Source organism: Dendrobates tinctorius, unplaced genomic scaffold (assembly GCF_039654945.1).
Source record: "Dendrobates tinctorius isolate UK_male_01 unplaced genomic scaffold, ASM3965494v1 ptg000213l, whole genome shotgun sequence".
NCBI lineage: Eukaryota > Metazoa > Chordata > Amphibia > Anura > Dendrobatidae > Dendrobates > Dendrobates tinctorius.
The window spans coordinates 272,655-375,820 of record NW_027361880.1 but is presented as its reverse complement, the minus strand read 5'-3'; the positions used below and the strand labels follow the sequence as shown (position 1 = coordinate 375,820).

The following is a 103,166-nucleotide window of genomic DNA, read 5'->3' as shown; positions in this document are numbered from 1 at the left end:
ATACAGTTATGTATAGTATGTTTATCACTGGCGCCTATGAAACTAAGAATTTGAAGGAATTTTGCACTTTTTGTGAACACGGCCTAGTAGAGCACTAGTGATGATTTCTTAGTAATTTCTCTATGTTCTCATACCCACACTTTCAAAAAAGGATCATAGAATTAGATGACACAAAACAACTACAGCTCCCAAAATGAAACTCATTAAAGGAAAACTATTTTTAAACTTTGGTCTAAATAACAAAAGTTCAATACACAATCTACTTATTGTCCTTTCATAAAACAAATAGTACAGTGACTGTAAAGCATAGCACCTCAGATGTGCTGGTCAGGGAACACAGAGTCTGCAGCCAAAACTTTGCAGTTTGCTACATTTTGTGTGCTAAGATTATTAATAAACCATTTTTAGTGCCTGGGGAAAAACATAAAAATGACAAGACCAGGAGAAGGAGACACGGCATTAAGCATTACATATTTATGGAATCATTTCTATGATAGATCAAAGTTGCTTTAAAGAGAAGCTTTAACTAGAACATGACTTATTGTTTGTTAGGTCTTTGTATTAAATGTATTTGAAAAAAATTGCCAATTTTATATTAAAAACTAGAAATCTTGCAATTTTCACACTAGCCACATGGGCTTTTAGTCACTTAAAGGGAATCTGTCATAAAATACTACTAACTTGCAGACATGGGGTTAATCTGTAGGTTAATAGCGCTGTGACAACATGCGGCGCCATCACTTAGAGCCCCACTGCCCAGAGGAAATTAGCATTTTACCCCCCTCCCCCATCAGCATTCGGATTCCATTCACCGGCACCGGCGCAGTTTCAGTCACCGCTCATTGTACAGAGAGCGATGACTGTAACCGTGCCCCCAGAACTGACAGCAGGCTCACTATTAGGGCTGGCTGCCAGTCAGTGTCGGGGGCACAGTTACAGTCACCGCTCCCAATAGGCAGAACGGTGACTGAAACCACACCGGTTTTCGTCTGTACGTAACCTAACAAAAAGAGAAAACCACTTGAACCCGATTCATGTAGATAAGGGGACCTGTCAAATTCTGCCAAAAACACCTTCATGAATCAGCGCCAATGTCAAGTACTCTTAACACATTATACAAAGCCACAGACACTGACATATTTCAGAGATTTTTTATTCTATAGTAAGCACCAAACATTCTTAACCAAGTACTTTTAAAAAAGAGATTAATCCTCTATATAGCGAAATAATAAACTAATAAAATAATTAAAAAAAAAAATCAAAAACTAAAAATATGAGAATGCCCAAAATGTGTTTTCAGAAAAATTACTAAAATATTAATTTTCCTATTTTTTGTAATCTTTTCTTGGTCACCAATATCCCACTGCATAGGAATGCTAGCAGCATGTTTACCACGTGTGTTACAGAGTAAGGCTTTATTCACACATCAATAGCTTTTATCAGTATTTGTATGCCAGAACCAGAAGTGTTTCCTCAACAAAGAACAGATGTCAGTCTTTCAATTGTAGTTTTTTTCTGTAGGTTTCACTCCTGGTTTTAGCATACAAATACTAACATAATACTGACCAAATACTTACGTGTGAATAAGCCCTAACATCTCCATCACAAATGAAGAAAAAGCCTGGATGAATAGCCCTTGCAAACTTTATGCTTTCTTGTAGTACATAAAAGTAACCAATCTGACCCACGATGATCCAACTCTGAAAAAGATTTAAAGAAATAGAAAAACAAAACTTTTATTTTTTCATAGTCAAACACTACATGGCAAAAGCCAAATAAAAGAAATTCACCACCAAGCTTGCCCTAATCTCATGACCAATATTCATCATTAACCTTTACATGACCATGACTAAGTCAATATCACTTTTGATGGCCATTTTTTGGCAAATCTAGATTATACAGGCCAGTATAATGGTACGGTCTGAAATCACAGAATATCAATGCGCTTAACTATATTTTCATTGTCAAGTAGAGAGGTGTATTGCAGTTTACCATGCCAAGTGCTATACTTATAGCATAGTTCAAGGTAAACGTCCATACAGTATGTCTAGGGTCACCAAAAGTAGCCTTTACATGGCCATATAAAGGGTTATTGGGCAGTGGTCACTTCCCATGGCTTTGCTCCTGATCTTGCTGTCACACAAGGCTGGAAGCAAAGCTTTTGACAGGACAAAGTAATCCAATCTCCAGCCAACATTCTTGCCCCGAGCATTCATCATATAAGTCCAAAAGGTGTACGCATACTGCTTGTCGGGGTACTGCTGACGAAAGCTGTCTATGAAGCCTTCATCCAGCAGTGCTCCAAATCCCTCTCTCTCCTGGGGAGTGAATCCAGGGGTTTTCTTGTTGGTCTTGGGGTTCTTTAAGTCAATCTCCTGATGCGCAACATTTAAGTCACCGCACAAGATGAGTGGCTTTTTGCTGTCTAATTCCTTTAAATAAGCACGGAAGTCTACATCCCAGCGCTGGCGGTAATCTAAGCGTACAAGGCCGCGGCTGGAGTTGGGAACATAAGCAGCAACCAAATAGAAGGCGTCAAACTCAGCAGTGATCACGCGACCCTCCTTATCGTGCTCCTCAATCCCTGGTAAAAAAAAAGTTAGAAAAACAAGGTTAGAAACATGAAAAAGTACCGTAAATGTATGTGACAAACTGTCGATACTTAATTTTTGCCTAATCATTTTAGCTACTTTTTAGAGCAAAAGTGGCACTTTATTTTTTGTGGCTAAAATGATGCAAAAGTTGCACACATAAAATTTCTTTAGACTGGAACTGGAGTACTGTACATTTGCACAAACATTTTGCAACTTTTTAAAAAGTCATAGTTGATGAATCCACACGAAAACATCTGGAAACTCCATTACCTGCCTACAATGACAAACATAAAAAACAGGAAGGGGTACAGATGAACACAAAATAAACTTTAAAAAACGAGCAAATGGCGAGGAGAAAAAGTAGACACGAGAAGCACAAATGCAATAATGAATAAGACACAAAATAAAAAATCATTATTCACTAGCTTTGTCCAGCATAAGTCTACGTTCACACGTTCAGTATTTGGTAAGCATTCAGTGGCTGAAAAATACAGAAGTGGTGAGGTGTTTCTATTATACTTTTCCACTCCTGACTTTGGCATACAAATACTGACTTAACATACTGACCAAATCCTGATCATATGAACTAGGCCTTAAGGCCCCGTCATACTAAGCGACTTACCAGCGATCCCGACACCGATATCAACGTGTCAGGGGATAGCTAGTAAGTCGCTATGTGATCACTGGTGAGCTTCCACACAGACAGCTTCACCAGCGATCAGCACAGCGATGCCGAGCGCCCGGCATCGCTTGCCATCGCTGTAAAAAATAGAATAAAAATAAAAAATAAAGTTATTCTCACCTTCCGACGTCCCGCGCAGCATTCCCGCCTCTCTCCACGCTCCGGTCCCAGTGATCCTTTGCGAGAATGACCGCGAGATGTCACGGTCTCGAGGGATAACAAAGTCTCGCGATCATTCGTGCAAAGGATCACTGGGACCGGAGCGTGGAGAGAGGCAAGATGGCTGAACGGGACGTCGGAAGGTGAGAATAACTATATTTTTTTTATTATTTTTTACACCTGATCGCTGGTCTCCCGCCTGTCACACGCAGCGATGCGTGCTGGCCAGCGGGAGACCAGCGACCAAAGAAATGTCCAGAGGTTTCTTCCAGCGATCAGCGATACCGGCAGGGGGGCCGCTCGCTGATCGCTGTCACACACAGCGATCTCCCTGGTGAGATCGCTGTTACGTCACAAAAGTTGTGACTCAGCAGCGATCTCGCTACAGAGATCGCTTATTGAGACGGGGCCTTTAGTCTGGATCTCAAAACTCTCACCAACCGCTGTAGACGTACTGTTTATCCTCGGGTTCCAGCAAGGCTGTGTAGGGGCTCAATTTAAAGTCTAAGGGACAATAAACAGCTTGAGGATCAGCTGAACACTTTTGCCCCTTCCTTTCACTAATTGGTGGGGGCCCCTGATCAAAACTACTGAACATTGGCTATCACACGACAAGTTTTTCTTTAAAAGTTTACTTATACTTTGAAAAGAAATTTCACTATGTCTCAGAAATTCATTTTTAGCTGGGATCTTCACAGTAAACTACTCCCCACAGTGACATGAGAGTGCCAACAGGGTTTAAATATTCAGACTTTGCCCACATTTCCAAATGTGCATGCCGCGATCCAAGATATCAGACGTCTGCACAGAGGAAGTGTAGCTGAAAATTGCCCGAATACACTTACCAATGCCATACGAGACATCCAGAGGCTTCTCTTTACAAAGCATCGCCACTCCGCTGTAACCCTCCTTTTCATCAGAACAGGCCCAATACTTATGGGGGTACTCCGGCATTTCCTTAATGTCTGCAGGGAGAGCCTTCTCTGCACACTTTGTCTCCTGAAGACAGAGGATGTCAGGATCCTCTTCTCGTACCCACTGTGCAGCGTATAAAAAAAACGCATTATACAAAAGCCACAGCTGGTAATAGTACAGCAACCACAGGAAAAATTACGTAATGCACGGTGCACCTACCGTTAAACCGTCTTTTTTGACCCATGCTCTAATACCATCAACATTCCAGGAGCTGATCTTCAGTGTGGACTTCTTGCCATCTGCAGTGGTCAGTTTGTCAGGGGCATCCTCATACAGGATCACGGGTTCGGCTTCCTTACCTCCCTTCTTTCCTTTCTTTTTTTCAGGTTCTGATAAATGAACAGGCAAATGATGAACTCTAAAGGCTACAAATAGCTGGAATATATCCATACGCCACCCGACACTTCACCTACCCTCATCTTGTACAGAAGACTCCGTCTCACACTTGATGTCATCCTTCTTTCCTCTTTTAGGCATTCTGATTATCAAAGAGATCAGACGTGGATACAGCAAGGATCGGAGCGTCTTGTATTTGCACCTGTTCAAAAGTAAATAATGCTGTATGTCAAGGATGACACCAGGGAGAGTCGCGCCGATCCACTGCTGCCACCAGTTTGTCAAGGGATGCAACTCTGCTGCCTCCAATCGTCAACAGAATTACGCGCAATTGACGATTGATGGACAAGGCTGCATCTTCTAATAGGCCGGTTTTTGGGGAACTCACACTGAGTGTATGGTATATACACCTCCGATTCCAGCTCATGGGGAAAAAAAACAAATTATATTACCGCATATACTCGTGTATACGCCGAGATTTTCAGCACATTTTTTACTACGGTTGGGTATCTGCCTCCTGTAAGCATACACTCCTGATAACGATGCACAGCAGACAGCACATCTGCTCAGTCGGCACCATTATAGTCTATGGCCCAGTCGGTGCCATAGGTCAGGATCCTGTTGTGAGAGGGGAATTGAACGTATGCCCCAATGTGAAAGCCCCCTAATAATACATCTGCCCACAACCGTCCTTCCTGAGGGATCCTGAGCTCTATAAAGTACAATCTGGAGATTGCAGAAAGGTCATAGGGGCCGTTTACTAAGGCTGTTGCTTCTACATGATTGGCTGCAGCGCTCATGTACCTGTCCCCGCTACAGAAGACAGATAGGGATCAGTGGGGGGTATATGTAACGCTTGGTTTCAGGCGGTGCTTGGTCCACTTGTAGAAAAATATAACGGGGGTAAACGACCTCCTTAAGGGGCTGTGTACATCCTCATCTGGCGGAAACTGTCAGGGAATTCATGGTGCTGAGTCCTCGAGCGATGTGAGCGGGATGTTTTACTGCTTGGTCAGGTACACCCAAAATGACTTCAGACGTCTGTCCACACCGGCTGCAATCGCACAGCGAGGCTCGGACCTATACGACCCGTGGTCTGGCCAGAATGGATCTAGTCACAGGATCCCCTTGACCCACGTGCAGACTGTAAAATCCACCCTGTGAGTGGAATTACCGCTGTCACTCCGCAAATGGAGGGAAGTCTCCCCAAAATCCTAATGAAACGTGTGGAAACTGCGGCTAATCCCCACATCCTTGCACACAACTCCGATCACAGGACAGCAAGCAGGGAGGTGGGAGACTGTGGGACTGATACTGGACGAATGGGCGAGAAATGGCAAAATGAAGCCCCCTGAAATCCCCGGTAATCAGATCACACGGTGTCCGCCATTCCCTTGTCAATACGGCTGACAGATGGAGAATGGTGGCATTAGGCCCACAGCCCGGTACATACGTGCACCCACCGAACCCGGGGACGATCCACACAAAGACACGGGAGGAAAAGCTGAGTCCACACGAGGCTGCCCGGAAACACGTCGTGGGAAGCGGGACACAACAGAAGCACGTGGTGCTGCCGGCGGGAAGGGCGGAGCTTCCGAGTGCAGGTACCGTACACGTGTGGTGACCGAGGAGGAGGGCAGCAAGGTACCGGGGAGAGGACCCCACTACCTCGGTATCCATGTTTATTAATGGCGGCCATTCCTGTAGCTTCTCCCAGCGGGCATATATGGGGCATAACGCACTGCTCTTCCAGGGGAATGGGGTTTGTGCACTGATGGCGCTCAGGCCTGCACTATTATGGTGCAGAAGTGGCCGGCACATTGGTAAGGATATTGGTGCAGGGGTTCCCTTGGCCCTTGTGAGAAGCCCTCTGCTGGCCACTATTGGCTACTGCACCAAGAAGTACTGACGAACAAGTCCTGTCAGGTTTTCCACTACTGGACGCTCCTTTCTGAATCTCCAGAAGGTGCATAATAATACAAAATAAATTGTACTCCTTTCCTAAACAGGCGTCCCCTCTAACTGCATACTAAAGGCTGCAGCCAATCAATGGTCACTAATTGGCTGCAGAGGCGTAGCTCGGGTTTTGGTTCAGAGGGGGCGAAACTTCTGAGTGGGCCCCTAGCCAGGTAACCTTGATTACAACTGGGTGACGCCCCCTAATAGTGGATGTAGGAGATAATTGCGCTGTTACTGATAATAATCCCTATATAAAGACCAAAATGAATATTACCACCATATGGTCAGTGGTAAAAAACAGTCCTGAAGAACATATAAGTGATTACTGTACAGTTATAGTTGGTGACTTACAGATGACATTCTTTCTGATGGAATCGTTCACTTTTCACGCCTTTTCCATCTGTCCTAGACCGACATGACGACTCCTCCAGCCAGGACTCGGCTGCAGAGAATACAACAACATGTTTCATTTCTCATATTCCAGCTCCATCACCATCTATCCTGTGCAAACCCCTCATCCTGCTGATACCCCAATGCTGAGCCACTGCTGCCGTATGTGTCCCTATTACTACACCTGATACCCCAATGCTGAGCCACTGCTGCCGTATGTGTCCCTATTACTGCACCTGATACCCCAATGCTGAGCCGCTGCTGCCGTATGTGTCCCTATTACTGCACCTGATACCCCAATGCTGAGCCGCTGCTGCCGTATGTGTCCCTATTACTACACCTGATACCCCAATGCTGAGCCGCTGCTGCCGTATGTGTCCCTATTACTACACCTGATACCCCAATGCTGAGCCGCTGCTGCCGTATGTGTCCCTATTACTACACCTGATACCCCAATGCTGAGCCGCTGCTGCCGTATGTGTCCCTATTACTGCACCTGATACCCCAATGCTGAGCCGCTGCTGCCGTATGTGTCCCTATTACTGCACCTGATACCCCAATGCTGAGCCGCTGCTGCCGTATGTGTCCCTATTACTGCACCTGATACCCCAATGCTGAGCCGCTGCTGCCGTATGTGTCCCTATTGCTACACCTGATACCCCAATGCTGAGCCACTGCTGCCGTATGTGTCCCTATTGCTGCACCTGATACCCCAATGCTGAGCCGTTGCTGCCGTATGTGTCCCTATTACTGCACCTGATACCCCAATGCTGAGCCGCTGCTGCCGTATGTGTCCCTATTACTGCACCTGATACCCCAATGCTGAGCCGCTGCTGCCGTATGTGTCCCTATTACTGCACCTGGTACCCCAATACTGAGCCGCTGCTACCGTATGTGTCCCTATTACTGCACTTGATACCCCAATGCTGAGCCGCTACTGCCGCATGTGTCCCTGTTACTGCACCTGATACCCCAATGCTGAGCCGCTGCTGCCGCATGTGTCCCTGTTACTGCACCTGATACCCCAATGCTGAGCCGCTGCTGCCGCATGTGTCCCTGTTACTGCACCTGACACCCCAATGCTGAGCCGCTGCTGCCGCATGTGTCCCTGTTACTGCACCTGATACCCCAATGCTGAGCCGCTGCTGCCTCATGTGTCCCTGTTACTGCACCTGATACCCCAATGCTGAGCCGTTGCTGCCGCATGTGTCCCTGTTACTGCACCTGATACCCCAATGCTGAGCTGCTGCTGTATGTGTCCCTATTACTGCACCTGATACCCCAATGCTGAGCCGCTGCTGCCGCATGTGTCCCTATTACTGCACCTGATACCCCAGTGCTGAGCTGCTGCTGCCGTATGTGTCCCTATTACTGCTCCTAATACCCCAATATTGAGCCCCTGCTGCCATATGTGTCCCTATTACTGCACCTGATACCCCAATGCTGAGCCACTGCTGCCGTATGTGTCCCTATTACTGCACCTAATACCCCAATGCTGAGCCGCTGCTGCCGTATGTGTCCCTATTACTGCACATGATACCCCAATACTGAGCCACTGCTGCCGTATGTGTCCCTATTACTGCACATGATACCCCAATGCTGAGCCCCTGTTGCCATATGTGTCCCTATTACTGCACCTGATACCCCAATGCTGAGCCGTTGCTGCCGTATGTGTCCCTATTACTGCACCTAATACCCCAATGCTGAGCCGCTGCTGCCGCATGTGTCCCTATTACTGCACCTGATACCCCAGTGCTGAGCTGCTGCTGCCGCATGTGTCCCTGTTTCTGCACCTGATACCCCAATGCTGAGCTGCTGCTGCCGTATGTGTCCCTATTACTGCACCTGATACCACAATGCTGAGCCGCTGCTGCCGTATGTGTCCCTATTACTGTCCCTATCCTCTAGAATATAGTAATGCCAGGTGCAAGTGCCCTAGAAAACAGTGCCCACATTTTGTCCCCTAGAAAGTAGTAATGCCCTGTGTGTGCCCCTTTGACAGTCACAGTAACCTGTGTTCCCCTATAACAATAAGTGCCCACTTTACTTTTAATAATGTGAGGAGTCCCCCCTCTGTACAGCTCCCCTATACACAGTATGACAGTATAATGCCCCCTCACTGTATATATACTGACCCCTTAATATCCCCCAAACTGTTTGATGGCTCCAACACTGTATGATGGCCATGTCACTATAATCCCCACACTGTATGATGGCCCCCTAGATAGCATCCATATAGTATAATGCACCAGATAGTTCTCAATATAATATAACGCAGCCCCCATAGGCAGACTCTATATAGTATAATGCAACCCCCCATAAGCAGACTGTAATATAACGCAGCCCCTAAATAGGCAGACTGTAATACAATGCAGCCCCCCTAGTCAGACTGTAATATAATGCAGCCTCACATAGGCAGACTGTAATATAATGCAGTCCCCCCCCCCCCAGTCAGACTGTAATATAATGCAGCCTCCCATAGGCAGACTGTAATATAATGCAGTCCCCCCCCAGTGACTGTAATATAACGCAGCCCCCAAATAGGCAGACTGTAATATAATGCAGCCCCCCCTAGTCAGACTGTAATATAATGCAGCCTCACATAGGCAGACTGTAATATAATGCAGTCCCCCCCCCCCCCCCCAAGTCAGACTGTAATATAATGCAGCCTCCCATAGGCAGACTGTAATATAATGCAGTCCCCCCCCCCAGTCAGACTGTAATATAATGCAGTCCCCCCCCAGTCAGACTGTAATATAGCGCAGCCCCCAAATAGGCAGACTGTAATATAATGCAGCCCCCCCTAGTCAGACTGTAATATAATGCAGCCTCACATAGGCAGACTGTAATATAATGCAGTCCCCCCCAGTCAGACTGTAATATAATGCTGTCCCCCCCAGACTAATATAATGCAGCCTCCCATAGGCAGACTGTAATATAATGCAGCCTCCCATAGGCAGACTGTAATATAATGCAGCCCCCCCCCCAGTCAGACTGTAATATAATGCAGCCTCCCATAGGCAGACTGTAATATAATGCAGCCCCCCCCCAGGCAGACTGTAATATAATGCAGCCTCCCATAGGCAGACTGTAATATAATGCAGTCCCCCCCTAGTCAGACTGTAATATAATGCAGCCCCCCCTCAGTCAGACTGTAATATAATGCAGCCTCCCATAGGCAGACTGTAATATAATGCAGCCTCCCATAGGCAGACTGTAATATAATGCAGCCCCCCCCCCCTAGTCAGACTGTAATATAATGCAGCCTCCCATAGGCAGACTGTAATATAATGCAGCCTCCCATAGGCAGACTGTAATATAATGCAGTCCCCCCCTAGTCAGACTGTAATATAATGCAGTCCCCCCCCTAGTCAGACTGTAATATAATGCAGTCCCCCCCCTAGTCAGACTGTAATATAATGCAGCCTCCCATAGGCAGACTGTAATATAATGTAGCCCCCCAGTCAGACTGTAATATAATGCAGCCTCCCATAGGCAGACTAATATAATGCAGCCCCCCCCTAGTCAGACTGTAATATAATGCAGCCCCCCCCAGTCAGACTGTAATATAATGCAGCCTCCCATAGGCAGATTAATATAATGCACCCCAGGTAGACTCTAATATAAGGCACCCCCCATAGGCAGACTGTAATATAATGCAGTCCCCCCCCCCCCCAGTCAGACTGTAATACATTATAATGCAGCCTCCCATAGGCAGACTGTAATATAATGCAGTCCCCCCCCCCAGTCAGACTGTAATACATTATAATGCAGCCTCCCATAGGCAGACTGTAATATAATGCAGCCCCCCCAGTCAGACTGTAATATAATAATATAATGCACCCCCCCATGGGCAGACTGTAATATAATGCACCCCGGGTAGACTATAATATAAGGCACCCCCCCCATAGGCAGACTGTAATATAATGCACCCCAGGTAGACTCTAATATAAGGCACCCCCCCCCATAGGCAGACTGTAATATAATGCACCCCCAGGCAAACTCAGGGGCCCCATAGTGGCCAGGCGGCAGTGCAGGGAGATCAATTCACCCTGCTCTGCTGCAGAATGTAACTGTATGGGCGCTCTGTGCACGTCGATGCAGTTTACAGTAGCATAGCTCCGGATGGGCCCCCTCTGCCCCTCCGGTAGCTACACTCCTGGCTGCAGCGTTATGTGATAATGTCATATGACCTCGGAGGAGCTTCACTGATGAGGGAGGTAATTTTATATGTTTTTATTAATGCACCTTGTGGTAGTACAGAAGGATCTGTCCTGTAGTGGAGAACAGAAAATTATAAAGCAGAAAATCCAATCAAACTCACCCATGCAGGTGTATTGAAAGAGGCCGGAAACAGTCTAGTCTGAATGTGGCCGGCAGATTGCATACAGGTGGACCGCCTTCTTGGCGCACAGTGCACGCACTGTGAGAATTCACAACTCTGCCGTCACATAGAATCACTGCACACTTGTAGCCCTAAGGAAGGACAACCCCTTCAAGAAGTAGCCGAAATATGAGGAAGAGATTGGAGTTGAAAATCTGTCACCCAAAAATCTGGTCTTCACAGAGGTGAACTGTTGAAGATGTTTTGTGTACCTAAAGATCTGAAGAAACCACAAGCAGAGAGAACGTGAGCATCAATTTCACACTGAGGTTTTTGAGGATTTTTTTTTCAAACAGAAAAAGCTTCAAGAAGCTCTGCAGAGGTTTTGGATGAGTTTTTTTTCCCCTGAAGCAGTTTTGGAAGAGTTTTCTTGCAGCTTTAATTGGTCAGTTCTTAATTTGCAGTAGTTTCCTTTAGAATCTGCTTCAAAAAAGTTACATGCGCTGTCTTGTTCTCACCAGGTGTTTTCCAAAACCAGATGAAGAACGCTCAGAAGACTGAACATATATGCTGTAAAGTGCCTGTATAATAGAAAGAGTTTTTGAAGCAATTTTTCAGGTGTCTTTAAAAGTAGATCCGCTCCAAAAGACTCCATGTGCACAAAGCCTAAGGTCGCGTTCACACTTTCAGTATTTGGTCAGTATTTTATCTCAGTATGTGTAAGTCAAAACCAGGAGAGGAACAATCAGAGGAAAAGTATAGTAGAAACCCGTCACCACTTCTGGATTTATCACCCACTCCTTGTTTTGGCTTACAAATACTGGGGTAAAATACTGACCAAATACTGAGTGTGTGAATGTGGCCTTAGCTGCGGACTCAGTCACTGACGGGCACTTTTTAAGCTCCGGCACCCATATTGGCCACAGGGAGCTGATGAGTTACCACGACAGACACTCATGTTCATTCTCCATTCATGTCCTGCATGTGACAGACATCATAAGAGACTGTGATGTATACTACATGCAGCACTACAGAAGTATTGTCTATAATACAAGCAATGGCAACGTTAAGTCCCCAAAAGGGACTAACAAATAAGTTGGAAAAAATAATTCGAATCACTAGCCTTACCCAGTTAAAAATAATGAAATGTAAAAAAAATCTACATATTTGGTATTACAGTGTCAGTAAAAATCCGATCTGTCAAAATATAAATTTAATTACACTGGTAAAACCTTTAAAGAGGAAAGAAAATCAGAACTCCAGAATTGCAGTTTATGTGTAGCTGCAATACTGCAAAAAACTAATACGAGGCAATCAAAACATTATATCTACCCCAAAATGCTATAAATATAAAATTCCAGCTCGCCAGACAAAAAATAAGCCCTCACGCAGCCCCATAGATGGAAAAATAATGACTTGTCGGCTTCAGAAAATGTCAAAACAAATCAAATTTGTTTTTTACATTCAAAGTTGCTAAATGTATTGAAGCATGCTCACTTACATTATCCCCCACCACCGCTCTGCACGGAATAGGCTGTGCTGTTCTTGGACCGGCGGACCTTAAAGGTACAGACTCCCTTGCCAATCCCTCCCCATTGCACTTTGCACTTTTTTTCTATAGCACTCTGGCTTTTTATTTATTAAAAAAAATATATTGCCATCCTCTATTTTACTGCACACTGCACTCTAGTATATATTGAGAGCGCCCTACATATACAGTATGTTAGATATATATAACCGCCATTTTTGTATTTCACCTTGTTTTATCACTTCTGTGCAAAAAATTTAATGCACAATTTGTGAGAATTCATTTAATAATTTTTATATATATTTTTTTTTTCAAAATTTTTTTTCTTTTTTATGTAATTTTTTTATTATGCACATTAAATTTTGGCATTTTAGGATTGGCGTAGTGGTTTCTATACATATTTGATTCTCATTACACATGTTTTGAATATAGACTATTTACTATATAATTTTATTTTACATGTGTAATTTATCCATATATCATGTAAATGTTTGGTCCGCCGTGTTATATATATATTCACTATTATCCATTCTGATTAACTATACGAATCCAAGTATCGGCACGTTCTGTTTTTTTAGTATTATTGTATAATTATTGTATACCAATTATGTCTAATAAAGGTTGATTATTTTATACTCCATTTTGTATTTTTTATTTATATTTTTAAATATATTTTTACATTTATTGACCTTTTTCTTTGACCTGTAAATTCGAGTTTCTCTTTTTCGGTGTTACGGAATAGACCGCGAAGGTTAGGAACACCCAGGTATGCTAAATGTGGTGTTTTTGTTACAGACTGTCACTATGACTATTGTCCTGGGGTTTGAAGGAAGTGCCAACAAGATTGGAGTCGGAATTGTTCAGGATGGGAATGTTCTCAGCAACCCGAGAAGAACCTACATTACCCCTCCAGGACAAGGTAAGAGGGTCCAGAAAGGGTGACCGAGAAGGTATATTCACACATGGGAGAAATTCCTGTGACTGAAAATCACCTCCACACAATGAGGTTGTTTGTGGCATGAGCATGGAGCAAAAATGGTGGAAACATGTCTACTATTACTCTGCAACCGGAGAAATCTCTCTACAGCTGACCATAGTCACATCTGTAAAATAATAAGCGGAGCCAGAAAGCACAATAGCTCATGGTTACAGTCATGTATATGTATTTTTCTGATTATAAGGTGCACTTTTCAGCAAGAGAAGTCTTCTGTTCTGAGGTACCGGGGTCTGGCATTATTAGACTTCCCCTCATAATTTCCTTATGATCAGGCAGGGCACTGCTGAAGCCTTGGGTTGCATGTAAGCCACTCTATAGGTATTAATCCTGTCTCATCCCTAAATCACTGGGGTATTTGGTTCTGACACATTATCCATTGTCCTGTATCATCTGAGTAGTTTACAGTGGCTGAATTTTTTTCTTACATTTCTGTTGTCTTCTAATAGTGTGAAAAATACAGTTGAAGGGGTTGTCTCATGTTCTTGTCTTCAGGAGCACACTGCTCCCCAACCTCTTGGCCCCCAACTGGCACGGGTACTCTCCTGGTTGACTGACATTTGGGCCAGCAGCATAGTTGCGTGTGCGGTTGGTCTGATCTTTTTGTTTCTTTGATGCTGCAAGCAGACGCAGCTTTGGAGAAGGGCCACTAAATCTGGCTGGATCCGTGATCCGGACAGTCTCAGAGCATCGCTTGTAAGCTCTATACAGAAGTGTTAGCACACACTCGTTTCCTAGTAAACTGGCCTCCTGTGATGGACAACTGAGGTGGCCGATAAGTTCTTAAAAGTAATTTGCAAAGTTGCTTCTTTTTTCAGGCGTATTGCAATTTTACCCATGAAAAAAGATAAGCCAACTCCTATAAATGATAGTCTCCAACATGTGGACATTTTTTAAGTCTGTTGTAACTACAGTGGCTTGTGAAAGTATTCATCCCTCTTGGCATGTTTCTTGCTTTGCTACCTCACAATCTTGAATTTCTCTGTTTTTTGATGGTTTGTATCAGTTCATGTTAAGAACATTCCTACAACTGTGAACACTTGGTTTTCTTTTTATTGTGAAGCAAGCAACAAATAAGACAAAATAACTGAAAACTTCAGTGTGCATAACTATTCACCCCCATAAAGTCAGTACTTTGTAGCGCCACCTTAAGCGGCAATTACAGCTACCATACAAGCTGCTTTTGGCCATTCCTCAAGGCAAAACTGCTGCAGCTCCTTCAGGTTAGATGGTTTCCTTTGGTGAATACCAATCTTTAAGTCTGACCACAGATCATCAATTGTATTAAGGTCTGGGCTTTGACCAGGCCACTTCAAAATATTTACATATTTCCCCTTAAACCACTTGGGTGTTGCTTTAGCAGTATGCTTTGGGTCATTATCTTGTTGGAAGGTGAGCCTCTGCCCCAGTCTCAAATCATTGACTGACTGAAACAGGTTTTGCTTAAGAATATCCCTGTATTTCACACTATCCATCTTCCCCTCGACTCGGAACATTTTCCCTGTCCCTGCTGCTGAAAATGGGGATGGTTTTCTTTGGGTGATGATCTGTCTTGGTTTGACATCAGAAATAGCTTTTACCTTGTTGGGCAAAAAGTGCAATTTTATTCTCATCTGACCACAGCACCTTCCTCCATACATCTTCCCTGCTGAAGAAAAGCAGGCCCAAACCATGATGCTGTCACCACCATGTTTGACAGTGGGGATGGTGTGTGCAGGGTGATGAGCTGTGTTGCCTTTACATATCGTTTGGCATTGTTTGGTTTCATCGGACCACAGCACCGTCTTCCATACATTTGGGGAGTCTCCCACATGGCTTTTGGCAAACTCAAAACAAGCCTTACAACTTTTGTGTGCAGGTAAAGGTTTTTTTTCTGCCCACTCTTCCATAAAGGTCACCTCTATGGCATGTACAGCTTATTGTGGTCGTATGGAGAGATACTCCAGTCTCTGTTTGAGACCTCTGCAGCTCCTTCAGGGCTACCTTTTGGTCTCTGTGCTGCCTCTCTGATTAATTCCCTCCTTACTCGGGCTGAGAGTTTTCGTGATCTCTCTTGACAGGTTTGTTGTGGTACCATGTTCTTTCTATTTGCTGAGTAATGGATTTGATGGAGCTCCGGGGGGATCATTAGAGATTGGTATTTTTTTTTATAACCCAACCCTGACTTGTACCTCTCAGCAGCTTAGTCCCTGACTTGTTTGGAGATCTCCTTGGTCTTCATGGTATTATTTGGTTAGTGGTGACTATTGGTTAATGGTGTTACAGCCTCTGTGACCTTTCAGAAAAGGTGTGTATATACTGACAGACCATGTGACACTTAGATTGCACACAAGGAGACTTCCTTCATTGCAAAGGGTGTGAATACATATGCACATGCCAATTCTTAGTTATTTGATCCCATAAATTTAACTTATGCTTATATTCTTCTCCCTTCACCAACTTAGACAATTTAGTGCTGTGCATCACACACAAATCGGATTACAAAAAGATTTAACCACAGGTTGTAATGTAACAAAATGGGTAAAAAGCCAAGGGGAGGAATACTTTCACAAGCCACTGTAGTTTAGGTCTCTGTTGCTGAATTGTTCTTGGTAAAAAATGATTAATAATCTATCAAAAAACTACTATGGATTGCAGATTGGTGAATTTTTTTCAACAATCTGAACCATTTTCTTTGGAGATTATTGCTCCAGTTGGTATAAATATTTACTCCTGACTAATTTTTAAAAATTTTCTAAATTCCTTTATAACACTGCAACTTATGTACTATAAAAAAGGTTTCATGCCAAGCGATACTGCCCGTCACCATCGCGCCTGTATTCTGGATGTACTCAAGGAGGCTCTTGAAGAGGCGAAACTGCAACCAGAGGACATAGACTGCGTGGCTTACACAAAAGGTATAATTGCAGTCGATGTGTCTGTCCTATGGGCAGACATCCATATTGATCCCACTGTAAACACAGCCGCCAATGGAAGGGCATTTGACCAGAAAAGTCTATTAGAAGCGTCTATTGAAACACAGTGTCTGGCACTGCACGTGCACTGGGCTTCTAATAGGGACTGCTGATAAACCACACAAGTTGTTGCATGTTCCTTTAACAGCTGTGTTTAGGACTGGATTTCTAGAAGAATGTCTTAAATAGGGGAGGTGCTTTTTCAATTTAAAAAAAGATCAGTGATCTCTTAATCATAAATTATAATGAAGTTTACAGCACTTTTGTGAAAATTATTATACAGCTGCGCCTTTATCAGCAGTGTGATCATAGCTTCTCTGAATACATTGCATCATAATGTATCTCGTACTGATAAACCGTCTGCATTCAATGTTCTGCAAACCTCAAAGAGGATGTAGCCGCTCAAAGCTTCATGACTTGGTCTCTGTAAATTGTCATTTTGCATCTTATTCTGCATCTGACATTAACCTGGTGTATCTGACCTTCTGCAGTATGGGAGCTTTGTTACAAGGAGTACCTAAAAGGAATGCAGAAGTAGCAATTGCATCCCAGTCCCAAAACCTGAAAAAAAAATGTCAGGTCCCCTGATTTTTTTTTTTTAAAACTGTCCTCCTGATCGGTTAGATATTTAGTCATGCATACTAGTTATATATGTATTGCTTTGGAACTGCACACATTTGAGAAAAATCAACATATATACAGCACCTTGCTTAATGTTAATGAACCAGGACTAGTCCAGAGAGGCATTTACTCATGGAGACAAGTCCGGGTTTAGTAGTCGCAGTCACCCGCCGGACATGAGACCGTTTTTGCGCTGCCATCATCTTCACAGTTTGTGCTCCTTCTGGCATCTCTCCTCCCTAGTCACAGCTTCGCTAATAGCCCTCCGCAAGGCACAGCTATGGCAGTGGAACAGAATTGCCGCTAAGGGACTGAAACTACAGAACCCGAACTAATCTCCGTGACTAAACGCCTCCCCGGACTAGTCCTGGTTCATTAGCATACAGCAAGGTACTGTATATAAGTAGATTTTTCTGAAATGTGCACAATTCTAAAACACAATTATCATTTAACTGGAATATATTAATAAATATCCAAAAGGCCACAGGCGCAGTTTATTGATCCTTCCATGTTCCCTTTAATGCTTAAAGATATATTCTTCATATATAAAACTGTGGCACTGTTTCCTGCAGTTCTTTGTGATATTATGGCATCTCACCTAATTGGTGGCTGGATGGGAGGCTCATTAATAACTTTATAATGGGACCCAAGACATCCATTCTACTAAAATAACTTTTTTTTGTTGCACTATATAGGACCTGGCATGGGAGCACCTCTGTTGTCAGTGGCCATAGTTGCACGTACAGTCGCTCAGCTGTGGAAGAAGCCACTTCTTGGCGTGAATCACTGCATTGGCCACATTGAGATGGGGCGTTTGATGACAGGAGCTATAAATCCCACTGTGCTGTATGTCAGTGGAGGCAATACACAGGTAAGTCCTAAAAGTGAGCAATAGTCAACCAAAAATGCCCTAACCTCATGATAGAAAACTAGTTTAAAGTGCGTGTTTCATCATCAGAGACAGCCACTTTTAGATTAGCTGAAGAAAAGCAGACCTTTTCCCCGCAGTATCTGTAATGTAGTACTGAATGGCGGTGTTTCAGATGAATGGCCTTCCAAGTAATACATACAGGTCTGAGTCTGCCATAAGGGGTCACATTCGGGCATATAGACAGGAGTTGATGACCACTTCTCTCCTTTACACAAGGAAATGTGGCCAAATGTAATTATTATTTCAGTTAGAATTTGTTCATTCCTCATTTTTTTCCTCTTTTTGGGGTTTATGTTAAGAAGTATCTAGATTGTGTCTGTAGGGTTTAATGGGTCTGACGTATTCCGAAAGAGTCCCAGTAAAGCCTCCATCCAGGTATATTTTATGGTGGTAGTCAATCAGACATATATGTATTTCAGAGGCGTGTATAAGCATCTATCAGGGTATATACAAACAGAAGCAAAAAAATGAACATAGTCTATACTGGGGGAACATAAATGGCTGCATGGTTTGCAGCTAAAAAAAATCATTTTCTTTGCTGTTAGGAAAGCACCAACTCTGATGGTGTGTCACATACATTGCCCAACATTTACAGTCCGTTTCAGTCTGATGTTCACCAGCTTGGTTCTAGCTGCCAGGCTTTTTCATAAGACAGAATTGTAATCAAACTAAGGGCAGAGAAACATTATTGGAGCTTAGTAAGGCTGATGCATTACAATGAAACACTTCAAAGTGCCCTGGATGAATTTGCTCCTCCTATGCATAGAACACCACAACACAGATGGCGACAACCCTGGCACACCCTGCAAACACGTTTCCTGCAGCGGTGGTCCAGGTGCGCCGAACGTCTGTGGAGAAAATCCAACCTACCCGAAGATTTCATCCATTATAAGTTTATGTTTCAAACATCACTGCCCTTCACCTCTCAAAACAAACCTATTTCAACACCCTCATCACCTCACTGTCCAATAACCCTAAACGTCTCTTTGACACTTTTCATTCTCTACGCAACCCAAGAGTGCAGGCCCCAACCACGGAGCTTCGAGCTGATGATCTGGCCAATTACTTCAAAGAAAAAATTGACCAGATCCGACAGGAAATTATCTCCAAATCACCTCATACTATGCACTGTCCTCCCTCCCCCAATGCATCTAGCTCACTCTCTGATTTTGAACCAGTCACAGAAGAAGAAGTAAGCAGGCTCCTTGCATCTTCTCTCCCAACTACTTGCACCAGTGACCCATTTCCGTCACATCTACTCCAGCCCCTTACCCCTGCTGTCACCTCTCACCTAACTAAAATATTTAACCTCTCTCTCTCTTCTGGTATCTTTCCCTCCTCATTTAAGCATGCCATCATTCAGCCACTACTTAAAAAACCATCCCTCGACCAAAACTGTGCCGCTAACTATAGACCTGTCTCTAATCTTCCCTTCATCTCTAAACTCCTGGAACGCCTGGTCCACTCCCGTCTTATCCGCTATCTCTCATTAAACTCTCTTCTCGACCCTCTCCAATCCGGTTTCCGCTCTTTACATTCTACTGAAACTGCCCTCACTAAAGTCTCTAATGATCTACTAATGGCTAAATCAAATGGTCATTACTCCATGCTAATTCTCTTGGATCTCTCTGCAGCATTTCACACTGTGGATCATCAGCTCCTCCTCACTATGCTCCGTTCCATTTGCCTCAAGGACACCGTTCTCTCCTGATTCTCCTCCTATCTCTCTGACCGCTCCTTTACTGTATCTTTTGCTGGCTCCTCCTCCTCTCATCTTCCCCTTACTGTTGGGGTTCCTCAAGGATCAGTCCTAGGCCCCCTCCTCTTCTCTTTGTTTGACCAATAGGGGCAATATACAATCAGTAGATTTGGTTTCCAGTACCATCTCTATGCTGACGACACCCTATTATACGCTTCTTCTGACATCACGCCAGCCTTTCTAGAAAACACCGGCAATTGTCTAAACGCTGTGTCTAACATCATGTCCTCACTATATCTGAAACTGAACCAGTCAAAGACTGAACTCCTTGTGTTTCCTCCCGCTACTGATGTACCTATACCCCCGACATTGCCATTTCCGTGTGTGATTCTACTATTACTACCCAGCAACATGCCCGCTGTCTTGGGGTCATACTTGACTCCGAGCTTTCCTTTGTCCCCCACATCCGATCACTGGTTCGCTCTTGTTATCTGCACCTCAAAAACATTTCTAGAATTCGACCTTTTCTTACTTTTGACCCTGCAAAAACTGACTATTTCTTTTATTTATTCTCGTCTCGACTATTGTAACTCCCTTCTAATCGGTCTCCCTCTTACCAAACTCTCCCCCTCCAATCTGTCTTGAATGCTGCTGCCAGGATCATATTCCTCGCCAATCGTTACACCAATGCCTCTACCTTATGCCAGTCATTACACTGGCTACCCATCCACTCCAGAATCCAGTACAAACTTATTACCCTCACCCACAAAGCCCTCCATGGCTCAGCACCACCCTACATCTCCTCCCTTGTTTCAGTATACCATTCTACCCGCGCCCTCCGTTCTGCTGATGACCTGAGGTTAGTATCCTCAATAATCAGAACCTCCCACTCCCGTCTTCAAGACTATACACGTGCTGCGCCAATTCTTTGGAATGCACTTCCCAGGTCAATACGATTAGTCCCCAATCCCCACAATTTTAAAGGGAAGGTGCCATCCAAAAATTTTTTTTTCAGCAATTGAAAAAATGTAAAGAATTAATGTTTACATTTTCTTAAAAAATATTATCATTTGTTTTTAATTTTGCAAAATATGAAAAATAATTTTAAAAAGTTTGGCATTTCCACTTGCTAACACTAGGGGCAGCAGCTACTGAAATCTGGCACAAAAACCTATGACATCTAGGAACACAGTGATCAGCCATTTTAATGGGGCCTGCAAAGTTTCTGACTGTCTTTGCATGTAAAGTCTAGATCAGAACAGGTCATCAATCAGCTGAAATGTTTCCTGGATTTCTGTGGAGCAGACAAGCAGACGGTCCATCCATGTGTATAAAACACAGCGGTCTATGTACAATCCCTGGCACCGAACAGGGCGCCCCCATAGACCAGCACACTGCTCTCCTGTGCTGCTGTCACCCTGCTCCTTCCACCATATATCAGGCCCCTGTCACCTCTCTTTCACACATCGCCAGGACAGGATCTGAGGAGAGGAATGGTGTCTTCGGTCACTGAGGATAGCAAATAGAAAAAATAAAGACGCGCACTCGTGCTGTAGGAGGAGGTGCTGACTGAACGTGGATATACCACAGGTAAAAGTCAACGGGTAGACAGTCGCACTCAAAATTGAATGTCACTGGCATCAGAGTCATTAAAGGAATTATTATGATTTTTATTAATTTTTTTTTCAATAAATCAAGAAAAGTGAAAAAACACCGCAAACAGAGATCAGATTCCAAACATGAGTATTACACGGTTACGTTTCGACCTATACCTAGGTCTTTCTCAAACCATACTCAATAGGAGTGTCAAGGTATATGGAAAGAGGACAATTTTTCAGAGTCCCAAAGTAAGGGCTGTGGCAAGAGAGCGGCCGCTACACACAGGGGAGGATTAGATACACGGCTCAGCAGTCAGTATCACACAGGATAGGATTAGATACACGGCTCAGCAGTCAGTATCACACAGGATAGGATTAGACACACGGCTCAGCAGTCAGTATCACACAGGATAGGATTAGACACACGGCTCAGCAGTCAGTATCACACAGGATAGGATTAGACACACGGCTCAGCAGTCAGTATCACACAGGAGAGGATTAGATACACGGCTCAGCAGTCAGTATCACACAGGAGAGGATTAGATACACGGCTCAGCAGTCAGTATCACACAGGATAGGATTAGACACACGGCTCAGCAGTCAGTATCACACAGGATAGGATTAGATACACAGCTCAGCAGTCAGTATCACACAGGAGAGGATTAGATACACGGCTCTGCAGTCAGTATCACACGGGGAGGATTAGATACACGGCTCAGCAGACAGTATCACACAGGATAGGATTAGATACACAGCTCAGCAGTCAGAATCACACAGGAGAGGATTAGATACACGGCTCAGCAGTCAGTATCACACAGGAGAGGATTAGATACACGGCTCAGCAGACAGTATCACACAGGAGAGGATTAGATACACGGCTCAGCAGACAGTATCACACAGGAGAGGATTAGATACACGGCTCAGCAGACAGTATCACACGAGAGGATTAGATACACGGCTCAGCAGTCAGTATCACACAGGGGAGGATTAGATACACGGCTCAGCAGACAGTATCACACAGGAGAGGATTAGATACACGGCTCAGCAGACAGTATCACACAGGGGAGGATTAGATACACGGCTCAGCAGACAGTATCACACAGGATAGGATTAGACACATGGCTCAGCAGTCAGTATCACAGGGGAAGATTAGATACACGGCTCAGCAGACAGTATCACACAGGGGAGGATTAGATACACGGCTCAGCAGACAGTATCACACGATAGGATTAGGTACACGGCTCAGCAGTCAGCATCACACAGGATAGGATTAGATACATAGCTCAGTAGTCAGTATCACACAGGGGAGGATTAGATACACGGCTCAGCAGACAGTATCACACGGGAGGATTAGATACACGGCTCAGCAGACAGTATCACACGATAGGATTAGGTACACGGCTCAGCAGTCAGCATCACACAGGATAGGATTAGATACATAGCTCAGCAGTCAGTATCACACAGGGGAGGATTAGATACACGGCTCAGCAGTCAGTATCACACAGGATAGGATTAGATACACAGCTCAGCAGGCAGCATCACACAGGAGAGGATTAGATACACGGCTCAGCAGTCAGTATCACACAGGATAGGATTAGATACACTGCTCAGCACACAGTATCACACAGGATAGGATTAGATACACGGCTCAGCAGACAGTATCACACAGGATAGGATTAGATACACGGCTCAGCAGATAGTATCACACAGAATAGGATTAGATACACAGCTCAGCAGTCAGCATCACACAGGATAGGATTAGATACATAGCTCAGCAGTCAGTATCACACAGGATAGGATTAGATACACGGCTCAGCAGTCAGTATCACACAGGATAGGATTAGATACACAGCTCAGCAGGCAGCATCACACAGGAGAGGATTAGATACACGGCTCAGCAGTCAGTATCACACAGGATAGGATTAGATACACTGCTCAGCACACAGTATCACACAGGATAGGATTAGATACACGGCTCAGCAGACAGTATCACACAGGATAGGATTAGATACACGGCTCAGCAGATAGTATCACACAGAATAGGATTAGATACACAGCTCAGCAGTCAGCATCACACAGGATAGGATTAGATACATAGCTCAGCAGTCAGTATCACACAGGATAGGATTAGATACACGGCTCAGCAGTCAGTATCACACAGGATAGGATTAGATACACAGCTCAGCAGGCAGCATCACACAGGAGAGGATTAGATACACGGCTCAGCAGGCAGTATCACGCAAGACAGTATTACAAATATGCCCACACTGGTGAAACTTCCAGCCCCCCCCCCCCCCCAATTATACACTAGACTATGGGCTGTATATGTCACTGTCCTCAGACAGCCATAAAAGCTCTCATAAAAAGGAAAGTGTCAGATTACCGGAGATCACTGGGGCTGTGAGTGAGGAGGCGGAGACAGAGCAGGAGGACAGGGGAGCTGGAGCAGGAAGCACAGTGCAGAACGTGGAGCTCAGCAGATAGCACTGGGCTACAGTAAAATGGCGCCCAGCCACACCTACAGCAGTGAATGGTGCAGCCCACAGGGGCGTGCCCAGTTCACTGCTAATGAGGCTGCAATGTGGGTCGGGAACCGACCGCAGTCTCCTATGTCCAGGGACGGCCATATTTGCAGACTGTATGAGTCCTCCACAGATCTGCAAATCAAGATGGCAGCGCCCAGTGGCTACATTAAAACATTATTACAAACAAACCATAAATCCTGGTTAGTACAACATTTGCTGAAACGACATGTTTTGTTACTTACTCTTTTTTTTGCAAATTATATAAAATTGCGGCACCTTCCCTTTAAGCGTGCCCTGAAAACTCATTTATTCAGACTGGCCTACCGCCTCAACACATTAACCTAATCTATCCCTATGTGGCACAGCCAAAAGTTTTTTACCATAACCAGGTTCCTCGCATCATGTTCCCACATGCTTTATGCATCCATTAGCCCTCTGCATCTGTGCTGTTACACACTTAACATTATGGCTGGTCCATACAATCAGGGCAACTGTTAACACCTACCTTTCATGTCTCCCCTTTTTTCCTCATAGATTGTAAGCTTGCGAGCAGGGCCCTCATTCCTCTTGGGGTATCTGGTTATGATCTATGTGATTATTGTTATGCTGTAATGTATATTGTCTGTACAAGTCCCCTCTGAAATGTAAAGTGCTGCGGAATATGTCGGCGCTATAGAAATAAAATGTATTATTATTATTATTATTATTATTATCTTCTCTATATCCATTATTATAGGCTTTGTCCGGTCTTAAGCTACAAGTCTGAAGTCACTCTTTTTGACTGCAGAATTTTGAATCCTCACATCACGTGCCATGTGGAGACACTCCAGTGTGGAGAGCAGGCCATCATGTGACTGCAAGTATGCGATATGCATCTTCCAAGCCACTTTACAACTAGATCGGCACAGCCTCGCTCAATGCTAGTATATTGAGCAAGGCCAAGAGCAGTCCAGGCGAATGTGGCCAGCTTATGTGTATGCATGCGCTGTGAGGATTCACAAGTCTGCAGCCATATAGAGTGACTTCAGACTTGAAGCTTAAGACTGGAAAAGCTTTTAACTTCTTTTTGTTATAAAAGAGCACAAGTAGAACTGTCATGCATTTCACTGTATAATTTAGTGTGTAAATAAACTGTGTGCTAAAGAATAGGAATTCTTAATACAAAGTAGGACCTCTGTCATTGTCTTTTAATGCATAGGTAATTGCATATTCTGAGCGCCGGTACCGGATATTTGGGGAGACAATAGATATTGCTGTAGGAAACTGTCTAGACCGTTTTGCCAGGGTTCTGAAGGTATGAGATTTTTTTTTACTTTTCTAATCAAACCATGTCATATAAAACATAATACTGAAAGAAAGAAGATTGTATTATTCTAAACACACTCAACTTGTCTAGGTAATAACTATAGAAAATTAAAATGGCTGCCATATTGTTACATGGACAGTAACACTTCCTGGAATGTTATTAGGATAGGTGCCTGTGAGTACATACAGTGGGAAGCACCTCTGCTGTGACCTGGGGATAACTTACACCATGTACTGCCAGCTAGCTCCAGATCAGAGCAACCTCTTCTTACCTCAGCACCACTGGTTTCTTCAGTATTAGATCAGAAAGGCAGGGTGGGCAGCAGTGTGAGAAGCCTCTTCTTACCTCAGCACCATTGGTATCTTCAGTATTAGATCAGAAAGGCAGGGTGGTCAGCAGTGTGCGCAGCCCCTTCTTACCTCAGCACCACTGGTATCTTCAGTATTAGATCAGAAAGGCAGGGTGGTCAGCAGTGTGAGCAGTCTCTTCTTACCTCAGCACCACTGGTATCTTTAGTATTAGATCCGAAAGTCAGGGTGGACAGCAGTGTGAGAAGTCTCTTCTTACAGTACCTCAGCACCACTGGTATCTTTAGTATTAGATCCAAAAGTCAGGGTGGACAGCAGTGTGAGAAGTCTCTTCTTACAGTACCTCAGCACCACTGGTATCTTTAGTATTAGATCAGAAAGGCAGGGTGGACAGCAGTGTGAGCAGCCTTTTCTTACCTCAGTACTACTGGTATCTCCAGGATTAGATCACAAAGACAGAGTGGACAGCAGTGAGAGCAGCCTCTTCTTACCTCAGTACCACTGGTATCTCCAGAATTGGAACAGATAGGCAGGGCGGGCAGCAGTGTGAGCAACCTCTTCTGTTTCAAAATTCCAATGGGAGCAAATCTTGGTGAAGTTTCCTACTGCACATGGTCACAAGCACCTGTACTAACATTCTGGGACAGAATTATGTCAGTGCAACAAGATGGTGATCATTTTAATGTACTATAGCGATTACCTCCCTAGTGAAAAGAAGAGTGATTTGCTAAGGTATTTAGGAATTTATATATAAAGCCAAAAAAACTGAATTTGTGATTTTTACAATAAAGAATTATTATACCTATAAAAATGCAATTTTTTTTTTACTAATGGTCAAACAAAATTATTTATTTGTAATTATACTAAATTTGTTTCATACTTCTGGTTTGTCCAAGATCTCGAATGACCCCAGCCCTGGCTATAACATTGAACAAATGGCTAAGAAGTGAGTATAAAGTGCAGTTCCCTCTCCTTATGATGTTTTACTATAGTAACCTGTCAGGGCACATCAAAATAATTTAAGATAAATAACCAACATGTATTAAAAAAAAAAAAAAATTTGAAAACAAAGTTCATCAGTCATGTGATCATAAAATATATATCCCGCATGTATAACACACTCAAGACCAAACACGCACAATACAATATGCACAATATAAATCGGAACCCTGCAATAAAACCTGTAGCCACAAGAGGGCACCAAAATAGCCCAAAACAAGTAAAAGGGTTAAGAGATGCAATGGCAAGATCGTGATGGGCAGATGAAATTAGTCCACTGATATGCAGTAATAAGGAAAAACTCCCTGAATAAGTACCCGGCTGGGCAAAGACAGTAACACTGTAATAATGCTTTGTTAATTGAAGGTAATATTCTGGGTACCGGGCACCCACCACTCCCAACTTGCATTTTGATAGAAGTGCATTGTTCCCCCTTTTTTTTTTTAATATAAGAAGGGTTGACTTTATGATTGTTTAATTCTGGTTTTTACAAGTCTTTTTTATATTTTTTTTTTTGCGGCCTAATAGGTGTACTAAGAAGGCAGACCTGCGAGCCATTTGTAGGCCCCCCGCTGCCTGGTATACACCAAAGGGGCCCAATGCCTGCAAAGCACTGTGCATTTATACTGTGACCGATTCCGTATGTTTTTACAATCCCCTAAATTAGTCGGGAGACTGATAGCTGTATAACATTAGACATAACATAAATGTGTTACATTAGTAACGCACGTGCATTAAAGCTTTCCATTAATTTTAACCTTAGGGGCAAAAAGTTTGTAGAACTTCCTTATACCGTGAAGGGGATGGATGTGTCCTTCTCTGGTATTCTGTCATATACTGAGGTAAGATGTATTCCCATATCAACTGCAGTGAAGAAAATGTGGATGTATTCAATGAAAACGATTTATTACCCTTAGACTACAGTATTAGGAGGTAACTAAGTATTCCCTGTAGGCAGTTAGCCCAAGTCAGGGCAGCGATCACTTTTTTTTTTCGACATAGCCATATACCATGTAAGAATTAGTTGTTTTTTGTGGGGCAAGTTGCAGCCTTAAATGACATTAATTTCACCATATAATATACAGAAAAACGGGATTAAAATCTAGAGGCGATGAAATGGTGAATAAAAACACAGTTCCGCTATAGTTTGTTGAGTTTTGTTTTTATGATGTTCATTATGCAGTAAAAATGACCTAGTGAAATGATTCTCCAGGCTGATAGCATTACGGCGATGCCAAACAAAAGGTTTTTAATATTTTCATGGTTAGAAAAAAAAAAAGTGTTGCGCTTATGACCACTCCAGCATTTTTGGGGTATTTTTTTTCAGTGCTGGAGTGGTGCTTCTACTGTACAGTCCCTGCCTCTGGTCTTGTACTCACTCTTTGGAGTCTTCACTTTTTTTTCTGCGCTGATCCAGTGTTGCGGTGCCATCTTGTGACTACAATTTCTGACTGGCCGGGAGTCAGAAGTTTCGTCACAATCTCTCAATGCAAGTCTATGCGAGCCAGAATGAGGATCTCATTGAAAAGTGATCTCCGCGCAGCTCCATGAAACACTAAAGTGATCCGGGAACTGTAGTGATAAAAGATGAAGATGCCAGCAGGTGAGTATGAAAGTAGGGGCAGGAAACTTAGATTAGAAGCAACACTCCAAACCTGCAAAAAAAAGAAGCACTGGAGTGGTGCGTTAGTAATTTTGTCCAGTATTAAAATTAGACTTTATCACTGTATAAAGGATTTAAATTGGGCCGATTATGCAAATGATACTCTGTCACAGTATTTTGTGGTCAATTTTCTCTTATCCCTTTGGAAAATTGAAAACTTGAGGCCAAAGTAACATTTTAGTGGAAAAAATGGTAATTTTACATTGACTCAGCCCAATGTTATACAATTCTGTGAATCACCTGAGGGTTAAAAATGCTCCCTACACTGCTAGATTAATTCCTCAAGAGGTGTAGTTTCCAAAATAGGGACACTTGTGGGGGTTTCAGCTGTTTTGGCATGTTTTTCGCAATCAGCCAAAATTGCGCTCTAGAATTTAATTGGCTCTCCTTCCCTTGCAAGCCCTGCCGTAGGCTCAAAAAGTAGTATTCCAGCCCACCACATGTGGTATCTGTGTACTCAGGATACATTGCACAACAAGTTGCATGGTCCATTTTCTCTTGTTACCCTTGTGACATCAATATAAAATTCTGAGAAGTGCATGTGGGCTCAAGGTGCCCATCACCACACCCTTAGTTAAGCTCCTTGAAGGGTGCAGTCTCAAAAATTGGATTATTTGTGGGGGGTTTCCACTGTTTAGGCACATCAGGGGCTCTGCAAACACAGCATGGCATCCGCCATCTACTTTCCAATTTTGCATTCCAAAAGTCAGTTGGCGCTTCTTCTCTTCCAAGCCCTGCCTTGTGCCAAAACACTAGTTTTCCACCACATATGCGGTATGTGTGTACTGAAATGAAATTATGGGGTCCATTTTCTACTGTCACCCTTATGAGAATAAAAAAAAATTGGGGCGAAAGTAAAATTTTTGCAAATTGAAGGTAACATTTTCACTTTTCCCTTCCACATTGCATAAATTCCTGTGAGGCACCTGAAGGGTTAATAAACTTCTTGAATGTTGCTTTGAGCACCTTGAGGGGTACAGTTTTTAGAATGGTGTTGCTTTTGGGTATTTTCTGTCATACAGGCCCTTCAGCGTCACCTCAAATGTGTTGTGGTGCCTAAAAAAAAAATTTTGTTTGGAAAATTAGAAATTGCTGATCAACTTTTAACCTTTCTTTATAACAAAAAAATGTAGGTTTCAAATATTGTACTGATATAAAGTAGACATGTGGTAAATGTTATTTATTAACACTGTGGTTTAAGCACCACTAACACCTACATACACAATCCATATAGTAAGGCTTCAATGCACAAAATATACTATAAAGATCTTGGTGATTTTTTTTTATTGGTTTGCATTTGTTCTATTTTTCATGTCTCTGTTTTTACAGCTCCACTCGTGGTGCTTAAAAGTTAAGTCTCCTGCCCTCTGGTGTCCTCACTGGTTTTGGGTGCCTGTTCTGTCCCGCGGCGCCACCTTGTGAGCGCAGCAGAAACTAAGTCACATATAGGGGTCCTATATATTGGAAAATCCCCAAAAGTGATACCATTTTAAAAACGGCGCCCCTCGACATACTGAAAACTGCTGTCAGGTAGTTTATTAACCCTTCAGATGCTTTTCAGAAATTAATACATATTAACCCTTCAGATGCTTTTCAGAAATTAATACAAAGTGGCGTGATAGGAATGAAAAAGTGTTTGTTTACCACCTAAATGTCGCTAACTTCTGAACGGGCCACTATAGCCGGGAGACTCTTAAGGCCGCTATTTGGCCATGAACTGCCATGGCAAACCTCAGGACCACACATTCATGATCTCAGGGTGCCAATGGGGATAAAGTGGGAGCCCCCACACTATTTTAACCATTTATATGATGTAGTCCTTATTGACAGCAGCATCTAAGGCCTGTTTCACACTTCAGGTGTTTGACGGCAGTTGAAATCCGCCAAAGTGTAAAAAACGGAGCCGCATCTGACAGGTGAGTAACGACCGCCGACCGCTGCTGCATCGTTAGTGAGATCTGCCTGTTTGGCAGCTCACTAGCGACCATTTAGCGATGCACCAGCGATCCTGACCGGGTCATATTGTGGTCGGGATCACTGGTGCATCGCTAAATGTAACGGGGCCTTAAGGGGTTAAACAGATATGGACGGTGCCAACACTGATCGTGGCTGATGCAGCAAGTTATCAGTTATAGTGAACAGCCGACACCTGCTGGATTATCACCTGTATGGGGTTGCTATTCTCTTATATCTCAGATCAGTTAAAAGACTATTGGCGGTCATCAAGGGGTTAAGCACCACTCCAGCTGCTAAATAAAAAAATGCTAGAGTGGTGCTTAAACCCCTTAACGACCGCCGATACTCCTTTTAACGGCGGCAGTTAAGGGTACTTATGCCACAGCGCCGCTTTTTAACGGCACAGAGGAATAAGGGTATAGCGCCCCCCAGAGTCGGAATTTCTCTGGGATCTCGGCTACCAGGGGGTAGCTGAGACCCCAAACAACATGATTCGGGTCGTTTTTTACCGACCCAGGTGTTGCGATCGCTATTATTAACAGTATAATGGTGACCGCAAAAAAGTCAGATTTTCCATTTAATTTCTCTCTCCTCCGCCGGCGTCTTCTACCGGGAGAAAATGGTGGGTGCATGCGCAGTGTGCCTGCTGAGATCTGCCAGCTGGCACCCGGCAACTATTGAGTCATTTTAATCCCTGTGATAGACCCTATCACAGTCATCAAAATGAAAACTTAGTAAATCGAACCTCCCCTTTATCACCCCCTTAGTTAGCTAAAAATAATAAAATTAAAAAAATGCATTTATTTCCATTTTTCCATTAGGGTTAGAGTTGGGCTAGGGTTGGGGCTAAAGATAGGGTTGTGGTTATGGTTGAGATTACAGTTAGGGATAAGGATTACGTTTGTGGTTAGGGTTAGGGTTGGGATTAGGGTTGGAGTTACATTTGGGGGGTTTCCACTGTTTAGTTACATCAGGGGGTCTCCAAACGCTCCACCATTGATTCCAGCCAATTTTGCATTCAAAAAGTCAAACGGTGCTCCCTCCCTTCCCCTACCATGTACCCCACATATGAGGTATCGGTGTACTCAGGAGAAATTGCACAACAAATTTTGTGATCCATTTTCTCCTGGTACCCTTGTGAAAATAAAAAAAATTGGTTCCAAAGTAAATTTTTTGTGAAAAAAGTAAAATGTTCATTTTTTTCCTTCCACATTGCTTTAGTTCTCGTGAAGCACCTGAAGGGTTAACAAACTTTTTTTAAGACTGGTGTTACTTTTGGGTATTTTCTGTTATATTGTTCCCCCCCCCCAAACTCACTTGTGAGGTGGTCCCTGAAAAAAATGGTTTTGTAAATTTTGTTGGAAAAATAAGAAATCGTTGGTCAACTTTTAACCCCTATAATGTCCTAGCAAAAAATTATGTTTCCAAAATTGGGCTGATGTGAAGTAGACTTGTGGGAAATGTTATTTATTAACTATTTTGTGTGACACCACTCTGATTTAAGGGCATAAAAATTAAAAGTTTGAAAATTGAAAAGGCAGTAATCAAAAGATTAGGTAAATAGTAGAATTTTTATAACAAAAATGCTGTTGACTTAAATAGGTAGCCACCCGGTATTTGCCTTATGCATATATGAGAGAAGTCCCCAGATGCAGGCAGACGCTGAAATGCACGTCGGGGCAGGGTGCATCCTGGGGACTTCTCTCATATATGCCTAAGGTAAATACCGGGTGGCTAACTATTTGACCTATTTAAGTCAACAGCATTTTTGTTATAAAAATTCTTTCTACTATTTACCTAATCTTTTGATTACTGCCTTAGCCACCTTTACTTGCTCTGCACTTGCACTTTATATTCTATTTGGTATTTTATCTCTGCATATGCATTATTTTGCTGATTGCATTTTTTAACCTAACCTGTGGCACCTACAGTGCCTTGCGAAAGTATTCGGCCCCTGGAACTTTTCAACCTTTTCCCACATATCATGCTTCAAACATAAAGATACCAAATGTAAATTTTTGGTGAAGAATCAACAAGTGGGACACAATTGTGAAGTTGAATGAAATTTATTGGTTATTTTAAATTTATGTGGAAATTCAAAAACTGAAAAGTGGGGTGTGCAATATTATTCGGCCCCTTTAACGTAATACTTTGTTGCGCCACCTTTTGCTGCGATTACAGCTGCAAGTTGCTTGTCTCTATCAGTTTTGTACATCGAGAAACTGAAATTCTTGCCTATTCTTCCTTGGCAAACAGCTCGAGCTCAGTGAGGTTTGATGGAGATCGTTTGTGAACAGCAGTTTTCAGCTCTTTCCACAGATTCTCGATTGGATTCAGGTCTGGACTTTGACTTGGCCACTCTAACACCTGGATACGTTTATTTGTGAACCATTCCATTGTAGATTATGCTTTATGTTTGGGATCATTGTCTTGTTGGAAGACAAATCTCCGACTCAGTCTCAGGTCTTTTGCAAACTCCAACAGGTTTTCTTCAAGAATGGTCCTGTATTTGGCTCCATCCATCTTCCTATCAATTTTAACCATCTTCCCTGTCCCTGCTGAAGAAAAGCAAGCCCAAACCATGATGCTGCCACCATGTTTGACAGTGGGGATGGTGTGTTCAGGGTGATGAGCTTTGTTGCCTTTACGCCAAACATATCGTTTGGCATTGTTTTTGGTTTCATCTGACCAGAGCACCTTCTTCCACATGTTTGGTGTGTCTTCTTGGTGGCTTGTTGCAAACTTTAAATGACACATTTTATGGATATCTTTGAGAAATGGCTTTCTTCTTGCCACTCTTCCATAAAGGCCAGATTTGTGCAGTGTACAACTGATTGTTGTCCTATGGACAGACTGTCCCACCTCAGCTGTAGATCTATGCAGTTCATCCAGAGTGATCATGGGCCTCTTGGCTGCATCTCTGATCAGTCTTCTCCTTGTTTGAGATGAAAGGTTAGAGGGACGGCCAGGTCTTGGTAGATCTGCAGTGGTATGATATTCCTTCCATGTCAATATGATCGCTTGCACAGTGCTCCTTGTGATGTTTAAAATTTTGGAAATCATTTTGTATCCAAATTCGGCTTTAAACTTCTCCACAACAGTATCACGGACCTACCTGTTGTGTTCCTTGGTCTTCATGATGCTCTCTGTGCTTCAAACAGAACCCTGAGACTATCACAGAGCAGGTGCATTTATACGGAGACGTGATTACACACAGGTGCATTATATTTACCATTAGTCATTTAGGACAACATTGGATCATTCAGAGAGCCACAATGAACTTCTGGAGTGAGTTTTCTGCACTGAAAGTAAAGGAGCCGAATAATATCGCACGCCCCACTTTTCAGTTTTTGACTTTCCTCAAAAATTTAAAATAACCAATAAATTTCATTCAACTTCACAATTCTGCCCCACTTGTTGTTGATTCTTCACTAAAAATTTACATTTGGTATCTTTGTGGTTGAAGCATGATATGTGGGAAAAGGTTGAAAAGTTCCAGGGGGCCGAATACTTTCGCAAGGCACTGTATATATGCTATTTGTGACCATTGTGGTTATAACAATTTTGATATTTATTTATTATTCTACCACTGTTACCACACTACTATGCGATCAACGTCGTCTCTTGTGTATATTGTGTATTGCCCCTCTTGGTATTTTGTTCCCCACTCTGCCTCACGTTGTTGTACATTCCTTAATAAATATTGCTATATATTTAATTTTTGGACATTTTATTGTTTTTTTCTTTCTTTATTTTCATATTTCCGATTTGTCCGTTGCATTGTCCATTGGTGCACAGTTGATGGTGATAGTACCCCCTTTTATGTGATTTATATAAGCACCTTGCCTTGAGGTTTAAGTGCTTTACTTCTAGATTTAGTTGAGTAAGCAACTTTATTAAAGCTTCATCTTTAGTAGATGGAGTATAGTATATAGCATTTTAGGAAAAGTTTTTCATTTCCAGAGAGGGCTTTGGGACTTGGTACATAGAAATCTTTTTCTCATTAGAATAAATCGATTATCTGTTGGCCTTGTACTCCATAGACATATTGGGTACAGTATTCCATCAGTCTGCAGAGCAATGAAACCTTTGTAATGTTAATTTTATTGTCTGCATCCTGTACTGTATAATTTACAGATTCCACTGCTTTATTATTACCCACCAGACATAACCTTTCTCCGCTGCCGCCCGCCTGTATTGATTACTTTATTTCTAATGTTATTGTAAGGGCAATGAAACAGTAATGATGTCTGTTGGGTCTGCTTGTTCTAGACACAATTTGTACATACAAATAAGTATTTATAAACCTTGTGGGTTTTTTATCCTAGTCTATATAATCTTGATATTTATATAATCATATTATACCAAAATATAATGATGTAGCAACATATTTACTAAAGGATATCTAAAAAAAACAACTTGGAAGATGTGCAAGATTTTTGTCTCCATGCACACATCTACTATATAATCGTAATTCTGTCTGTTTGTAACGGAAATCCCGCGTTGCTGATTGGTCGCGGACGGCTGGGTGTGACCAATCAGCAACGCGGGATTTCCGTTACAATCAGCAACGCGGGATTTCCGTTACAATCAGCAACGCGGGATTTCCGTTACAATCAGCAACGCGGGATTTCCGTTACAATCAGACAGAATTAGACGATTATATAGTAGAGTAGATGGAGGCCCGATGCTATCGGATCGGGAGGGCACAGAGATATACTCCCCTTACGACGGCCCCTGATCTCCTCTCCACGCTCCCGGCATCTTCCGGTCCCAGTAATGCTTTGCGCGAAAGACTGCTGATGACGTCGCGCTCTCTTCCATTTGGTCAGGATCCCTTGGGCTGGCGGGCAGTGAACTATCCATCTCAGATAACAAAGCAAGTGGTTCTTCCACCTCACAATCTGGAACCGTGGAAGTGGGCGTTTCAGGGACATTTGACTTTCCTTCTTCGGGATCTTGTAACAGGCAGGGATGCGACGCACTTCAGTGGACTATTCGGGTAGACACCTCTTCTTCCCCTTCGGGTTGATCCTCACAGACAGGTCTGTCAGATCCAATTCGGCATTTCACCAGATTCACCTCAGCACACCTGAGTACCGCAGACATCTTACTGTAGGCAGACGACGCCTTCTCCCTCATTTATCAACGTCCAACGTCGTCCCTCTGTCTGTCTCTGGGTGCGACTCCTCTCTTCTCTCTGTACCATTTCTTCCAGGGCGCCGTTCTCTCCAATTAGGAGGACCTTCAGAGGGGTGAGCGGATCTTCGCCGTCGGCCGTCTTGGGTAGGGCAACTTCTGGACATGAGTCCCAGTCTCCTAGACGTCCAACACCCACTTCTGCGTGCCGTCACTGACTGCGCGCTGCCCTCTGTTCGCTCCAGACTCTTCTGCTGCACGCACTTTTCTCTTTTATCTCTCCGCCTCGCTAGGGCTTCCCCCAGGCAACAGGGGAAGGTCCGCCTCACTAAAGCTCCCCCCTCGTGAACAGGGGATGCAGCCTTTCTAGTTCCGGACCCGGCACGCAGGTGCCCTCGGTCCCGTCGTCCCCCTTACACTATCATTAATTAACATCAGCATTTAAATAGTTAAACTGCAGCAATGGGAGAAAGCTACAGATGCTGGTTATATTCACATTGTGTTTGGGGCGCACATCAGTGGCTCTGTCAGGTTCTTAATCTGTTGCCTGGAAAAGCATGCTTCAGGTGGGTACCCACACCCAATGGGCACCTTCACTACTGAAGCAGACAAAATCACTTGCTCTGTCTGACCTTCAATATCAGCAGTTTCTTCCTTCTTTAGGTGGGCACAAAAGCTTAGTTGACCGCGCTTTTGTGACTTCTTTAAGAAGACAGACACTATTGAGATGCATGTCAGACAAAGGAAAAAGTGACTTTGTCTTCCTTATTACAGGGAATAGCCCGTCGGGGGGTTGGGGTGTTCCACCCAAATCTCATTTTTCAGGGCCCCCAATAGAGCCACTGATCGGTGGCCCAAACGCAATGTGAACCTGGCCTAATACAGCTGGGATCTGCCCGGAATGAAACAAGCTTTAAGAGTTTCATACTTTCCTTAGTGACCTTTGAAGAAAATGTATATTATAGGTTGTTAGAAGAATTTGTCACAAGCTTTTTGCAACTTAATCCGAGAGCAGCATAATTTAAATAAAAACTCTTGACAGTGGCATTTAACAGCATGTCACTAGGTCTGCCCATCAGTGCCCCATCATATGATCGCGGTGCGCCGGTGGGTTGGTATGACAACCTGGGGTCTGTGGTTATCATTGCTGATCTGCTATGAGCGCCGCCTAGTGGCCGGCGATCATAGCAGATGAGCATTTGTGCCACACATAGCAGGGCTAAAGCCCAAGCGATCATAAGATCGCAGCTTCAAGTCTCCTTCGGGGACTATTGAAGAAGGTAATAAGTTAAAAAATAGGGATTTTTGTGGTACTCACTGTAAAATCCTTTTCTCCGAGACGCTTATTGGGGACACAGGACCGTCGGTGTATACTACTGCCGCTAGGAGGCGGACACTAAGTGAACAGAAAAAAAGTTAGCTCCTCCTCCGCAGTATACAACCTCACGCTGGCTCTAAGCGAACCAGTTCAGTGCAAAAGCAGTAGGAGAACAAAAAAAATCAACCTTAACTCAGTTACGACATGTCAAGAAAATAACCCACCTATCAAAAAGGAAAACAAAAAGAGCCATCAGGCCAAGATGGTGGGTGCTGTGTCCTCCAATAAGCATCTCAGAGAAAAGGATTTTACCGTGAGTACCACAAAAATCCCTATTTCTTCTTTGCCTCAAAGCAGTCCCTTGGTGGGAAAATGACCCTACGGATTAAGCCATAAGTACCAACTGTCTATAGGTGTGCTACCGATGCCTGGAGAATCCTTCTACCCAGACTCAGATCTGCTGAAATCTGAGTGTGAATATTGTAGTGCTTTGAAAATGTATGCAGATTAGACCAGGTTGCAACCTTGCAAACCTGTTCTGCTGGTGCCGAAGGGCCCAAGAAGCGCCCATCGCCTGTGTGGAGTGTGCCCTGATCCCTGCTGGAACAGGTATGTCCCTGACATGGTAAGATTCCTGAATAGCCAAATTAATGCACCTGGCTATAGTCGACTTTGAGGCAGCGAGTCCCTTCCCGCGACCCTCGGGGAGCATGAACAGCGTGTCTGTCTGACGAAAAGATGCCGTCTGTGACACATACCTCCTGAGAGCTCTCACTAGATCCAATGCATGAAGGGCCTTTTCCACACTGTGTACTGGTGCTGGGCAAAACGAGGGCAAGACAATGTCTTCTTTAATGTGAAAAGAGGAAACGACCCTTGGCACAAAAGGAGGGGCCGGTCTGAGAACCACCTTATCCCGGTGAAAGATCAGAAACGGGGCTCGACAGTCTCGACTCCGAAAACCGCCTGATTGACGTTATAGCAACGAGATAAACCACTTTCCATGAGAGGTATGTTAATGAGACATCCTGCAGTGGTTTGAACGGAGATTCCTGCAGAGCACTTAGGACCAGGTTAAGGTCCCAGGCGTCCAGAGGGAGGTACCACGTGGGAGACCCACTGAATGAAAGTCTTTACCTGCAGATTGGAAGCAATCCTGCGCTGAAATAGGACGGATAAGGCGAAGATCTGTCCTTTGAGGGAGCTTGGTGCTAGACCCGAGTCCAGGCCTGTGTGAAGGAATTCTAAAATGTTGGGAATGGAGAAAGTGAGCGGAGGATGACTGTGGTGGTCTCTGCACCATGCAAAAAAGACTTTCCAGGTGTGGTGATGGATACGTGCCGAGGTGGGCTTCCGGGCGCTAATCATTGTTGTGGCCACATCCCGGGAGAACCCGGCTTGGGTCAGGATCCAGGATTCAACGGCCAGGCCGTTAAACACAGGGCCCCTGAGTTCTGGTGGTAGATCGGACCTTGGGAAAGTAGTTGCAGACGATCTGGTAGCCGCCTGGGGATCTCAGCAACTAGCTGTACCAGCTCTACATACGGTGCCCGACGAGGCCAGTCTGGGGCGACCAGGATAACTGGGACCCCTTCTGACTTGACTTTACTGATGACTTTCGAAAGCAGTGGTAACGGGGAAAACACGTACGGGAGACTAACTTGGTTCCACGGCAGAACCAAGGCGTCCACAACGATGGCCTCTGGGTCCCGGGACCAAGCAACAAACTCGGGCACCTTGGCGTTCAACCTGGAGGCCATCAGATCCACATTCGGAGTTCCCCAACGTTGACAAATTTGTCAGAAAACCTCGGGATGGAGAGACCACTCCCCGGACGCAAGACCCTGAAGGCTGAGAAAGTCTGCCGCCCAGTTCCTTATGCCTGGAATGTGGACTGCCGAGATCACAGAGTGATTCCTGTCGGCCCAGCAGAGAATGTGTTCCACTTCACGCATGGCCGCCCTGCTGTGGGTGCCCCCCTGGTGATTGATGTAAGCCACGGCCGTGGCATTGTCGGACTGAATCCGGACAGGGCGACCCGCCAGGAGATGATGAAAATGCCGCAAAGCCAGCTGGATCGCCCGCATTTCTAGGAGATTAATCGGGAGGAATGATTCCCGAGGCGACCAACGTCCTTGGGCCGTTTGGTGATGAAAAACAGCTCCCCAGCCAAGGAGACAGGCATCGGTAGTGACCACCAGCCAATGGTCTGGGGTGCCTGCCTGACCTGAGCGGACAGCCGGCACGGGCGGTGAAGAGAAAACGGGCTCTTGTCCCAAGTTGCCAAAAGGGCGTGCTGTAGCGGACTAAAGTGAAGCTGGGTAAATGGCGTTGCTTCCATTGCTGCCACCATTTTCCCTAGGACCCTCATGCCGAAACGCATGGCACAAGGAACTGGCTGGCCTAGTGCCTGGACTCCCTGATGGAGGGCTAGGGCCTTGTCCTGAGGGAGAATTACCAACCCTCGGGAGATGTCCAAGATCATTCCTAAGAAGGAAATCTTCTGAGCTGGGACAGGGGAAGACTTTTTCAAGTTTACCAGCCACCCTAGGCGGGAAAGCGTATTCAACGTGATGTTGACTCATTCCTCGCAAGCTCAAAAGACGGTCCTTTGACCAGGAGGTCGTCCAAATATGGCAAGACGACTATGCCCCGAGAATGCAGGATGGACATGACAGCCGCCATGACCTTTGTGAATCACCCTGGGGGCAGTGGCTAGCCCAAAAGGCAAGGCTGTGAACTGGTAATGTAGGCCGTGGACAGCAAAGCGTAGAAACCTTTGATGCGAGGGGAAAAATGGGGATATGAAGGTAGGCGTCTTGGATGTCGATATAAGCCAAAAATTCTCCCCTTTCCATTGATGAAATGATGAAGCTAAGGAACTCCATCCGGAAATGCCTGATTTTGACAAACCTGTTTAGGAGCTTTAGGTCCAGAATGGGCCTTACAGTTCTGTCCTTCTTCGGGACCACGAACATATTCGAATAGAACCCCTGGAATTTTTTCTTTTCCGGTACGGGAACGATAACTCCGTCGTGACAGAGTGACTCAATGGCTTTGAAGAAGGCCCGAGCTCGTGCTTCCGCTCTGGGAGGACGGGAAAGAAAAAACTGTTTTGGAGGTTGGTTGACAAATTCTATTTTGTACCCAGTGGACACCAGCTCTCTGACCCAAGCGTCGTGCACAACGGTGAACCAGACATGGCGAAACCAGAGCAGGCAACCGCCTACTCTGCTGGTGTCGACCGGAAAATGCCTCGAGTCATTTGGTTGAAAATCTATGGGACCTTGATCCCTTAGATTTGGACTGGTGGGGGCGGCTTTTCCCCAACGAATTGGATCTATATGAGATTTGACAATCTATATGCGATTTGACAATCTCTGCCCTGAGTGGAGCGACCTGAACCAGCAGGATTGGTCGATGTGGTCCACCCGGGGTTGTGAAAGGACCGAAAACGTGTCTGCAGTTGGAGACGAAACGGTCGCTTAACCCTCTGCTGGGGAAGAAAATTGCTTTTCCCCCCTGTGGTGTCTGAGATGAGTTGATCTAGCTTCTAACCGAATAATTGGCCGCTCTGGTAAGGCAGACAAGTTAGGGATTTCTTTGATGTTGAGTCTGCTCGCCATGTCCTTAGCTACAGAGCTCTTCTAATGGAAATAGCATTCGCGGCTGCACGAGCCGAGCAGTTGGCCGTGTCTAAGGACACATTAACCCCTTCATTACCCAGCCTATTTTGACCATAATGACCTGGCCATTTTTTGTAATTCTGACCAGTGTCCCTTTATAAGGTAATAACTCAGGAATGCTTCAACGAATCCTAGCGATTTTGAGATTGTTTTTTCGCGACATATTGGGCTTCATGTTAGTAGTAAATTTAGGTTGATAATTTTTGCGTTTATTTGTGAAAAAAACGGAAAGTTGGTAAAAATTTTGAAAATTTAGCAATTTTCAAATTTTTAATTTTTATTCTGTTAAACCACAGTTATGTGACTCAAACTAGTTAATAAATAACATTTTCCACTTGTCTACTTTACATCAGCACAATTTTGGAAACAACATTTTTTTTGTTAGGAAGGGTTAAAAGTTGACCAGCGATGTCTCATTTTTACAACAAAATTTACAAAACCATTTTGTTTAGTGACCATCTCACATTTGAAGTCATTTTGAGGAGTCTATATGGCAGAAAATACCCAAAAGTGACACCATTCTAAAAACTGCACCCCTCAAGGTACTCAAAACCACATTCAAGAAGTTTAATAACCCTTCAGGTGCTTCAGAGGAACTAAAGCAACATGGAAGGAAAAAATGGACATTTTAATTTTTCCAACAAAAATTTTCTTTTAGCGTCAATTTTTTCATTTTCACATGGGTAAGGCTAGTTTCACACTAGCGTTCTTGGGAGCAGCGCAGGGCCACCGCTAAGCCCCGGCCGCGCCCCCTCCAGTCATTTCCTCCTTTGATCGCACGAGGCTGCATGCGATCAGAGTATCCTATATTTAACATTGGATATGCTGATCATGCGCTGGTCTAATTTTGCTGGCGCTGTGCCCAGAGCACAGAAATGCAACACAACGCGTTTTTGTGCTCTGGGCGCAGCGCCAAAAGGGCACAGCGCCAGCAAAATCAGACCAGCGCATGATCAGCGTATCCAACGCTAAATATAGGATACGCTGATCGCATGCAGTCTCATGCGATCAGAGGAGGAACTGAGCGGAGGGGGCGGGGCTTAGCGGTGGCCCTGTGCTGCGCCCAAGAACACTATTGTGAAACTAGCCTAACAGGATAAAATGGATCCTAAAATTTGTTGGGCAATTTCTCCTGAGTACACCGATACCTCATATGTGGTCATAAACCACTGTTTGGGTGCACGGCAGGGCTCAGAAGGGAAGGAGCGCCATTTGACTTTTTGAATGGAAAATATGCTGGAATGTTTTGCGGTTGCAATGTCGCATTTGGAGAGTCCCTGTGTGCCTAAACATTGGAGCTCCCCCACAATTGACCCCATTTTGGAAACTAGACCCTCCAAGGAACTTATCTAGATGCATAGTGAGCACTTTGAACCCCTAGGTGCTTCACAAATTGATCCGTAAAAAAAAAAGTACTTTTTTTTCACAAAAAAATTGTTTTAGCCTCAGTTTTTTCATTTTCACATGGGCAACAGGATAAAATGGATCCTAAAATTTGTTGGGCAATATCTCCTGAGTACACCGATACCTCATATGTGGTCATAAACCACTGTTTGGGCACACGGCAGGGCCCGGAAGGGAAGGAGCGTCATTTGACTTTTTGAATGGAAAATTAGCTCCAATCGTTAGCGGACAACATGTCGCGTTTGGAGAGACCCTGTGTGCTTAAACACTGGAGCTCCCCAAGTGACCCATTTTGGAAACTAGACCCCCCAAGGAACTTATCTAGATGTGAGTTGAGCACTTTGAACCCCCAAGTGCTTCACAGAAGTTTATAACGCAGAGCAGTGAAAATAAAAAATCATTTTTTTCCCTCAAAAATGATTTTTTAGCCCGCTATTTTTTATTTTCACAAGGCTAACAGGAGAAATTGGACCACAAAAGTTGTTGTTCAATTTGTCCTGAGTACACCGATACCCCATATGTGGGGGGGGACCACTGTTTGGGCGCATGGGAGAGCTCAGAAGGGAAGGAGCGCCATTTTGGAATGCAGACTTTGATGGAATGTTCTGCGGGCGTCATGTTGCATTTGCAGAGCCCCTGATGTGCCTAAACAGTAGAAACCCCCAACAAGTGACCCCATTTTGGAAACTAGACCCCCCCAAGGAGCTTATCTAGATGTGTAGTGAGCACTTTGAACCCCCAAGTGCTTCACAGAAGTTTATAAACGCAGAGCCATGAAAATAAAAAATCATTTGTTTCCTCAAAAATAATATTTTAGCCTGCTATTTTTTATTTTCCCAAGGGTAACAGGATAAATTGGACCCCAAAAATTGTCCAGTTTGTCCTGAGTACGCTGGTACCCCATATGTGGGGGGAGCCACTGTTTGGGCGCACGGCAGGGCTCAGAAGGGAAGGAGCACCATTTGACTTTTTGAATGGAAAATTAGCTCCAATCGTTAGCAGACACCATGTCGTGTTTGGAGAGCCCCTGTGTGCCTAAACTTTGGAGTTCCCCCACAAATGACCCCATTTTGGAAACTATACCCGCTAAAGAAGTTATCTAGGTGCATAGTGAGCACTTTGAACCCCCAGGTGCTTCACAGAAGTTTATGACGCAGAGCCGTGAAAATAAAAATATTTTTTTTTCCTCAAAAAATGATTTTTAGCCCAAAATTTTTTATTTTCACAAGGATAACATGATTAATTGGACCCCAAAAGTTGTCCAGTTTGTCCAGTTTGAGTACGCTGGTACCCCATATGTGGGGGGGACCACTGTTTGGGCACACGTCGGGGCTCGGAAGGGAAGTAGTGACGTTTTGAAATGCCGACTTGATGGAATGGTCTGCAGGCGTCATGTTACGTTTGCAGAGCCTCTGATGTGCCTAAACAGTGGAAACCCCCCACAAGTGACCCCATTTTGGAAACTAGACCACCCAATAAACTTATCTAGATGTGTGGTGAGCACTTTGAACCCCCAAGGGCTTCACAGAAGTTTATAACGCAGAGCCGTGAAAATAAAAAATCATTTTTTTTCCACAAAAATATTTTTTTAATCCCCAATGTTTTATTTTCCCAAGGGTAACAGGAGAAATTAGACCCCCAAACTTGTTGGACAATTTTTCCGGAGTACGCTGATACCCCATATGTGGGGTAAACCACTCTTTGGGCACACGTTGGGGCTCGGAATGGAGGGAGCACTGTTTGACTTATTGAACGCAAAATTGGCTGGAATAAATTATGGCGCCATGTCGCATTTGGAGACCCCGTGATGTGCCTAAACAGTGGAAACCCCTCAATTCTAACTCCAACCCTAACCCCAACACACCCCTAACCCTAATCCCAACCCTAATCGTAACCCTAACCACACCCCTAATCCCGACTCTAACCCTAACCACAAGCCTAACCCTAATCCCAACCCACCCCTAGCCCTAATCTTAACCCTAATTCCAACCCTAACCCCAACTCAAATTCCAACCCTAATTTCAACCCTAACCCTAATGGAAAAATAAAAATATTTTCTTTATTTTATTATTTGTGCCTACCTATGGGGGTGATAAAGGGGGGTTAATTTACTTTTTTTTTATTTTTATCACTGTGAGAGTTTATCACAGTGAACAAAATGAATGAATGAATCTGCAGCGCGACGGTCGCACTGCACATGCACCCGTCATTTTCCAAGATGGCGGCGCCCATGACCTGGGACGGCGGGACACTGGGACGGCCAGAGGGACATAGGAGGTACAGGGGGGGTGAGGGGGGAGTGTAGGGAAGGGGGAGGGGAGCAGATGTTAATGGCGGCGGCAGATCGCAGTCTTGGAGGGGGGGTCAGATCTCGGTCTCCAGCCATGGCCGATGCTATTGAAGCATCGGCCATGGCTGGATTGTAATATTTCACCAAATTTCATTGGTGAATTATTGCAATCGCTCTGATTGGTTGTTTCACTTTTAACAGCCAGTTAAAGCGATTGTAGCCATGGGGGGGGGCTAAACCACCCCCCCTGGGGTGAAGCAGGAACGCGATCCCCCTATGACACAGCGTATTCGTCACAGGTCGGATTGGCACCGACTATCATGACGCATACGCTGTGTCAAAGGTCGGGAAGGGGTTAATCAAGTAGTCTCCAGCCAAAGCAATCTGATTCGCAAGATCAGCTACCTCAGGTGGAATGTCAGTACCCTTCAGGGCTCTATTTAAAGACTCAGACCAGGATACCATGGCCTTAGCTACCCATGTTGCCGCGAAGGAAGGGTAGAGAGCTGACCCCGAAGCTTCAAAAACTCAGCGAACAAGACTCTCTATGAGGCGGTCAGTGGGATCTTTGATAGAGGATCCGTTAGGTAAGGATAGCAGGGTTTTGGAAGCTAAGCGTGACACAGGTGGATCTACTAGAGGGGATTCTGCCCATTTTTTGCAGAGATCAGGGGCAAATGGGTATCTTGCTTCAAGTGCCTTCTGACCTGAAACGTTTTTATGGCCATTCCGTGCTGCTGCACTATGTCCTCAAACTCTGGGTGAGCGGTGAGCACTCTGAGGCAGTTTGGCCCATTTACTGTAAATGACACCTTGTGGCCTGTGGTCAAGGTGGATCTTTAGGGCTTGATTGACGGCCTCAATGAGACTGTCTCCTGGTAACCAGGCGCATCCAAATTGAGGGGCCCATCCGAATCATTTTCAGAGTTCTGCTCGCTATCGTACATTGGTGAGGGTAAGCGAGAGACGGAGCTTATGGATGCCGAGGCATCGGATGGGCCAGGAGACGCCGTATGGGTTAGATTCCCCCGCATCTGTCTAGAGTGAGAGCGGCCCCTGCAGGCCGATGGCTCCTGTGAGGTGAAGGATCTATCCAAGACAGGCAAACATTGTCCCTACCCCTGTTTAGGGTCTGGAGGGACTCTTTCTCTAGTTAGGGATGCCATAGACTGCGACAGAGACAAAGCCCATTCAGGGGGACTAGGTACACTGGGCTCGGTCGCAGCGGAGGGCTCCTGGGCGCGTTCTGAATCGCAGGCTTCGCATAATTGCTTGCTCTGCGCTTGTGGAAAAGCGGACCGTTTAGAGGTACATAAGGTAAATAGCACCGTGTGAGTCTTGGCCCTTCTGGACATGCTGTACCCCTTAACTGATATGGACTGCAGTTGCCGAGGCGGTGTATATGCAGAGTGTAGCTTTGAAAAGATCAGTGCAGCCTCTGAAAATGGCGCTGCATATGGGGGTGCAGCACTTACCCCGGTCCTGTGCATCCTGGAGGGCTGCAGTAAGCCTTGCGGCTTGCTCTGGGATTCAAAAACGGTGCCTCTGTGTGAAGCATCGGAGTGTGGGCGGGCCCGCCGGAAGTAGACGCGCCTGGGGGCAGGACATCCGATCCGCAGCTTAGTACAGGCCGAAGCCGGGGCCTAAAGTTCTGGAGCCGGCCGGAGGACACTGGGGTGGCGTGCTGCACCGGGATGCGGGTGTCGTGTGCCAGAAGTGGCGCTAGTGTTGTAGCCAGATGCTGCACCCAGATGAGGATGAGGATGCCGGGCCCTCGCTGCCAAGGAGTAACGCCGCGCTGCTGGAGCCCTCCCAGCTCACCCTCCTTACCATACTCCATACTAAAAATATGGAACGCTTCAAGAACGCTTAAAGAGCCGCCAGGTTAGAGGTGAGGGGGGGCTGTTAAACGGACGGTGCAGGCATCCTTAATTCATCTTCCCCTATGGGGAATGAGGAGAAAAAAAAGAAAAAATAGTCTGAAAAAACAGACATGTGTGCCTCCAACGGACACTAAGCATGAACTGGTTCGCTTAGAGCCAGCGTGAGGGTGTATACTGCGGAGGAGGAGCTAACTTTTTTTCTGTTCACTTAGTGTCAGCCTCCTAGCGGCAGTAGCATACACCCACGGTCCTGTGTCCCCCAATGACGCGAAGGAGAAAAAAAAAAAGTTTTTTAAAAAAATAAAAGTTTTACCCCATTCAGAATAAAACAATAATGAAAAATACACATATCAGAAATGCCCGATCTATCAAAATCTTAAAAAAAGTGATCGGTAAGTGGCGTAACGAGAAAAAAAAATAAAAATGCCAAAATTAAGTTATTTTGGTTGCAGCAATATCACAATAGCAGGCAATCAAAACCTCATATCTACCTCTAAATGGTATCAATAAAAACGTCAATTCGGTGTGCAAAAAGTAAGCCCTAACCCAGGCCCAGATGAAAATGGTCTTGAAAAATGGCTTTTTTTTTTTGCTAATTTTGGACTTTTCTTTCACCACTTAAATAAAAAAAAAACTACACGTTTGGTATCTATGTTATAGTAATGACCTGGAGAATCATAATGGCAGGTCAGTTTTTGCATTTAGTGAACATGGTAAAAAAAAAATAAATGTGGAATTACACTTTGTTTTGTAATTTCAGCACACTTGGATTTTTTTTTCACATTTTCCAGTAGGTGATATAGTAAAATCAATAAATAAGACCTCACACAGCCATATTGATCGAAAAATAAAAAAGTTATGGCTCTGGGAAGAAGGGGAGCAAAAACTGAAAACTAGAAAATCCCAAAGTGGTGGAGGGGTTAAATGTAGACTTTTAGCTTTAATTGGCATATAGCACTGGTGAGGATGATGATGGTTGCCCCATCAGCTTCAGAGTAAACATGTGCAAGATGAATGGTAGCTCAGAGTTCACACTGTAGTCTGGCCCCAAGTCTAAATCGTTCTAATAATCCTGATCTACTATGCCCGATTCTTACTGTACCAGCACTAAAGACATCTTTGTAAGTGAGTGCCCATACTCTGCATGAATCGTATTCCTATTGTCGTCTCGGTCAACATTATGAAGGCATTTTATTCTAAATGAGTCTCACAATCCTGCATTATCTGTAACTTGTGTGTAAATAATCACATGCACATATATTTTTTTCATTTTATTTGCAGGATGTTACACACAAGATGCTTTCATCAGGAGAGTGTACACCTGAAGATCTGTGCTTCTCCCTACAGGTTAATACTTATATGTATCTGAGTAAAAACTTAACCGTACGCAGACATTTTCTCTATGTTGTGCAGAAAATGTTTTTTTAAATATAATGTAGAGGATTTTGTGCATGCCTTGGCTATATAGTTGATGTGCCATTTCTAGGCTGTGTTTGATTTTTTTTTCCCTCTGAGTCCCCAATTCAGCATACAACATTGATAATTCTTTTTAGTTTTTTAGTTGTATAGAGGGGAGGCTTATCACCCCTACACTGGCCATGCTGAGTCCTATCCAATGGGAACAAGTAATAGATGAGTGACAGAAATGTTGGCCTGCCTCATTCTAGAGTATCAGTGTATTCTATATGATGTAGCTTTTACCTGTCTTCCCTGCCTCCTGCTTGTGACAGGTTTCCCTCTGCACAGGACTCACAACAACTCATTGTAGTTGTCTTTCTGAGGTTTTCAGTGTGAGTGTGGCAGCTGTAATGGAAAGCTCTGAACTGCTGTTCACAGCTTTGAGCAACAGCTTAGTCAAAGTAACTGACTGCTTCCATAATCATGTACAGAAAATAGGATAATAGAGATCTACATTTAGAAAAAACGTTTCAACATATAGTTTTACTTTGTAAAAATAGGTCATTTTGTTGAACACTTGCTTGACTTTCCAAACAATTGCACATTTTTTCCCTGACAGGAAACCCTCTTCTCTATGCTTGTGGAGATAACAGAGCGTGCTATGGCTCATTGTGGTTCACAAGAAGTTTTAATAGTGGGTGGCGTTGGATGTAAGTAACAAGGGACTGGAAAGTAAATATGGGGTAATGATCATTGGGCTTTGTGATACATCAAGTATCTGTAGACCGCTTATCTAGTGTACGGGTTTGCAGTTCCCTCACTGCATAAAAGATACAGGCCAGATTTGGCCTAGAAATGGACAATGAAACTCGCGTTACCTACAGAATTTACTTTAATTGTGAGCAGACATTTTGCCAAGTGCTAGTTTGCAATATGTAAACTGCAGCAGAAATCTACAACAGAGAGGGCTTAGTGCAAATTTGGAAATCCACAGCATGCCTAGAACCCACTGGCGACATCTTATACCTTTTCTGAATGGGGTTTATTAAACAGTCTTCACTTATATTGTATACTGTACAAGGTAGAATGTTAGTATGGGTTCTCCAGCTGCAATCCATGCTGTATGGCTCCAAGTCACTTGTGCTAACTTGTGTTTTCACTATTTCCTAAACAATATACAGTTACTGTCTGAAAATAGACAATTATTGCAGCTCAGCCTTCATTTTAAATACACAGGTAATGTACGACTGCAAAAAATGATGGAAGCAATGTGCAAAGAACGAGGGGCCAAGCTGTTTGCTACAGATGAAAGGTAAGAGCGATCTAATCATTTTGTTCATTGTTTCCAATTCAAATACTGGATTTTTATATGTAAAATATCTGTCTTTCCTTCACATTAATCACATAGGCCCACATTTATCATTGTAAGGGCTTGTTCACACACTGTATTTTTGCTGTGCTTTACTTTACAGAGCAGCAAAGTGGATGAGATTTCCAAAATCTCCCGCTGCTCATTCGTTACTTGCAGCTTTGAACCCTTAAAGCGTTTTTTCAAATTTGCAACGTGTCAGTTGATTCAGTGTTTTGCCAACGTTTTCACTCATTCAAATGAATAGGGGGAAAAAAGTGAAAAACATGAGTATTTTTATCACGCCATCTCTGCTTTAGGTGCAGGAAAATCTGCTGCAAATACTCAACGTGTGTTACAAGCAGATTTTCCGATACGCCATAGACCCATATGGTTTCTGATATACAGTAGTTGTCATTTTACTGTATTATGTTTGCGCTGTGTAAAGATCATTATATGTACATTTATATCTTTGGACCTGACAGGTTCTGTATTGACAATGGCGCAATGATTGCTCAAGCAGGATGGGAAATGTTCCGGTCAGGGCAAGTCACAGCACTACAAGATTCTTGGATAACTCAGCGGTCAGTGTATCTTACAAGTTTAGTATTATTTGACTTGAAGGCTTCATTTTTGTAGGAAAGTGGAGAAGTGAATATAACAAATATTAATCCTCATCCCCTTTGTGTGTGTTTTTATGTAAGAAAACAAGCAGCCACACATTAATGATGAGACTATGTATCATAATGTCCCCTAAACATATGTATGCTTTCGCAGTTTGTACACATGTGGCGGAATGTGGCACTCAGTGTGTTATCTTCCAAGTGAAGACAGTAGAATTCACAGCATCAGATGTTACATGGTGACTTTGTGAGGCAGTGAGGAAAACCAAGAGAACCGTGTCCTTGAGATTAATAAAAGCATAGTGAGGAGGAGCGAGTGATCCAGTGTCCAATGCTGCATAGAGATCCAGGAGAATCAGCAGGGAGTAGTGACCATTAGATTTAGCTGTTAGTAGATCATTAGAGACTTTAGTGAGGGCACATTCAGTATTGTCTTAAGAGTTATCTGAGAGATGGTGGATTAGACAGGAGTGGACCAATTTGTCTAGGAGTTTAGAAATGAAGGAGCGATTAGAGACAGGTCTGTAGTTAGCATCACAGTTCTGGTCGAGGGATGTTTTTTTTAAGTAATGGGTTTGTGCTGGCGTGTTTAAAGGGAACTGTCATGTCATTTTCAGCATCTAAGCTGTCCACAGCGCGTTGTTTGTGATGCTGTGATTAAAAACAGCGCTGTAATCATGTGCAAAAATCACTTAAAATAGTGAGATTGTAACTGCTCATTTAGTCATAGGGGTGTTTATTTCGTTTAGTCACAGTTGTCGCCGCCCACACAATTTGAATGATGTTCCTGTGGTTGCGCAGATGGAACTTGAATCCACTTTGAATTCCCGCGCTTGCGCAGTGTGTCTCGTGGAGATGCGCTTGTGCAGTGTCGAGCAGACAGCCAAATAATTGACCATATCGTCAGCACTAAGGATAGTTGTTGGGGCCTGAACTCTAGGACTGAGGGTAGAATGAAAAGTGTCAAAAAGTTGTTTAGAACATCACTGCCCAGTACCATACACTTTTATTAAAGCAAAGTGCTCCGTGGCTTTCAGATCTTCCTGCTCCCGCATGGCTGGATCTTGAAATTGAAATCAATAAAGGTAAACACCCTAAAGTCCTGATCAATAAAGCCATTTCCAATCTCCCGACCTGCGAACAGTCACATCCGTTATTCCAAGCAATTACTTCGGCTTGGTACAAAATAGCTAGAATTGACAGTCGTAGCCAGAAACGGTCTACGTTACATAAAGTACCTATAGCCTTTATTTACTCTTTCCTGGGTCTTACCGCACGCTATCAATGGGCCGACTTTAACATCCGAACATTGGGAGATATCTCGGAGGGTCCTAACCTTTTAAGTTTCAGCTCTATTAAAACTGTATTCAAAGTACCATCCTCCGCCTTCCACGAATACATGTTATTAAAAGAATACGCAAAGACGTTTCTTAACAAGAAACCGAGATTTTCAGAGGCGTCCTTAAAGATTATGACCAACCCAATGCACCGGATCTTTTGGGGACATAAGTTTATTTATAATTGCTTTAATAAAGATTCATCTGTAACTAAGAGTTCTTATATGAATGCTTGGGAGAAATCCCTCAGCCTTTCTGTCTCCTCAGAGGAGTGGGAAGATGCTTTTACGTTTTCCAACAATGCCACAATTTCTATGCCCCTTCTGGAGTCGCACTTCAAAGTGTGCTCCAGATGGTACTACACACCATCTAGATTGGCTCATATGAACTCTTCAAATTCTCCACTTTGCTGGAGAACATGCGGTTTCAGGGGGGACCTGTTACATGTTTTCTGGAGCTGTCCTACAGTGACGGCTTTCTGGTCTGAGATTTCCTCTACCATTATTTCTAAACTCACAGGTTTTACATTTACTCTATCACCTCAATTGGCCTTACTTTCTCTGGATACCAAATGCTTAGATAGAACTCTGCAATCTATTGTCCTACACATTTGTATGGTGGCTAAGAACTGTATTGCCTTTCATTGGAAAAGCCCCACCTTACCCAATTCTAGTTTCATAATCAAATTACTCTCTCAACACAGAGCACTGGAACTTAAATTTGCTTTATCTAATAATAGTTTTGGTAAGTTTTACCAGAAATGGTCTAGGTGGGACCAGGCCTTTCCACCCTCACTAGTCTAAATAGATCTAATAACCAGATTTTAGGCCTATGATATGTTATGTCGTTGCACTGTCTCTTCTGATCCGTGTATCTTTATGACTTTATGATACTGCTATTTGTCAAGGGATGATTCCCTTGCTTTTCAGGCTAAAATGTTGCTAGCCTTTAACTATATGTTATGTATGTTCTGTTTTGAGTTCTCCTTCCCTCTTTCCTCGTTCCTTCCCCCCCTCCCTGCCCTTCCTTCTCCGTCCCTCCCTACACTTTAAATTTAAAAACCCAATAAACTGTTGGAAAAGAAAAAGTTGTTTAGAATAGTTAGGCTTTGAGTGTGTTGAAGCAGACTTGTTTGGAGAGATGAAGGGCAGAGTTGTATGTTTAAATCATGCTTACCAAGTTGTTCTATGTGTAGGATGTGCAGCTTCATCCAGGGCACTTTGCTTTGAAACATACTGAAATATTGCAGAGTCAGGACATGAGAGGGAGGAGATTGGAGCCAATGATGACTGCACATTCTTCATTTAGTTTCTGGGTGTTAAAGGCATGTATATTTCTATAAGTGGGTTGTCCTGAGTGGGGTGTCAGTTCTTGATAGAAAATGAAAGAAGGTTGGGATCAGAGTCCGGTAGAGGGGTTTAGAAAAATCATGCATGGAGCAGAGCGGATAGAAGATCAGGTCTAGAGTTTTCCCATCTTCATGTGTAGGAGAGTTGATAAGCTCTGAAACCCGAGAGAAGAGTTAAAAGATGAGTGACAGATGGGGAGAGCGGATCAATAGGGATGTTAAAGTCTCCCATGATGAGGCTGGAAATTGTGGAAGTCAGGTGGCAAAGTGACCGAGGAAGTGACTGGAGGGGCCCAGAGGGACATACACAACTGCTACTCACAGGGAAAAGTGGCGGAAATGTCTGACCTCATGCTAATAATCCTGTAATCTGGTGCATTTTAGACCTCTCAAATCCACAGCGCTTTTCCTAGACACTTTACAAATATGTCTAGTGAGATGCACATATGTTTTTTTGCACAAATAAATGACATTTATCTAGCTTGTTTTCAACAAAAAAGTGCAATTCATATTGCATTTTCTAATGCACCAAAAGTAGTTATTTTTGATTAGGGGCAGATATTCCACTGGTGCAACCTGTACAGCTGCATAAGGGACCTAAGGGAAAGGGGCAAGTTTCTACCTCCAAAGCAGGTTGAATGGTGCATTATGATCAGCTACAGAACTGCAAAGGGTCCGTATATTGTTCCTGCACAGGGGCCCCATTCTGTCTGTGTCTGCTCCTGCTTTTGATGCATTTTTAAGTTTGTTACAAATAAAGCTGTGCCACTAAGAGATGCTGTGTACAAAGCTGAGTGTGGTGCAGCGCCTGGGTAGCTTCTCTTACCCCTTGCTACTGCTGAGTATTAGCATGGGAAAGACCACTAAATGATAAGTTGTGCAATAGCAGATGAGTGGTATATAAGACTTACCCTTTAATCTAGTTAATTTAAAATATATTGCATTCTTGAAACAGAGTAAAGCCCATTTGGGCCTAAAGTGCTAAAAACAGTGCAGCACAACCACTCTACCATTCAGACTGAATTTTCGGGTTATTTATATTGCCGCCTTCAGGGTATCAGCGCTGGCAACCCCTCCAACCATATACAGTGGGTACTGAAAGTATTCAGACCCCTTTACATTTTTCACTCTTTCATTGCAGCCATTTGGTAAATTCAAAAAAGGTTTTTTTTTTCCTCATTAATGTACACTCTGCACCCCATCTTGACTGGAAAAAAAACCCAGAAATGTAGAAATTTTTGCAAATTTATTAAAAAAGAAAAACTGAAATATCACATGGACATAAGTATTCAGACCCTTTGCTCAGACACTCATATTTAAGTCACATGCTGTCCATTTCCTTGTGATCCTCCTTGAGATGGTTCTACTCCTTCATTGGAGTCCAGCTGTGTTTAATTAACCCCTTACTGCCATGTGACGTACTATCCCGTCCATGTGCCCTGGGACTTAATTCCCAGGGATGGGATAGTACGTGACAGCGTACAGCGGCGCCCACGTGGTGAGCGCCGCTGATCGCTGCTGGGTGTCAGCTGATTATCACAGCTGACACCCGGCACAATGTGTGACCGCCCCCGACACGTTAACCCCTTGCACACTACGATCAAACACGATCGCGGTGTACCGGGGGTTAAAGGGGTTAAAATTGTTTTTATTGCATAAAAGCTCCAAAACATAAAAAAATGACAATTGAGGTATCGCTGTAACCGTACTGACCCCAAGAATAAAGCAGCTTTATCAATTTTACCGCACACGGAACAGTGTAAACGCACCACCCAAAAGAAATTCATGAAACACTGGTTTTTGTTCATTCTGCGTCCCAAAAATCGGAATAAAAAGCGATCAAAAAATGTCACATGCCCGAACATGATACCAATAAAAGCGTCAACTCGTCCCGCAAAATATAAGACCTCACATGACTCAGTGGGTCAAAATATGGAAAAATTATAGCTCTCAATATGTGGTGATGCAAAAACTATTTTTACAATAAAAAGCGTCGTTTAGCGTGTGACAGCTGCCAAATATAAAAACCACCATAAATAGTAAATAAAAGCCCCCCGTTATCACCCCCTTAGTTAGGGAAAAATAATAAAATTTAAAAAAAAATGTATTTCCATTTTCCCGCTAGGGGTGTGTTGGGGTTAGGGTTGGAGTTAGAATTGGGGGGTTTCCACTGTTTGGGCACATCAGGTGCTCTCCAAACGCAACAAGGCGTCTGATCTCAATTCCAGCAAATTCTGCCTTGAATAAGTCAAATGGCGCTCCTTCCCTTCCAAGCTCTGCCATGCGCCCAAACGGTGTTTTACCCCCACATATGGGGTATCAGCCTACTCAGTACAAATTGCAAAACAACTTTTGGGGTCCTATTTCTCCTGTTGCCCTTAGGAAAATAAAAAATTGGGGGCAAAAATATAATTTTTGTGGAAAAAAAAATTCACGCCTGGGCGTTTTAAACTTCTGTGAAGCAGTTGGGGGTTCAAAGTGCTCACCACACATCTAGATAAGTTCCGTGGGGGGTCCAGTTTCCAAAATGGGGTCACTTGTGGGGTGTTTCAATAGTTTAGGCACATCAGGGGCTCTCCAAAGGCAACATGACACCCGCAGACCATTCCATCACGCTCAGGCATTATAAACTTCTGTGAAGCCCTTGGGGGTTCAAAGCGCTCACCACTAGTGTTGAGCGATACCTTCCGATATCGGGAAATATCGGATAGGATTGGATCAGACCGATACCCCAAAAATATTGGGTATCGCCGATTCCAAAATGGGGTCACTTGTGGGGAGTTTCAATAGTTTAGGCACATCAGGGGCTCTCCAAAGGTAACATGACACCCGCAGACAATTCCATCAAAGTCTGCATTCCAAAACATCACTACTTCCCTTCCGAGCCCCGACGTGTGCCTATACAGTAGTTTTCTCCCACATATGGGGTATCAGTGTACTCAGGAGAAATTGGACAACAACTTTTGGGGTCCACTTTCTCCTGGTACCCGTGGGAAAATAAAAAAAATTGGGGACTAAATGATCATGTTTGTGGAAAAAATACGTTTTTTTTTTTTATTTTCACGTCCAGGCATTATAACTTCTGTGAAGCCCTTGGGGGTTCAAAGTGCTCACCACTAGTGTTGAGCGATACCTTCCGATATGGGGAAATATCGGATTGGATCAGACCGATACCCCAAAAATATCGGGTATCGCCGATTCCGATACCGGAAACCCATGCAAGTCAATGGGGCACAAATATCGGAATGAAAAACCCTTTCTTTACTTGCACATCCAGTTCGGGAGGGGGGAAGAGTGTGGGCGGTGCGTGGGCGGAGTCTGTGCGGGCCTGCCGAGGGTCTGTGCAGGCATCGTCCGATGGGACTACAAGTCTCATCGGGTGATGCCTGCTACAATGACAGTGACTGACACATTAGCCAATGATGGGACAGTAGTAGTCCCATCATCCGGCTAATGTGTTGAATGTAAAAAAAAAACCAAAACATACATACATACATATATACTACATACATACCACATAATACATACATATATACTACATACATACCACATAATACATACATATATACTACATACATACCACATAATACATACATATATACTACATACATACCACATAATACATACATATATACTACATACATACCACATAATACATACATATATACTACATACATACCACATAATACATACATATATACTACATACATACCACATAATACATACATATATACTACATACATACCACATAATACATACATATATACTACATACATACCACATAATACATACATATATACTACATACATACCACATAATACATACATATATACTACATACATACCACATAATACATACATATATACTACATACATACCACATAATACATACATATATACTACATACATACCACATAATACATACATATATACTACATACATACCACATAATACATACATATATACTACATACATACCACATAATACATACATATATACTACATACATACCACATAATACATACATATATACTACATACATACCACATAATACATACATATATACTACATACATACCACATAATACATACATATATACTACATACATACCACATAATACATACATACATACCACATACATACCACATAATACATACATACATACCACATAATACATACATACATACTACATACATACCACATATATATACACTACATGATTCAAGATTCAAAGCAGCTTTATTGGCAGGACTAAATAAATACACATTAGTTTTGCCAAAGCAAGTGTACAGAAGGGAATAGGGATAGGGACTGTAGGGATGTTGGGAAGGGGCTGTAGGAAAGGTGGATGGGGCAGATCCAGGATGGGGCTATAGAAGTCCATGGCATAGGGAAGGTGGATGGGGGCAGATCCAGGATGAGGCTATAGAAGTCCATGGCATAGGGAAGGTGGATGGGGGATTGGGGCATATCCAGGGTGGGTGCCATAGAAGTCCATGGCATATCATAGTTCTCTTTCTCGCAGTCTATGGCATTCGCTCACATATTGCGCTGCTATCTCCACTGCTCTCTCTTCTTCCCCCAGCAGGATGTATGTTTTCTCTTCCTCCTTCATGGTGGTGAAATCCGGGAAGAGATGTGAGAGTCTCCTGAAGTGAGTGTCCCTCACTGCTGAGTACTTGGAGCAGTGTAGCAGGAAGTGGGTCTCATCCTCCAGGGCCTCCTGGTCACAGTGTTGGCACAGTCTTTCCTCCCTGGGCTTGTAGCTCTGCCTGTGTCGGCCGGATTCGATGGCCAGACTGTGGGCACTGAGTCTATACCGGCTCAGGATCTTGCGGTCTTTGGGGTCCGAGAGTTTCTCCAGGTATGGAGCCAGTCTGTAGTCTCTCTGTAGACTCTGGTACATGGTCAGTTTCTGTGAGCTGATGATGTTGTTCTTCCAGTCACTTACGTACCTCTCCTGGCCTTCGTCTACCATCTTCCTGATTCCGGCTTTTGTCAGGTTGTTGTGATTGGTTTTCTGGTCAGGTTGGGTTTGGGTGAGCTGTTCCGAGGGTCCTGGTTTTTCTGTTTCCCCTACATGTGTCAGGGCTTTATGGTGATGGGAGCTTGGATTGCTCCTACGTAGGTGAGCCCGGACTGACAGTGCCCTCTTTAGAACCGTTAGGTGTAGAGAGAATCTGCCCAGCTCGGCCCGGCAAGCACTGTTGGAGGTGCTCCGATGGACTTGGAGAAGGTGCTTGCAGAATTCCAGGTGGAATATTTCTGTTGGGCTTGAATCCCACCTTGACCAGTCTGGGTAGGTGTGAGGACCCCAGACTTCGCTGCCATACAGGAGGATTGGGGCGATGATAGAATCGAAGATTTTTAACCAGACCCTCACTGGTGGCTTTAGATGGTAGAGTTTCCTTCGGATGGCATAGAAGGTTTTGTATGCCTTGTCTTTCAGGGTCTCTATGGCTTGCTTGAAGCTCCCTGATCGGTGAATCTCTAGGCCCAGATAGGTATATTTGTCCGTTCCTGTAAGGGCGCAGTTGTTGAGGATAAATGAAGGGTGCTGGTCTGATTTTCTCTTTCTCTTCTGGAACACCATGATGTTGGTTTTCTTTAGGTTGACCGGTAGAGCCCAGGTGGAGCTGAATTTCTCTAAGATTTTCAGGTTGTCTTGGAGGCCTTTCTCGGTTGGTGACAGAAGCAGCAAGTCATCTGGATACAGCAGGAATTTCACCTGCACGTCGTGGAGGGTGAGACCTGGTGCTGTGGAAGATTCCAGAGCGGTAGCCAGCTCATTGATGTAAATGTTGAAGAGCGTTGGGCTTAGGCTGCAGCCTTGTCTGACTCCCCGGCTCTTCTGGAAATAAGCCGTTCTTCTGCCGTTCACACTCACACTGCAGAGGTTCTCGGTGTAGGAGCTTTTGATATCATAGGTCTTTCCTCCTATTCCGCTCTCCAGAAGTTTCAGGAATAAGCCTGGGTGCCACACCGAATCAAAGGCCTTTTTAAAGTCCACGAAACAGGCGTATATCTTCCCGTTCTTTGTATTGTGGACGTGGCTCTGAATGAGGCTGTGCAGGGTGTAGATGTGGTCAGTAGTGCGGTGGTTTGGCATGAACCCTGCTTGGCTCTTGCTGAGGACGTTGTGCTCGGTGAGGAAACTGAGGATCCTCTTGTTCAGGATGCTGTTGAACAGTTTTCCCAGGTTGCTGCTGACACATTCCTCTGTAGTTGGCTGGGTCATACCTGTCCCCATTCTTGTGGATGGGTGTGATGAGGCCTTGATTCCAGGTAGGAGGGAAGTAGCCGGCACTTAGCACAATATTGAAGAGTTTAACCATTGCGGCCTGTATTTCTGGTGGGCTGTACTTCAGCATTTCTGGTAGGATTCCATCCAGGCCACCGGCTTTTCTACATCTTATGGAAAAGATTCTCTCTGCTACTTCCTGTAATGTAATAGGTGCATCCACGGGGTTTTGGAAATTTTTTACTTTTTGCTCCATTGCTTTTAGTTTTGCCATTATGTTTTCCTGTTCTTGGCTTAGTTCTTCCTTTGGAATGTCTTTATAGAGGTCTCTGAAGTACTGGAGCCAGATGTTGCCATTTTGGATATGGATGTTGTTTTTCTTGTCTTTTGTGCCCATGTGGTTCCATAGTTCCCAGAAGGAGTTGTCTTGGAGGGCGTCTTGGAGTTGGTTAAGTTTGGTGGAGATGTAACTCTGCTTCTTCCTCCTGAGGATGGTTTTGTACTGCCTTTGTATGGTTTCATAGGCTTCCCTCAGACCCGGGTGGTTGGGGTCTCTGTGTTTCTTGTTTGAGGCTGTTCTCAGGGTCTTCCGTACGGCTTTACATTCTCTGTCAAACCATCCATTGATCTGTTTTTCTTTTGGTCTCTTGTAGTTGACTTTTTTAAGGTCGGACAGTCTGGCCATTGCATAGAATATATTGTTGAGGTCTTTTGCAGCTTGACTCACTCCCTTTGGGTTAGGCTGGTACTCGTAGTTGTAGAAGTGGTGGAGCATCCGCTGTATTTCAGGTCTGCTGGGAACCTCTTTATACTTTAATGCCGACGTTTTGTGCCATTTATAGGATGGAGGCCGGGTGAAGAGGCCGCTCTGCTGTGGCTTTTGAGTGGATGGTTTCTCTGTAGATTTCAGGTACAGAAGAAGTTGGTTGTGGTCTGACTGGTGCGTTTGTGGGGAGACTATGAAGGCGCTGATATTTGCCAGGTTCATATCTGTAATGGCATAATCTACTACACTCCTCCCTACATGGGAGTTTAGTGTACACCTCCCTAATGAGTCTCCTTTGGTTCGTCCGTTAAGAATATGAAGTCCTAAACTTCTGCATACGGTCAGGAGCTTTTTACCACTTTTGTTGACTGTACTGTCATAGCTGTTTCTCTCTGTGACTACTGAGTCTTGGCCGTTATTCTCTGCTCCAAATATGTAGATGTTCCCATCCGTGGTCAGGAAGTCGTTTTCTCTCCCTGTTCTTGCATTGAGGTCTCCAAAGATGAGAACTTTGCCCAGGCCCTGATAGTGGGCGGCTTCTCTTTGTAAGATCTCGAAGCAGTCTGGCTTGAAGTAGGGTGACTCTGGCGGTGGTATATAGGTGGCGCAGAGATAGACATCAGACTGAGAGGTGAGGATGGAAAAATAAGCCCTCACACAACTTTCTACAGGAAAATAAAAATGTGACATGCATCTAACTACTTTTCATCACATACAGATTTTGACAATTTTGCATATGTTTGTCTGAACCCAGCCTATTGACTTTATAGGGAAACAAGTGAACATACTATACATAACCAAATGTCTAAGACTCTTACTTTCTCCCCAGGTACCGGACAGATGAAGTAGAAGTGACATGGAGAGACTGAAATATGACATGTAATAATGTCTCCAAACTCTTTCTAGGAGGACCTGCGTTTAAATATTGAAATATGAGAACGTTGTCCACTTTCAGCAGCGGAGCTGCCATACATCGCACCAAATGTCTAACTACAATGTATATAGTTTAAATACCAAATACATGAGGGTCTTCACACACCTAACGGAAGCATTCATAGGTAAAGCCGTGGTGCAGACGCACTGTACTGAACTAGTGATGTCAGGTGGATATGAAGAACATCTCACCATGCTCCTTAGTCCAGCAATGACCTAGAATAGTCACATCTATAACGGCGGTGTGATATTTATTGCTCTGCCAGTACAATGGCTATATATACCCGATTTACTTGGTAGCTGCTGCCTTGTCATGGTTTAATCAATATCCCAGATGTGGATAGTGCACTCGTCTCTACATTTATCATGGTAATGAGATGCCATCTCCTGCAGAAAGATTACACTGTAAAGTAGATGTTACCTTGTGCATGCTGCAATTATTGTCTTTTATAATAAACACTGCACTTTTAATAATCCAGAGCAGTATTTTACTAGCTTCAAAATAAGGATTTTAATGGCAAGAGGTTGGGTGCAGAATTAATTAATATTTGAAGCTATCCTTCCAAAAGCTTGTTTCCATTATCGTGCCAAATCTTTTCCTATTACAAGCTATAAGGATGAAATGTGGACTTCAGCTCTTACGTACAAACATTAAAATATAGTGTGGGTGGCACAGCCTAAACCCATGAGAAAGATCACTGCAGCAAAGTAACTAGAAGACCAGTGTACTTTGCATTGTCTAGGATTCACGTGAGCTTACACTATAGAGCCAGTTTTATTATATACTGTGTATAGTTAAGGATATAGAGACGATATTTCTACTATAGTATGATGTTTATAAATATGTACGCTCTACACTGCAGAGTGTGCATACTTCCCCATGGGAAAGAACTAGGACACTGAAATCCACCCTGCATGTTCGGTTTTTTCTCCACAAAGTCTGGAGGGATGGATTAGACGATCCTCAGGAACCAACTCAGCAGATTTCTTTTCCAGGCACCATAAGAGCTACTTAGATTTAAAGTGAATCTGTCAGCAGGTTTTTGCTATGTAATCTGAGGACAGCATGAGGTAGGGCTTAGTAAGTGACACATTGCTGGGATCAGGGTCTCTGCCTCTACATCAGGCTGTTCTCAGATTACATAGCAAAGCCAGATTCCCTTTAAACCTGATATTGCAGCATGGTCCATAGTAGCATGAAACTGCCGGTAAGCAAGGTCTCCTCCCACACATTAATAAAAGTCCCACAAACATGTCGTTTTTCTTTCTTTAATGTTTTAGGAACAATGTTCAGCACAATTCTGGAAATAAGCCATGACAATTTAAAAAAAAAAAAAAAAAGGGAAAAAAATAAACATTTGTATTTTCAAGTGAAATAAACTTTGCAGGAAGCACAGCAGCAACAGAAAAGGGAAAAAAAAAAAAAAAAAAAAAAAAAATCAGATTATTTACAATTCTGCACAATCATAAAAACAGATTGGACCCTACAGACATCACAATGGATTTCGTCCTCCACAGTAAGTTCCACTTACTTTCCCACCCAAACTGCCACCATTTAATTCCCCATTATAAAATCAATAATGCCCTCATACAGAGCAAGATAACACAGGAGGAGACTTAAGCACCACATGTAATGGTGTCTGTGGCCCTATGTAGTGTCCTAGAGGTAGCAACAACAAAACAAGGTCTAGCCATCTAAGGCTCTCAGTTTAAAATATTAGTAGATTGCAAGGATTAAAATTCCAGTGTTCTAAAATTAAAATTTGGCGAAACAATCAGTATTGGGCAAATCATGATTAATGTGACAAATCATACGAGTGACGCTTTTATATTGGCGTTTGGTTTAGATTCTAGGTTACCAGCGCCCGCCAATAAGGAAATGGAATGGATTTATAACAAAAGAAAAAAAAAAAAAAAATTTATTTGTAAATTCACCTAAAACTGATGCAGGGGCTTGCATTGGTCTGGCCTTTTCGTGCAGCTATGCTACTGGTAGTTTGAAGCAAACAGAAAAGCTCCTTCTCATAGTGATATAGTGTTCCGAAGGCTTTTCTGGAAAGGCTGACGGTGAAATGGGAAAGCCTTAATGCTACTCCTTCTAATCCCAAAGTACCCCCTCCCTCTCCCATCAAAAACTGGAAAGGTGCAACAACTAGGATATGACACAATGTAGAGAATCATCGGCCCATAAGGCTGTCCAAACCTCACTGTTCTCTATGCCATTGTTTTTGTACAGTAACTCTACCTAATGCTTGATTCCAGAAGGGTCTGCTGCTCCTCCTCAATGTAAACAATACCCTGGATCAGCTGCAAAATTAAAATGTAGATTGCAGCCCTTACCTGTCTCTATAGTGCCCCCTACGCTCCTGAAGGTTCACACGGTTATCAAAAAGCCATCAACCCCTTAGCAGCTACAGGGTCCTGCCATATTTTGCAGCCCCTGGCGGTGAAGAGGTTAACATCGGGCAGCAGTAAATATTAGCAGGTGGTTTGAAAATTGTCAAAATCATCATATTCAGTACTGCTTCATAAGGCAGCAAGGATTTAGTCCTCTGATTAATGGCCATAGCAATGACTGTCCTCTGCCTTTACAAGGTTACTAGCCATTCTGGCCACCAAGGGGGGAGCTGGAGGAGGTAGGACTAGGTGGGTTCACGAGAAACTCTGGATGGGATGACTGACTCTCATACATGCCCAGTAAATAGCACGGCCCATACAGATCAGTGCCAACAGCAGCAGCAATGCCCACGAGGCATAAATTCCACCATAATGACGTGCCAGTGTCCATGTTCCTGCCTGCAAGACATAATATTCTCATGTAAATAGAATATGGCTTCATATGGCGCTGTCCTACCTTATAGGATTGTATCTGTGTGCTCACCACAAGTCCGGCTGCAGCTACTACAAAAAAAAAGCCCATCAGAAAGCAGCAAATGCATCTTTTTCTTGGGTACCTCTGTCCAATAGAGGAGCTGTATGTGTAGAAGAAAAAAAAAAAAGTCAAAACCAGAAATCCTTGCATATGTCTCCCACCCTTAAGTAACCACTTCTCCCATACTTACACTTTTCGGCAGTGTGGGCAGCGGGCCAAGGTCCGGTCTGAAAAATCTGTCCACTAAGAGGAAGAGAGGGAAATGTTTCAAGATGGCAAAACCAAAGTGTGAGGTTTAACATCTAGATTATTTTAGGGTTTTATGCGGCTTTACAGATCCCCTTTGTGTAGTAATCTAGTGTGCCAGAGGATGGATAATGGGCAATTAAAATTATGCCAAAAGTGGAGGTATAAAAAAATAAACTACAAGGACCGCGTATCCAAAAATCTTACAAAGATCCAATGCCACTAAACAAAAGTTACATAACTGAACATGAGGTTCTCAAGTGTAACATTCTGATTAGAGTGTATGAAGCCCACCCACTGGTAGGGTGTGGGGACGTGCGCAGACCACCATCACAGCAACAGTGAACCAGCAGTTTGGACGACCTGATTCTTCACAGCACCGATGCTGCTAGGCCGAGTCCCCATGGCTCCAGGTCACACCGCCGCCCCACAGCAACAATGGCCACCACACTGCACCAACACAGGTGAAAAGATGTAAAAAAAAAAAAAAAACACCTTCCACAAGCTCTAAGACTGAGTGGAGAACAAAAATAGACGGAACCCCTCGTGAAGTCTCCTGCTAATTTGGGGTTCCGCCTATTTTTGCCCTCAGTACAGAGTCCAGCTTGTGGAAGGCTAGTTTTTTGGCTCCTTTCACTTCGTATTGGTCTTGTGTGGCAGTCATTGTTGCTGTGATGGTGGTTTTCGCATGGCGCCGCACCCTTTGGGCTAGGGACACACTGATCGGTTTGCTGTGACCTGGCAGTGGGCTCCATACAGTCTGAGATCATTAAATTAAGAACCTCATGTTCAATTTTTCTAATTTTTTCCTGTCCAGCACAGGAACGGGCCTACGGGCCACATCTGGCCCTCTGGCTGTTCCATTCCAGCAAGCGGAACAAGACAGCTGAATGGCTGAAACAATGGCCCACAGCCTGCACCATGCGCTGTCACTGCTATCTGCACCTTCAGGATGCAGACAGTGGGGAATACAATGGTGGGAAATGGGGCCGCCGGCTCCATCTTCCATTAATCACCATGCGAGACAGCTGACGCAATGACGTCATTTCATCGTGCTGCTGAGACAGTGCACAGGAACAGAGTGCCGGAGGAACAGGAGCGAGATGAGCAGGTGTTATTTTTTTTTTGCAAGTGTATGGCATATTTGTATGCATACAAGAGGCTATGTGAGAGCCCATTGCATATAGGGGCTCATATTGTAAACAGGGACGTTAGCATACTTCATTCCACTCAATATTAAGTGATAATTATTATTAATTGTATTTTAATATTAACATTGAGCAGAATTTATTCCAGCCTATTGGTTCGCCCTTAGCCAGAGTAAAGATCGGCCCAAGCACCTCAGCTGGCTGGATCAGACATCTCTTCCCCATACGCTCGCATGTCTTGTGCTTGGTGCCAGCGGTGTTCCCTGTTTACAGCACCTTGCCCCTGGTTCATTCTCGCCTGCCCGTTTCTTAGCGGTTATGCAAGATACTGCAGTGTTGTTCTAGTGATAGAGCACTGCTGGGAAATGCACAAGCCACCCTACAAGTTGCTCTAAATGGCGGAAGAGGACATGAAGTCAAATCTGCTTTATAACCCCTTTAACTATTTGGAGTTTAGATGTTTCAAAACTGCAGCAAGCAGATTAGTAAGTGACACGTTGCTGGAATCAGGCTCTCTGCCCCTACAGTATGCTGCCATCAGATACAGCAAAAAGCTTGTGACCAATTCCCTTATAATGATATAAAGACGGCAACTGGGGAAAAAAAGGGATTTCTAATAAACACAGACTTTCCAAAATAGATGAATTTTCTTACTAGTCACAATATGAAGATTTCGTGCAAGCCACTGCGTAGCCCTAAACACATCTTTGGTGTGCCAGCTCCATTTACATGTGACGCCTTCATGTTGCTTTTATAAGGGTGAATAATTACAGAAAATGCCCAACCCAGCACAAGTCACCAGTACGTGTAACCTCGATGTACGGAATGGACAAGCCCTGCCTACAGTGGATGTAACAAAATATACAAGAAATACCAGAAAGTTGTTCTTGCAGTGTCCGCAGATGACCCGGACTCCGACAGGCTGTGGTTCTGGGCTCAGGGGTCCGGGATGGACGGGGCCCAGGTTAATGATTCTTTTACTGGGAAGAGACAGGCCTGTTACTTCTTGATCACCAGCTTACTATCAGCCCCTACATCACAGCACAGGGCCACTTACCAGTATGGCCTTGGACAGGCTATCCTCTGGGATGTGACTTTACAGATCAGTAAGCAGTTACAAGGACAGCGGACATACTTCTTCCCCTGGGGGGCATTCTTTATTGGCTGCGGACAGAAGTGGCATGTCACTGATGTATTGCTACTGAATATTAGGATCATCTAGATTAATTATTTCTCCATTGTCAGAACGAACGTCCGACAGCATCAACTTCCACTGTTCAGTGTCGGCATAGTCTTCCTTTCCATGTCTTACCGTGGCTTCATTGCAGACTCCACACTTCACCACATGTTGGTGCATCTTTCCTTCCACATTGATGAGTGACTGGCAAACCCTGCATGTTATCATGGGGGCTGAGCCGCTTTCTGGACTTGTTAGTGGAGAATAGGGCGGGGGGTCTTCACCGGGTAACACAGAGCCAGCCGCAGGGAACACCTGAAAGCCTGGGGAATAAAGGGAAAAGCAATCATTCTCTCCTAATGAGACAAAGTGGCCTAGAGAAGGTCAGCTCTGGTGAGAGCTTCTCACTGCTGCTGGGCTGGTGAACACTGGCCCATGGAAACAAGCCAACAAACTTCTTCCTAAAATACTCGGCCATCCTTCACCCACTGTCTTGGAACACATGCACTAAATATGTATCCTGCGGATATGCCATGAATGTACGAGATGGGAACAATGCCCTAATTTACGCTAGCCATGGGCATGATCATTTGGCTCTGACGCATGTGCACAACCACCCTGACATCTTCTGAGAGTCACACAAAAGTTGTCAGTACCTGCTGATTTTAGGGAGACCGGTGTATAAGGTGTGCGGCCCCTCCCCTGACAATTTCAGATTGCTCCCAAATAAGAAAACCTACTGACAGATGGGTCTGACATCTACTTACTCTAGTCTCCCAGTTGAGAGCTCATTCCAAAAGTGCTTGTGTATCAAGCAAAAAGGGGTCCAGAACAAATAACTTGCTAAATGGTTAATCAATGGTATCAAGGCTACGTTCACACGTAGTGGCTGAAGTGCGTCTTTATGCCACAATCGAGGTAAAACTATTTATAGGAGATTGTGGAAAAAAAATACAATAACCTCAAAGCAACCCATCGGGGGTATGGCCAACTAAAGGGGTTCTCCAAAAAAATTTCCTAACATGGCCCCCGTGACATAATGCAAATGATAGCCTGTCCTAGACACGACAGGATGGCCTGCAGTCAGGATAAACACCATCCCCAACGGAAGACCAGTATCACAAGCACACAGGAAAAGGGCTGCAACATCAGACGAAATAGATCTTGGCTGACTGAGCATGGAGGACTGAGGCTAGGCTGGAAAAAAAATTCTCGGTCAGCAAAGAGAAGACTCATTTCTTCTGATGTCGCAGCCCTTCTCAGTTCACGGAGTTATATGTGCTTACAATACAGCTCTTCTGTCAGTAGAGACGACTCGAGCTGCATTTCTTCAGACCGCAACCATCCTGACGCATTACTAAGATGGGCTGCAGTTTGAATTACATGAGTGGGGGGCCATTTTATTACATTCTTCAAGCCCCTTTAAAGGGAATCTGTCCCCCCTTTTTTGAGATATCATATAATATCATTCAGTTGTGTGTCACATAAGGATTCTCTTAGTACTTTTGCTTCCCCCTGACCCCGCACCTTTCATGCATAAATACCTTTTTTATATCGGTTCAGATGTATGTAAACTGCCACGGTCCGGTCCGATGGGCGGGGCTTATTCAACTGCTCCCCCCCCCTGTCTTGCTCTACACAAGAAGAAATGCGTAGCGCAAGACAGGGAGGGGGGGGGAGCAGGTGAATAAGCCCCGCCCATCGGACCAGACAGCGACAGTTTACATACATCTGAACCGATATAAAAAAGGTATTTATGCATGAAAGGTACGGGGTCAGGGGGAAGCAAAAGTACTAAGAGAATCCTTATGTGACACACAATTGAATGATATCATTATATGATATCTCAAAAAAGGGAGACAGATTCCCTTTAAGATTGCCAGCAGATGTTCACAACTGTCACAAACTACGTGAATCAACTTCAGAGTGAAAGTTTAGCCAGGATACAGTTGGTGCAGGAAAGCCCAGCAGACACTTAGCAACACAGATGTCATTGGGCTGCCAGCTATCGTGGCCAAGCATGTAAGAACTCTGCATGAAAGACGATATGGTCTCAGAACACAGACTGGACAAAAGGAAATCCAACTGCCATCATGGGGGATTGGCGGGGACCCCACAAGCATTAGATGGTTTGGGGGGGTATTGGCGAGGACCCTACAAGCATTAGATGGTTGTCCAGTGCTGCTAAAATCAGTGTCGGCCAACATCAATTTCACGGGTATGGCCAGCTTTCAATTAAAGGGGTTTTCCAGTTTTAGAGAACTTCTGTTCACTGGTGGCAAATTCATTAAAAAAAAAAACTTCCACTGCTTTACTCCCCATCTCTGGAACCTGTACAGTCTCCACTCCCGGCATGTAAACAGCCAGTGAGCACAACTCTGGACCCGTGGAGGGTGAGTAAAGAACGGTGTGTTTTTTTACTATAACCTGCAGCCGAACGACCATTTGCTTTCTGAAACCAGAAAACCCCTTTAAAACATTTCCCAAAGAGGGGGTAACCTGCTGATCAATACTTGGCAGAGCCTTGTGAATGAAGCAGAGGCTGCCGGAATAGAGCGCTGGCCTTCGGGCTCTGCTGGCTACGGCATCCCTGATCCTGTGGGGAGGCTGCCGGAATAGCAGGGCGCTGGCCTCTCGGGCTCTGCTGGTTACGGCGTCCCTGATCCTGGAGGGGGGGACTGCCGGAATAGCAGAGGGCTGGCCCTTCGGGCTCTGCTGGGTACAGCGTCCCTGATCCTGTGGGGGGGACTGCCGGAATAGCAGAGGGCTGGCCCCTCGAGCTCTGCTGAGTACAGCATCCCTGATCCTGTGGGGGGGCTGCCGGAATAGCAGAGGGCTGGCCCCTCGGGCTCTGCTGGGCACGGCGTCCCTGATCCTGTGGGGGGGCTGCCGGAATAGCAGGGCGCTGGCCCCTCGGGCTCTGCTGGGTACGGCGTCCCTGATCCTGTGGGGGGCTGCCGGAATAGCAGGGCGCTGGCCCCTCGGGCTCTGCTGGGTACGGCGTCCCTGATCCTGTGGGGAGCTGCCGGAATAGCAGGGCGCTGGCCCCTCGGGCTCTGCTGGGTACGGCGTCCCTGATCCTGTGGGGGGGCTGCCAGAATAGCAGAGCGCTGGCCCCTCGGGCTCTGCAGGGTACGGCATCCCTGATCCTGTGGGGGGGGGCTGCCGGAATAGCAGGGCGCTGGCCCCTCGGGCTCTGCTGGGTACGGCGTCCCTGATCCTGTGGGGGGCTGCCGGAATAGCAGGGCGCTGGCCCCTCGGGCTCTGCTGGGTACGGCGTCCCTGATCCTGTGGGGGGCTGCCGGAATAGCAGGGCGCTGGCCCCTCGGGCTCTGTTGGGTACGGCGTCCCTGATCCTGTGGGGGGCTGCCAGAATAGCAGGGCGCTGGCCCCTCGGGCTCTGCTGGGTACGGAGTCCCTGATCCTGTGGGGGGCTGCCGGAATAGCAGGGCGCTGGCCCCTCGGGCTCTGTTGGGTACGGCGTCCCTGATCCTGTGGGGGGCTGCCAGAATAGCAGAGCGCTGGCCCCTTGGGCTCTGCTGGGTACGGCATCCCTGATCCTGTGGGGGGGCTGCCAGAATAGCAGGGCGCTGGCCCCTCGGGCTCTGCTGGGTACGGCGTCCCTGATCCTGTGGGGGGCTGCCGGAATAGCAGGGCGCTGGCCCCTCGGGCTCTGTTGGGTACAGCGTCCCTGATCCTGTGGGGGGCTGCCGGAACAGCAGGGCGCTGGCCCCTCGGGCTCTGTTGGGTACGGCGTCCCTGATCCTGTGGGGGGGGGGGGCTGCCAGAATAGCAGAGCGCTGGCCCCTTGGGCTCTGCTGGGTACGGCGTACCTGATCCTGTGGGGGGGGCTGCCAGAATAGCAGAGCGCTGGCCCCTTGGGCTCTGCTGGGTACGGCGTCCCTGATACTGTGGGGGGGGGGGGGGGGGGCTGCCAGAATAGCAGAGCGCTGGCCCCTTGGGCTCTGCTGGGTACGGCGTCCCTGATCCTGTGGGGGGCTGCCAGAATAGCAGAGCGCTGGCCCCTTGGGCTCTGCTGGGTACGGCGTCCCTGATCCTGTGGGGGGCTGCCGGAATAGCAGGGCGCTGGCCCCTCGGGCTCTGTTGGGTACAGCGTCCCTGATCCTGTGGGGGGCTGCCGGAACAGCAGGGCGCTGGCCCCTCGGGCTCTGTTGGGTACGGCGTCCCTGATCCTGTGGGGGGGGGGGGCTGCCAGAATAGCAGAGCGCTGGCCCCTTGGGCTCTGCTGGGTACAGCGTCCCTGATCCTGTGGGGGGGCTGCCAGAATAGCAGGGCGCTGGCCCCTTGGGCTCTGCTGGGTACGGCGTCCCTGATCCTGTGGGGGGGGGGGCTGCCAGAATAGCAGAGCGCTGGCCCCTTGGGCTCTGCTGGGTACGGCGTCCCTGATCCTGTGGGGGGGGGCTGCCAGAATAGCAGAGCGCTGGCCCCTTGGGCTCTGCTGGGTACGGCGTCCCTGATCCTGTGGGGGGGGGCTGCCAGAATAGCAGAGCGCTGGCCCCTTGGGCTCTGCTGGGTACAGCGTCCCTGATCCTGTAGCCCTGTGATCCCTCCAGACCGGTCACAGAGCATCAGCCCCTCAGTGGGGTAAATACCCGGTAAGGATCCTGGGCACAGGGTTATAGCACAGGCTACACCTCACTATGGGTCAGGTGCACGTGACGTCACAAGTCTCATGACTGCTGTAAAGGACGCTCCTTGTCACGTGACAGGTGTGTACTGCGCTGCGGTAACGCCACACGTGTCTGCACCACCTTCATAAAGGCGGCCAGGACCTGCCTCCATGCCAGTAACCGTATAGCTGGCCACACCGCAGAGTGGCACCACATGTCCCATCAGGACGCACGGCCGGGCTGGGTGTGACCTCGGCAGCTATCACCTTCTCCTCACTCTCTCCGCCAATCAGGAGCGCTCACCCGAGTAATGCGTGACCTGATTGGAAAGCGGGCGGGGCAAAATGGCTCGATGATAAACAAATCACTGGGGGGCGGGACTTACCTTGCGGCTTGTTGCTGGGGGCGGGCCCGGGACCACCGTATGGAGGAGCTGTAGGAAGTGTAGTCCCCGGCGAAGGAGCTCCTGGACCCATTGAGGCTCCCATGCCGCCTCCGTCCCCGAGATCGGAGAGGAGAGGGGAGCGCTCTCCATCCGCCATGGCCCTCGCTCCCACCTAGTACCGGCACACACGGTTCTTGCTGCTGCGTCTCCCGTCTGCTGACGCACCTCACAATGCGGCTGCGCGTGACGCCTGCGCTGAAGTCGGGGAGGGGAAATTCCAGGACGCATGCGCAGTACATAGTCACGTGCAGGCTAATTACAAACAAAGGTCTTTGCTTCACGTGACCGCCACCTGATGTAATAATGTAGGCCCCGTCACAGCGACTTACCAGCGATCCCGACACCGATATCAAGGTGTCAGGATCGCTGGTAAATCGCTATGTGATCGCTGGTGAGCTTCCATAGCATTATTTTTTTTCATTTTATTTATTATTTTTTTACACCTGATCGCTGGTCTCCCGCCTGTCACACACAGCGATGTGTGCTGGCCAGCGGGAGACAAGCGACCAAAGAAATGTCCAGAGATTTCTTCCAGCGATCAGCGATACCGGCAGGGGGGCCGCTCGCTGATCGCTGGTGAGATCGCTGTTACGTCACAAAAGTTGTGACTCAGCAGCGATCTCGCTACCGAGATTGCTTAGTGAGACGGGGCCTTTCACGGGTGCAGCATCTGCATTTCACAGGTGCTGGGCGCGCTTTTCATAGGTGCAGCGTCTGCGCTTTTCACAGGTGCTGGGCGCGCTTTTCATAGGTGCAGCGTCTGCGCTTTTCATAGGTGCAGCGTCTGCGCTTTTCATAGGTGCTGCGTCTGCGCATTTCACAAGTGCTGGGTGCGCTTTTCACAGGTGCAGCGTCTGCGCTTTTCACAGGTGCTGCGTCTGCGCATTTCACAGGTGCTGGGCGCGCTTTTCACAGGTGCAGCGTCTGCGCATTTCACAGGTGCTGGGCGCGCTTTTCACAGGTGCAGCGTCTGCGCATTTCACAGGTGCAGCGTCTGCGCTTTTCACAGGTGCTGCGTCTGCGCATTTCACAGGTGCTGGGCGCGCTTTTCACAGGTGCAGCGTCTGCGCATTTCACAGGTGCTGGGCGCGCTTTTCACAGGTGCAGCGTCTGCGCATTTCACAGGTGCAGCGTCTGCGCTTTTCACAGGTGCTGCGTCTGCGCATTTCACAGGTGCTGGGCGCGCTTTTCACAGGTGCAGCGTCTGCGCATTTCACAGGTGCTGGGCGCGCTTTTCACAGGTGCAGCGTCTGCGCATTTCACAGGTGCAGCGTCTGCGCATTTCACAGGTGCTGGGCTTGCTTTTCATAGGTGCAGCGTCTGCGCTTTTCACAGGTGCAGCGTCTGCGCATTTCACAGGTGCTGGGCTTGCTTTTCATAGGTGCAGCGTCTGCGCATTTCACAGGTGCTGGGCACGCTTTTCATAGGTGCAGCGTCTGCGCATTTCACAGGTGCTGGGCGCGCTTTTCATAGGTGCAGCGTCTGCGCTTTTCATAGGTGCAGCGTCTGCGCTTTTCATAGGTGCTGCGTCTGCGCATTTCACAAGTGCTGGGTGCGCTTTTCACAGGTGCAGCGTCTGCGCTTTTCACAGGTGCTGCGTCTGCGCATTTCACAGGTGCTGGGCGCGCTTTTCACAGGTGCAGCGTCTGCGCATTTCACAGGTGCTGGGCGCGCTTTTCACAGGTGCAGCGTCTGCGCATTTCACAGGTGCAGCGTCTGCGCATTTCACAGGTGCTGGGCTTGCTTTTCATAGGTGCAGCGTCTGCGCTTTTCACAGGTGCAGCGTCTGCGCATTTCACAGGTGCTGGGCTTGCTTTTCATAGGTGCAGCGTCTGCGCATTTCACAGGTGCTGGGCGCGCTTTTCATAGGTGCAGCGTCTGCGCTTTTCATAGGTGCTGCGTCTGTGCTTTTCATAGGTGCAGCGTCTGCGCTTTTCATAGGTGCTGCGTCTGTGCTTTTCATAGGTGCAGCGTCTGCGCTTTTCATAGGTGCAGCATCTGCGCTTTTCATAGGTGCAGCGTCTGCGCTTTTCATTGGTGCAGCGTCTGCGCTTTTCATAGGTGCAGCGTCTGCGCTTTTCACAGGTGCTGCGTCTGCGCATTTCACAAGTGCTGGGCGCGCTTTTCACAGGTGCAGCGTCTGCGCTTTTCATAGGTGCAGCGTCTGCGCTTTTCACAGGTGCTGCGTCTGCGCATTTCACAGGTGCTGGGCGCGCTTTTCACAGGTGCAGCGTCTGCGCATTTCACAGGTCCTGGGCGCGCTTTTCACAGGTGCAGCGTCTGCGCATTTCACAGGTGCTGGGCGCGCTTTTCACAGGTGCAGCGTCTGCGCATTTCACAGGTGCTGGGCTTGCTTTTCATAGGTGCAGCGTCTGCGCATTTCACAGGTGCTGGGCGCGCTTTTCATAGGTGCAGCGTCTGCGCTTTTCATAGGTGCTGCGTCTGTGCTTTTCATAGGTGCAGCGTCTGCGCTTTTCATAGGTGCAGCGTCTGCGCTTTTCATAGGTGCAGCGTCTGCGCTTTTCACAGGTGCTGCATCTGCGCATTTCACAAGTGCTGGGCGCGCTTTTCACAGGTGCAGCGTCTGCGCTTTTCACAGGTGCTGCGTCTGCGCATTTCACAGGTGCTGGGCGCGCTTTTCACAGGTGCAGCGTCTGCGCATTTCACAGGTCCTGGGCTCGCTTTTCACAGGTGCAGCGTCTGCGCATTTCACAGGTGCTGGGCGCGCTTTTCACAGGTGCAGCGTCTGCGCATTTCACAGGTGCTGGGCTTGCTTTTCATAGGTGCAGCGTCTGCGCTTTTCACAGGTGCAGCGTCTGCGCATTTCACAGGTGCTGGGCTTGCTTTTCACAGGTGCAGCGTCTGCCCTTTTCACAGGTGCAGCGTCTGCGCATTTCACAGGTGCTGGGCTTGCTTTTCATAGGTGCAGCGTCTGCGCATTTCACAGGTGCTGGGCGCGCTTTTCATAGGTGCAGCGTCTGCGCTTTTCATAGGTGCTGCGTCTGTGCTTTTCATAGGTGCAGCGTCTGCGCTTTTCATAGGTGCAGCGTCTGCGCTTTTCATAGGTGCTGCGTCTGTGCTTTTCATAGGTGCAGCGTCTGCGCTTTTCATAGGTGCAGCGTCTGCGCTTTTCATAGGTGCAGCGTCTGCGCTTTTCACAGGTGCTGCGTCTGCGCATTTCACAAGTGCTGGGCGCGCTTTTCACAGGTGCAGCGTCTGCGCTTTTCATAGGTGCAGCGTCTGCGCTTTTCACAGGTGCTGCGTCTGCGCATTTCACAGGTGCTGGGCGCGCTTTTCACAGGTGCAGCGTCTGCGCATTTCACAGGTCCTGGGCGCGCTTTTCACAGGTGCAGCGTCTGCGCATTTCACAGGTGCTGGGCGCGCTTTTCACAGGTGCAGCGTCTGCGCATTTCACAGGTGCTGGGCTTGCTTTTCATAGGTGCAGCGTCTGCGCTTTTCACAGGTGCAGCGTCTGCGCATTTCACAGGTGCTGGGCTTGCTTTTCATAGGTGCAGCGTCTGCGCTTTTCACAGGTGCTGCATCTGCGCATTTCACAAGTGCTGGGCTCGCATTTCACAGGTGCTGGGCTCACTTTTCACAGGTGCTGCGTCTGCGCATTTCACAGGTGCTGGGCGCGCTTTTCACAGGTGCAGAGTCTGCGCTTTTCACAAGTGCTGGACTCGCCTTTCACGGGTGCAGCGTCTGCGCATTTCACAAGTGCTGGACTCGCCTTTCACGGGTGCAGCGTCTGCGCATTTCACTGGTGCTGGACTCGCCTTTCACGGGTGCAGCGTCTGCGCATTTCACAAGTGCTGGACTCGCCTTTCACGGGTGCAGCGTCTGCGCATTTCACAAGTGCTGGACTCGCCTTTCACGGGTGCAGCGTCTGCGCATTTCACAAGTGCTGGACTCGCCTATCACGGGTACAGCGTCTGCGCATTTCACAAGTGCTGGACTCGCTTTTCACGGGTGCAGCGTCTGCGCATTTCACAGGTGTTGGGCGCGCTTTTCACCGGTGCAGCGTCTGCGCATTTCACAGGTGCTGGGCGCGCTTTTCACCGGTGCAGCGTCTGCCTTTCACAGGTGCTGGGCGCGCTTTTCACCGGTGCAGCGTCTGCGCATCTCACAGGTGCTGGACTCGCCTTTCACTGGTGCAGCGTCTGCGCATTTCACAGGTGCTGGGTGCGCTTTTCACTGGTGCAGCGTCTGCATTTCACAGGTGCTGGGTGCGCTTTTCACCGGTGCAGCATCTGCGCATTTCACAGGTGCTGGACTCGCCTTTCACAGGTGCAGCGTCTGCGCATTTCACAGGTGCTGGGCACGCTTTTCACCGGTGTAGCATCTGCATTTCACAGGTGCTGGGCGCGCCTTTCACCGGTGCAGCGTCTGCGCATTTCACAGGTGCTTGGTGCGCTTTTCACCGATGCAGCATCTGCGCATTTCACAGGTTCTGGGCACGTTTGACAGGTGCAGCGTCTGCACATTTCACAGGTGCTGGGCGCGCTTTTCACCGGTGCAGCGTCTGCGCATTTCTCAAGTGCTGGACTCGCATTTCACGGGTGCAGCGTCTGCACATTTCACAGGTGCTGGGCGTGCTTTTCACCGGTGCAGCGTCTGCATTTCACAGGTGCTGGGCTCGCTTTTCACCGGTGCAGCGTTTGCGCATTTCACAGGTGCTGGACTCGCCTTTCACAGGTGCAGCGTCTGCGCATTTCACAGGTGCTGGGCGCGCCTTTCACAGGTGCAGCGTCTGCGCATTTCACAGGTTCTGGGCGCGCTTTTCACCGGTGCAGCGTCTGCATTTCACAGGTGCTGGGAGCGCTTTTCACCGGTGCAGCGTCTGCGCATTTCACAGGTGCTGGACTCGCCTTTCACAGGTGCAGCGTCTGCGCATTTCACAGGTGCTGGGCGCGTTTTTCACCAGTGCAGCGTCTGCATTTCACAGGTGCTGGGCGCGCTTTTCACCGGTGCAGCGTCTGCGCATTTCACAGGTGCTGGACTCGCCTTTCACAGGTGCAGCGTCTGCGCATTTCACAGGTACTGTTCGTGCTTTTCACCGGTGCAGCGTCTGCGCATTTCACAGGTGCTGGGCGCGCTTTTCACCGGTGCAGCGTCTGCCTTTCACAGGTGCTGGGCGCGCTTTTCACCGGTGCAGCGTCTGCGCATTTCACAGGTGCTGGACTCGCCTTTCACAGGTGCAGCGTCTGCGCATTTCACAGGTGCTGGGCGCGCTTTTCACCGGTGCAGCGTCTGCATTTCACAGGTGCTGGGTGCGCTTTTCACCGGTGCAGCGTCTGCGCATTTCACAGGTGCTGGACTCGCCTTTCACAGGTGCAGCGTCTGCGCATTTCACAGGTGCTGGGCGCGCTTTTCACCGGTGTAGCGTCTGCATTTCACAGGTGCTGGGCGCGCCTTTCACCGGTGCAGCGTCTGCGCATTTCACAGGTGCTTGGTGCGCTTTTCACCGATGCAGCATCTGCGCATTTCACAGGTTCTGGGCGCGTTTGACAGGTGCAGCGTCTGCACATTTCACAGGTGCTGGGCGCGCTTTTCACCGGTGCAGCGTCTGCGCATTTCTCAAGTGCTGGACTCGCCTTTCACAGGTGCAGCGTCTGCGCATTTCACAGGTGCTGGGCGCGCTTTTCACCGGTGCAGCGTCTGCATTTTACAGGTGCTGGGAGCGCTTTTCACCGGTGCACCGTCTGCGCATTTCACAGGTGCTGGACTCGCCTTTCACAGGTGCAGCGTCTGCGCATTTCACAGGTGCTGGGCACGCTTTTCACCGGTGCAGCGTCTGCGCATTTCACAGGTGCTTGGCGCGCTTTTCACCTGTGCAGCATCTGCGCATTTCACAGGTTCTGGGCGCTTTTCACAGGTGCAGCGTCTGCGCATTTCACAGGTGCTGGGCGTGCTTTTCACCGGTGCAGCGTCTGCGCATTTCACTGGTGCTGGGCGCATATTTCACAGGTGCTGGGCGCATATTTCACATGTGCTGGGCGCGTTTGACAGGTGCTGGGCGCGCATTTCACAGGTGCAGCGTCTCCGCACGTTTCTGCCTCTCCACCGTTTGCCACTCTGCCATATGATCCATATTCTACCTATAGTAAGCTGTTGCCATTATTTCCAGGTGATGCGTGTCCACGCATTTCGGAGCACGCATTTCTGCCTCTCGGTGCACATTTAGGGTGTGTGCACACGTTGCGGATTCTGCTGCGGACTTGGCCCTGCGGATCTGCAACAGTTTCTGCTGCATTGTACAGTACCATTTAACTCCTTACCTACAATGGACGTAATATTCCGTCCATGTGACCCTGGACCTAATTACCATGGACGAAATATTACGTCACAGCGATCAGCGGCGCCCACGTGGTGAGCGCCGCCGATCGCGGACGGGTGTCAGCTGATTATCACAGCTGACACCCGGCACAATGTGTCAGGGGCGGTCACGGACCACCCCTGACACTTTAACCCCTTGTACACCACGATCAAACGCGATCGCGGTGTACCGGGCGTTAAAGGGAAGCATCGGCAGGGAGGGGGCTCCCTCCGTGCTTCCCTGAGCCCCCCACGGCAGCGCAATGTGCAGCGCTGCTGCGTGGGGCTCTTTCCCTGCAGGCCCCCGGATCCAAGATGGCGACGGGGGCCTGTAGGGAGCTGACTTCCTCACTGCCTGCAAAGCGCAGGCATGAGGAAGTCTGCAGAACTGCCTGTGACAGATTGCTGATCTGTCACAGTGATCTGTGATGTGACAGATCAGCGATCTGTCACAGGACAGTGATGTCCCACCTGGGACAAGGTAATAAAAAAAAAAAAAAAAAAGTTAAAAATAATTTTAAAAAAATCGCTAAATAAATTAGTAAAAAAAAAAAAAAAAAATATTCCCCAATAAATCCATTTTTTCAAAATAAAAAAAACAATAAAAGTACACATATTTGGTATCGCCGCATCCGTAGCGACCCGCCCTATAAAACTGTCCCATTAGTTAACCCCTTTAGCGAACCCCTTAAAAAATAAAAATAAAAACGAAGCAAAAAATAATGATTTATTATCATACCACCGAACAAAAAGTGCAATAACGCGCGATCAAAAAGACGCATATAAATGTCCATGGTACCGCTGAAAACGTCATCTTGTCCCGCAAAAAACGAGCTGCCATACAGCATCATCAGAGAAAAAATAAAAAAGTTATAGCTCGCAGAATAAAGCGATGCAAAAATAATTATATTTTATATAAAATTGTTTTCAATGCAAAAAACCGACAAAACATAAAAAAACGACCTAAATGAGGTATCGCTGTAACCGTACTGACCCGAAGAATAAAGCCGCTTTATCAATTTTACCACAAGCGGAACGGTGTAAACGCACCCCCCAAAAGAAATTCATGAAACGCTGGTTTTTGTTTATTCTGCGTCCCAAAAATCAGAATAAAAAGCGATCAAAAAATGTCACGTGCCCGAAAATGGTACCAATGAAAACGTCAACTCGTCCCGCAAAAAATAAGACCTCACATGACTCGGTGGGTCAAAATACGGAAAAATTATAGCTCTCAATATGTGGTGATTCAAAAACTATTTTTACAATAAAAAGCGTCTTTTAGCGTGTGACAGCCGCCAAACATAAAACCCGCCATAAATAGTAAATTAAACCCCCCGTTATCACCCCCTTAGTTAGTTAAAAATAATAAAACTAAAAGAAAATGTATTTATTTCCATTTTCCCATTAGGGTTAGGGCTGAGATTAGGGTTAGGGGTGTGTTGGGGTTAGGGTTGGAGTTAGAATTGGGGGTTTACACTGTTTGGGCACATCAGGTGCTCTCCAAATGCAACATGGCGTCTGATCTCAATTCCAGCCAATTCTGAGTTGAAAAAGTCAATTGGTGCTCCTTCCCTTCCAAGCTCTGCCATGCGCCCAAACAGTGTTTTACTCCCACAAATGGGGTATCAGCCTACTCAGGATAAATTACAAAACAACTTTTGGGGTCCAATTTCTCCTGTTACCCTTAGGAAAGTAAAAAATTGGGGGCAAAAATATCATTTTGGCGGAAAAAAAATGATTTTTTCATTTTCACGCCCAGGCGTTATAAACTTCTGTGAAGCACTTGGGGGTTCAAAGTGCTCACCACACATCTAGATAAGTTCTATGGGGGTGTCTAGTTTCCAAAATGGGGTCACTTGTGGGGGGTTTCCACTGTTTAGGTACATCAGGGGCTCTCCAAACGCACATGACACCCGCAGACCATTCCATGAAAGTCTGCATTCCAAGACGTCACTACTTCCCTTCCGAGCCCCGACGTGTGCCCATACAGTAGTTTTCTCCCACATATGAGGTATCAGCATACTCAGGACAAATTGGACAACAACTTTTGGGGTCCAGTTTCTCCTGGTACCCTTGGGAAAATAAAAAAATTGGGGACTAATTGATCATGTTTGTGGAAAAAATACGATTTTTGTATTTTCATGCCCGGGCATTATAAACTTCTGTGAAGCCCTTGGGGGTTCAAAGTGCTCACCACACATCTAGATAAGTTCCTTAGGGGGTCTAGTTTCCAAAATGGGGTCACTTGTGGGGAGTTTCCACTGTTTAGGTACATCAGGGGCTCTCCAAACGCAACATGACACCCGCAGACCATTCCATCAAAGTCTGCATTCCAAAACGTCACTACTTCCCTTCCGAGCCCCGACATGTGCCCATACAGTAGTTTTCTCCCACATATGGGGTGTCAGCGTACTCAGGACAAATTGGACAACAACTTTTGGGGTCCAATTTCTCCTGGTACCATTGGGAAAATAAAAAAATTGGGGACTAATTGATCATGTTTGTGGAAAAAATATTATTTTTTTTATTTTCATGCCCGGGCATTATAAACTTCTGTGAAGCCCTTGGGGGTTCAAAGTGCTCACCACACATCTAAATAAGTTCCTTAGGGGATCTAGTTTCCAAAATGGGGGCACTTGTGGGGGGTTTCCACTGTTTAGGTACATCAGGGGCTCTCCAAAAGCAACATGACACCCGCAGACCATTCCATGAACGTCTGCATTCCAAGACGTCACTACTTCCCTTCCGAGCCCCGACATGTGCCCATACAGTAGTTTTCTCCAACATATGGGGTGTCAGCGTACTCAGGACAAATTGGACAACAACTTTTGTGGTCCAATTTCTCCTGGTACCATTGGGAAAATAAAAAAATTGGGGACTAATTGATCATATTTGTGGAAAAAATATTATTTTTTTTATTTTCATGCCCGGGCATTATAAACTTCTGTGAAGCCCTTGGGGGTTCAAAGTGCTCACCACACATCTAAATAAGTTCCTTAGGGGATCTAGTTTCCAAAATGGGGGCACTTGTGGGGGGTTTCCACTGTTTAGGTACATCAGGGGCTCTCCAAAAGCAACATGACACCCGCAGACCATTCCATGAAAGTCTGCATTCCAAGACGTCACTACTTCCCTTCCGAGCCCCGACGTGTGCCCATACAGTAGTTTTCTCCCACATATGAGGTATCAGCGTACTCAGGACAAATTGGACAACAACTTTTAGGGTCCAATTTCTCCTGGTACCCTTGGGAAAATAAAAAAATTGGGGACTAATTGATCATGTTTGTGGAAAAAATACGATTTTTTTATTTTCATGCCCGGGCATTATAAACTTCTGTGAAGCCCTTGGGGGTTCAAAGTGCTCACCACACATCTAGATAAGTTCCTTAGGGGGTCTAGTTTCCAAAATGGGGTCACTTGTGGGGAGTTTCCACTGTTTAGGTACATCAGGGGCTCTCCAAACGCAACATGACACTCGCAGACCATTCCATCAAAGTCTGCATTCCAAAACGTCTATACTTCCCTTCCGAGCCCCGACATGTGCCCATACAGTAGTTTTCTCCCACATATGGGGTGTCGGCGTACTCAGGACAAATTGGACACAAATTTTGGGGTCCAATTTCTCCTGGTACCATTGGGAAAATAAAAAAGTTGGTGACTAAAAGATCATGTTTGTGGAAAAAATACAATTTTTTTATTTTCACGCCCAGGCATTATAAACTTTTGTGAAGCACTGGGGGGGTTCAAAGTTCTCACCACACATCTAGATAAGTTCCTTGGGGGATCTAGTTTCCAAAATGGTGTCATTTGTGGGGGGTTTCCACTGTTTTGGTACATCAGGGGCTTTCCAAACGCGACATGGTGTCCGATCTCAATTCCAGCCAAAAGCGTCAAATGGCGCTGCTTCCCTTCCGAGCTCTGCCATGCGCCCAAATAGTGGTTTACCCCCACATGTGGGGTATCAGCGTACTCAGGACAAATTGCACAATAACTTTTAGGGTCCTGTTACCCTTGGTAAAATGAAAATTGGGGGTGAAAAGATCATTTTTGTGGAAAAAATATGATTTTTTAATTGTACCGCTGTACGTTATAAACTTCTGTGAAGCCCTTGTGGGTTCAAAGTTCTCACCGCACATCTAGATAAGTTCCTTGGGGGGTCTAGTTTCCAAAATGGTGTCATTTGTGGGGGGTTTCCACTGTTTTGGTACATCAGGGGTTTTCCAATCGCGACATGGTGTCCGATCTGAATTCCAGCCAAAAACGTCAAATGGCGCTCCTTCCCTTCCGAGCTCTGCCTTGCGCCCAAATAGTTGTTTACCCCAACATGTGGGGTATCAGCGTACTCAGCACAAATTACACAATAACTTTTAGGGTCCTGTTACCCTTGGTAAAATGAAAATTGGGGGTGAAAAGATCATTTTTGTGGAAAAAATATGATTTTTTAATTGTACCGCTGTTCGTTATAAACTTCTGTGAAGCCCTTGTGGGTTCAAAGTTCTCACCACATATCTAGATAAGTTCTTTGGGGGGTCTAGTTTCCAAAATGGGGTCACTTGTGGGGGGTTTCCACTGTTTAGGCACATCAGGGGCTCTCCAAACGCGACATGGCGTCTGATCTGAATTCCAGCCACTTTTGCAATGAAAAAGTCAAACGGCGCTCCTTCCCTTCTGAGCTCTGCCATGCGCCGAAACAGTGATTCCCCCCACATATCGGGTATCAGCGTACTCAAGACAAATTGCACAATAACTTTTGCAGTCCAATTTCTCCTGTTACCCTTGGTAAAATAAAAAAAATTGAACCTGAAGTATTTTTTTTGTAAAAAAAAGCTAAATGTTCATTTTTTTTTTTAAATATTCAAAAAATTCCTGTGACGCACCTAAAGGGTTAATAAACTTCTTGTATGTGGTTTTGAGCACCTTAAGGGGTGCAGTTTTTAGAATGGTGTCACTTTTGGGTATTTTCTATCATATACACCCCGCAAAGTGGTCCGTAAAAATAAAATGGTGTTGCAAAAATGAGAAATCGCTGATCAATTTTTAACCCTTATAACTTCCTAACAAAAAAAAATTTTGGTTCCAAAATTGTGCTGATGTAAAGTAAACATGTGGGAAATGTTACTTATCAAGTTTTTTGTGTGCCATATCTCTGTGATTTAAGGGCATAAAAATTCAAATTTGGAATATTGCGAAATTTTAAAAATTTTCGCCAAATTTCCGTTTTTTTCACAAATAAACGCAAGTTATTTGAATGAAATTTTACCATTAACATGAAGTACAATATGTCACGAGAAAACAATGTCAGAATCACCGGGATCCATGGAAGCGTTTCAGAGTTATTACCTCATAAAGGGACAGTGGTCAGAATTGTAAAAATTGGCCCGGGAGTTAATGTGCAAACCACCCTTGGTAGTGAAGGGGTTAAAGGGGCTGAATAATATTGCATGCCCCACTTTTCAGTTTTTGAATTTCCACAAAAATTTAAAATAACCAATAAATTTCGTTCAACTTCATAATTGTGTCCCACTTGTTGAATCTTTACCAAAAATTTACATTTGGTATCTTTATGTTTGAAGCATGATATATGGTAAAGGGTTGAAAAGTTCCAGGGGGCCAAATACTTTTGCAAGGCACTGTATCGCTGAATGAAATATTCCGGTTGCAAATTTTTATTCATTGCATAGTGGAATGTGTTAAGAACAATAAAACATAACAATTATCAATGTAAATCAAAATTATTATCTCATGGAGGTCTGGATTTGGAATAATACACAAAATCAAAGTGGAAAATCAAATTACAGGCTGATCCAACTTCAGTGGAAATGCCTCATGACAAGGAAAAGATGCTCCGTATTGTGTGTGGCCTCCAAGTGCCTGTATGACCTCCCTACTGTACAATGCCTGGCATGCTCCTGATGAGGCGGCGGATGGTCTCCAGAGGGATCTCCTCCCAGACCTGGACTAAAGCATCCGCCAACTCCTGGACAGTCTGTGGTGCAACGTGACGTTGGTGGATGGAGCGAGACATGATGTGATCAATCGGATTCAGGTCTGGGGAACTGGCGGGCCAGTCCATAGCTTCAAAGCCTTCATCTTGCAGAAACTACTGACACACTCCAACCACATGAGGTCTGGCATTGTCGTGCATTAGGAAGAAACCAAGGCCAACCGCAGCAGCATATGGACGCACAAAGGGCCTGAGGATCTCATCTCGGTACCTAATGGCAGTCAGGCTACCTCTGGCAAGCACATGGAGGGCTGTGCGGCCCTTCAAAGAAATGCCACCCCATACCATTACTGACCCACTGCCAAACCGGTCATGCTGAAGGATGTTGTAGGCAGATCGCTCTCCACGGCGTCTCCAGACTCTGTCACGTCTGTCACATGTGCTCAGTGTGAACCTGCTTTCATCTGTGGAGAGCACAGGGTGTCAGTGGCAAATTTGACAATCCTGGTGTTACAGTATGTGGCAAATGCCAAGCATCCTGCACAGTGTTGGGCTGTGAGCACAACCCCCATCTGTCGACGTCGGGCCCTCAGAGCATCCTCCTGGAGTTGGTTTCTAACCGTTTGTGCAGACACATGCACATTTGTGGCCTACTGGAGGTCATTGTCATGATCTGACAGTTTTAAATTGGACAAAGTGAATTTTTTTTACTTTGTCAAGTGCAATGTGTGACGTGATTGCCCCCGGTGGCCATTGGAATTATCACACGTGGTGTCTTTCATTCTAAGTTGCCCGGTGGTGGGGAGTGGTATCGCACCTTAGTGGTAGGTTTAATTGTAATTATAAATCAGGTGTGAGGCTCTATAAATGAGTCTCAGGGTATTCAATCATGTTTGGTGATAGTTGTTCATTTGCAACCAACCTTGGTGGTGGAAGGAGCTGGAGAGATTGCTCAGCTCAATCTGAGTCCTGATGTGGAAGGAGTCACCGAAGGGAGTTCTTTGCAGCGCTTACTGAACTTGGTGGCAGCTATTCAGGAGGAAGGCTGCAGTCAGTTGCTGGACTCTGTGCTGGAGCATTTGCACAGAGAGAGCTAAGTTTTCTATTTCCCCTGTTTGTGACTTTCCTTATGTGTGATCTAGGGCAGTGGTGGGATTAGTTTCCGCACCGGCCAATGCCCTAGCGAGGGACTAGGTTCAGGGCGAGTCAGGGCATAAGGTTCGCGTGCGGCGACAGGTGCGGAGCCTGTATAGGGAACGTAAGGAGTGCAGGGACGCTTCCTCAGGGGAGCTTAGGAGGTCTCCACGTCCCTATTTCCTATTACAGGGCCCACCACTGTAATTGTTCCTGTGTTTCCCCTTATTATTTAAATTCGCCAGCTGGAGGCGGGGTATCCAGTGTTACGTGTACTTTTTAAATTCGCCAGCTGGAGGCGGTGTATCCGGCTGCACGTCCCGGTATTATTTAAATTCGCCCCGCTGGAGGCGCTGTATCTAGGGTCACGTGTATCATAAATTCGCCCTGCTGGAGGCGCTGTGTCCAGTCACACGTTGACCATTACAGTCATTTTGCAGGTCTCTGGCAGTGCTCCTCCTGTTCCTCCTTGCATAAAGGCAGAGGTAGCGGTCCTGCTGCTGGGTTGTTGCCCTCCTATGGCCCCCTCCACGTCTCCTGGCAGCGCCTCCAGCCTCTGAACACTACGCTGACAGACACAGCAAATCTTCCTGCCACAGCTCGCATTGATGTGCCATCCTGGAAGAGCTGCACTACCTGAGCCACTTGTGTGGGTTGTAGAGTCCGTCTCATGCTACGAGTGTGAAAGCACAACCAACATTCAAAAGTGACCAAAACATCAGCCAGAAAGCATTGGTACTGAGATGTGGTCTGTGGTCCCCACCTGCAGAACCACTCCTTTATTGAGGATGTCTTGATAATTGTCAATTTCCATCTGTTGTCTTTTCCATTTGCACAACAGCATGTGAAATTGATTGTCAGTGTTGCTTCCTAAGTGGATGTTAATACTGTGACCGCAGAGGCGGCCGAGCCGACGCCTCCATGTCGCCCGACCACGACGACGTGGGGCGAGCGTCCCAGGTGGGGACGGAATGTGGACCCACTGGACCACATACTGTAGAGTAACTTGGACCTACCCAGACTAGGGAAGGGCAGCGAGCAGGGTCTTGTGGCAGCTGAGCATGTGGATGAGATGGCAACATGCAGAACTATATGACACCGCACAACTTCAGGTTTGAAGACAAAGTTTACTCAAACGAAAACACAGTACAAGAACGAAACATAACTTTGCCAGGCTCCCGATTCACATCAGGGAAAGGTACACGTCTCAGGATAACAGACGAAGGCATGAGGACATCACGGGTTGATGCAGTCCAGGGTCATCTGGCACGGGCATGCTAGGACGGTCTCACTCAGGCCTCAGGCATAGCTCAGGCTCAGCAGGAGAACACGAGACACCGACCTCGGATAGACGTCAGATGATGGCAGGGGTCATCACGGGTTGAGGGTTGATGCAGTCCAGGGTCACCTGACACGAGCATATCAGGATGGCCTCTCTCTCAGGCCTCAGACATAGCACAGACTCAGCAGGAGAACATCAGACACCGACCCAGGACAGACGTTGATGTGGATTTATTTTTGATTTGGGTAGATTTACCCCTGTGCGTACTGTGGCCTGTCCTGATTAGACAAAGTCTTATTGAGCGCTCAAAGGAAAAGAGGAAGCTACACTTAGTTAGCAACAACTCATTCCAGCAGAACTCTGGAAACTTTATTCATATTCATGGTCTTTTATCAGTTCGTATAAAGGAGTGGTTACTCATTAACATAAAGGCTTTACTTCTTAGCTAATTGGTCAGTTTAAATGCATGAACATATATGGGTGTCCGACCTGGGGTTATTTAGACACCACGTGATTTACTGTCCGGAGTCTTGCACTTGTCAGCAAGTCTCCAATATCGGCCGGACCACCTGGCCTAAGTTCCTCATTCCCTATGTCTACTAGATATTTCTCAAGTCACAAGACAATGAGATGACTGGGTAGCAGGTTATTTCCACCAACTAGTTATAAGGTTCAAACTGTGAATATGTATCTGTGTGCAGTATATATGAGTATATAGCAGTATATAGCCTATATAAGAGTACATGAGTATATAGCCTATAGCAGGCAAGTGAGATCTATATGAAATACATATATATTTCCATAACAATCCCCCTTAGATAACACTTGCCCTAAAATCCTGCTCCTGGCCCAAAGCGCTGCAACTCTTTTATGCTGCCAATGGACTGACATATGCCTAGTGCATACATCCTCCTCTGTACAGACTTTTTGCAAATGGGCAGTCAGGAGATCTGTCCCTAAAGGGGGTGTGGTGCAATGTAATCAAAGTCACTTAGTTAGCAGTCTATGCAGTCAGTGCATGTGTATTCTCCATCAGGTAGGTAATTTATTCAGTCAGGGAGGTCATCCACAGCATCATTCCAGCTCAGGTGTATCTTCTGGTATGAAGGCCTTTTCCTGCAATGCGATGCGTGGATCCAGGTGGGGTTTCCCTCCAGGTCGGTGGCGTCAGCACTTGGAGAAGGGCCATTGGATCTGGGATCGAGTGCTTCTCTTTACAGACTTTTTCACCAACACTCAGCAGTCTCCTGACTTGAGGACGTGCACACCAGGCACCGAATCTGGACCTGGCAATGAAGGAGAAAACTCGAGAATGGACATTAGCAAGATTCTTGATAAATTCAATTACACATGCAGACAAAGTATCATATTGCATAGTCAACTGCTAAGTAAAGAATACCCCTAAACTGGGTTTTTTACCCAAATAAAGTCTCATATTGGTGACAGCTTTTTTCAGAGCCTACGGGAGTGTCTAATGCCAGGGTTTGTCTGTCTCTTGGGCAAATTCTTTAGCATGCTGCTCTTAAGTGTCCCACCTAGTCTATGGTGTGGGATGGTGAGTAGTGTGTAGGCCTAAGTCTGACCCTACTGCTGATCAGGTCTCTTGTGTTAGGTTTGCTGTGTATGCGGGTCCCTGATCACTTGCTATTGCTTCTGGAAACCCCATATCTGCACACTATTTTTGAGAGTAGCTTCTTTGCAGTAGTCTTCGCCAACTGGTTCCTTACTGGGAAGTCTTCAGGCCAGATGATGTGGGGGAACTTTTCCCGCTTGTCCGATGTTAAATTTGTCGGTGGCCGAACAGCTGCTGGAATCTTCGCTGTTGAGGTGTGAGTTGAGTCCAATCAGGTCATTCATCTGTGTCTTCAATTCTGTGTGGGGGCCACGTGCCCATTGAACCACCGTAGGGTACACACTTTGAGATAGACTGGGTCTGTCTTGAGGTAGATGTTTTGAGGTAGACAGTTTGAGGTAGGCTAGGTCTGTCTTGAGGTAGACATTTTGATGTAGACGGTTTCTTGGAGCCCAGTGCTTTTGGCCTTCAGCATCCAGCTTTCCTTCTCCTCCTTCCGAGTCTGATCCTGTTACTTCTTGTACAGGTTTCAGGAAGTCATTTTGTCAGGTTTAGTGACTAGGTTGTGGTAATTGACATTCTCTGAGCTGATGGTGGGATTTTAGCTGAGGTTTCGTCTCTGTCCACGCCTCCCTCTGTATGAAGACTCGGGTTAGACTGTGTCAGAGGAGGACTTGGGACTCTTTGCATTGGTACAGATCCAGCCGGTATTCTCCTGGGATGAGGGGGAAAGGTCAAAACTGTTGTAGCCTTGGGATACCTTCGGACTCATGCAGCTCGTCTTGGGGAGTGTTGCCGTGGACTGCAAATCGTAGGACTGTGCTGGAGAAGAAGCGTCCCCACGAGAGGGTGGTGGAGGACAATCTTCTGGAATGTTCTCCATCAAATACGTCCTTTCTGGTAAAGGTGGGCACCATTCTTCTGCCTCAGAATTTATATCCACGTCAGAGTCTTCATCCTGGAAGTGATTCAGCTTGTTGGCTGGTGGAGGAGGAGGCAGCACTTCTGTCCAATTCAGAGATGGCATCTTCAACGGTCTTCCCATTGACTTCTGTTTGCCAGGTTTTCTCGTCTTCAGTCGTCATGTAGTAGCCGTCCGGCTCTACGACCTCTCCCATTTTCCATATTGTCTTCCTCTGGCTGCTTTTTTGGCTGCCACGTCTGCCATGTTGATACCCCGTGTCTCTACTGTGTTCAGTTTTCCGTGTGCCTTGACCTTCAACACTGCCACCACTTTTAGTAGTTGAAGAGTGTCCAGCAGGTCTCTGATGGCTCCATGGTGCTTCACGGTCGATCCGCTTGCTGTGATGAAGTTTCTTGCAGCCCAGATGGGTCCGAAGTTGGGTGCCATGTCATGCCAGTACCTGGAAGTTTTTGTTCTTCGCAATCTGGCAGGTCTTTCGTCAGCTCTATTAGCTCCGTTTCTTGGGCTGGCAACCTTCTGGACCATAGAATGTCTTGATTGCTGGTCGCTGCACATCCCGTGTGGAACCTTCCTTTATCATTTGCAAAACTGGAGCCATCTACGGTATCTTGCAGACTTTTCATCTGAGGGTCCGTATCCGCATCCCCCCTTGGGAGTGGGAGTAGAGACAGGTAACGGCTGAGAGCACTGAAGAGTGGTGCAGAGCAGCCTTATCAGGAGGGCATGTGCTGCGGGTATTGTTTTCATGCAGGAGGGCCCCCCCTTGCAACTGGATCCAGGCCGACTGAGAGGTAGTCTAGAGGCCTCTGGTTTTCCTCCGTGGGTTTGTTTAAAGCCTGGCCAGTAGCATGACCTTCTCCATCTTGGTCCTTCCTTTTCCGTTTTGGTCAGGACGGGATGGCTTCTCGTAGTCAGGGAGGCCTAGAGTTGGCGCAGAGACTATGAAGTCTTTCAGTTTCCTGTACGAGATGAAGGTTGCAATGTGTTGATGCAATTGTACAGAGGCTGCATTAAGCCTGGAGCACCAGGGATCCAAGTTCTGCAGTGCGAGACTAGACTAAGGAAGGACTGCATCTTCGGAGATGCTGAGGGAGCCTTCTTCTCCTCCGCGGCCCTCCGGTCATCTGTCAAGTGTTTCATCTAGTGGGCGAAACGGTGTCTTCAGGAACTTGCTTTTGACACCACTGGACTCTGTTTTTGCAGAACTTACGTTGCTGCTCCGTCAGGCAGTGTAGAGGAGGCATGGAAAACGCTGTGCGGGTAGCGGTGTCGATGACTTCTGCATGCTCCGCAATCCAGTTGACGGGGATGGAGGACAATGCTCTGGCGAGCTGTGAAAAGCTGTTCTGGGCCCTCTTGGGCCTCACTGTCCATTTGTTCTACACACCCCTTGTGCGTTTTCAGGAACTGGTCGTTCAGGTGATGGGGAACATTGAGGGGAGCTTCGGGCAGATCCATTGCCATGAGCACCGTTGCTGTGGCTGGCACGTTTGTCAGCAGAGTGTGCAGATCTGGCACAACTGGGGTTTCAAACACGGTTGCTTCGCTCACAGCCCTCAGGTTATGCACCATTCAATCTGGTCTGGTTCTCCTTTCACAGTCTTCCTCTTGATCGAGAGGAGATGGGACCGCATGATGATTCCCGTGGGTGAGGCGGCTCAATCTGGCCTTGCTCTTCACAGTGCCATGAGTGACTCCCATCTTCTGGCACAGGGCTGGCAGGAAACCAACCGTTTGCTGAGGTCCTCTTCATCAGAGATGACATCCAGCTGAGCTTTCTTGCTCTCACGGGGGGTCTTTTTGCTGGGGCATCTTCTTTACCAGCCAGCAGCAGTTCCTTTCACCCAGCTTGATTTCAGGTCAACATCTTGTTAACCAATTTGAGGAGTTGAGTGGCTGCCTTCTGGTCCAGGGCCTGGATTAACTTCAGGGAGCACCTTCAGAATCTTGTCCGAGATGATCCTCTGGCGCTGGAGCCGGAAGCAGTGCAGCCATTTCACGAAGCGGGTGTGGTCTCTCTGGGTTGAGAGTTTTCCTGGCCCATGCCAAAGTTCTTAGGCCGTTTCTTGAACAGCAGTTCCACTTAGACCTCCAGTTGGTCAGAGGCAGTTTAGCTCTGGGTGATGAGCTGCGGATGCTGGGCCTTCGGAGCGTCCGGGGTTGTAGACTTGAGTGACACCCGCACTGGCGCAACTTGAAGTCTCCCTTGAGCCATAGGCTTCTGGGTGCTATGTCCAGCACCTCCTTTGGTAGGCTTGCACCGGTTATTCGAGCGAGGCTCTTGTAGGGCCACCAGCATGATTGATTCTTCTTGGGTCTGAGGTGGAGAAGAGGTCAAGGTCACATCTTCATGGGACACTTTGGTCACCTTCAGTTCCTGCAGTAGGTCTGCGCTCATCAGGTGGGGTGGGCAGGTCTCCCCTGTAAACTGGAACAGGATAGAGTATCCTGGCTGTGTCCACATGCTCAGGGGCTTGCGAGCTGGGGAACGTCTGTCTTGACCTGCAGTCCCCATATAAGACACACAGTGCTCTGATAGACTGGTGGGGTCTAGCATTTTCACTTCTGACTGCACCAGTGTCCACAAGGAAAGATATGACAGCCCCCAGTGATTTGAGGTATTGGGTCTGCTGATGGGGTTTCACATGTCAGGGGCGTGACGTCTGGCAGACCTGGTTTGCCTCTGTCCTATGGACAGGGTTCTTCATTGTCTTCTGTGTTTCTTTCTTGGCCTATTCCTCTGCGTGATGACCTGGGTTGTCGGGGTGCTGTGCACCGGTTCCGGAAATGGCCAAGGTTGCCACAGTTGAAACACCTGACAGGTCTTCTGTCTCTGCAGGGTGGTTGCTCCTCCACGTCAGTGGCCATCACGAGAGGGCCTGTCCTCCGTACTCCTGGGAGGGACTCAATTCTTCTGGCTACTGTAAGCAGGACATCTACTGCTATTGTCCTGTATTCAGGCCTGGCCACTATCAGCAGTCTCTTGATTGGTTCTCTTAGTCCATGCACAAAGGCCTGTGCCAACATCTGTCCGTGTATCTGATCATGAATAGTGAAGCCTAAAATTTGGAATACTTGCCTCACTCTGCCATGAAACTCGTCTAAAGACTCTGTTTCGGCTTGGCTCATGTTATGCAGGCTGAGTGCTTGTCTGGCGTTGGCCCACTCTCTAAGCTGTTCAATTAGATTTGATCCTAATTCCCAGGAATGCACATCTAATTCTGATGGAAGCTTGAAGTGTTCCTTCATGATTGGCCAGAGTGTTTCACCTGCTTTAATCTCCATTATGGACCAGAGATCACTCCAGGTTGCAGCATATGTCTGCTGGCTCTGCTGCATTCTTCGGTAAAATGGCATGGGGTCCATAATTGGGTCTGGCAGATTTCTTAGAATACTGAACACCTGACTAGGGGTGAAGGGCACATAGTGTAAGTGTTCTGGCTCTATCTGCCCCTGCCTACTATGCAGCATAATCTCCTCTTCATGTTCATCAGAGGAGGAACTGTGCCACTGTGTGATTTGTGTTTCTGTGTACTCCCCCCCCTGAGACTGGAGCTCCGTGTGGCACATAGGATCTTCAGTCTCAGCAAGTGCAGTGTCTGATGGCCCATACCTCCCTTCTGCTATCTGTTGTATTGAGAGGGCACCTGTGTTGTCATGTGTGTGGGGGGGTGATTCACTTTCTTCTCCCGTGTCATAACTGTCTCTTTAGAGAGAGTGCCCTGTGGATATAGGGACACCTCATTGTCTGGATCTGGCACTAGGCCAGCGGGTGACGATGAACTGAGAGGTGGGTGAGAAAAAGAGAGGGAAGGGTGGAGGAGAGATTTGGAATAGGAGGAGAAGTGAGAGATAGTGGAGGAGAGTGGGGAGGAGACAAAAAGGGAGGAGATGGTGAAGACAAGGAGGAGGGAAGAGGAAAGGGATGAGAGGTGGGCGTTGGTGATGAAGATGGAGAGGGAGGAGAGAGAGGAGAGAGAAAAGGAGGAGGAGGAGGAGGGATAGGAGGAGAGATAGATGAGAGAGGGGAGGAGATTTTGAGAATAGCAGAGATAGAGGGAGGAGAGAGATGGGAGGAGGGAAGAGTGAGGAGAGAGGAGATGGGGGGGCGGACTGCTTCCCCCCCTGCCGTCACGGAAGGCATTCTTAGACCTGTCGTCCTTCTCAGACGGCACAGATTAGTATGCCGCTGAAAACACTTTTCCTACACGTAAAAAAAAACAATCCTTTCTTGTTCACACTATCTGCTATCACCTTCTGCGCTGTTAAAATCCTCTGTCACTTTAAGAAATGCAGATGGCAATTACTAGCTACTTCCCTTTTTCCTTTCAGTACATCATACCATGCTGCAGCATATGGGGCTGCCCGTAGAAAATGACATGCTTAACTTTCTGAATAACACCTACTGTGCCTGTTCCAAAAACTTCAAAAAAGTGAGTGATTAAACCTTTAAACACTTTGCAACCCCTTTTAACCTGCTTAAAAGGGAACAAAACAAGAATATTTAGTGAATAACCCAACGCAGGTAAAAATTCTCTTTTTAACAAAACTGAAAGAAAGAAGTGAAAACTAAACCTAAAAAACTGATAAAATGTCACAAAAAGTGGAAGAAAACTAAAAAGAGATAAAAAAGGGAAAAAGTATATAAACTTTGAAAAAAAACCACTTAGAAAAATAAAAAAACAAATATGAGTACACTTTCAATAATGAAATGGTTAATGCAGAATGCAGGCACCCAACTTCCTCTTTTTATGCCTGTGTCTCTGTAAAATCTGAGAACAATGGAAAACCAAAAAAAAAAAAACAGACTGTGACTATGGTGGTATACTCAAAATGACCCAGCTTTCCCGAAAATTTTCATACTACAGTAACAAAAACCACTACCAAAAATGCAAAATAAAACATAAAATAGGGAAAAGCAGAGTCCAAAATATAACAATATGAAAAAATATATATCAGGGGCACACCCTGTAGGCAAAAGAGGAAGTTTACAAGACAAAAGGAAAAAAAAACACTTTCTGCTTCAGATCTTCGCGGAAACCTGCAATGAATTCACATATAGACGTCCGGGGAGAGAGATCGAAAGCCCTTGTCTTGTTACGCGTATGTGAAACAGCTGCTGGTAACCGATAACTGCCAACCACACTGGGTGCACTGCGCTGGTGACCCGGGAATGTTAACACGCTGTACCAGACGTCCTGACTGACTCGTCAGTATCAGTAATGTGATAACTTCCACTATGTTGCCACTACCTGATACCTGGGCCAGCTTCTCCTGTCCTTCCCTGTGACCAGGTGTGTTGGTGGCAACCTGTCAAGTGGTTTGGCTCGCAATATCTCCCCTAAGCTAACACCACCGCGTGGCCTGGCGTGGGCGCTGTTGTCCCTTCATGTGCACGGGTGTTTGTTGTGATAGCTTGATGTGAGATTTGCCTTGTGATATCTCCGTAAGGCCCCCACCACCTGTCCCTGGGCAAGGCTTCACCTGTCCTCCCCCTGTATCCAGGTGTATTTGTGAGGACCTATCTGAGTGGGTCAAACTCCCCCGTTATTGGTCTACCATCAACCATAAACACAAATCTGTCACAATTTCCCACCAACTCTCCCACCCGGATCTTAGACACACAGGACCACAGTAGACACTTAGCTTATCCAGGGTTTGGATTTGCGCGTGGACTTTTTAACACTACCTGGGTTTGGTGACCACACTGACCGGCTAGAGTTGCTGACCCGGACTGGGCACAGGGAACATTCAGGTAAGATAACTAGATTTTCTTACCTTACTTATGGAGTTGCGCAAATCTCCGTTCCCATGAGCCAAGACCTTGGCCGGCACCTCTGTCCTCTCCGGTCAGCAGGATCCCCGTGCGTTTTCGTCCACGGACTCGTTGGGCGCCACTTGATGTGGATTTATTTTTGTTTTGGGTAGATTTACCCCTGTGCGTACTGTGGCCTGTCCTGATTAGACAGAGTCTTATTGAGCGCTCAAGGGAAAAGAGGAAGCTACACTTAGTTAGCAACAACTCATTCCAGCAGAACTCTGGAAACTTTATTCATATTCATGGTCTTTTATCAGTTCGTATAAAGTAGTGGTTACTCATTAACATAAAGGATTTACTTCTTAGCTAATTGGTCAGTTTAAATGCATGAACATATATGGGTGTCCGACCTGGGGTTATTTAGACACCACGTGATTTACTGTCCGGAGTCTTGCACTTGTCAGCAAGTCTCCAATATCGGCCGGACCACCTGGCCTAAGTTTCTCATTCCCTATGTCTGCTAGATATTTCTCAAGTCACAAGACAATGAGATGACTGGGTAGCAGGTTATTTCCACCAACTAGTTATAAGGTTCAAACTGTGAATATGTATCTGTGTGCAGTATATATGAGTATATAGCAGTATATAGCCTATATAAGAGTACATGAGTATATAGCCTATAGCAGGCAAGTGAGATTTATATGAAATACATAAATATTTCCATAACAACGTCATCACAGGGTGGACCCCAGGGAACCGGCGAAACATCTGGACACATGCAGGACAAGAACAGGAACACTGTCATGGGAACACAGGTCATCGGCTGGTTAGATCCAGGCAGAGCCGTCACCGGGAAACAAGGCTGGAGACTCCCCAGGAACACAGGCTGGACCACGGACCAGACATCTGGACACAGGCTGGAGAACCAGGACCACAGACCAGACATCGAGACACATCAGGTCATCAGGAAGGAAATCTAGACAGCAGCACATCAGGGTACAAACTGGACATCAGGACCTCAGGTCATCAGGTAGGACATCTAGACATCAGGACATCAAGCCACCAAGCAGAAATCAGGTCTCAGACAGGACATCAGGACTCCAGGCAGACATCAGGACATCAGATCACAGGCAGGACATCAGGACTCGGATCTCGGATGGAACATCAGTACACTGGCATCGGACTCCGGACATCTGGCAATGATCGGCAGGCTTCGGGCAGGGAAGAATAGGATCCGGACATCTGTCGGTGGACATCAGGCACTGGACATCTGGATGTGGTTGTCAGACACCAGACATCAGGCCGCGGTCATCAGGCTCCAGACATCTGACAGCAACCTAAAAAGGAACTAAAGTGGTCTGGTGCAAGCCCAGCTGGGTTGGACTGGAACAGGCCGGGGGTTGCACCGAATAACAAGCTGAGCACAGAGTAGCAGAAACTCAGCAGACACATCGGACTCCTACTTCCAAGATGAACCCAGGTTGAATCACAGAAAGTCAGATAGCAAAGTGTCACAGTCACTGGGCACAGGGTTCAAGACACAGAAGCACTTCAGGAACATAACACAGCAGGAATCAGGACTAGACTTCATGACAAAAGCTTTTCATAAGCTTTTGATACGGTGCCACACAAAAGGTTGACACATAAAATGAGAACAATGGGGATAGGGGAAAATATGTGTAAGTGGGTTAAGAGTTGGCTCAGGGATAGGAAACAAAGGGTGATTATTAATGGAGCACACTCGGACTGGGTTACGGTTAACAGTGGGGTACCACAGGGGTCAGAATTGGGCCCGCTTCTTTTTAACATATTAATGACCTTGTAGGGTGCATAGAGAGTAGAATTTCAATATTTGCAGATGAAACTAAACTCTGCAGGGTAATCAATATAGAGGAGGACAATTTTATATTACAGGAGGATTTATGTAAACTAGAAGCTTGGGCTGATAAATGGCAAATGAGCTTTAATGGGGATAAATGTAAGGTCATGCACTTGTGTAGAACAAACAAGATGTATAATTATGTGCTTAATTGTAGAACACTGGGCAAAACTGTCACTGAAAAAGACCTGGGTATATGGGTGGACGACAAACTCACATTTAGTGGCCAGTGTCAGGCAGCTGCTGCAAAGGCAAATAAAATAATGGGATGCATTAAAAGAGGTATACATAGATGCTCATGAAGAGAACATAATTTTACCTCTATATAAGTCACTAGTGCGACCACACTTAGAATACTGCGTACAGGTCTGGTCTCCGGTGTATAAGAAAGACATAGCTGAACTGGAGCAGAGAAGAGCGACCAAGGTTATTAGGGAACTAGGGGGTCTGCAATACCAAGACAGGTTATTACACTTGGGGTTATTTAGTTCGGAAAATCGAAGGCTTAGGGGTGATCTTATTACAATGTATAAATATATGCGGGGACAGTACAAAGACCTTTCTAATGATCTTTTTACTCTTAGACCTGTGATGGGGACAAGGGGGCATCCTCTACGTCTGGAGGAAAAAAGGTTTAAGCATAATCACAGACGCGGATTCTTTACTGTAAGAGCAGTGAGACTATGGAACTTTCTGCCATATGAGGTTGTAATGAGTGATTCCTTACTAAAATTTAAGAAGGGTCTGGATGCCTTTCTTGAAAAGTATAATATTACAGGGTATATACACTAGTTTCCTTAATATTGCGTTGATCCAGGGAGCTAGTCTGATTGCCGTATGTGGAGTCGGGAAGGAATTTTTTTCCCCAATGTGAAGCTTACTGTTTGCCACATGGGGTTTTTTGCCTTCCTCTGGATCAACATGTTAGGGCAAGTTAGGATAGGATATGGGTTGAACTAGATGGACTTAAAGTCTTCCTTCAACCTTAAAGGGAAGGTGCCGTGTTTTTTCATAATTTAATGTAAAAAAGAAAATAGTATAAAAAGATATTGTCCCCTAAGCTTGACTCAGTGGTGTGTATGGTTTGTTTTTTGTACGGTATTAATGCAGCCACTGGGGGCTGCTATCTTACCTTGCTGGCTGCTGAACGACACTTTCCATGCTTATTTACGGCAGTCCCTGGGCATAAGACATAACAGTTGGCTCCCGACCCTATCTCTTTCATTGCAGCAGCATCAGGAATGAACTGGGCACCCCTGTGGGCAGCTCAATTCACAGCTGTAGGTGTGGCCAGGCGCCATCTTATTAGAGCTCAGTGCGTTCCTTTTAGCTTCATTTACACTCTATTGCAAGCCCTGGATGCTGTACTGTTCCAGCATAACGGCTTGGATGTTCACTCGGCACATACCAGCTGCAGGAGAGGAACCAGGACGAGCTGCTGGAGACCGAGCTGCTCTTTCCAAAACACCCGACCAGCTGCAGCCCCTGCTCTTGCAAAACATAGGAGGAGCTGCTCCCTGCTGTTTCAAAACACTTGGCCATCTGCTGGACATCTAATCCTAGCCTGTGTGATACTGATTGCTGAGCTGTGTATCTAATCCTCTCCTGCGTGATACTGTCTGCTGATCCGTGTATCTAATCCTATCCTTTGTGATACTGACAGCTGAGCCATGTATCTAATCCTCTCCTGTGTGATACTGACTGCTGAGCCATGTGTCTAATCCTCTCCTGTGTGATACTGACTGCTGAGCAATGTGTCTAATCCTCTCCTGTGTGATACTGTCTGCTGATCCGTGTATCTAATCCTCTCTTGTGTGATACTGTCTGCTGAGCCGTGTATCTAATCCTATCCTGTGTGATACAGTCTGCTGAGCCGTGTATCTAATCTTATCCCGTGAGATACTGTCTGCTGAGCCATGTATCTAATCCTATCCTGTGATTCAGTCTGCTGATCCGTGTATCTAATCCTATCCTGTGTGATAGTCTGCTGATCTGTGTATCTAATCCTATCCTGTGTGATACTGACAGCTGAGCCATGTATCTAATCCTCTCCTGTGTGATACTGACTGCTGAGCTGTGTATCTAATCCTATCCTGTGTGATACTGACAGCTGAGCCGTGTATCTAATCCTCTCCTGTGTGATACTGACTGCTGAGCTGTGTATCTAATCCTATCCTGTGTGATACTGACTGCTGAGCCATGTATCTAATCCTATCCTGTGTTATACTGACTGCTGAGCCGTGTATCTAATCCTATCCCGTGTGATACTGACTGCTGAGCTGTGTATCTAATCCTATCCTGTGTTATACTGACTGCTGAGCCGTGTATCTAATCCTATCCCGTGTGATACTGACTGCTGAGCCGTGTATCTAATCCTATCCCGTGTGATACTGACTGCTGAGCCGTGTATCTAATCCTATCCTGTGTGATACTGACAGCTGAGCCGTGTATCTAATCCTCTTCTGTGTGATACTGACTGCTGATCCGTGTATCTAATCCTATCCTGTGTTTTACTGACTGCTGAGCCGTGTATCTAATCCTATCCCGTGTGATACTGCTGAGCCGTGTATCTAATCCTATCCTGTGTGATAGTCTGCTGATCCGTGTATCTAATCCTATCCTGTGTGATACTGACTGCTGATCCGTGTATCTAATCCTATCCTGTGTGATACTGACTGCTGAGCCGTGTATCTATTCCTATCCCGTGTGATACTGACTGCTGAGCCGTGTATCTAATCCTATCCAGTGTGATACTGCTCTCCTGAAATACTCTGCTGCTGTCACCCTGCTGGATTTATGTGTGAACTACATGGTGGTATTGTGTATGAACTATATGGCGGTATTATGTGTGAAGTATATGGTGGTATTATGTGAGAACACTATGGCAGTATTATCTGCTAAAAGGGGACCCATTCTAGGGTGGTTCTGACTGAGCGCCTGCACACGGGTCAGGGGTAATAGTTAGGTGCAGTCAGGGGAGGGCTGGTGAGGCAGCTGAAGAGAGGGGTCTCATTTTTATCGCTACTGAATGGCTACATTTCCCCCCATCCTGCTTCCCAGCGTCACCCCAGACTGTGCCTATCGCCTCGCTTTCACACATCGCCAGGACAGGATCTGAGGAGGGGAATGTGGTCTTTGCATGCAAAGTCTGGATCAGAACAGGCCATCAATCAGCAGAAATGTTTCCTGGATTTCTGTGGTGCTGTCACCCTGCTCCTCCCCATATATCTCCCTCTGTGCCCCCCATAGACCAGCACACTGCTCTCCTGAAATACTCTGTGCTGCTGTCACCCTGCTCCCAGAATCCTTGCTGCCTGCCATGCTCAGTGACCAAAGACCCCATTCCTCTCCTCAGATCCTGTCCTGGCGATGTGTGAAAGCGAGGCGACAGGAGCCTGATGTATGGTGGAAGGAGCAGGGTGACAGCAGCACAGAGTATTTTAGGAGTGCAGTGTGCTTATCTATGGGGGGCACCCTGTTCGGTGCCAGGGATTGTACATAGAGTGCTGTGTTTTATACACATGGATGGACTGTCTGCTCCACAGAAATCCAGGACACATTTCTGCTGATTGATGGCCTGTTCTGATCCAGACTTCGCATGCAAAGACAGTCAGTAACTTTGCAGGCCCCATCAAAATGGCTGCTCACTGTGTTCCTAGATGTCATGCTCTCTTTTCCCTTAGCAAACACCCAGAAGGGGAGGAATGGAGTGACATCACACCCATGTCAGCAGATTCTGCCCATAATTACTGCAGGGCAGTAATGTGAGCTAGTTGTACACTAGGTTTTTGTGCCAAATTTCAGTAGCTGCTCCCCCTAGTTTTAACAAGTGGAAATGCCAACCTTTTTAAAATTATTTTTCATATTTTGCAAAATTAAAAACAAATGATAATATTTTTAAAGAAAATGTAAACATTAATTCTTTCCATTTTTTCAATTGCTGAAAAAAATTTTTTTGGATGGCACCTTCCCTTTAATAACTATGTAACTATGTTACTTTTTTCACGGTTAAAACTGCAGCCGCAGACGTGGTCCAGCCCATAAACGCCCCCACACTGACCGACCACGACGGCGTGGGGCGCGCCCCAGGGACACAATATGGACCCTTTATACCACAGAGGTGGGGACCCGGGCCTACCCGAACTATTGAAGGGCAGCGAACGGGGATCTGTGGCAGCTGAGCATGTGGACAAAGAAGACTAGTAGGACTTGATTACACTGCAAAACTTCAGATATAGAGAACGTAAAGTTTACTAAAGTAAAGTCACACGGTACATAAACCAAACATGACTATGCCAGTGTCGTAGCTGCTTTTGTTCTGACCAAGCGTCAGCTGTGCCAGATCACCAGTGAGTCCAAATTACCAGGTTTTTCGCCCTTTCTGTTGCAAGCGCTTGGAGACAAAGAGACTTCAACACACAAGCCGTGGTCAAATCACTTTATCTGACGTAATGAAATAGAAGGAATGTTTTTATACCATTTACAGCAATATGTGACTCTATGGAGCTCATTTGGCCCCCACCATCACCTCAGGGTCATACCTTGTTTACAATGTACCCAGAACACATTGTTGAGAACACATATGATAACAAGTATAGTTTCCTTGAAGACAGAGACTAGTAGTCTACATAAGAATAACACATAGCAATAATAAGGCAAAAGGCAATTGAAGGATATAAAGGCAAACCATTAACTCTTCTATATCAATTTCCCCCTTTTGTAAATGGTATAACCTTTGCCACAGGGTCAGCTGATGTCCACAAAGGAGCTACTGTCTCATGGGTCTAGTACCCATAAGGGGGCTTCCTACCTGCTTCGCCCATCCACCCTCAGTGTGGACACTCACTTTCCCCATCAGCAATGGCCACCTGGGGTCTATGATACACTACAGAAGGTTCCGCCTTAGATTCTTTTTTTATGCATACATACATTATTCAGTAGCTTAAGTAATACATATATTAGCGCTTTTACGGCTACAAAAAACAATAAGCAAAACAAGAAACTTTGCATACAAGTCTATATAAGGCCAAAAAAAAAAATCCATCCTGCAAGGCCATTAAACCAATTTGCTGGATTTAGAAAAGAGAATGTGTTACCCCACCAGGAGTCTCTGTTTGCACTGTGTTGTTTTAACCATTGGTCTCTAAGTTCACCTATTTTGTCTATACTGGCCCTGATCTGGTGATTGCCAGCAAGGTCGATATAATTACAACAGGTGGGACCAATTATCTGACACATTCCTCCTAGGTAATCTAGTACTATAGTATGTTGGTTAGTAACTATGATTAATTGTCTCTGTATTGTATTAGTTTCATTAAGAACTTCAAGAATCTGGAAAATCTGATCGTCCAAGCAGTCGGTAGCTTCCACTAATTTATCCCACAGTTGTGTTATGAAGGGGTATATTAGCATACTACGGAATATTTTATTTGTTATCCCCATTTCTACTAGATGCGGCCTACCATTTGGCTTATTGCCTGCAGCCCTTCTATACAAGGTGTGAATTGGGACTGCTGCTGTGTCTATTTTACTATGAGGAACTATGAAAGTGGCTGGCGTCAGTTTAGCAAGAGTGCAAACCCCTCTTATGTCTGGGCTCACCCACCTGTAGGCACGATGTCCGCAAACCAAGAATACTCCGTCAGGGAGAACACAAACGTGACCAGGGGTCTGTATACATTGGTATAAACTCAAAAGTCCTGACCTACTGTAGGCTTATGGGCACACCAAGTATTATTCATTGGTTTTCCCCTTATACCAGATGTACATTTACCCTTTTCTTTCCTTATTATTTTACCCGTAGATGATTTACAGCCTTCAACACCATCTTGGTACACCGTATCATTAACCTGTGTTTGATCGCGAGTGTATATGTGGAAGCAATTATTGTCCTCGCCACAGGTGTTTGCTCCAGTGTGTTGAAGACTGAACCACAGTCCATCATTGAGAATAGGGTCTGAGTGAGGGATTTCAGTCCTCCTCCTGGCGACCATATTTCCGACATCTGAATCATATTCCCGCCACATTTGTACCTTTAGGCCGCGTTACATTAAACTGAAACCAGGAATTAGCGGTTCATCCAATTACAGCCAATGAGGCAAATATATCACGGGGCACATCTTTTCCCCAAAACCTAGATTGAGTACAAGTCTCATGTATGCAGTGTGGGGTTAATACCTCCCATGGCTCCAGAGGTAAGGCTAAGTACGGCATAGTCCTCGCAGATACAGGGCTGTGTGTACAGATCCAACAGTCCTTCGGTTTCTGTCCTTCCATGTCCTTTATAAGAAGAGCATGATGCCGAATAAGTTTGTTGTCCCAATCAGCATTTAAGAGTTTGTCCTGTGTCTCTGTAGAGTGCAATAATCCTGTCACTGCCAGCAAGGTGATGAGGAGAACAGTCATTCTGCTGTTGACAGGACCTTCTTGCAGTGACTGGCGTGGATCCAGGTGGACTTTCCCTCAAGTTTTACTGAGGTGGATGTGGTCAGCTGGACTTGGAAGGGGCCGTCAAATAGTGGGTCCAGGCTCCTCACGTGTCTGCGTATAACCACCCGATCACCTGGATTCAGCTGATACACATCTGCACTGGCATTAGGATCTGGAATGTATGAGAACACATGTTTATGCACCATATTAAGTCTTTCCTGCAAGGCCTGGACGCAGGCTGTCATAGCACCCAGCGTCGGACTGGCCCACCGGGGAACCGGAGGATTCTCCAGTGGGCCCTGGCATCTGGTGGGCCCTGGCACCTGCTGGCATACAGGGCCAGCAGTTGCCTAGGGCCCCCGCTGCTCCAGGGGCCCCCAGCCAGTGGTGTGTCGCACACCATGCAGCTGCTATGGGGGCCCCTGCCAGCGGAGCAGCAGCGGGTGTCAGGAGGCAGGAGCCCCTGTCCCCGCTGCTAAAGAGAAATGAATATTCACTGCGAAGCAGTGAATATCATTTCAGGTCTCCACCCCCAGAGGCCCCGCCCCCAGCCCAGTAAGCCGCTCTGCAGACTACAGCTGTAAATCAGGGCCGGCACCGCCCTCAGTCCCCTCTGCTCCTGACTCACAGCCAGTGCGCGATGACGTCACTACATCGCGCACCCGCTGTGTGTCTGGCAGAGGGGGCAGCTCCTGACACTGAAGCCGGGATCAGCGTGGGAGCGAGGAGGAGAGGTGAGTATTGTGTTTTGTTTTGTTTTTATATCTCTCTCGCTCTCTCTATCTGTCTCTCTCTATCTATCTATCTATCTCTATTTCTCAATATATCTCTATATATCTCTCTCTCTATCTCTCTTATATCTATCTATCTTTCTATCTCTATCTATTATCTATATCTATCTATCTCTATCTCTATCTATTATCTATATCTATCTCTATCTATCTATCTTTATATCTATCTTTCTATATCTACATCTATCTCTATATCTATCTATCTATCTCTATATCTTTCTATATATATCTCTATATCTATCTATTATGTCTATCTATCTATCTCTATATCTATCTATCTTACTCTATCTACCTCTATATCTATTATCTCTATATTTATTATCTATCTAGCTACCATCTATATCTATCTATCTTTATCTATATATATCTCTATCTAATATCTATATCTATCTATCTCTATACCT

General features: G+C 45.9%; 3 protein-coding genes across 9 annotated transcripts; 1 reads left to right on the top strand and 2 right to left on the bottom strand.

Moving 5' to 3' along the window:
• Positions 1-1,137: 1,137 nt before the first annotated feature.
• Positions 1,138-6,632, bottom strand: APEX1 (apurinic/apyrimidinic endodeoxyribonuclease 1). 3 transcript variants are annotated; one of them, XM_073554745.1, is made up of 5 exons: positions 6,415-6,632; positions 4,824-4,948; positions 4,570-4,739; positions 4,281-4,473; positions 1,138-2,584 (listed from the first exon to the last, which is right to left on the bottom strand). In XM_073554745.1, exons 2-5 carry the CDS (start codon positions 4,885-4,887, stop codon positions 2,070-2,072), a joined length of 942 nt encoding a protein of 313 aa, XP_073410846.1. In that variant the 5' UTR covers positions 4,888-4,948; positions 6,415-6,632; the 3' UTR covers positions 1,138-2,069. The 3 variants fall into 3 exon arrangements, with proteins under 3 accessions (XP_073410846.1, XP_073410845.1, XP_073410844.1); XM_073554744.1 differs by lacking the exon at positions 6,415-6,632 and adding an exon at positions 6,210-6,343; XM_073554743.1 differs by lacking the exon at positions 6,415-6,632 and adding an exon at positions 6,200-6,334.
• OSGEP (O-sialoglycoprotein endopeptidase) lies at positions 6,211-60,687 on the top strand. Of its 5 annotated transcripts, none has more exons than XM_073554739.1 (12): positions 6,211-6,350; positions 13,743-13,866; positions 16,719-16,838; positions 18,212-18,387; positions 25,468-25,563; positions 26,780-26,829; positions 27,646-27,724; positions 47,503-47,568; positions 48,239-48,329; positions 48,856-48,931; positions 49,453-49,551; positions 60,110-60,687. In XM_073554739.1, the coding sequence occupies exons 2-12, from the start codon at positions 13,752-13,754 to the stop codon at positions 60,147-60,149; spliced, it is 1,008 nt and encodes a 335-aa protein (XP_073410840.1). In that variant the 5' UTR covers positions 6,211-6,350; positions 13,743-13,751; the 3' UTR covers positions 60,150-60,687. The 5 variants fall into 5 exon arrangements, with proteins under 5 accessions (XP_073410840.1, XP_073410839.1, XP_073410843.1 ...); XM_073554738.1 differs by having other exon boundaries at positions 6,343-6,390; XM_073554742.1 differs by lacking the exon at positions 6,211-6,350 and adding an exon at positions 11,181-11,725.
• Positions 60,688-61,468: 781 nt separating this feature from the next.
• Positions 61,469-70,973, bottom strand: PIP4P1 (phosphatidylinositol-4,5-bisphosphate 4-phosphatase 1). Its single transcript, XM_073554746.1, has 7 exons — positions 70,673-70,973; positions 65,792-65,979; positions 65,537-65,643; positions 65,354-65,459; positions 63,276-63,328; positions 63,095-63,185; positions 61,469-63,009 (listed from the first exon to the last, which is right to left on the bottom strand). The coding sequence occupies exons 1-7, from the start codon at positions 70,827-70,829 to the stop codon at positions 62,866-62,868; spliced, it is 846 nt and encodes a 281-aa protein (XP_073410847.1). The 5' UTR covers positions 70,830-70,973; the 3' UTR covers positions 61,469-62,865.
• Positions 70,974-103,166: the final 32,193 nt, after the last annotated feature.

Excerpts from the sequence above, each read along its gene's own strand:
- OSGEP (XM_073554739.1), top strand. The coding sequence starts at position 13,752 with ATGACTATTGTCCTGGGGTTTGAAGGAAGTGCCAACAAGATTGGAGTC. Across the intron at positions 27,725-47,502 it reads GTATTCTGTCATATACTGAG|GATGTTACACACAAGATGCT; the intron begins GTAAGATGTATT and ends TTTTATTTGCAG. Across the intron at positions 49,552-60,109 it reads GATTCTTGGATAACTCAGCG|GTACCGGACAGATGAAGTAG; the intron begins GTCAGTGTATCT and ends CTTTCTCCCCAG.
- APEX1 (XM_073554745.1), bottom strand. The coding sequence starts at position 4,887 with ATGCCTAAAAGAGGAAAGAAGGATGACATCAAGTGTGAGACGGAGTCT. Across the intron at positions 4,740-4,823 it reads GTCTTCTGTACAAGATGAGG|AACCTGAAAAAAAGAAAGGA; the intron begins GTAGGTGAAGTG and ends TTCATTTATCAG. Across the intron at positions 2,585-4,280 it reads GGATGTCTCGTATGGCATTG|GGATTGAGGAGCACGATAAG; the intron begins GTAAGTGTATTC and ends TTTTTTTACCAG.
- PIP4P1 (XM_073554746.1), bottom strand. The coding sequence starts at position 70,829 with ATGGCGGATGGAGAGCGCTCCCCTCTCCTCTCCGATCTCGGGGACGGA. Across the intron at positions 65,980-70,672 it reads CCCCAGCAACAAGCCGCAAG|GCTTTCAGGTGTTCCCTGCG; the intron begins GTAAGTCCCGCC and ends TTTATTCCCCAG. Across the intron at positions 63,329-65,353 it reads ACTGCAAGAACAACTTTCTG|TGGACAGATTTTTCAGACCG; the intron begins GTATTTCTTGTA and ends TCTTCCTCTTAG.